The sequence below is a fragment of the Nyctereutes procyonoides genome, unplaced genomic scaffold, assembly GCF_905146905.1.
Source record: "Nyctereutes procyonoides isolate TBG_1078 unplaced genomic scaffold, NYPRO_anot_genome, whole genome shotgun sequence".
NCBI lineage: Eukaryota > Metazoa > Chordata > Mammalia > Carnivora > Canidae > Nyctereutes > Nyctereutes procyonoides.
In genome coordinates, this window is record NW_026575044.1 from 1795143 (window position 1) to 1923374 (window position 128232).

Here is a 128232-nt window from a genome sequence, read left to right on the forward strand (position 1 = left end):
TCTGGTGCTCATCTCCCTGCTTCCTCACCAGATTCTAATGTTTCCGCGCCCCTAACGGGCATAGTACCCTTTCCCCCAGACCAAGGGAAACTGATGTAGTTGAGGGCATGGGGTGACATTGCACTGGGAATTGCAGAGGGTCTTGCAAGCGTGAACTTCGCCCTGGCAGTTTTTACGGTGGGTGGTGAGGGGCTATCGCCCCAGTGGCCTCAGCAGGTGGAAGGGCAGGAGCGGTTTGGCCTGTGGCTCAGGCAGCCCCGCGCACCGCGGCGCCAGCAGCGAGAGCCTCTGACCTCGGAGCTGTCTCCACCTGCCGTAAAACATTCACTCGTCTGCTCGCTCTGCCCTTACCTCCTCCATCGGGGGCGGTGACCTAGCCACCCCCTGCCTGGAAGGGCGCTGGTTGGGGACGACGGCGGGAGGCTGCGCGGCCCCGGCCCCGGGAGGAGCAGAAGGGCAGGAGGACACCGCCCCCGCCGCCTCCGGGGCGCACTGCAGCGGGGCGCGATCCGCGGTCCCAGGCTGGCGGCGGCGCGCGGGAGCCCGAGAGGAGCCATGGCCCCAGGCTGCGCGCGCCTCTGGGTCCTGGTGCTGCTGGGCGCCAGCTGCACGGGCTGGGGGAGCTGGGGGAGCTGGGGGAGCTGGGGGGCCGAAGCGGCGCGGCTCAGGCAGTTCTACGTGGCTGCTCAGGGCATCAGCTGGAACTACCGCCCTGAGCCCCCCGACCCCAGGTGAGGCAGGTCCCGCGTCCGAGGGAGCTTTTGGGGAGCTTTCCCTTTGCAATTCCATGGCTTAAAAAGGGGGGGAGGGGGTTCCATATTGCTCATTTAAAACTCTATATTACTCATTTTAAAACAAAACTGCTATTCTTATTTCTAATAATACAGTGTGTTAGATAGGAAGTTTTGTTGTCTAGATGCTGTTTGAAGGGTTTGTTAATACAGTTTTGTTGGTGTGATTGATTGTTAGTTCATTGATTGATTCTAAAGCACCAGGCACCAGCCCCTCATTAGCCCTTCCTGCAAAGTCCCATTCCAGATTTTAGTAGCCTAGTATTTTTTTTATAGAACTTCCAGTTACATATTATTTATTTCATTCTCCACATAGCTTCATCTTCTAAAACTAAGGATGTATGCATTGTCTTTTATTTAAGCAGATTGTTCAATAACAATTGCCAAATTGCCATAATTTTGTTGTATTCTTACAAATGACGTTCAAACCACCATCAGTCCATAAACATGCAACATTTTTGTTCTTTTACCTTTTCTTCTGCTTCATGTGACTCTTCATTTCTTTCACATTCTTAGTCCATGGGACATAGTCTACCCTGGCTAGTTTGGAAAGGCCACTATTAACAGACATATGTAACTAAAAGGTGGCTTAAATAATAAAACTCTTATTTTTGAACTGAAAACTATTTTTCCTAATTGAAAGGATAAAAATAAGACTTCCCAGAAATTAGATAAATTATAGGACTTACTCACTATTTCCAGTTGGTTATATTTATATTTTTTCATTGGTAAACCTCTCAGTATGACTCATTTTTTTAAACTTAATATCACAGTTTAAATGATTGTGAAAGACCAGTTCCTCTTTTATGATTACAAAACCAAAGCAATCAGCCAGAAATAATGTAATATGTTAAGAGTCTTGTAGTGTATAACATTAAGCGCCTTAAAGAATTGCTTTGTAACTGGGTTACTTTGAGGAGAAATCCTTTTTTAAAAAAAATCATTTTAAATATTGCCTTTCGAGTTGATGATCTCGATCACACCCACACCCTTAGAGAACTGCCAAAACCCCAAAGAAAATCACAGGCTTTCCAACATTAATCTCTTTTGCTCATGGGCAGACATTAACCTGCTTGTTGTCTTTGCTGGAGTACTCTGTGCTTATGCTTGGGAGTTTGTTCTTCTGTAGTTAACTCTAAAAATAACAAGCAGAATTCTGGAAGCAGAACCACGTAGGGCAAAAGCCTAACTCACGTGGGGAGTCCAGAGGGAACCATGACTGGTTATCTGATCCCCTCACCCTGTGGTCGAGTTTCCAGAATTCTCATACTTCCAGTGTCAATTATTGAGCCAAAACCATAAAATGATAACCTAGGCCAACTGTCAATATTTTTGAACCTCAAATCTCTGGTACTTTCTTGTGAAAAAATCTAACCTGTAAATCTAACTGCTTAAACTAAGAACTGGTGATCGAGTGTCCTGCATCTACAGCAGAATGATACTCACTATAAGGAGATCAACATATACCGCGCCATTCTTTGTCAAAGTCTACTTTAGCACAAAACAAAGATCCTTCCCCTTACTTCATCCAATATTAGCAGGAGAATGCCTTTCAGAGGTGGGACATATCTATCATTCTTATCCCAAGTCTGACATAAACGTTTTTGAAAACTTTTCTAAGGAAACTTATTGAGTCACTTATATGTATGTAGTAACAGATATTGAAAATTAAAACATATGTTTTTTTTCTCTCTAGGGTTCTAGGTTTCTACTCTACCTGCTTCCCTTTCTGTGCTTACCTTTCTTCCCTTTCTTGCCTTTCTTACATGAGTTTACCATGAACACAATGGTTTCACCTCTTTGTGACTTGACTGTGCCATTTATCCCTTGTTTCTCCTCTGGACAAGTGACTTGCATTTTCCAAGACTTGCCTTTTTCATTTGTTTGTTTATTTCCAGTATGAATCCCCAGGGCTTTAACTCCATTGGCCCTCTCCAACTTCCCAATTAGAAATAGAGTCCACCAAATCAGTGGTTCTTTATAATGTTCCCCAATAATTCAAATCTGTATGTGGTTCATCAGGTAAAAAAATAGACCATGTATTTATTCATAAAGGATTTGGTTATATTTTTAGTCATTTACGATCTAAGCCTAAAGTTTGGGTTCACATAATAATCTTGGGTTCTTTTTTAGAAAATAGATTCTGAGTAACAGGATTAGTGGACAGACTAAATTTGGGAAAGACTGATTATCACAACAGAATATTCTTGAAGAGATCAATAATCATTTTTAAGCCCACCTATTATGCATATTTGTAAAACCCTGGTTTCTGAAATACAATTAAAATACCATTATTCCTACTACCTATCTGAGGATACTAGAAATCCATTCATTTTGTGATGTAAGATGTAGATGTCATATACGACTTTCGAATTAATTTCTGTACTTTATTTCTAGCTCAAATACTTCCTTTAAGAAAATTGTCTACAGAGAGTATGAACCATATTTTCAGAAAGAAAAACCACGATCCAAAATTTCAGGTAAGCCTGAAGTACATTATTTAATTTTAAAGATAAATCTCTATGATAATTTGATATTCTTGGGTATCTGAAATAACTGTTTAGCGACATTTTTTAGTAATGTGTGCTTTTGTTGTCTTTAACCAATATGGACTGCATAATTTGTGGGGCCCAGTGAAAAATGAAACTGTGACAAATCATGAAAGACTCTTAACTCTGTGAAACAAACTGAGGGTTGCTGGAGGGGAGGTGGGTGGGAGGATGGGGTAACTGGGTGATGGGCATTGGGGAGGGTACATGATATGATAAGCACTGGTGTTATATGTTGGCAAATAGAATTTAAATTAAAGAAAAATGAAAATGTGTGGCCTTAGATTCATATTTTTGAGAATTTCAAAATAGTATCAGCAAAAAATTACACCAGGGGGTCGGTCTGGCCCATGAGGTAACATGCCCATGAAGCTGGCTATTTTTAACACTGATCAAAAATCTAAACAAAACATTTGTTTGAATTTTATTCGTTGACCAAACCAACTATTGTTGAGCACCTGCTATGGGCTGGGCATTGAAGAAGGCACTATGGATGCCACAATGGACAAGGTAGAGACGTATCCTGCCTTCCTGGAGCTTATGGTATAGTTTACTGAATGTAGATGAACCCTAACAAATGATCTATTGCTTCTATCCAGCTCTCTGGATTCATTCCAAGGAACCATATATGGCTGGCTCTTTTGCATCTGTTTTTCCCATCTCTTCTCCTGTTTTATTTAGTGTGAGGTATACAACAGCTTCATTTTCAAAGAAAATGATCAACACATCATTTTCAAAGAAAAATATCTCCCTTTTCTTCATCTCTTTTTTTATTTGAGAGAAAGACAAAGTATGAGTGAGGGGAGGGGCAGAGGAAAAGGGCAAAGCAGACTCCCCACTGAGTGTGAAGCTGTCCAGAGCCTTGAGCCCAGAGCCTGATGTGGAGCTCCATCCCAGGACCCTGACATCATGACCTGAGCCCAAGTCAGATGCTTAAGAGACTGAGCAACCCAGAACTCTTTTCCTCATCTCTTCTTTAATCAAGAATGTAGGTTGAATGGACTTTCGGGTTCTTAAATATGGTACCATATTTCACAGTAATGATAGAGGCCATGAAGAGAGAACTTCCTCCATTGGGTCCCCTGATCGGTAATCACTCATCCTTCCATACTAACCAAGTGAAGACTGGTCAACACACCCAGATTCATCCTTCTACCTTTCTGTGCAAACTGTTCCATCCTGCCTCCTCTGATCTCCCTTTATCTTCAGTCTTTGGCTGGAGCCTTCTCTTCAGTTAAAACTCAACAACTATGTTCAAATCAACCCCCGTGTAGAAGAAAATCTCCCTTTGACATCATCTGCCTTTCCTCTGTCTTGCCTTTCTTATATGAGCAGCCCACTCTGTTCTCTGTAGTATTGTTTCCTCTCCATATATTCCCTCTCTAATCCTCGCTAATAGAAATCCACTAAACTCACTCTCAAAAGAGGGCACCCATGACCCTGAGATGCCAGAACCACTGGTTTGTTTCCAGTTCTTTTCCCACTTGACATTACTAAGACATTTAGTGATCCCTCTTCTTGAAACTCTCTTTACCCACTTTCCCCAGGGCCACCTCCCTTGGTGAATGGAAGTGAATGGGGAAAATGGAAGCAGGGGTAACTTATAGGTAACTCTTTTCTGAAACTTGGCTCCACATGTGAGGAGAGACAGGGTGGTTCTGGAAGGGAATGAGGGGCTTAAGAATACTTTGCCTAAGATATCTGACAGAAAAGGGGAGGCTAATGACATGTGAGGAAGAATAACTGCTAAAACCAGACTCAGAAGAAATAAGAAGTGATATGATTCAGAGTTTGGGCTGAATTAGCTTGAGGTAGAAGGGATACTTCACAGGAGCCAAAAAGGCAACAGACAGTAAAGTTACTACTAAAATAGAGTTTGTGGTTGTGGGCAGAAAGTTGAAGGATCTCCTGTCCTCTGAAACAGAGTCTCTTCATTTTCATAGCTCCAGCTCCAAGCTTACTATGTACAACAGATACTTAACTATTTCATTAAATTAAATTGTAGGTGGGTAAAGGGAAAATGAACTGGGAAGCATATTCATTAGGCCTGGGAAATAGAGGAATTGGGCAGGTGTTGGAGAGCCTTACCTTTTGTGGCTTTGACCAAGCTACTGAATTTCAATGTCTGGGCTGTGTTAGGCACTGTGCTGAGTACCCTAAGCGCTGGAAAGGCCAGTGCCAGGCTGGAGACTATTTTCTGAACAGGAAGGAATTGTTCATAGTTTTTAGAGAGGAGAGCCACTGTAATCAAAATCCTTTGAGGGCAGCCCGGGTGGCTCAGCAGTTTATCGCCACCTTCAGCCCAGGGCATGATCCTGGAGACCTGGGATGGAGTCCCACGTTAGGCTCCCTGCATGAGCCTGCTTCTCCCTCTGCCTCTCTCTCTCTCTCTCTCTCTCTCTCTCTCTCTCTTTTTGTGTGTGTCTCTCATGAATAAATAAATAAAATCTTTAAAAAAATCCTTTGAGACGATTACCTTTTATAGAAATTTCCGGCTTTAGTCTCATTAATTAGAAGTAGACCTTGGTCATAAATTTATGTTTAAGCCCTGTGCCCTTAAAAATCACCTGTCAACCCCTGTGTATCTCATAACACATTTGTTTTATGTGAACTCTGAGGCATTTTAATACCATTTTTAAGCAGCTTCCTCCTGAACTCCCAAAGTTACTTAACTATGAATCCCTGAAAGGCAAGGGTAGTATTTTATTCATCTTTGTATCCCTACAGTAGCTGAAACAGTGAGTCAAATCTGGGGTAAAGCCTAAGAAGCTCCAGGTTTAAACACTGCCATTGACTCTGTGACTTGCTCCATTCCCCAGCCTGGTTCTAGGTCATTGGCACCTTTCCCCTATTTCTTGCTCCCCCACTGGATTGTGTGATTCTAGCTGAACCCCAAACAAGTCATGTGACACTTCTGCAGTATAAGCCCAGAAGTCACTGTAACTAAGAGTAGGGGTGAACTTATAGGACTAGGGGTCTGAATGTGTCTGTCTGGGGAGGTTTGCACACATGTGGACAGGTGGAGGAGCTGGGCTTATTTTAAGAATCCTGTCTGGGGCTTTAAAATGACTAGTGTTGACTTTCTGAATTTCCTCAAGGAAGGTTATGAAATGTTTGCCCCTGAGGGGTTTTAAAATAGCTACAACAATGGGCTGCCCTGTTTTCTGTAATGTGTTATTCACCTGAACACAGGAGATTGGATTAGCTGACTTCATGTTGTCCTTTTCAACTCCAAAACTGCATGAAATTGGGTACACACTGTGCTACCTTCCTGGGGCCTCAAGATAGGCAACTCCTTCCCTGGCTGCAGTGCCTGGCACAGAGGAGGGGTGGGGAGGGTCCCAGGCCATCTGGCTGATAGAGGCTGATGAAGCTCAGGCAACATTCAGGCATGTGTTTGCCCACATGTGGAAGGTAATTGGTTTGCATTTATGAAAACATGCCTTTGTTTTGCCTTAATTCCAAAGGAACAGAAAGGAGAGGTAAATAAATGCTTCAAACCATTCATTGCAGCAAGAGGTCTTATTAGGTTAAATAACTTAGGAGACTTATCCTGGGCACTGGGCATTTGTAGCCATGTGATGCCAACAAACAAATCACCTGAGCAAGGCCACCATGGCAACAAAATGCAGTGCACACAGTGACAACAGAGTCAGCACTCTTTTGGGCTCTCAGGCATCCCCACTGGGAATAGCCAGCAGGGGCTTCCATTAGGAGGTAGAACTAAGGGTAACAGCCAGAAGAGAGAGGTCAGCTAGTGGAGTTAGATGTGGCCAGGAGTCAAAAATGGTGTAGAAATTGGAACCATTTCAGGAAAGGGGGTGGTTCTGAACTTGCTCTGTGCAAGATGGTAGAGAAAGCTTTGGTTCAAGAGTCCAGAGACCGGAGTCCTAACCCCAGCAATGCCATGCAGTGATTGACTGACCTTGAACAAGCCACCCTCCCTGCCTCCACATCCCAGGTTTTGTAACTATCTCTAAAATGAGAATTGAACACTGTGACCTCCCCAGTGCTGTGCAGAGCTAACACAAAAACAAACAAAAGCTTCAGGCACAAGATCAGTATAAACTCTAGGACTGGGAGTTCAGGGAAAGGAAAAAAACTGCAGGTAGAAGATAGGAATAGGGAAAGAGGGCTTCTCCCCCAACGCTTGGAGGGCCCTTGATTACATTGTCCCCCAACCCTGGATAATAATCTAGGAAACTCTCCCATCCAACATCCTTACCTTAGTCGTCACATCTGCAGAGCCCCTTTGGCCATGCCAGGTAGTGTATTCACAGATCCCAGGAGTTATGATGTGGACATTCTGGGGGGGCATTATTCTGCCTCTGATATCCACCAAACAAAACTCTCCTGCAGTGTCATCATTTCAGAGAACGGTACCCTCCTGCACCCAGCCCCCCAGCCAGAACATCACCAGCCATCCATGGCAACTTGGTCTCCCTCACCCTCCACCCGTATCCCATTCATCAAATCCTGACAGTTTGATCTCCTAGTAGATCTCTAGTATGTTCTTGTCACTTCCATTACTATAACCTTACATTAAGTCACCACCATTGCCCCCTGGAGCCTTTTATCTGTTCTCTCAGTATCCACTCTGAGCTCTCCCCAGCTTATTCTCCACCAATGCAGCCAGAGATTTTAAAACCCAAATCCATGTCTCACCTCTGCTAAAAACTCTTTAATGGCTTCCAGATACTCTTAGAGGCAAAACTCTAAAAGGTCTAGAACGCCCTACATGATGGGGCCTCTGATCATGCCTTCAGCCTCACTTTCTGCCTATCTTATCTGTTAAACTTTACCTTCACTGTGGCCATCTGTCAGTTTTCTTAATATGCCAAGTTTTATAGTGCCACAGGCCCTTTGTACAAGCTAATCCCAATCTCTGAAATGGCCCTGGTATGCACTTTGCCCACATATCAGTGGTAGCTCCTACCATATATTTATCCCCAACTAGTGAGTGCTCTTTGAGGACAGGAACAATGTCTTATTTATCCATGTGGCCCCAGGATTTAGCACAATACCTGTCCTGTAGTAAGTGAAACTTCATTCTTGATTTCTGCACCTCTAAACTGCTGTCCCAGTGTATTCCACATTGAAGTAACTGATAACATTGTTTACCCCATTGCTCAGATTAAAAAACCTCAGGGTCATCCTTGATTTCCCTCACTCACATGTCACGTACAACCCATCAGCAAATCCAGCTGACTCTACCTTCAAAATGTCAAGAATTCAACCTCTTCTCACCACTTACTTCACTGCTGCGCATGCTGGCTTGTCTGTACCACCTGCTCCCGTTTCCACTCCCATCACTACACAGACTGTTTTCTACACAGCAGCTAGGATTTACCTTTTTTTCAGAATGAGCTTTTAAAACACATCAGACCGTGTCTGTCTGCTATACAAAGCCCCGGTGATTTCCCCTTCACCTAGAAGAAAATTGAAAGTCCTCACTCTGGCCCATAGAGCCTCACATGAGCCCCTCCTTCATGTCTTCTCACTCTGCCTGCATTGTTTTTCTTACTGTTTTTTGGATACATCAAGCTCACTCTTGCGTCAGGGACTGTGAACTTGCTTCAGGGCCAGAGTACCATGGGATTTTCTCCCTCACTTCATTGAGTCTCTGAAATCTCCCACATCAGGGAGTCAGCCGCCTTTCCTCAAGTCACCCCACGTAATTGAAAATAAACACCTTTCTTTTCTTGACTGAAGGCAATAATCTCCAAGAAATGACAGGGGTCAGAAGGGGGTAGACATTGGTCAGAACTCCTCCTCTCTCTTGACTTGCTTTGGGCCCAATTCAAGCATTTTTACCTTCCTGTCCTGACCTAACCACATGCAATGTAGAGATGATGAACTGGCAAAGCCTTCTAGAATGAAGACAAACAGGCCAGCCTTAGGACCAGGAGGAACGACAGCTGTCATTCATGGGATTCTCTGCATATCTCTGTGCTTAGCAGCTTCACCTATGATAGTCATGAACACAGATATATTATAAATCCTTGTTTCCATAGGACTTCTTGGGCCTACTCTATATGCTGAAGTTGGAGACATCATAAAAGTTCACTTTAAGAATAAGGCAGACAAGCCCATAAGCATCCATCCTCAAGGAATTAAATACAGCAAATTCTCAGAAGGTAAGAGTAATTTAATATTCCTCTGGCAGCGGAAAATGTATAACTCTAACACCAGTGTCAGACATTTAAAACCAGATCATTAGTGACATGTTAGAGAAATCTTTCCTTCAACAGGTAATTATGAAAATTATTGCCTTTGTAAGTTTCAGAGAGGAAAATGAACAAATTCTGGAGTCATCTAGACCTCAGGTTTTCACTGGGTTCTTGCTCTTTAACACTTGGATAGGCAAATTACCTAGTCTTTCTAAATTCCAGTATGTTCATCTGTAAAATGAGAACACTAACACATACACATTGCCAAGTGGCTTAAGGCAAGAGTGTCCACAAAATTCTCCGTGAGAAGGCAGATAGTAAGTATGATTGGCTTTGGGATCTCCATTGTAACTACTCAACTCTCTACCATTTAGCACAAATGCAGTCACAGACAATGTCTAAGTGAATGAGTATGGCTATGTCTCAGTAAAACTTTATTTACAAAAACAGGCAGCTGACTGGATGTAGCCCATAAACCACAGCTTGAAGTAGTGACATAGGACTAGCCTGACAGAGGGCTAGCCCTACAGATAAAGCACACTTAATAAGTGGTATTTTGTGGTAGTGGTGGTGGTCATCGTAGTAGAAGTATGATTAAAATTTTGGACAAAGTGAAATGGTTGAGAACATAAGCTTTGAAGGCAGAGTTAGGTTCAATTTCTAGTTGCATCACTTCTGGTTCTAGGAGCTTAACATCTCTGAGCTTTAGTCTTTTCATCTATAAAATGTGAATGGAAATAAATAAATAAAGTCATACCCACCCTATAAGGTTGCTTTGAGTATTAAAATGAGACTGTTTAGGGATCCCTGGGTGGCGCAGCGGTTTGGCGCCTGCCTTTGGCCCAGGGCGCGATCCTGGAGACCCGGGATCGAATCCCACGTTGGGCTCCCGGTGCATGGAGCCTGATTCTCCCTCTGCCTGTGTCTCTGCCTCTCTCTCTCTGTGTGTGTGACTATCATAAATAAATAAAAATTTAAAAAAAAAAATAAATAAAATGAGACTGTTTAGGTAGTGTATAAAATATGAAACCTGGAACATGGTAAGCCTTCAATAAACCACAACAATGATGATGACAACAATGGCCAAGATCACAAAGATAAAAGTGACCACATCAGCCACATGACAATAAGTACCTATTGTTGACATCATTCTTATTATTTCCATTATGCTGATGTTCAGACCACAACAAGCACAGTGGAGTTCTCTTAGGAGCTGATATAAGAAAATTGTATCCACATTGCAATAGATATTGGTATAATAACAGTTTTAAAAAACTTTGGACCTTACATGACTCACAAATCTTCTTTATCCAATATGTTCCAGCCATAATATCTTTGAAGGGGGCAATTGAGTAAGAAAGTGGTTTACAGTGCAAGTTCTGGAAGTAGACCGGTTTGTGCAAACCATGGCTTACACTTACTAGCTGTGTGACTTTTGAAAAGTTACCTGACCTCTTTGTGCCTCATGTCTCTCACCTGAAAATGAGAATAAGAATCATACCTACCCTATGTAGGTTTGTTTTCATGAAATCTTTGAATAGTATCTAGCATATAATGAACACTTGATAGATATTGGACATGAGGTAAAGTTGATTCTTCAATTGAAATGTATTCAAATTGTTACATCTCCATTATAAATTTTTAAATGTGTTCAGATAATTTCATATTTATCTGATAATTTATGGATTACAAAGTGAATTTTACATTGATTTTTTTTGTGTAGATTAGTAATCAAACTCATTCCAACTAAGGTATATATAACTGATAATAGGTCGATGAACTACCCTTCCCAGGAGTATTTGCATTAGCACTTAATCTTTGGCTTGAAGAAAAACAATGAAGGATTAACTGTGAAATTTCAGGTGTTTTAATGAGCCAATTTGGCAAGACTAAGTGAGGCAGCACGGGCAAGAGTCCTATGTTCCTAAAATCATACAATGGAATAGCAAACAACCATTTAACCTACTTATTAGGCTTCCAGATAACTACATCAAGAATTCAGCAGAGTAAGGCTAGAGGGAAGAACCTCCAAAATGTCACATCCTGGTTCTGTTTCAAATGTGGGAGGAAATAAGGTTCGTGGACTTTGTACTCCAGCTGGGCTGTTTGCACAGGGAACAACAATTGCAACATTATCCCCCCTTCCTCTACTGTGTATTTATTTGTTCTTACACTCCCCCACAGCCAGTAGTCATCTATAAGCGATTGTTTAAGATGCTCCCACCACTTCCACTGGTCACCTGATCATTGCCCCTAATCCCCTAAACCTGAGAACAGTAAATACAAATTGGTGGGGAAAATGAAATTTTATTTTGGAAATGAGATGCAAGCCCTATCTATTTAAGATAAGAGTGCCCTTCATGGTATGACAAGTCTTCTGTTCATTTTAACATGCTCTCTGCATCAAAATACAGCATCCACTTCTTGCCTGACACTCACCCTGGCCGATAGCCTTCCTCTATGGTTTAAACTATTTGGGGCAGGGTGGAAATCAATTAACCATATACTGAGCCAGCTACATGAGGATCCAGATTCCTTTTTTGCAAAGGTAGGTATCTGAGAGATGGATGGTGGGAGGTTGAGACATTATGATAGGCCTAAGGCAGGACTCAGTCCTTGCCTCTGTGGCTGCTTGATCTAACTAGTCAATGATCCAAACTTGACAGCAATCCTACTTCTCTGGTAATTAATCCTTGAACCCACCAAGGATTTGGAGACCTACTCTCATCAGCTAGAAGGAAAAGATAGCCATAGAAAGAATGCTGGCTTTAAAGCCAGAATGGCCTGGCTTTAAATTTGGGAAATATTCTTTACCACTCACCCTTAGTTTTGTATCTGTGAGATGGACGAAATTCCTCCCATTGAAGGTTATTGTGGGGATTAGTCATAATATATGTAAAGTTCTTGGAACATGGTTGGTAGACAATGTTAGTCACTGTTGTTATGGTGGTTATTTCATGGCTCTTCATGATTCGAACATTAAAATTTGTTTCCAGTAGCTTAGATTGAGGGAAGGCCTTGGCCTTGGAAAGTGCTCATCATTTTATTTGTACTTGAATGAAATAAAACTCTCTCATAGAATTTAGACACCACAATGAACTAAAATTGTGCAGAAAACCTCACTTATCCAGACACAAAGGAATGAGTCATTTTGAATCATTACATTTTCCAGATAGCTTGGGGTTTACTTGTTTAAGTGTCTAAGATATTTTTTAATCACTTCAGATATATGTTATACTTCCCCAGACTCTTTAAACAGAAGATGAGAAGTAAAACTCTAATCTCTTTCTAAGCCATTACTTCTAATCTACTGTGAGGTTTTATGAACAACCACAAATGTTAGAACTATGTGCAGTCTAAGTAAACCAATTCAAAATGAAGGTCTACGTTATTGTATATGGTACTGTCTATGGGTAAAGACCCTGAGCTTCCATTCATGTTTGTTTGTTTTTTAACATCTATTTTGGTTGCCCAGAAGCCTTGTTGCTTTTTCAAATTATTGGCTATGCTTTAGTTAGGAGATGGTTAGAAATCTGAGTTCTGGCCGGGAAAGATGCCACTCAGTGTGGAAGTCTCATGCTGGCCTTTCATCCATAAATTGGCAGCACCTGACATAAATGATAGGTTGTAGCTTGGTGTTGCCAAACCAATACCAGTTGTATCCCTCCCCAGGTGTGCCTGGGAGAAACCTCACTAGTACACAGGGTGAAGATGAGTAACCATTCAACAGACTGCACAAATCACGATTTGTAAAAATACCTACATGCCTAAAGGAAATGCTCTTCCGAGTATTTTTACATATACTCGGAAGAGTGTGTGTGTATATATATATATATATATATATATGATTTTATTTATTTATTCATGAGAGACACAGAGAGAGAGAGGCAGAGACACAGGCAGAGAGAGAAGCAAACTCCATGTAGGGAGCCCGATATGGGACTCCAAACGCAGAGGCTCAACCCCTGAGCCACCCAGGTGTCACTGTAGGAATATATTTTAAACATGGAAATAAAATAAAATATCTACAGCTATACCTAATCACTTAAATACTTTCTATCACTAAGCATTTCAATTTCAGGCCAAAATCTCAGAAACTGTAGCTCACATGCACCGAACTGTTTGTAATGATGCACCATTGAGCAAATTTTATTCTTCAATAAGATTTTGTAGCTGATTTGGTCAATTAACTTTAAAGGTTTGTTTCAGAGTGAATCTTAATATTATTCTTTCTTTATATTTTCACTTATATATGTGTGTTGCATTATGACACAAAATTAGTTTTATAATATTTAGCTGTCGACTAGCAAGCCAACTCTGAACAAAATAGAAATAAATAGATAGGGGGAGAGAAAGAGAGATAAACGCATTTTCTAAAAACACCAGAGATTGTTTTTTGCATCTAGTGTTGCCAAATTCTCTACATGAAAACTTAGTCTTTTGGGTTTTTCCAAAGCATTCTAATGCTTGACATAATGTGGGCAATGATATGTTTCACATTTTGTCTGAATATTTTGGCTTTCTACAGACACTTCTTTGAATATATGATAAGTACTCCAAACAAACTATAGTGGCTGATATAATAATTCTCATAAACCTCAAAAATGTGAACTCCCTTTCGAAAGAGACTTGCAGGGCACCTGGGTGGCTCAGTGGTTGAGTGTCTGCCTTTGGCTCAGGTTGTGATCCCAGGGTAGTGGGATAGAGTCCCACATAGGGCTCACTGCAGGAAACCTGCTTCTCCCTCTGCCTATGTCTCTGCTTCTGTCTATGTCTCTCTTGAATAAATAAATAAAATCTGAAAGAAAGAAGGAAAGAAGAAGAAAGAGAGAAAGAAAGAAAGAAAGAAAGAAAGAAAGAAAGAAAGAAAGACAGGCAGACTTGCATGCCCTGTGCAGAAGAATCTGTTTCCTTGGAAAACATCAGCATTCTACTTTGGCCATTACCTAAATTACAGCTTCTAAAAGAAGGCTCTGAGTCTTTGAATGAAAACTGAAACACTCACTAAGTTAGAGAGGAAAGGATATGTTAAAAAAAAAAAAAAGAGTAACAAGCGAGGATCTCAAGAATGAGCACCCTAATTAGTGACCAAAGTGGATCTTTATGTAACTTTCCCAAAGCTTGTACACGCAACATACTACATTTGAAAAAAAAAATACTGAGAGCTTTTTGGCAAATAATTGGTTTATGGTGACAAGTAAACAAATTGCAATGCTGACTGAGCAGGAAGTGAAGAGACTTGAGTAAATATAAAATAAAGGGTTACCCTTGTGTGAAGAATCTACTCTCATAAGAAACCGATAAAGACTTCTTGTGCTCTAGCACAATAGTCTTTCCTGCCTGTTTTTCCTTTCTTCAGTTAAGAGCTGAAAATTTATTTTTTATTTTTTTAAAGATTTTATTTATTTATTCATGAGAGACACACACAGAGAGAGAGAGAGAGAGGCAGAGACACAGACAGAGGGAGAAGCAGGCTCCATGCAGGGAGCCTGACATGGGACTCGAACCCAGGTCTCCAGGATCACGCCCTCGGCTCAAGGCGGCACTAAACCCCTGAGCCATCCGGACTGCCCTGAAACTTTTATTTTGATTACAAAGTTAAAATCAGATTAACCAAAAATGCATTTCATAAATGATTCCTCTAAGTAACGGTTTGTATTTCATGCCTCATATTATCAAAGTTGCAAAATCAAAGATACAACATGCCTGTTTTATTCTAGACTAAATGTAAGATTAAATACTCTGAAGTGAAAAGAATAAAAATGTTAAAATTATCCTGAAATTTTCTCATCAGAATCCTCACTCAGTGTCATTAGAGAATCTTTCCCCATGGACAAATTTGTTCACTATTCATTTCAAGATGCTCATAATTCACCTTTCACGTAGTATAGTAAACTTAATTAAAACCATTCATTCAATTATTTGAGATTTTACCTTGTATGTAACTTCATATTCCTATTCTTTTCAAATGAATATGAAATTCTCAATAATGTATTTTGTTCAACTAGACAGAATTTTCTTAATTTTTAAAAATTTATTTGAGAGAGAATACAAGTGGCGTGGAGGGGCAGAGGGAGAAAAAGACTCCTCACCAAGTGGGGAGCCTGAGGTGGGGCTTGATCCCAGGACTTTGAGATGGTGACCTGGACTGAAGGCAGACACTCAACCTGAGCCACCCAGGCGCCCCTAGACAAACATTTAAAACCTGTTGTTTGTTCAAATAAAACTGGATATGAAACCCTGACCATTTAAAAATAAATTTGATATCATCTGAAAGTCAGTCACGCTGCTATATCTACTATGTGTTAAATTAAAGTCTTTTAGGTGATTCTTAGGTATTTATATTGTTTTGTTCATAATATGATGCACAATGTGTTCTAACTGTGGCTTCTCCACTGAAGTGGCCCTAGAAGAAATCTAGAGGTGAAACCCATCACAACAAAGGCACCAGCATGTACACTACTGTGAACTGAGCTGTGAGCCCCTCCGGGTCTTACCAACTTCTTTCTATTTGTGTCCAGGACCTCCCACAGAGCCTGGAACATGATCATGATGATGATGGTGATGATGATGATTTCTGAACTGAGGGACTGAGGAGTGGATTAGAAAGTAGAGCCTACACATTATTTTCCCCTTGCTCTGAAATTTATTAATTTTGCTGGTGATTGTGAGCAATTACCGATCTTATTACCAGTTTTTACCACATTTAGAGTAGATATGTCAGCACCTCTAATCTTTCTCACGTGTTGAGAGAACTCAAGGACACTTAGGCCCATCTTATCAGAGGTAAAACACAAAGGAAAGAGGCTGTATCAATTGCAAAGTGACTGAGAAAGAAAATAGTCAACATACTAAAATATATTGTGACTGGCTGCCATAGCATTGGTTTGGAGCCAGGCATTTTATATATGTTTTTTTACTCCTCATAACCCATCAAAAACAATAATGTTATTGCTAGAGATATATTGTTACAAATAAGAAAAGTGAGGCTAAAAGGGAGGTTAAGAAACTCCCAAGTTCACACAGTCAGCAAGTGATACAATGATACAACCAAAAAATTTCAACTCTGGCCTCTCCCACAACCTAATGGGAGAAAGTATCATTTATTACAAAATCTCACAAATATTTAATTAAAAATTATAATGAATATTATATGTATTTAGGAATACTATTATATATATAAATACTATTATATATATATACATATATATATATATATATATTAAACTGGCATTTAGACTGATGTCTGAAGGATTATTAGCATGCACTTATCCAGAGAAAGAGGAAGAACTTCAAAGTTATCTCTCACCCTACAAAGAATATCACATTTTGTCTTTTTGAGAGCTTATGAAGGCAATGGAAAGAATGCCACTTTCTACTATAGGAATTTCCTGTGATGTTTTAACAGTTGGAACAGTGGAAGCATGTCCAGGAACATCATTTTCTAACTTCATGAGACCAAGAAGCAGGAAACACTAAAAGCCATCATGCTTGATTCGAGATAACTTTAGTCAACAACTTGCTATGCCAGGTCCAGTCAATAGACAAAGTTTGACCTGAGAGGGCAACTATTCTTATCAGATCTGTTTGTTCTTTGCTTCCAAAGCTATTTTGTAACTTTCCAGAGATAATTCTTCCTGTTTATTAGCAGAGATTCTTCCTTATAAATTCTTTTTTTTTCTTTTCAATTTAGACTGAAATAATATTTCTCTCAGGAAGTTGTCAATCTTTTAACATTTCTCAACTCGTAATGATTTTAATATGCAGATCCTTTGATCATCAGAGTGAAAGTTCAGCCTATAGTAAATACTGGTTATCAGTGCCAAACTATCTCTGAGGGGAAAAAAGATACAACGGAATCCTATGTTAAGCTTTTCACTAGCACAAGGGTCACAACTCAGATGTCTATAGCAGTCAGGAGGGTAATTCAGTGGGAAAAAAATGTGTCCTTTAGGGACTGGGAATCACAGAGCCACTGTCCTATCTCAAGAGGATAGCCAGGACTCAGGGCAGGCAAATTCTAAGCAGGAATTTGGTCCAGTGTCGTAAGACCTCCACATTTTAGTTGTTCTTGCTGTTTTAGAGAAGATAGCAACTCAGATTCTTACATAATATTTCCATAATGTTAATGTTGGCATTTCATTATTTGTAATACCATGCAATCCTAACAAAACACCTGTAAGCTAGGACTTGATAACCTTGATTCTAACCTATAGGACCTTAAATCTTAGGAATTCAGTAAACACTCAGTAAGCACTTTCTCCATGCTAGGCACTATGAAAGGACCAGAGATATTAACACAAATACAATCCAGCACCTGCCTTTGAGTTGCTCACATTCTGGTGACAGAAATGTGTATGTTGCAAATAGCTATGATCTATTAGGAGAAAACAAAATCAATCATATAGGGCCACATATATTTAATTATAAATTATGATGGGTGCTGTAAAAGAAAAAATATGTAGCACAATTAGAGATCAGAAAAGGAGTAGGCTTACATTTAAGGTGACATCTAAAGGATGAGCACACATTTATCCAAAGGAAGACAGCGAGGAAGAACATTCTAAACAGAAGGAGGGAGTCATATCTGTAAAGACCCTAAAGCAGGATGGAATTTGGCTTGTTTGGAGGAACTAAAAGGTGGCCCAAGAGTGTGGTACCTAGTAAGCAAGGGGGAAAGTCACATACCATGAGAATGGAGCAAGAAGCAGGGGTAGATTATACATGGACTTATGGTCCATCTTCAGAATTTTGTGAAAGAAGAAGCTATTGTCAAGATTTTAAGCAGGAATATGGCAAAGTAAGATCTGGAGTTTTAAGGGATCATTCTGTATACAAGTTGGGAAATGGATTAGGAGAGTACTTTTTATACCAGAACCCCAGTGACCAGTTAATAGGCTAATTCTGGAGTCTAGTTTTATCCTAGGGTGATGGTATTAGAGCTAAAGAGAAGAATGCAAACTTAGGATATATTTTGGTGGTAATAGGTCACCATTAGAGTACAAAATGTGCACAGATAAAAGGTATGGAGGGAGATGACCCTGGATAGGAAAACTGGGAAAACTTATGAATGACTTCAACTGCCATAGCAACAAACTTGGACTTTATCCTATGGGTAAGGCAATGCTCCTGAAGTTTTTCAGAAAGAGTTAACACAGTTGGATTTATGTTGAGAAAATAGTAACCTGATTTAATCTTCTGCCTCATTGATGATGGATGCATGTGCCCTATTTCTCACTCCCATCTGGAGAGCCCGAGCATATGCTGATGGCATTCAAACTCACATGAGTGCTTGTGAGTGGATTAGATTTTCCTGACGATGTGCAATTAGACAAGAGTAGCTGACATTGCTGCAATATAAAATATTCTATATAGAAATTTAGCATCTCAGACTTTGGCTTCTGGAAATGAGGTATCAGATTCACCCCTTTGCTTAACAACTAGACAGACAAAATATATGAAAGAGTAGTTTTCAGACACTGAACAACAGACAGTATGAGAGAATGCTCCGTGGGAGAAGAATAACAAATGAAGTAGGTCCTAGGTATTACCCAAGCTCACCGCATGGAGAGGGTTTTCAGGGCATAGCACAATGGTCAACAGTCTTTTGAGTTAAGGAAACATAGTTTAGGCTTTTGGTAGGCAAAAGTGGCTGGATTTGTAGGACAGAATCCTGAAGAGGATGGTACAGACACAGAGAAAGCATTTTTGAGAATCAACACAGATGTCCTATTGAGTCTTCAACTAAGCGGTGATCTGCACATGCATATGAAGAAAGTATTGAAAGAAAGGAAGAAACAGGCAGAACAGTCCCTAGACCACACACATAAAAATAGTTTATGTTCCCATCAGCAAATGTGGGAAGACCTCCTAATAAATGGGCAATGAGTAGAGGTAGAATCAACAGAAGGCACAGGAGTTGGATAAAATTGATCTAGACTGCATACTACTCAAAAGGTGACAAAGCCTTTAAAAAAAGACTTGAAAGTATCAAATCAATTCCGTGTCTCTCAACTATGTGCCAGCATAAAATTCAATACTAGTTACAAGAATGCAACAAAATCCAGCAATCAACATGTAAAACTCACAATGTTAATAAAAATTAACAAGCATTAAAAGAAGCAGAAAAAGTACTACCCATAATCAAGAAGAAATTAAGTAATCAATAGAAATAGAATCAGAGATAAAAGAAATGGTGGAACTGGCAGGCAAAGACATTAAGACAACTATTATAAGCATTCTCCATATGCTCTAGAGCATGATGAGGAGAGAGACAGAAGACATAAAAACACATAAATGGAAACTCTACAGATGAATATAATAACTGAAGTGGGAAGTACACCAGATGAAATTAACAGCCCTGTAAAAGAAAACATTAGAGAATATTATATATAGCAATAGAAACTATCTGAATGAATTTTGAAGATAAAAAAGACTGAACAAAATGAACAAAGCATCAGTAATCTATGCGACAATATTAAGTGATGTCACATATGTGTAATTGGAATCCTAGAATGGGAGGAACAGAAGAAATATGTGAAGAAATCATGGCTGAAAAATCTCCAAATGTGATGACATCTATAAACCTACAAAGGCTTGAAAAAAACAAAAAGAAGAAACATGAAGAAAACCATGCCAAGGCACATCATAATCAAGTTACTAAAGACCTGTGATGAAAAAAGACACAGAAACAAAAATCAGAATGACAGCAAACATCAGTAGAAACAATGCAGCCAGAAGACAATTAGGGGTTACTTTAAAGTACTGATATGGAGTGGGGGAGGGTAATTTGTCCACCTAGTATTCTAAACCAAGCAAAAATATCCATTTAAAATGAAGAAAAAAATAAAGACTATCTTGGGCATGGAAAGAAGAAGTAATTTTTCACTAGCACACCAGAAAAATGTGTTAAAGCAAGTCTTTCAGTCAGGAAAAAAAATGATATTAAAAAGATATTTGGATCCACAAAAAGGAATAAAAAGCTCCATAAATGGGTAAATACAGATAAAATATTTCATCCTTTTATCTCTTAAAAAGATAATTATCTCTACTTTAAAGCAAAAATGATAACAAATTAGTATTAGGTGTATTGTATATACAGAAATAAATTGTATGCATAATACAAAAGCAAAGAGGTTAGGAGGGAGGAAATGGAAATATATCATTACAAATGTCTTATGAGTGAAATGGTATAGTATTATTTGAAGATAGACTCTGATAAGTCAAAGTCATATCTTGTAAACTGAAGGGGACCACTAATAAAACAAAGCAAAGCTAATAAAATAATAGTGGAGCTAGCTAAAAAGAAATAATCTAAAATAAAGCAAAAAAGAAAAGAAAAAGGAATAAAGACAAGAGCAAGATGGTAGACTTAAACTCAACTATATCAATAATTATAAGCACATGGGAAGAACACTATAATGAAGAGATGGGTTGTAAGACTGGGTAAGATGTAAGATGGGTAAACAAAAAACAGAATGACAGCAAACATCAGTAGAAACAATGCAGCCAGAAGACAATTCAGCATAGACCTTACTCTATGCTGAATTTGAGAAATCCATTTTAAAGACAAAGACAGGAAAAGTAAAAGATAAAAAAAGATATACCATCCTAACTAACACTAACAAACAGAAGAGGGTATATAATGTATTGTTCCACTTATAGGACCTTATAGGAAAGAGGAATATAGTGGCAGAAAGCAGATATGCAGCAGCTGGGCCCAGAGAGTGGGGGAAGGGATGACTGGAAGTGGTACAAGGCAGCTTCTCAGAGTGAAAGAACTGTTCTGCACCTTCATTGTGACGGTAGCTATACATCTGTACACATTTGTCAATGTTAAGCAAACATTCTACTGGTGGATTTTATTGTATGCAACTTACACTTCAATAAAGATGATGAAAGGAAGAGAGGGAGGGGGCAGAAAAAAAGAGAGAGGAAGGGAGGAATAAAGAGAAGAAGAGGGAAAGTGAATGGGAGCAAAGAAATTAATCATTTGGTTTCAAAAAGCACAGTCACTTCAGTAAGAATAGTTTCCATGAGGCTTTCACCCCATCATGTAAAACATTTGAGCGTTTTTCTTTCTGACTGGCTGCCCATGTCTCTACTCTGATGATCCCCCTTTCCATGTCAAATTAATCATTTGGTTTCAAAAAGCACAGTCACTTCATAAGAATAGTTTCCATGAGCCTTTCACCCCATCGTGTAAAACATTTGAGCCTTTTTTTCTGATCCTTATTGGCTGCCCATGTCTCCACTCTGATGATCACCCTTTCCATGTCAAATTTATCAAGCTGTTGTCCCAAACAAAGATAAATGCATCTCCAAGAGAAATCCCAGCACCTGCTGATGATGGTGAAATTCACCTAATTAAACGAGCTGGACTCCAAGCTGGGCACAGTTGGGATGTTCAGAAGATGGAGGTGTGATAAAGTGATAAAATAGGGCTGAAAGTGGTAGAGGTGAGAAAGATATGAAATACAGAAGAAAGACAAAACAATATAGGAACAGCTCTGAGCGTACTCACATCCCATGCTAATGGAAGATGTCTTGTCAAGCACCATAGAGAAAAATAGAAATAGAACCCATCCTCATCCTCTTATTCTGAGATGATTTACTAATCAAAGGTAATTCAGATCTCTGATTATATTTAAATAATAATAATTTAGATACCCTGGAAAATTAACTTCCTAAACTTTAACAAATATACTAGTAGCTTTCTTATTCACTTCAGATCACCATGGACCAAAGCTTTCATAATTGCAAAGACACAGAAGTGGGTATATGTGAATCTTTCTTAAAAGTAAAAGTTCACTACAGAAAGTATATATACCTCTATAGAGATCATATGTTCCTCTAAATTTAAGGATGGTGAAAAAGTCATCCCCAGTTACTGTCCAGATGTTTTCATGGCTCTTTTTCTCCAGGTGCTTCTTACTCTGACCACACATTCCCTATGGAGAAGATGGATGATGCCATAGCTCCAGGACAAGAATACACCTATGAATGGCATATCAGTGAGGACAGCGGGCCCACACACAATGACCCTCCATGCCTTACACACATCTATTACTCCTATGACAATTTGATACAGGACTTCAACTCTGGGCTGATTGGACCTCTGCTTATTTGTAAGAAAGGTAAAAAAATAAAAAGAGCAAAAACTAAAATTGAAATGGTAAGACATACTATAATGGAATGAGACTTAGGAGAATCTTGGAACCTTTCTATAAATCAAACAAAGGGAGGAGTGCGGAAACCGGATCCTCGCTTGAGATTGGTATTTAAAGGTTGGAATCTTCCTATTTCTTTTAATCTTTCCTTTGTCTCAGTCCTGGAAGACTCCCCAGGTAAATCCCTGAGAGTATGTTCTGATACCATGCCCATATAATCTGTAACACTTACCTCAAGGCCAAGTCTTTTTGAAATTATACAGTAGCCTATACGTTGCTGAGTGTACTTAGAACTTTGACTAACATAATTGAGGTTTGGGTTGGTAATTTGGTATACAAACACTCAAAACTCAAGCTTCCTTTCTTATAAACAAGAATACTGGACAGTTTGGGTGGCAGATTTCAAACATATTTGATTGACTTTATAAAAAAAATTCATTGGCTGGGCCTAGGAGCAAGCATGAATTTTCATTTTACCCCCAAATAATTCAGCCTGTCTTTCATTAAAACAACAAACAACCATGATATACTACGCTGTGGGAAATAATGTGGTAGATTCACCATCTGTCTACACATACACACACACACCATATATACATACATTCCTAATTCTTTTGTTCAGTACAGAAATACACGTTTTCATTGCCTGGTATATAAAAGATGCTGTGATGGCACTGAAAAAAATTCAAATTTATAAAAAGGTCCTATTTTACTTTCATTTACTGTCAGCTGCCTTTGTCAGCTGTGAGAATGGATTAATCTTGACCTCAACAAATTCTCTAGTGCCTCATCACATGCACAAGCAAGATGGCTATATGAAACTTGGAGTATACTTCGCCAGCTGAACTTAAGTACCTGTTTATTGGCCTGTTGACACTAGAGGAAATGAACACTTTCACTAAAGCCTTGACAGTCACCAAATGTTTTTTTCCTTGTGCCTAAGTTTACCTTAAATCCCCATTCCTTGAGGCTATAAGGTGTCAGAGAAAATACTTACTGTGGTACCAGGATTTTAGTAAGCCCCCAATCATTATTACTTGTTAAAAATGCTATTTTTAAAAGATTTATTTATTTATTTCAGAGGCAGAGTGTGTGTGCACACTAGTGGGGGAGGGACAGAAGCAGAGCAAGAATCTCAAGCAGATTTCATGCTGAGTGTGGAGCTCAATGGAGGGCTCAGTCTCATGTCCCTGAGATCATGACCTGAGTCGAAATCAAGAATTGACTGCTGAACCAACGGAGTCATGAAGGGGCCCCAAGATGCTATTTTTAAAATAAGAACTTCTTAAAGTTACCATTATGATTGGCTGCTTGCCTTAAAATTTTTGCTATCTGGGAATTCATAGTGAGAGTCTTCTGTCTGGGATGCTATTAAAAAGTACATCTTAAAAAAAAAAAAGTACATCTTTTCTTTCATAGGCACCCTCACTGAGAATGGGATTCAGAAGATGTTTGACAAACAACATGTGCTGATGTTTGCTGTGTTTGATGAAAGCAAGAGCTGGAGCCAGTCATCATCTTTAATGTACACAGTCAATGGCTATGTGAATGGGACAATGCCAGGTAATATGTGGGCTGCACGCTCTCCAACCACAACAAAATCGTCAGTGCTTTTGGTCCCATTGTTTTCCTCAAAGCTCTACAGAAGTTGACCAAATTCATACTATTTTTCAACTCCTAATCAGAAAGATAATGTAATCCACTTCAGTGGTTCTCAAGATTTCATCATCTGTTTTTTTGTTTGTTTGTTTAACCAACAACTTCAACAGACAAGTGGAAGTTACCTAAGAGAAAGACTGTGTAGCTTAATATATTGGATGTAGGAATCTGAGCAGGTTTCACCTTACCCTGTGCCTCCAGGAAGACGTCCAAGATAGTAGCTCAGTCTCCTTCAGTGAGTTCTTTGGTCCCTGCTACATGGTGGTCATGGCTTCTTCCATAGAGGAAACTCTACAAAATACAAATTCAAGGTCAATCCCTAGCAGGAAGGATCAGCAGAAAGAATACAAGGAAGACATTTAGAGTGAAGATGAATAGATTAGGAGAAATATCCCACCTACAAAAATACTGTGAGCATTTCAAAAGGTGATGGATGAGTAATATCCAATGGCATGTAGGATGTTCTCTCTTTCCATTTGCATAGAGGCTCTTTTGGAAAAGCAAAATCATAGCAACTGTTAAGAGCAAGAAAAACGACAAAACTGACTCCCATCCAGACTCCTTCCACCTCTGATAGAAACGACTTAGACCAAAGATCCTGAGGAAAATAAGGGAAAAATGAAAACATTATTTTATTAAATAATTCCATACTTCAAAACACTAAGCTTCTCAGAGGTCATTCTCTGTATCTGAAAATCACAAGTGGCTTTACTTACTGAAAACAAAACTTGTCAAAAGTTGAGGTCTGGACATTGCTTTTAAACTGTATTCTATTTGATTTGGCGCTATCTTCCCACCTGGGTTATTACAAATGTGTTCAGATGACTCTGGTTTTGATTGTTCAGAGTTCCAAAAATTAGTTAATTGACCTCTGTCTTAGATCTGAGTTCCAGCCTTGTTCTATCTTTGCTTAGTGTGATCCTTGGAAGCTTATTGTCTCAATGTGACTATTTACAAAAATGGATTGACCATTTACCCTGGAGCAGAGAGTGTTTAGGAATTTTTTACATATAAAATAGCATTGCCAGTGCTATAATCTTTAGAGGGGAGTGGTCAAGGAGACCTTGTATCTGTGTCCTAGCAGAGTGAATCATTTCTGTAAACTTATAGAAGTCAAACAAAGGCAAGCCATATGCAAAAAATTAATAATTTGGTCAGGGCATAGAGATTATGAGTTTATAGTCAAAAAAGAGTAGTTGGGGCTTTAAGAGAGGCAGGATTGGGGGCCATTGTTAGTAGAATAGAAAAGTTAATACTGTGCAATTACGTTATGGAGCAGGTAAATTAAATAAATGCAATAAATGCTAATACAGGCAGCCTGGGTGGCTCAGTGGTTTAGCACCACCTTCAGCCCAGGTTGTGATCCTGGAGACCAGGGATGGAGTCCCAAGTCTGGCTCCCTGCATGGAGCCTGCTTCTCCCTCTGCCTGTGTCTCTGCCTCTCTCTCTCTCTCTCTCTCTCTGTGTGTGTCTCTCATGAATAAGTAAATAAAGTCTTTTAAAAAAATAAATAAATGCTAATACAGATATATTAAGTGCTTAATTCAGCATAAGCACTTCTTTGGGGTAAATACTTTCATCAAAGCCTCCTACCTTCTAGTTTCTTGTTCAAAGTTTCTAACTTCTTGTTCTCAACCACCATCTAGGAATCCCTAAAGTGGTCTCTTAAAAAATACAAGCCCCTCAGCCTCTCTATGGGTATGGAACTGATTCTCAGCCCCATAATGTAGTATCTAGTGATTATGGATCTGAAATTTGAAACTCAAGCCAAGGATGGAAGCTAGGGTTGGAATCTCCTACAGAGCAAATTAACATTTTCCCAGTAACTGTGAGCACACAAAGGGAGCAGAACTCAACTTTTGTCCTCAGTTCTCATTATTCCATCCATGAAATGCTCCCAGTGGCCTAGCATAATGAAGACTTGTCCATTGCATTTAAGAAGAGGCTATATTCCACAGAATAATTCATTGCCTTGTCACTTAAACAATCAACAAGTGGTTATAGAAGCAATCAAAAATTATTAAAGCATCTTCACATCATTCCCTTAGGCAGAGCTTTGACCTCTATCCAGCTGAGAGGATTAGGCCCCTGAACTCAGCCTTACTGAGGGCTCTGGTAATTCCCTCCAGCTGAACCTAAATTGATTCTAGAGTGACCAATACCCCAGGCTTTCCCTGCAGGAAGTCCTGCATCCTGGGAAACTCCTCAGTCCCAGGTAAACCAGGATGATTGGTTACCTACTTGGTTTCCTCCCTGGCCTAATCCCTTAGCAATCCTTGTGTTTTTGAATTAGCTTTCCTCATCTCTGGGCTCTCATTCTTACCTCTAGAGTACCAGTCATTGCAATGAGTTATGACTGCTTGTTTTCCCGTCACTCAGATGTCTACTTTGCTAGGGCAGGAACCACAGTTGGAGTGTCTATACCCCCAGAAACAATGCCTGATGCATAGCAGGTGTTCAATACATGTCTAGTGAGTGAATTTTTTATTTTATTTTATTTTATTTTTATTTTTTGAATTTTTTATTATAAAGTGCTGACTGCCTGTTTCACTCCCCATCTCTCCCTGTCAGATATCACAGTTTGTGCCCATGACCACATTAGCTGGCATCTGATTGGAATGAGCTCTGGGCCAGAACTGTTCTCCATTCATTTCAATGGCCAGGTCTTGGAGCAGAATCATCATAAGATCTCAGCCATCACCCTTGTCAGTGCTACATCCACTACTGCAAACATGACTATGAGCCCACAGGGAAAGTGGATCATATCTTCTCTCATCACAAGACATTTTCAAGGTAAGAAATTCCTCCAACAGTTTTGCTTGTGAATATAGGATCTTTTCTACCCAAACACTAACTCCCCGATTCTCCTTTGCCTTTTCAAGCCATTCATGCTCCAGACACACATACCTTAGTCCTGAGAACAGAATTTAGTTCTTCTGCTCTTAGACTTATAACACATTCGTTGGGATGGAGGAAGTGGGGAAATTGACAAAAAATTTTTAAAGTGAAGCAAAAGCTGAAGAAGGGTCTACTTCCTCAAAAGGAGAAAAAAAGGAAGGAAACAAATACATACATAGAGATATTCTTCCATGGGCTTTAGTATTCAGCTAAAGAAAAAAAAATCTAAGTGCTAGAACAAATCAAACGTCTGCAAATTTATGGAGGCACAAAGTTACTGAAAGTGCAAAAGATTTAACCTGAAAAGATTCTCTTTTGTAAAAAGACGAACACAAAACCTGGAATAAAGAGCAACCCAATGGATGGATTTTGAATGGAAAAAAAACACCATAATATTTAACTAGCTGAGGAGTGAGCTTTAAAGAACATCAGTAAATTTTGGTGGGGAAAAGAAAATCAGCCCAGGTTGTTATGTGGGATCATGTAAACAAAATAACTAATTGTTCTATTACACATTGTTGCTTTAAAACTGTTGGGAAGAAGGTCTGGGTAAAAGGAGGCCAAAATGTAAGTAAATGGTATCACTATAGGAAATTATTTTCTTATAAAACAATGTATATAAAAGCCAGACACACAAGAAAGAGACAGTTTGATGGGACTATTTTGTTTCCTATTCACACTGAGCAGTCAAAATTTTGAAATTGTCACCATACATACCTGGAAGATAGAGTCCCCAATAACAATAAAACAACAACAGTAACATTATTGACATTAAATGCTTTTTATATTAACTTACTTAATTTTCAAAGAAGATTTTATTTATTTACACATGAGAAACACACACACAGAAAGGGGCAGAAATATAGGCAGAGGGAGAAGCAGGCTGCCCACGGGGAGCCTGATGTGGGACTCGATCCCAGGACCCCGAGATCATGACCTGAGCCAAAGGCAGATGCCCAACTGCTGAGCCACACAGGCATCCCTACTTATTTAATTTTTAACAACAATTTTGCATGGTATGTACTATCATTATCTACATTTTACAAATAAAGGGACAGATGACAGGAAAAATGAGAAATCAACAAGGCCTAAGTCGTAAGATTTTAAGGATCTTGAAATTATACTTCTTTTCTTGAAGGAAACAAAGAAAGTCTTTTCAAGTTTTTTCTCTAACCCATCCTCTCTTTCCTTTGCTTTTTATTCTTGCCCCTTTCTGTACTGCACCAGAAGAGCTGCAGACCAAAATGTTCAGAATTTGTCTGAGCATTACCTTTACTTAACAATAAAGGTATTATTTAAACCCTTCATAAGTTTTTTTAAAAGATAGGCATTTTGGTCAGCTATAATTTCTCTCAAATTCCTTCACTGCCTTTGTATTCTAATTCAGCTGGGATGCAGGCTTACATAGACATTAAAAACTGTGCAAAGAAAACCAGGAATCCTAAGAAACTGACTCGTGACCAGAGGCGGTACATGAAGAGGTGGGAATACTTCATCGCTGCTGAAGAAGTCATTTGGGACTATGCACCTGTAATACCAGCAAATATGGACAAGTGAGTTTGGTGGTTCTTATCACTGTGTGAAGGTTCAGGGGTCATAGGTTCATGGCATGAAATGCCATGAGTTGATAGCTCTGAAGAGTATATATGTATTGGATTCAAGTCTTTTTGTCCAAACCAATCTGGAATTACTCTAAACTCACCAAGGGAACTCAGCAGCATAAGAGTAGTAATAGTAGTAGTAACAATAATGACAGTAGTAGTAGAAGTAGTAATAGTAATAGCAGCTACCACTTGTCGGATGCTTGCTATTGCCAGGCACTGTGTGAAATATTTTCTATGAGTGTTACTTTAACTCTCCAAGTTAGAAACAGCTTTTATTTATTTTTTAGATTAAAAAGATATGAGAGAGTAAGAAATTTAGAAATTCAAATAACTCTTGACACTTGAAAAATATTTGAGCTCACTCATGACAAGAGAAGTGCAAATTAAACTACACTGAGATACTATTTTCTACCTCTCAGACTCACAAATCCAGATGATAAAATCTGTTGACAAGGCTGTAGGAAACAGCACTATCATACGTTGTTGGTGGAAGAGTAGTTTGGTACAGCTATTCTAGAGGATGTTTTTGAAAATATGTATCACAATTATAAATGCATATGTCCTCTGACCCGACAATCTTACTCTGGGAATTTACTATATAGACATACTTGTTCACATGTGAAATGATGTATGTACTGGATATTCACTACTGCACTGTTAGTAGTAGCAAAAGATTGGAAATAACCTAAAATATCCATCAATAGGAAATTAGTTTAATAAATTATGGCACATCTATATGATGGAATACTATATATCTGTTTTCAAGAAAGGATGTAAATGCCCTCTGTGTATTAATATAAAAAGTTCTCCAAGATACATTGTTAGATTAAGAATTCAAGGGAGGAAAAAATGGTAGAATAGGAGATCTCCTGCTCATCTCCCCACACAGCAATAGTAATTTGACAGCTATCCACAAAGAGAAGTACTTCTGTGAGAGCTTTGGGGTTGAGGTAGGAATTTGAGAAACTTCAAGATCTTCCCAGTGGGAGCCAAGACAAAAGAAGGATATTTTGAGAAGGCATCTCATGCTCAGGTGGTAGATTCATTGATGGTGCTCCCAGCTACAAACTTGGAAACAGCCTTGTCGCATCGTGGACTCAGGTATAGCCCCACTTGGCCTTGGTCTTGACACCAGCTCCATTTGCCAAAGGACCCGAGAGAAGTCACACCTGTCTGTGACCCTAGAGGGTGGCCTACAGATTTTGGTTTGAGTATAGATCTTAAAGTGGCCCTGTAACCAGCTTCAGCCCTGGAATAGTCCTGACAGCTAAGAGACTTTAAGGGAGCCACAACCATCTATGCCCCAGGAGGCTGGTCTGCAGACCTTAGTCCCACTGCAGATCTTGAAGCATCACTGTAACCCAGCTCCAACTCTGCCAACTGCAGTCTTGCCCACCCAGGGACATACTCAATGGCTTGGTGGGAGCCTTCTCAAGGACCAAATAGGAGCCACACCCATCAAAAAGATAACAATGCTGCCATTTGCAGACTCAACTTTAGACTTTGAAATAAGCCACTATCCCAACACTAGCTTTACTGACCAAGGTCCTAGAGGCAGTCCCATCAGCCCAGAGACCAGATAGGGTCCATGCCCACCTGAGCCCCTGGTAAAAGGCCTGCCAACCACAGATGCCACTACAGGCTCAGAAGAAGCTACATGACCGGGTTCCAGCTTCATTCAACTGTAATCACAGAAGTAATCCCAGCAGCCCAGAGACTTAACAGGAGACTCTACCTGACAAAATTAGTCAGTAATACTGAAAGAAAGCGTTTGAACCTTCAAATGTACATGAACACAAGGCTACATGAATCACAAAAAGTCAGGCAAATATGGCACTACAAAGGAAACTAATAAAACTCAAGTAATCAATGTGAAAGAAATAGAAATCTACAAATTCTCTCATGAAAAATTCAAAATAATCATCTTAAAGAAGTTCAGTGAGGTGCAGGAGAACAGATAGGCAATGAAATGAAATCAGGAAAACAATACATAAATAAAATAAGTGTAATAAATAAATAAAAACCATCAAAAATAACTAAACAGAGAACCTAGAACAGAAGGATATAATGACAGAACTTAAAAATTCAATAGAAAGCTTCAATAGCAGACTGGATCATGCAGAAGAAAATTTCAGAAAAATAAATAATGAGAAATTATTCAGTTACAAAGACAAAAAGGAAAAAAAACGGAAGAGAGTGAAGAAAGCTTATATTACCTATAGGATACCATCAAAAGAATGAATATATGCATGATGAGAGTCCCTAAAGGAGAAGAAATGAAGGAGCAGAAAGCTTATATGAAGATAGTGACTGGGACACCTGGGTAGCTCAGCAGTTGAGTCTCTGCCTTTGGCTCAGAGTGTGATCCCGCGGTCCAGGGATCAAGTCTCACATCTGACTCCCTGCAAGGAACCTGCTTCTCCCTCTACCTATGTCTCTGCCTCTTTCTGTGTCTCTCATGAATAAATTAAATTAAGATAATAACTAAAAACTTCCCCAATCTTGGGAGGGTTATAGATAAACATATTCATGAACCTCAAAGGACTTCAAGCAAGATCTACCCAAATATTATCCTGAGATATATGATTATCAAATTGTCAAAAGTCAAAGAGAGAATCCTGAAAGAAGCAAGAGATAAAGAACTCGTCATATACAAGGGGACCCCTATAAGGCTATCGAGATTTCTCAGAAGAAACCTTGTAAGCTAGGAAAGTGTGGGATATACTCAAGTTGCTGAAAGGAAAAAAAGAACGATCTGCCAACAAATAATACTATATCAATCAAAGCTGTTCTTCAGAAGTGGAGAGATAGAGACATTCCAAGACAAAAGCTGAGAGAATTAAGCGTTACTAGCCTGCCTTAAAAGAAATGCTAAAGAGAGTTCTTTAAGTTGAAAAGACACTAAGTAACAATATGAAAGTAGAAAAATTTCTGGTAAAGCTAAATATATAGTCAAATTCAGAATACTGTAATACCGTAATGGTGGTGCATAATGACTTTTAACTCTATTTAAAATTTTAAAAAAAACTTTAAAATAAAAGTCTAAAGACAAAAGCATTAAAATCACCAGGTTAAATACTTTGTTAATGGATATACAAAGATATAAAGTGCAACATCAATAGCACAAGTTGGGAGGGAATAGTAAGTAATAGTATGTAGAAATTTTTATACAGTTGAATTTAAGTTGTCATCAGCTTAAAATAAATTGTTAGAACTTTTAGACGTTTGATGTAAGCCTCATGGCACCCACAAAGCAAAAATTTCTACCTCTAGTAGGTACACAGAAGATAAAAGAATAAAAACATATAAGTACAAAAAAATCAGCAAATCATAGGAAATATAGCAACAGAGGAAGAAAGAAACAAAAGAACTACAAGAAAGTCAGAAAACAACAAAATATCAATAGTAAATCCTTACCTATCAATGCTTATTCTAAATATAAATGGATTAAATTCTCCAATAAAAAGATAAGAGTAGCCAGATGGATAAAAACTAAGATCTAATAATGTACTGCCTACACGAGACTCACTTTAGCTTTTTTTTTTTTTATGATAGTCACACAGAGAGAGAGAGAGGCAGAGACACAGGCAGAGGGAAAAGCAGGCTCCACGCACTGGGAGCCCGATGTGGGATTCGATCCCGGGTCTCCAGGATCGCGCCGTGGGCCACAGGCAGGCACCAAACCGCTGCACCACCCAGGGATCCCCTCACTTTAGCTTTAAGGATACACATTTGTTAAAAGTAAAATGATAAAAAAAAAAATTTCCATGCAAATGGTAACCAAAGGAGAACAGAAGTGACTATAATTATATAAGACAAAATAGACTTTAAGTCAAACTGTCATAAGAGATAAGGTCACTATATGATAAAGGGGTTAATTTATCAAGAGGTTATAACAATTAAAAATATATATACCCCCTAACATTGGACCACCTAAATATATGAAGCAGATATTAAGAGAACTGAATGGAGAAATATACAACAATACAATAAAAGTGGCAAATTAAATACCTCACTTTAAACAATAGATAAATCATCTAGACATAAAATCAATAAGGAAATAGTGGAATTGAATAACACTATAGACCAATTAGACCTAATAGACATGTAAAGAACAATCCATCCAACAGCAGCAGAATACATATTCTTTGCAACCATACATGAAACATTCTCTAGGATACATCATATAAGTCTTACCAAAATCATATCAAATATCTTTTCTGACCACAGTGGTATGAAACTGGAAATCAGTAACAGAAAGAAAATTGGAAAATTCACAAATATGTGGAAATTAAACACACTTTCCGTAATGGTCAAAAAGAAATCTAGTGGGAAATTTAAAAAAAAATATCATGAGACAAATGAAAATGGAAACACAACATACAAAAACTTAGGAATACAGCAAAAACAGTTGTGAGAGAAGTTTATAGAAATAAATGCCTACATTAAAAAACAAAGAAAGTGGGATCCTGCATGGAGCCTGCTTCTCTCTCTGCCTGTGTCTCTGCCTCTCTCTCTCTCTCTCTGTGTGTGACTATCATAAATAAAAAAATAAAAAAAATTTAAAAAACAAAGAAAGTTCTCAAATAACCTAACTTTATACCTCAAGGAGTTGGACGGGGGCTGCAGATTAAGCCCAGTTAGCAAAGGAATGAAATAGAGATTAGAGGAAAAATAAATGAGGTAGACACTGGAAAAAAAATAGAAAAGATCAACATAACTGATAGTTTTTTTGAAAAGATAAACCAAATGGACAAACCTTTAGCTAAACTAACCAAGGAAAGAGAGGACTCAAATAATTAAAATTATAACTGAAAGAGGAGACATTACAATTGATACCACAGAGATGCAAAGGATCCTGAGAAACTACTATAATGATGATATGCCAACATATTAGATAGTCTAGAATAAATGGATAATTTCCTAGAAATATACACCCTAGGAAGACTGAATCATAAAGAAATAGAACATCTGAACTGACCAGTAACAAGTAAGAAGATTGAATCAGTGATCAAAAGCCTCTGAACAAAGAAAAGCCCAGTATCACATGGCTTCACAGATGAATTATACCAAACATCTAAAGAATTAATACTAAGCTACAAATTCTTCCAAAATATTGAAGAGGAGACAACACTTCCAAACTTATTTTACAAGGCCAGCATTTTCCTCATGCCAAAGCCAGATAAGGAGAATACAAAAAAAGAAAATGACAGCTCAATATCCTTGTTGAACACAGATGCAAAAATCACCAAAGTATTAGTATACAGCAGATTAAAATGATCATACACCATGATCAAGTGAGGTTATCCCTAGGATGTATGGATTTTTCACCATGTACAAATCAATAAACATAATATATCATATCAACAAAATGAAGGATAAAAGTATAATAGCAACCCAGGTGATGCAGAAGAAACAATTGACAAAATTCAACACTTATCTTGATAAAAAAAAAAAACGTTTAACAAGTTAGGTACAGAAGAAATGTATACAATAAAGGTCATATATGACAAACCCAAAGCTAGCATCATATTCTAAGAAAGCTTTTTCTCTAAGGTCAGGAACAAGACAAGAGTGCCTACCATTTTTAGTAAACATAGTGCTAGAAATCCTAGCCACAGCAATCAGGCAAGAAAAAGAAATAAAAGATATCCAAATTGGTAAGGAAAAAGTAAAATTGTCTCTCTTTGCAGATAATATGATTTTATATATAGAAAACCCTTAGGATTCCACCAAAAATCTATTATAACTAATAAAATAATGCAGTAAGTTGCAGGATATGAATTAAACTTATAAAAATCAGCTGCACTTATTAAACTAATAGCAGTCTATCCAAAACAGAAATGAAGAAAACAAGCCCATTCCAATAGAATTAAAAATAATAACACTTAGGAACAAATTTAACCAAGGAGGTAAAAGATCTATACAACAAAAACAAAAACTATAAAATACTGATGAAAGATATTGAAGAGGAAACAACCAAAAAGAAAAATGTTCTATGTTAATGGATTGGAAGAGCTAATTTTGCTAAAATATTCATATTAATCAAAGTGATCTACAGATTCAATACAATCCCTAAAAAATTCCAATGGCATTTTTCAGAAAAATAGAAAAAACAATTCTAAAACTCATTTGAAATCACAAAAGATCCTGAATAGCCAAAACAATCTTGAACAGGAAGAGCAAAGCTGGACCCATTACACTTTTTATTTCAAACTATATTACAAAGCTATAGAAATCAAATAGTATAATGATGGCATAAAAACAGACACTTAGACCAAAGAAGCCAAAACACAAAAAGCACAGGCAACAAAAACAGAAATAAACAAGTGGGCCTACGTCAAACTAAAAAGCTTCTGGACAGCAAAAGAAACAATCAATAAAACAAACAAAAAAAGCAACCTATGGAATGAGAGAAAATATTTACAAACCATATCTTTAATAAGCTGTTGAAACCTAAAATATATTTAAAAACTCAATACCAAAAAGACCCTACCTGATTTAAAAATAGGGAAAGGTGGGTACCTGACTGGCTCAGTAAGTGGAGCATGGGACCCTTGATCCTGGGGTTGTGAGTTCAAGCCCCATATTGGGTGTAGAGATTACTTAAAATAAAATCTTTTTAAAATAATAAAATAAATTTTTAAAAATGAGCAAAGGATCTAAATAGGCATTTTTTCCAAAGAAGTCACAAATAGCAAATGGGTATATGAGAAAGTATTCAACATCACTAGTCATTAGAGAAATACAAATTATATCCACAGTGAGATTATCACTTCATACCTATGAGGATGGCTACTATAAAAAAGAGGTAGCCAGGATTGATGAGGGTATGAAGAAAATGGAACTCTGTACACTGTTGGCAAGAATGTAAACTGGAATAGCCATTATGGAAAAATAGTAAGAAGGCTCCTCCAAAAATTAAAAGTAGAAGTACCATATGATCCAGCAATCCCACTTCTGAATATATATCCAAAGGAAATGAAATCAATATTTTAAAGAGATATTTGCACTCCCATGTCCATTGCAGCATTATTCACGATAGCTAAGATATGGAAACAACCTGAGTGTCTGTTGATGGATGAATGGATAAAGAAAATATATCACACAACACACACACACACACACACACACACACACTATGGAATATTACTCAGCCTTAAAAAAGAAGGAAAGCCTGTCATTTAAAACAACGTGGATGAAACAGTAGGATATCATGCTAAGACATATTCCAGACACAAAATGACAAATACTGCATAATCTCACTTATATGTGGAACTAATTAAGCAGCATGGTGACTATAGTTAATATTGTATACTTGAAATTTGTTAAGACATTAGATCTTAACTGTTCTCATCACAAAAAAGAAGATAGTAATGAGATGAGTTGATGGAAGTGTTAATTAGCTTAAATGGTGATCACGTATATAAACATATAAATAATCATGTTGTACTTCTTAAATACATACAATTTTTATTTGTCAAAATCACCTCAAAAATGCATTCTCAAAAATGCAAAAAAGTCAAAATGCCTTTTGTAAAAGGAATGAGAGTATAAGAATATTTATATTTGCAAGTCATATTTGCATCTTTATGCATAAAGATGCTAAATATGATGGAATTATATATATTTAGCAAAGATGCTAAATATGGAATATGATGGAATTATACATATGAAATTAATGCAAGTGAATATTTAGGAACTTCAGGGAACATCAGGGAAGGTCAAAGAGATGGGGTTGATGGGATATACTGTGTGAATGAGAGCTTTCTACTGCAATCAAAATCATTTGAATGTATTTGCTATTCAAAAAAATTTAACTGAGAAAAAGAGCAAAAGAAGAACTTGCTCAGGATTATATAATAATAATTGACAGAACTGAGATAAGATTCCAGGACTCTGGCAACAGTGTGTGCTTTTTTTAAAAATTTTATTTATTCATTCATGCATTCATGAGAGACACAGGGAGAGAGAGAGAGAGAGAGAGAGAGAGAGAGAGAGAGAGAGGCAGAAGCAGGCTCCATGCAGGAAGCCCGACGCGGGACTCGATCCTGGGACTCCAGGATCACACCCTGGGCTGAAGGCAGGCGCTAAACCACTGAGCCACCCAGGGATCCCCCAGTGTGTGCTTTTTATTGTGCAAAGTAAATGCACAAAAATGGGTAAATTCTATCATGGAACTTCCATTTTTACAAACTAAGACAATAAAGAGGACCAGGAGGAAAAGTGTTTCATGTTGCTGCCCCAAATCCTTTATCACAGTAGCTACAGAAGATGGGTGAAGGTGGTTGTTTTTTAGTTGGCACTAGGATTGGGTGGATGGTAGGAGGGCTAGCTCAACAGTGTGGAACTATGTCTAATAAAGATAGTCAAAGCTTCTTGGTATGGGAACATACTTTTAGAGATTGAGAAATACCTGGGAAGTCAATAAAGTTACCATAAATTAAGTGATAAGGAAGACTTGAGAAAAAATCATAGTATGGCCTCTCCTTTCTTTTGGGTAGACCTTTTCCCAGAGATATCTAAGGTCTTTTCTAGTGACCAGAGTGACAGGAAGTTCTAAGTAGTTATTTCCAACCATGCTACAACTTTATCGGTGGTAGAGAAGACAGATAAGAGGTTTTCAGTCTTCCAACTAGAGAGCAGATATTGGGACTTTGCAAACCACATTAAGGTTTTTTTTTGTTTTTGTTTTTGTTTTTTTGTTTTTGTTTTTTTTTTTTTTTTTAGAAAACTAGCACTTTGGCTAATCCAAGAGCAGAACTTCTAAGTACAAGGGTTTCCTCATCATACTGGGGTCTTTAGTTGAGGAAATGGTTTAATTTTTTAAAAAATTCATTTCACTTTAAGAAAATACAGATCTCTGCATTTGGATAATTTCTCAAACCAAATTGGGAAACAGTATAAGAAGGTTGTCTACAAACAGTATCAAGATGAGTCTTTCACCAAGCGTTTGGAGAATTTGAATATCAAAGAAGATGGGATCTTGGGCCCTGTTATCAGAGCCCAGGTCAGAGACACACTCAAAGTAAGTAACAGAAATATAGAACCATGGAAGAAATTAAATAGGAAAGACAGTTTATAAGTACTGGTTATTTGTATTAAAAAGAAAAATATGTCCATGTAGGTTTTTTTAAAGATTTTATTTATTTTTTCATGAGACACACACAGAGCACGGTAGAGACATAGGCAGAGGAAGAAGCAGACTCTCCACAGGGAGCCTGATGCGGAACTTGATCCCAGGACTCCAGGACCACGACCTGAACCATAGGCAGACACTCAACCACTGAGCCACGCAGGCACCCTGTCCATATAGTTTTTAATTCAAATGCAACTCTAGTTTTTATGTAGTATTTGCTCCGATTTATAGCCTACCTTATAATACAAAGCATCTGAGACAATTTATCAAATTATAAAGGAAAAAAACAAAGAGCCAAAGGGAGGTGAAAGATAATATGAGGACAAAGAAAATAAAGCCATGCATAGGTATAATCAAACACATGCCATATGCATGTTGTCTACAAATTTTGTCCAAAGCTTACTAGTAGCCAAGTAAAATATGTCAAGGCAAGGTTCACAGTAGTCATAAAGAAAACATAGTTTCCCCTGATACCAAGACCAGTTTCTCCCATGGATCCTTAAAAAGAGGATGCAGTATAATATAGTCCATAGAATCCTTGATATAACCCCTACATTGGTATAGTAAGTAAATTGCTGGGGCCCCTGGGTGGCTCAGTCAGTTAAGCATCTGACTCTTGATACAGCTCAGGTCATAATCTCAGGGTCCTGAGACCCAGCCCTCATCTGGCTCCATGCTCAGCAGGGAGTCTGCTTGAGATTCTCTCTCTCCCTCTGCCCCTGCCCCACCACACGCATTCTCTCTGTCTCTCAATAAAAGAAATTATTCTTTAATAAATAAACCAGTAAGTCCCATAGTTTTGTAAAACAATGTTTGTCATTATAGCTGAGAGCATAACAGTAAACATAATTGAGTAGAAACAATTCATCATTGTGCTCTAAGTATGTAGTTCTCCCATGATTAGAATCCAATGAAGGTAAATTTAGATATGATTCAAGAACACCAAGTGTTCTTCAGACAACTTTCCTTAAAAACATGTTATCAAGCTTTTGATAAAAACTGAGCAGCAGAGAAGTAAAGGTTGCAATCTTTGGCAAGATTCTAGAATGCAGGTTATCTATATATTAAGGGTGATCCAAATGCTTTGACAATCAACCAACAGAAGATAAGATTAAAGTTCTCTTTTGAAGATTAAGGAGCCTAACTAGGACTCCTGTGTAAATGATGCTCCCCCTTCACCCCTTTTTGGGGGTGAACTAACATATCTGCATGCAAGGACAATTCTGTTCATTTAAAAATAACAGAGGGATAGAAAGTAGCCTTTCTCAGTTCCTCTTTCCCTTCCCTCATTTCTGATTTCCCCCATCCCTTTTAGGTGCTTTTTAGCAAGTATAAATATACCTCACTGGAGATTCAGGATCTGGCTATTTGTGTGCCCCTCAGAAGATGACACCAAGACACTGTCTTAGGAGATCTGCCAGGCTGGAGAAGGGGATCATGGTCTAAAGAGGAGAAGGAACAGACACATCTGAAGACAGATGTGGTCCAAGCTGAAAGGAGAGGGGATGGGGCGCGGGGATCAGTTTGGAAAGAGTGATATATTGTGAGGAAAATGTCACTTCTAAGGGAAGACTTCTCTTTCCATTTTCCACCTTACCATGTGAGTGAAACTGTCTCAAAAGTTTCTGCCAGGTGATGGGAAGAGGTTGCTGCTGAGAGGAACAGAACAAGTTTGCGCACACGCACACACACACCCTCCAACAAGTGAATATGCCAAGCTAGCATCCTATGTTAATTTTCACGATTGAATTTAAGTCCTGAAATGATGAATTTGAATTAACTTTGTAGATCGTGTTCAAAAATATGGCCAGCCGTGTCTACAGCATTTACCCTCATGGAGTGACCTTCTCTCCTTATGAAGATGAAGTCAACTCTTCCTTCACTTCAGGTTGGAATTGGAGTCTACTGAATGAGACTATTCACCTCTGAGAGGATGCCATATTTTCCTACGGTCCTCTTTCCTCAGTAATGTAACTTGTGCAGTCAGGCACTATACAAGTAGGGTATCCTAAAAGTCAGAACCAAACCCTGCTCACTTCAGGGGTTTAGTTTACTTTAGTGCTTTGGAAGTAAATTCTTAGTCCCATGGCTGCCATAGCGGCCATAGCAGCCTCTAGTGGAACAATCTCTAATGGCGACATGTAATCCAGGGTTCTGTTAAGTGGAGCTTAATATAAAAAGAATATTCCTTTCCTAATATTAATTGGTTTTAATGAGAACTCACTGTTTGTCTATTTGTTTAATGTAATAATTTCGAAAATGGAAATAATTTTGACTCTATTTTCTTTCAGACAATAACACCATGATCAGAGCAGTTCAACCAGGGGAAACCTATACTTATAAGTGGAACATCCTAGAGTCTGATGAACCCACAGAAAATGATGCACAGTGCTTAACGAGACCATACTACAGTAATGTGGACGTCACAAGGGACATTGCCTCTGGGCTGATTGGGCTACTTCTAATTTGTAAGAGCAGATCCCTGGATAAGCGAGGCATACAGGTATTCCATCCATGAAATAAACTTTCAGAAACTCTGAGAACTTCTTCTGGCTGGAACAGATTAGATCTCCTTGCTAAATAATGAGGCTTCTTCTAGAGAACAGAAAATATTATGTTGTCCTCTTCAGTGAAAATCTGACAACATTTATTCCTTTGGGCTTTTTTTTTTTTCTTGTCTATTTTCATCTAGATTCTTACTCTAGAAGGCAGTTCTATCATGTGACACCATATTTTGTCTTGGTGTGAAATTCCAGGTCTTCTGCTGTGTGATCAGCAAGTCACTTGTTTCTTCCTTTTATCAAATGGGTAATGCCCTCCTAAACAAATTTTACAGGGTTATTTTGGGGCTCAGCGAGATACCACCTGGTAAAAGTGTAAAGCTTTCTACCAACCCTTGTTATTTTTAAGAGACCTGCACCAGAGAGATAACAATTTGGGGACATAGCATCTGATGAAGTTGAACCCAGGCAATGGTCCACCTCTAGTGAGACTAAATTATAGAGAAAAAAGTGAACAAAGATATGGATCTTCATTGGAGAATAATAGTCTTATATTATTAACTTAAAATTCCCATTAAGGCAAAGAAGTTCATCCTAAGGCATACAAAATAAATCTATTCCTAGAAAAATCAGAAATGGGTATTTGGAAGACTTTAATTTCTTGAGCTAAGAAAGGAAACAGGGAGAGATAGAAAGCTTTCCTATTACAACCTTCTGCTCTATCCTTTGCAACTTTTTGGAGCACATCTAGTCCATTATTCAGGTTAAAATGTATCCACTTACAGAGATAACAATTACAGCTGCCATGAGGAGAAATTTTTCTATTAGGGTGTTTTCTGATCTGCTCTGTTTGTCTTTGCATATTACATTGGTTCTAACAAAGGCTCTGTACAAAAAAAAAGGCTCTGTACAAAATTGGCTCTCATAAATGCCTGAATTTGTGGCTTCAGTGTCCCCAAGACTGTGCCTCTTTGGTTTCTGAGAAGAACTCAGTATTGTGGGTTAGTATCAACTGTAACATTAATTACTGAACACAGCACGTTTATCCTCCAGAGGGCAGCAGACATTGAGCAGCAGGCTGTGTTTGCTGTGTTTGATGAGAACAAGAGCTGGTACATTGAGGACAATATCAACAAGTTCTGTGAAAATCCTGATAAGGTGAAACGTGATGACCCCAAGTTTTATGAATCAAACATCATGAGCAGTAAGTCAAATCACTGTTTTTGTCCATCATGTTTTCACTCCCATGCTTAAAGTATGTGCGTAAAGGCAGAGACATGGATTAGAATCCACTCATCTCTCATCCTCAACTGCAATCCAGGGATTTGATGATGAAGTTACTGGGTGATAGCAACCCTGTTAAGCAAATGGCCAAAAGCTTGTTCTCCTTAGGAAAGCTTCTTGGTCTCATGCTCCAAATGTGCATATACATATATGTACATGCTCTTGGCATATCCACTCTAAAGGAAGAGAGTGAGAGGTGGGGGTGGTGAGGAAAGGGGCTACAGGCTTTGGTCAGCAGTATATGGGAGTTTTAGACTGGGTGCAAGGTGAACAGTCTTTATGGCCAGGGCAGAAAGAAAGTAAGTAATCCAAAGGTGGATGGCCAAATCAAACTAAGGCAATATGCATATGGGGAGCCAAGAATCTTAAAAAGCCAAGCCATGAAGAGGTTTGAAGTGAGCAGTAAGAAGTTCAGAACAGAAGGAATTCCATGAGCCAAAGTTGAGGCATTTGCTGTGGTTTTCAATTTCAGCACCAAAAGCCAATGCTATGAGAAGACTGAGAGAAATTTCAGTAAACCAGCTAGAAGCAAACTTTGCCACAGTGGTCAGTGTCTCCACCACTGTTCCTCAGTCAAGAGTCATTATGATCACTTTCTCTAATAGGTAATCATAGATATGAGGAGGACTTCTCCATAGTTTATTCATATAGTTTCAGATGAATTATTGGAATTATCAGAACTGGCATGTGCCATGAAAATAATTCCAAATGGGGAGTTATTCAGCTTTCTTTGCATAGTTTCATTTTCGGCAGTGAATCTGTCATAGTTTTGGTCTAGTACTATCCATTAGAAATTATGTGTGAGCCACAAATATAATTTAAAAATTTCTAGTAGCTATATGAATAATTAAAGAGAAATATATCCCAAATATTATCATTTTAATATAAACCAATATAAAAATTGATGAGATTTCCTTTTTTATTTCATACTAGGTCTCTGAAATCTGGTGTGTATTTTACACTTACAGCACATGTCAATCCAGTTTGTCCACATTTCAAGTGCTCAATAGCCACTTGTAACTAGTGGCTACAGTACTAGACCATACAGCTATAGACCATTTAGAAGAGTCTCCTGAATATAATACAAACTACAAGCGTATTATGTCAGGAAGTTATTCAGTAAATATTTAAGTGTTCACTAGTGCCAGACATTGTACTGTTATCAGGGCTGGAGTGGTAACCTGGGCTGATGTGGGCCTTGCCCTCACAGAAATTAAACCTGTGATTTTATTACCATGCTTAAAACCTAAGTAAATATACTGCTTTTGAAAGATAATGAAAATATGTGAACTCAGTACTTGAATGAAAATATAGATTATCTCAATGTAAAGAAGGAACAATAAAAAATTGGTAAATATGCTAAATATGCATGCCTTTTAGGCACATTACTTCTTATTCACTAATATGTCAATATGAATTTCTTATATTATGCTTTTCTTCCAGGAAGAATTATTCTAAATAATATTCTAAGTTGATGTTTAGAATATCTTTTTTTTTAAGATTTTATTTATTTATTCACGAGAGACACAGAAAGAGAGGCAGAGACATAGGCAGAGGGAGAAGCAGGGACTCTATCCCAGGACCCCAGCATCATGACCTGAGCCCAAGGCAGACGCTCTAGAATATCTTTAAAAGCAAAATGTGGAAAACAGGGCATTTGATATACACTTGACAAATGAGTGAATAAGTCAACATGAATGAAAGGCTTTGTCTTTATCCTAATATTTTTCCCTTAGCCAAGGGAGAACTTAGGAAAATAAGTTCTCATTTGGGATGTCTGAGTTCTGAGTTTGACCTTCTAGTCACATGTTAGACCTGGTGAAGTTTATCATAATTACTGCTTTGACACAACCAAATTAATATTGAGACATTAATCTTAGGTATAATTAGACACATTCCTTTTTGTTGGCAGAGGCTTGTATGTTAACAGATTTTACTCTTTCAGCTATCAATGGCTATGTGCCCGAGAGTATACCCACACTAGGATTCTGCTTTGATGACACTGTCCAGTGGCACTTCTGCAGTATAGGGACCCAGGATGACATTTTGACCATTCACTTCACTGGGCATTCATTCATCTATGGAAAGAGACATGAAGACACCTTGACCCTCTTCCCTATGCATGGGGAATCTGTGACCGTCACAATGGATAATGTTGGTAAGAGCCTGGACAGTTGGAAAGGAACCTCTGGTCTATAAAAGTCTGCTGCAGCTTTCCAGACTACCACAGTTTCTGAGTTTATCTTTCTGGTACCTTACAGGCTTTCCTTTCAATACTTTTCATGATTTCTATTTGGGGAATTAATTACTTAAATGGGTCCAGTCCCCTAATGTGGGTTTCATATATTCTTCTCCAGGCTAAATGAGAAGTACAGACACAACAGCAAAAAGATAAGGTATGATTTTGAGGAGAAAGCATGAACATTCAGCCACAAAAGAGTGTTTCTTTTATCAAAATGAGCTTTCCAGTGTTTAAAGCTAGTCATGCCACTGTGGGTTAGTGATCATCAGATACAGAGCCTTGGAGGCTGGACTCAGAGACAGCCGTGGAAAGCAAGGAAAGCACATGGGCTTTGGAGTTCCTCAGATGTGCTCTGACACTCAGTATCTGTGTAACCTTGGACATGTTACTTGACCTCACTGAGCTTCTGTGTATTCATCTCAAAAACACAATAACATTTAACAGGGTTGTTTTGACCATTAATTGTCATATATTGCTTAGGACTCAGCAGACACTCAACAAGTGGTAACTATTGGAAACTCCCCAGGAAACCATCTGTATGCCAGTGGATAATACCATTTCAAAGAGATTCAAAATTTCCCTGGGCCCACTTGAATCATTTATTGCTTAGAAATATCTAGATGTCTCTTACTTATAGGAGTGAAGATCATCATCCTCCCCCCTACTCCAATTTTCAAACAACACGTTTATGATATTCAAAGCTCACTTTATTCCTAACTCATCCTTTTTAAGTATAGTGACTCTTAAACTATCTGTGCTAATACTTTTCTCCCTAATCTCCACTGGTCAATACTTTTGATCCATATTCTGTTATATGAGATAAGCGCACTGATCCCATGCTTGGATACACAGCAATGTCAAATTGGTAAACAGTTTTCTAAACAACTTACACCCAACTTCTCTCCTTATGTCATTGTAGAACATGATCAGCAGTGGCCCCTACACCACACTTGAGTATCACTAACTGATCATGTTCATTGAAAATTATCTGCCACAATGGATTGTAGGGTTTCTATATATTTTTTCTGGATTTAGCACTCTCCGTTTTCTCTGTCTCTGTTCTGCAGGAACTTGGATGTTAACTACAATAAATTCCAATCCAAGAAGCAAAAACCTAAGGCTGAGATTCAGGGATGTTAAGTGTATCCGGGATGATTATGAAGACTCCTATGAGATTATATATGAATCTCCAGCACCTACAGTCATGACTACACGGAAAATGCGTGATTCCCCAGAAGACAATGGTGATGAGAATGATGCTGACTATGATTACCAGAACAACCTGGCTTCATGGTTAGGAATTAGGTCATTCAGAAATTCATCACTTAATCAAGAGGAAGATGAGTTTAATCTTACTGCCCTAGCTCTGGAGAACAATTCTGAATTCGATCCTCCAAATACCGATACAGCTTTTAATTCCAATTCTTCTTCCTTACGTAATTTTAGCAGGCCTATTGTCTATAACTTTGCAAAACCTCAGAAAACTCTTCCTCACCCAGAAGCCACCACAGCTGGTCCCCCTCTGGGACACATTGGCTTAGACAAGAACTCAGTTCTCAACCATTCCACAGCAGAGCATTCCAGCCCTTATTCTGAAGATTCTATGGAGGATCCTCTGCAGTCAGATATCACAGGGGTAAAATTACTTCCACTTGATGCAGAAGGATTCAGGAATCAAGAACATGCTAGGCATAAGGGAAGAGAGCACACAGCAAAGCACAAGTTCTCCCAGGTGGGATTTTCAGCACCTAAACCTGGGAGACATTTAAGCCAAGGCAACTCTTCTCCTTCCAGAATAGGACCCTGGAAAGACCTTCCCAATGATCTGTTACTTTTAAAACAAAAGAATCCATCTAAGATTTTGAATGGGAAATGGCATCTTGTTTCTGAGAAAGGTAGTTATGAAATAGTCCCAGATGCTGATGAAGACATGGCTGTTGATAAGCTGCTGGACAGCCCCCAGAATACATCAAAGTCTTGGGGAGAAAGCATCCCACTCTCAAACAACCACAGAAAGCAGAGTGGTTACCCAAAATTTTCTGGAGTTAGAAATAAAACTCTACAAGTAAAATGGGACAGAGGAAATGGTGGATTGAAGAAAAGCCTTTTTCTCATTAAGACACGAAAAAAGAAAAAAGAACAGAAGCTTGCACACCCTATTCCTCTATCTCCAAGGAGCTTCCATCCTCTAAGAGGAAAGGCCAATACCACATTTTCAGTCAGGAGACTTGATCATTCATCATTACTCCATAAATCCAATGGAAGATCTTTTCCTGCAGACCTCAATCAGATATTCCCCTCTGTGAATCTTACCCTGTTAGCCTCACTTCCTGACCATAATCAGAATCCCCCAAATGACACCAGTCAAACAAGCTCCCCTTTAGATCTTTATCAGACAGTACTCCCAGAAGAACACTATCAAACATTCCCTATTCAAGACTCTGATTCAATGCACTCCACTGTGGACTCTAGTCACACATCTCCCCCAGAGCCTGGCCAGATGCAGGACTATGACCTAAGACACGAGCCCTTCCCTACTGACATTGGTCAAATGTTCCCCTCCTTGGAACCTGAAGCCTGGCAGGCAACCATCTCTGCAGATCTCGACCAGACAACACTTTCTCCAGACCTCAGCAAGGCAACCCTTTCTCCAGACTTCGACCAAACAACGCTTTCTCCAGACCTCGACCAGACAACCTTTTCTCCAGACCTTGACCAGACAACCTTTTCTCTAGACTTCGACCAAACAACGCTTTCTCCAGACCTCGACCAGACAACCTTTTCTCCAGACCTTGACCAGACAACCTTTTCTCCAGACCTCAGCCAGACAACCCTTTCTCCAGACCTCAGTAAGACAACCCTTTCTCCAGACTTTGACCAAACAATGCTTTCTCCAGACCTCGACCAGACAACCTTTTCTCCAGACCTCGACCAGACAACCTTTTCTCCAGACCTCAGCCAGACAACCCTTTCTCCAGACCTCAGTAAGACAACCCTTTCTCCAGACTTTGACCAAACAACGCTTTCTCCAGACCTCGACCAGACAACCTTTTCCAGACCTTGACCAGACAACCTTTTCTCCAGACCTCAGCCAGACAACCCTTTCTCCAGACTCAGTAAGACAACCCTTTCTCCAGACTTTGACCAAACAACGCTTTCTCCAGACCTCGACCAGACAACCTTTTCTCCAGACCTCAGCCAGACAACCCTTTCTCCAGACCTCAGTAAGACAACCCTTTCTCCAGACTTTGACCAAACAACACTTTCTCCAGACCTCGACCAGACAACCTTTTCTCCAGACTTTGGCCAGACGATCCTTTCTCCAGACTTTGATCAGATTCTCCTTTCCCCAGACCTCAGCCAGGCAACTCTCTCTCCAGACATTAGTCAAACAGCCCTTCCTCCTGATCTCAGGCAGACATCACTTCCCCTAGACCTTGATCAGACATCCTACACCTCTGAATCTAGTCCATCAGTTCTTCTTCCAGAATTTGGTCAGACTTTGCCTTATCCAGACCTTGGTCAAGTGCCATCTCTCACACCATCTCCTACCCTAAATAATGCTTTTCCACCAGAGGAACTTAATCCACCAGTTGTAGTAGGTCTCAGTGCAAATGACGGAGATTATATTGAGATTATTCCAAGGCAGAAGGAAGAGAGCAGTGAAGAATACTCTGCTGAAATTGGTTATGTGACCTATGATAACCCTTACCAAACTGACACTAGGACAGACATTAACTCCTCCAGAAATCCTGACAACATTGCAGCATGGTACCTCCGCAGCAACAATGGAAACAGAAAATATTATTACATTGCTGCTGAAGAACTATACTGGGATTATTCAAAATTTGCTCAAAGGTTTGACCAAATTTCCTCCTTGTATATTCTCATTTTCCACTACTGCTAAAAAGATTGCTACAGTCCAAGGAAATAATTCTGGGTAAATTATACTAAGTATAATTTAGGTCCCCTATTGGAATTTGTCCTATAGAATTTCCTTTGTCAATTCCAGTTGAGCTTCCCTACATTAGGTGACATTTGGACAGTATAAGAACAATCGCTGTAAGAAGTCTATGATATTCTATAGTTAAAGAAGCTCTCTCCTCTCCTCCTCTCACCACACGTTTCTACTCCCTTTTCTTGCCTCAATGCAGAACCCAACCTATCCATAGCTACCTGCTACTCAACAAAATTTCATTGAAGTTGGCTTCAAATCAAAATTTATGATGTACAAATCTCCTTTTGCATTTGTTTACCAAAAAACATTTTAAAATTGTTTACTCGTCAACATAAAGTATACAGCATCTTAGTGATGTTTAATTCAAATTACATGAGGTTCCAGTATCAGAGGCCAAGGATATAAACCAGTTTAGAAACAAAAAGCAAGTTTATGCCTTCAACTGAGACAATCATTAAATGACAAGTTTTCTTTATTTGAACTTGAGTTTTAACTTGGCTAATAGAATCACTCATTTAATAACTCTTTAATGAATGCTTATTCTCTCCTAAGCATTGTGCTAAGTGCTGAGACTCTAAAAGAGAATGTAAATATACATGACTCCTGTCCCCATGGAATTTGTGTCTAGTTGGGTGGGTGGATATGAATTTATTGCTCACATAAATAAGTGTAAAATATAACTAGCTAAAGACCGAGAAGGAAAGGTAGATACATGGTGATATGAGACTTGAGGAATCTGACCCTGAAGAAGTGGCATTTGACCTGAGATCAGAAGATGAATAGGAGTGAACCAGGCAAGAAGTAGAGAGGAGAGAACAGTCTAGACAGAGAGAAAAGCATGATGAGGCCCTGTGGAAGAAGGAAGTCCTCAAGCATGTGTAGTTGGAGCTCAAGAAGAGAGTGAGTGCTAAGAAAGCACTAGCTCTGCAAAGACCAAATGCCACTAGGTTTTGTAGGCCATGGGAAGAATTTTGGTGTTTATCCAAAGATCAATGAGAAACACTTCAAAAGTTCTAAGCCATTCCTTGTTTCCTGGAATATGTCAGTTCCTTTCCTGGACCCTGTTACTTTCATTTTTTAAATGAAGGTGTTACACCAAATGGTGCCCAAGATCCTCTTCAGATTTAACGTTGCAGGGTTCCAGCCACCCTTCAACCATAGAGTTGAAGGAGTTCATGCAAGTTTGTAAGTGCCCTAACTTACAACAGAGGGTTTCTAAGGAATCCATATACGTTTTTAAAAGAGTTTTCAATTCAATTCTGCTTAACGATGGAAAGCCATAATGGGCTGGACTGTGTATTCTTGGATAACAATATAGAGAAAGAAGAGAGAGAGGGACAAGGGGCAAAGTTTAGCCAGCTACAGGTTCTCTGGGACACAATGTGGTGACCATGCTTAAACTGTCTAACTATAGTACACAGCTTTTACAGAAGCTAACAGTTACATACACTAAAAATCAAAAACCAAAGTGTAATTAGAGTAAGGAGACACAATGCATGGTATGGCTTACAGAAATTATTTCATTAATCTGCATCCTGGCATTTCCATATAAGAACTCTGTTAGTTTAAAATACATTTTCAGGGTGCCTGGGTGGCTTAGTCAGTTAAGCTTCCAACTCTTGTTGATTTCAGTTCAGGTCATGATTTCAGGGCTATGTCAGGCTCCACACCGGGCATGGAGCCTGCTTAAGATTCTCTCTCTCCCTCTTCCTCTGTTCTTCTTCCTCTTAAATACAATAATAACACACACACCACACACACACACACACACATTTTCCCATTGTTATATGAGAATAAATAGTTTAAGGATTTCTAAGAGAGGCCCTAAAGGAATAAGATTCAAGGCCTTTCCAAAGTGGAAAGGAATGGAACCAATTCCTTCAAAATCTTATATACCATTCCAGATATGCAACCCATGTTTATGGCAGTCAAAGTTGCTTTGCTTGTCCCCATGTGTTCTGTGAAACTATGTTATGCTCAGAGTCTGGAAGGATGGGGCCAGTGGTCCAGGAAGACTGGAAGGAAGGCAGAATGGGATTCTCCTGGTGCATAAAAAATACTGTGAGACTAATGGAGGAACTTTTGGCCTGCTTCCATAGGCTTGAGAAATTTAAGAGTCAGTGAGAAAATATGATGTGCCCTGGCCCCAGACGGGGCTGGTGAATTACACAAGGAATAATCTGATTTAACCAAACAAATGTGAGAATGGCTACTTTCAGAGTACAAACTGCCATCTAGTGGCCTTCACAGGGGTGACAATTGTCACCTGACAGCCCCAAGCCCTGGCACTATCCCATTGCATGGCTTTGTCTGCTTCTGATATTAAAATTTGTGATATGAATATATGATTATATTTGTTCATTCATTAATGCATTAAACAAAAATCTATCAAGTACCTACTATGTGCCAGGTAACTTGTGAGGTACTAGAAATAAAACAGTGAGCAAACTAGGTATGATTCCTGACCTCATGGGGCTTTCACTCTAGTATCAGAGTCAGATTTTAATAGATAATATCACAAATAAATGACATATAATTTACCATATATACTAGAGAAATATAAAAATACTACAAGAATATACTATATATACTATGACAATACTATGGAAACTTAAAGAATGATATAGAGAGATTTGGCCTAGTCTAAAGGTTTATAGGAAAACAACCTAAGCAATGATATGCGAACTAGGATCTGAAGGATATTTACTGGTTTAAGTTTTTACTCATTATATTCTCATTCATTTGTTCCTCAAGTATTGATTAAATATTCATGCTAGATACTATACCCAAAACAGGGATAATTCCCCTAATTCTTTGAATGGTTTTTCATTTGTTCTTTTAAACAAATACCATTCTTAATTATTTTAGTGAAGATGTCGATGACCATACACATGCTCAAGAGAACACCGTATACAAGAAAGTAGTCTTTCGAAAGTACCTTGATAGCACTTTTACCAAACGTGATCCTTTGGGGGAGTATGAAGAGCATCTCGGCATTCTTGGTCCTGTTATTAGAGCTGAAGTGGATGATGTTATTCAAGTAAGTCATCTTTTGAGCATTGCTAAGATCATCAGAGGAATTTTCACAAGCACCAGGGGGTTGTAGCAGCGAAAGGGGCAAGAGGGCTATAGGTAATTTATTTTCCAAAATTAACAAATAATTACATTTCTCTTCAGAGACTGCTTGCCAAGTAATTTGATAATCTTCAAGAAAAAAAATGGTCTCAAAAAAAAAAAAGAAAAGAAAAAAATGATCTCATGATTTTATTTTGGCCTTTGCTGAGCTCCTGTTTGTTCTGTAAGGGCCAAATCTGTTTTCCCTAAGAAACTGTCTTTCCTACACAACCTCTCCTGCACATTCAACCCAATTGCCCCTTTCAAGCATCCCCATTTAACCCCATTCATACTTTGTTTACACACTTTTGGTCTCTATATTTATAACTTGAATCCACATGTGTAGGTGTCTTCATCAGGAGGTTGAAAGCGTATTGTGAGCAAGATCCAAAGCTCATTCACCTTCAAATCTGCAGCACCTGCTGTGATCATTTCATTTGTGCCTAATGTCAATACTTTTGTTTTGAGCCAAAGAACAAACATGTTTGGGGTTTCTAGGGTAAGCTGCTTGGGCCCTATCTGACTCACAATTGTAAAAACTAGATGACATAATGTTTATGTTACTTTGTACTTGTATGCAATTAATATATCTTACTGTATATAGATCTAAGTCTCTAACCATCCACTTTTGCTTATAAATTGACCATTTTTTTTAATTTGAATTTTTGTTGAACTTAAGTCCATTTGTGGATCATTCTTTTTTCTAGGTTCGTTTTAAAAATTTAGCATCCAGACCATACTCTCTTCATGCCCATGGGCTTTCCTATGAAAAATCATCAGAGGGAAAGACTTATGAAGATGATTCTCCTGAATGGTTTAAGGAAGATAATGCTGTTCAGCCAAATAGCAGTTATACGTATGTATGGCACGCCACCACACGATCTGGGCCGGAAAATCCTGGCTCTGCCTGTCGGGCGTGGGCCTACTACTCAGCAGTAAACCCGGTAGGTATATTGATTGAAAGTTTTTGTCATTTCCCTAACCTTATGACCTGAGTCCACCAAATGGAAGAGTCAAATGATTTCTCATTAAATGTCTTGCTCTCCATGAGGAATGTGTAAGGATTAACAGTCTATAGCTATTTGTCTTCAGATGATTGTGGGAGAGTAGCAGGTGTTCAGTGGAGAGGAGGGAGGAGTATTGAAATGGTTGACCCCAGTCAGAGTGACTACCTTTGCAGAGGAAGACATTTATTTGCAATTTCCTTGAGCAAGTTTAAGCTTTCTTTTGTTCTTTATGAAAGAACTGCAAAATCAAGGTGGCTTCATTTGGGGCATGGGAGAGAGAGAGAGAGAGAGAGAGAGCACAGACAGATTTCAATCCCTATCCTGTCACTTACCATGTGAGCCTAAGATAATCACTTGATCTCACTCGGCCTCAGTTTCTAAAGCTAAAAATGAGAAAAGAGTAGATCGCACACAATAAACACTTGGTAATGTTTGCTTAATAAGTGAGCTTATTTTTATTAAACAGGATTGCTGTCTGAATTAAATAAGATACTACCAGCAAAATATTTGCTATGAGAGTAGATGCTCAATAAATAGTAATTATAATAGTACTGATATTGTCATTAACATTATCATTACTGACATGCCGAGATAAAGGACTAATCAGATAAAGGACTATGAGTGCTACAAAATCAGATGATACCCATGCTTAATAAGCTACTCATCTATAATCTTCAAATTCAGAGCCCCTGAGGTTTCCTCTTCTCTATAAATCAGAGATTACCAAAAAGCAAAGGAAATCCTGAGAAAGAGAAAATCTGTGAAATTTGCATCTACTGTCTTCCAGGAAAAGGATATCCATTCTGGCTTGATAGGTCCCCTTCTGATCTGTCGAAAAGGAGTACTTGATAAGAGCAACATACCCATGGATATAAGAGAATTCATCTTACTTTTTATGGTCTTTGATGAGAAGAAGAGCTGGTACTATAAAAAGAAGGCCCAGTCCCCAAGGTCTTGGAGACTTACATCCTCAGAAGCAAAACACTCTCATGAGTTTCATGGTATTTTCCTTTGACTTTGATCTAATCTCTGAACTAAATCACAAGGGGTGACTGTGATTCTTGCCCTAGGTCTTCATAAAATTAGACAAAAGGTGCTTCTGAAAAATTGGGAGCTACAACCCACCGCTGGTCCTTAAATGTCTGAGGGCTAATGTCACCCGGCAGGTGGCACTGCACATAAAGGACCCAGAGAAGGTCTGAAAGCTAGCACGGGAGACCAACCAACAAAAAGCCAGTGTGCCACAGCTGGTAGCATGAATCAAAAAGCATTAGCATTACTCTGCAGTGTAAACAGTTAATAAACCTATCTTTGATCACTAAAGGAACAATCATTTATTTAGAAGAAGTAATTACCCATATGTACTTTCTAAAGAAGAATGATGGTGACAGTTCCAGCTCTCAGAAGTTCCCAGGTGGCATCCGAAGCATCTAAAATAGAACAAGATAGAACACTGGGTAGTTGAGTGATAGGAGAATCATGTCAAGGGAGCATTTGTCAGGGGAGTGAGAAAAGCATATGTTCCCTGAACTCCATTCAGGAATTTTGTCTGTTAAGTGTCCACTGAGTTAAAAGTAGTTTTAGAGAAAGACAGAATTTAGGATTTGGTGAACAACAAAGAGAATGATTTGGGGGTTAGAGAATAAATGGAAACTGATAAGCCCTGTTTTCAGATTTTGGTGAATGTAGGGGATGGCTGCAAGATTTCTGACATGAAGGATCTATGCTTTGGGTAGGGGTCAGTCAGTCATTCCATGTAACAGGAAAGGAGAAAGTTGCTATTGCTTAAGGAATAATAATAATAATAATAATAATAATAATAATGACATACACAACAGCCACTTCACTGCCACCATAATTCACCAAGGCTAAGTAGGTCTATACTGCCCCCTCTGGCCCATTTACACTTGGGCTGCCCTTCTTAACTCTACTTTTCTCATTAAACTTCTGTTCATGTGGAATACAATCTGATATCACCCATATCAACACTTTGGAGTAGAGACGTAAACAATATGATTTATGATCTTCTCTAAAACCCTCCCCCCTGACTGCTTATCGCACAAGGTTAAAAAGATTCTATTAGGTGTTCTAAAATAGAATTAGTGGAAAGCTAACTGATAAACTCCAAGCAGAACTTCCTTTTCTCTTCTCCTACCATTTCTAGGCTTTTTAATCCATGGCACTTGGTCTCGGGGGTGGGAAGCAAACTCTCCTGAAATCTTCCAACCTCATGGGAAAGCATAGGCCTCAGAATCAGATCTGCTGGTCTCTTGGCTATCCTGTAATGTCTGAGAACCCTCAAGCCACTGCTTCCCAATTCCTCAAAGAAAGAGTAAAATACATCCAGTATGGTTTAGTTTTAAATGCATTGTAGTTGAAGTCTCTGTAATTGGGTAATCCCCATGGTATAGTATTTATCAGGGTATTTGATTGAGCAGACCGCCTGAGTTCCCAGCTTCAAACTCAGCACCTGGCCTTTGCAGTATGCGCTCAGTAATTGTTTACTGAATTAGTGAATAAATGAACAAACTCTATCACTCAGTTTAATTTATCAAATGTTTACTGAGCACCTGCTATGTTGAGTGTCTACATTCCATATCCTAATGTAATGATTTAGCAATGCTGACCTGATAATCACTTGAGATCTATTTCCTGCCCTGATGAGGGAGTAAGGCCTGGCATTAGAAGTGGGAAGATAGGTGCTCTCATGCCTGGTGTAACCTTGAAGGTGCCAAGATGATCTCAACTCCTCTCCCTCCCCGAATTCACTTGCTCAGTTCCTGAAATTCCATAGAGTTCTTTTAACTTTAGAACAATATCACTAATAAAAACTTCACTCACTTCAATCTCAGTTAAATACATGGGAGCCCAAAGCTACATCAGTAAAATTTTGTATTATTTTTTAAGGTGATTAAGCTCACCAGGTGATTTAAGCACACACACTCATTCACACACACATACACACACATATACATTCTCACATATGTTTCACTGAGCAGAGAGTGGATGAAGCCTGAAAACCCTTGACATTTAAGCTGGGGAAAGGGCAGAGGAGCTATCATACAAATGAATAAACATGAACCTCATTGGTCTGCCTTTCTGATTTTGCCTGGAACTATCTCTAAATTTAGGCAGCCTTGCAATGATTTTTTGTGTACCCCCTCACTGTCTTTCCTCTAACCACTGGAGTCACTTATCTGGCTCATATTTGTGTTTTTGTAGCACAGGAAAATCTACACTGTAAATGTCAAGGGTAAGTGAGTGAAATACAGAGCAAGGGAAGTCTGAAGTGCGGGTTGGAGAGTGATAAACTGCAGGAAACTGCTGTTGGCTAGTGTGAAGAGGACCTGTTTTAGCCTCTCACTGATATCAGGACACACAGGGGTCCTTATTATGCCTGGGTAGTCACAGCGACAGGAAGATGGGTGGTAGCTAGGATGCCTCAGACCTCCTTACTCGCCTCTCTGCTGGTGTACACAGATTTATAACTGATCGCAACTCTCTGTCCTTTCAGCCATCAATGGGATGACCTACAACTTGCCCGGCCTGAGAATGTACGAGCAAGAGTGGGTGAGGTTGCATCTGTTGAACATGGGCGGCTCCCGAGACATCCATGTGGTTCATTTTCATGGCCAGACCTTGCTGGAAAATGGCACTCAACAGCACCAGCTCGGGGTCTGGCCCCTGCTGCCTGGTAAAGAAGTGCACAATAAAAAGAGGTCCCTGATGAAAAATGGCTAGAGGAGGCAACTTGGCAACTGTCACTGTCCCTCATTCCCCCCTGTGCATTTACTGCCTAAGAGTCAGGCATGGGTTCTGGCAGAGATCACGAGCAGAGACTTATCCTCAAACAAAATGCAGAGTACAAAAGAGCCAGCTAATGCATTCACTATTTATAGCACCACACAGGCTAAATGTGTGGCTCAACTCAGTTCTACAAAGATGGTATGTCTTATGCAGTTTTTTCCAAACCACTCTGGGTCACTTAGGCCAGGTCTTAAACAGATTACGAAATGAATCCCACATGGCTCAGGCAGCAAAAGCTTTCTGTTGGGAAGGAGATTAAAAACTTCCTAGGGTTTGGGGATTCTTGCATTCTTGAATTCTATTCCTCACACTCTCACTCCGATATCTTTGGCCAAACAGCTACAGGAATCTTAATCTTAAACTGACTCATGAGGCTGTTTGGTAGGAGGGGGAGTTTTTTAATGATCATAAAAGCTAAAGAATAAGAAGGGTAGTTAGAGCTTTTCGTGTACAAAATAATGAGAAGGTTTTAAAAAAAATCACAAAGGATTTTTATGTGCCAACGAGTTGTTTGTAGGTGTATCTCTGTGTAAGTAGGGGTATGAGTGCTAGATGCCATGGACTCTCAAACTGTAACAGGCATAGTAAAATTCTAAGAAGCTGGTTAAAATGCAAATGCTAAGGCAGAGATTTTGCTTTCAAAGACTTTGATCTGCTAGATTTTGGGCAGGTGCCAGGGACACTGCATTTTTCACAAGTAGCCTATCTTCCACAAATGCTGTGAGAAGCTAGTGAAGGCAGACAGGCATCCCTTGCCAGTACTTTGGATGGAGAAGTTGCTATGTGAGTCAGCCTCAGAAAGGTACAGCAGGTCCAATTGGGACTGGTTTGATTAAGGATGGGGAAAGGGTATTCTTGTTTGCTCCATTCAGGCTGTGGCTCACTAATAAAGCTATAAAGACTCACTCTGTTAAAGTCAGAGATGGAGGGGATTAGGCCAGACTTATTCTTGACTTTTCACTGGATGTAAAATTGCCAGATGGGTCCCCCTTCCCACAAGCCTGTGTGAAACACTGAGAAGCTGGAATTGGCTGGCCCATCTAAACCTTCAAATCTAAATACCTGTATTGGAGTGTGGGAGGCTAGAATCTTTTTCTGGTATTAAAGGAGAATGATCATCAGCTATTAATTTTAACTCCCAATCTGGAAAATAGACATGAATTACAGTCAGCAGAATTTCAGAATTAACTGGCAGTGGGAAGCATTAAGTATCAGAATGGACCATCAGAAGTTTCAGAAATGTCATTCTTTCAGTGATTTTCTGAAACAATTTACGTGCATCTCTATCCAAATATGTAAACTTAATAGGAAACTTGAAAATATGGGAGAAGAATGTTTGACTTTAATTTTCTCATAAAAAAGAAAAAACTAATGAAATAAAGGGAGAGAAAGGAAACATGTACAGTAGTCTTGAGGCCCAATGATAAGTCATTCAAGGTTGTTTTAATACTTAGAACTCAGAAACTGTATTATATATGGGTTAGCTTGTGATGTTATATGTAGATAAATGAAAGTTTCTTTCTAGTAAGGGGAGTTGGAGATTTTTTTAAGGTCCTGGGGCAATTTATTTTTACTAATGTATATGTGTATTGCTGTTTTGTTTTTATCTGTTCATTTACACCTCTGGTCCTGCCTACAGAGAAATAGATCATTTTTCATTTCTTTTCTAAAGCCTCTTGTGGTGCAGGGATGTTAGGATTCTTTGATAGCTGCCAACTAATATTGTTAACTTGGGGTGGTTAACGTTGTCCTTCACTGTCTATTTTAGGTTCATTTAAAACTCTTGAAATGAAGTCATCAAAACCTGGTTGGTGGCTCCTCAACACAGAGGTTGGAGAATACCAGAGAGCAGGGATGCAAACACCATTTCTCATCATAGACAGAGGTACCATCCAAGAGCCACGTGATATTTTTAGCAGGAGGGTCCCTGCTAGAACATTATTAACTTTTAGAGTGGAAATATTGAGCTCTGAGAACTCTGCATGACAGAGGCATCGTGTGTACCAGTAACTACTTTTATTCTGACCCATATCTGATTGAACTGCAAACATGAGTCTTCTAGGAAACTTAAATCACATGTTTCAGCCCAAAGGCATTCTTCTCAGTTGGGGAACCAATATAAACTATCTTCCTTCATGATGTGTAATTCGTGGGAAAGAGAATGCGAGAATTTTCCAGTCTCCTAGAATAGAGAGGGGAAAAGATACCAGGAATTCAACAATGACTGGGATAGTCTCTGAACTTGGCATTTCAGTATTTGAGAAATCATTTCCATCTCTACCCCTCCAGCCATGCAAGTCAGCCAGCCAGCATTTATGAAGTATCTGTTAAGTAACAAGTACCGTGTCAATATCCAGATATCTCAGTAGCTGGCATTTTCTTTTGTGATCAGAATGTAAATAACTCTGTAACTTTCAAGTCAACTTTTGGGAATGTAGACTTATAAGGGGTAATACTTAATGTTGTATAATTGTTTATTTCAAGATATAAACTGATGGAAATCAACTTAAAACTAATTGCTTCAGGATTTCCATGTTTTCCTCTAGGATGTCACTATTTCTGTTAAAGCACCAGTCTTGCTAGTACATTGACCATTTTATAACCAGGCATATTTTAAGTCAGTACCATACAAGGTAGATGAAACCAGCTCACCCACCAGGGGTATAATCTCTAGCCATGGAACTTTTACTTTGTTATGTGTATTTTCTAAGCAAAAATTATTCATTGTTTTGGTTTGCTTTGTTTTGTAGAATGTAAGATGCCAATGGGACTAAGCACTGGCATCATAGCTGATTCACAAATTAAGGCTTCTGAGCATTTGGGTAAGTAGCAGCATCATAGACTTTGGAAGCATATCCTACAGTTATGCAGTACACAGCCTGAAAAACAACCCATGACAACCCTGCCTATTTAATCTATGGATCATGACTCCCCTCCAGGCTTTTCTCTACCACATGGTAAAGCAGCTCCATCTTGAGGTGCTCATCTGGTAGAGGAAGGAGCAATATGATAGACACTAAAACCTGTTGGCACTCCTTGATCACTGTCACCCTCTCTGGTGTATAATGTTCCCAAAGAGTCTGTCCCAGGAAAGACCAAGAGCGAGGGGTCCTCAGAATCTCTACACAAGCAGTACAACCTCTCAGCAGGGATTGAACAAGGAGTGAATCCCTTACTCTTATGATCATGTGCCTGTTTCCAAAACTTTCCCCATTCATCCTCGTCCCAGGTTTGATCACAAGCATAATATTCCAGCCAGATTTACAAGGTCTTATGGCCAGATACTATTCTCCCTGTTAATAGGGGTCTTTCTTGTGCCAACCACTCACCCATTCAAGAAACTTTGCTGATCACCCAGTCTGTCAGGATTTCCTAAATTTCCTCTCTCTGCCTCAAATCCCTACCCAGGACCAAGAGGTCGGTTGCAAGGGATCATGAGGCTCCCATAAGTCCTTCCACGTCCTCCCCATAAGCAAGCACACTCAGCAACAACCACATTAACATTAGTGGGAAAAGATAAACACAACTTCTGTACAAGAAAGGAGGTGGGTGGTAGTTGACAACTGACCAAGCAGACCTGAAGATTTCATCACCATGAACTGACTTAGTAGCTGAGGCCTATGTCAACTGTCTGGTCTCTTAAATTCAGTAGAAGCTCCTGCAGAGATCTGGTCTTCCACTGGGACTAAACTTACCTGGGAAATTGCTAGTTATATGTTTTTGTTTTTTAATTCAAAATAATTTTTTTTTCTGTTTTGGACTTAGGTTATTGGGAGCCCAAATTAGCAAGATTAAATAATGGTGGGTCATATAATGCTTGGATCCCAGAAAATCCTTCAACAGAACTTGACTCTAAACCTTGGATCCAGGTATATCTTATAAACCTGACAATATTTACAGTACTATTATAATAAAGTGACAGTGATTTAATAATTTCTCTTTGTTGTTCTTGCAATGTTCTAGTCACTATCCTAAGTACTTTACATAGTCAAAATGAACCATATGAGGTTAGTTCTAGTAATACCCTAGATATCTTTTTCACAGATGCAAAAACTAAGGCACAGAGGACTAATTACCTGCCAAAAGTCACATACAGCTGGATTTAAGTCCAGGTACCCTGTGCTCAACTACGGATTGTATCTAGCCATTTTATTAGTTTGCTAAGACCTTAGGTGCTGACTTTTTGGTTCTAAAGAAAGCTGGTTACACAACGAATTAAGGAAGGACTTAATTGTGTGACTTGTTGACAAGAACAGTTCTGTTTAATGGCTTTGCTATATTGCAGATAGACATGCAGAGGGAGGTCGTATTCACAGGGATCCAGACACAAGGTGCCAAACAGTATCTGAAGTCCTACTACACCATGGAGTTCTATGTGGCATACAGCTCTGACCGGACAAACTGGCAGATCTTCAAAGGCAACAGTACAAGGAATGTGATGGTCTGTGTGCCTCGTTTCTTTCTGAATCTCAAGACACACCCTGGGGTCACTAGGTTACTATGACTATGCCTATCACTATGTCTTTTTTAAAAATACCTTTCTGGAAAAAAAAATACCTTTCTGGATGGGAGAAATACAAATGTTTTTCTTCGGGCCTTATGCAAGAAAGCGGCAAAATGAGGGTCTGGTATTACAAGTTAAAGCGATAAGTCTGACCTGAGACTCCAAAACTCCACAAAAAGCCCACTTTTTGATCAAACTAAATACCCAGACTTCTCAGGTTTGCAGATGGTGTAGGACAGAGTAGAATATCTGGTCTTGTGCTTTTAAGGAGCTCACACTAAAAACTGGCCTCCAAGAGTTTTGAAAATACTAACTTTTACATTTTATTTTGTTCTTTGTTTCAGTGGACTTGAAGGAAATAGCAATGTTAATGCCAGTTATGCTCGGAGGCAGTGTGCTTTTCAGACTTTTTTTCTGCTCTGCCTTAGGAATGACAATCCCTTTCTGGGTCTTTCAGAGGCTCAGCCAGAATTATCCCAATATCCCATGTTTACCAGTCCCAAACTCCTTCATAACCCCCTTTCCAAAGAGAGCTATCAGAATGTAAGGAGTCAGTCTGCCATTATTATGCTGATAACTTTAAATCTTTTCATTTTTCCTGTAAATCATTGACTATTTTTCTAGTATCTGTATTATTAGCTATCTCTAATAATAAATTATTTGCACTATACCTTAGAATAGATCCTGAAAATCTCAACTTATACTTCCTACTAATCAGTTTTGGAGAGAACACAGATTACAGTTAGAGTTCATAGCTTAAAGACTTTTGTACTTATATTCATGAGGAATGTTGGTGTATAGTTTTATTTTTTTGTACTCTCTGGTTTTGATATCAGAGTAATACTAGCTTCATAAAATGATTTGGGAAGCATGCTCTTCTGTCTTTGGGAAAGATTTTCTAGAGTTGGTGTTCTTTAAATATTTGTAGAATTCACCAGTAAAACTACATGGACCTAGTGGTTTCTTTTCCAGGATATTTTTTTTTAGATTATTTATTTATTCATGAGAGAGAGAGAGAGAGAGAGACAAAGAAAGAAGAGAGAGAAAGAGGCAGACACAGGCAGAGGGAGAAGTAGGCTCCATGCAGGGAGCCTGATGTGAGACTCAATCCCGGGTCTCCAGGATCAAGGCCTGGGCTGAAGGCGGCACTAAACTGCTGAGCCACCCAGGCTGCCCCAGGATCTTTTTAATTATGAATTCAATTTCTTTACTAGTTACTGGCTGTTCAAATTATCTATTTCATATTGGATAAGTTGAGATAGTGCTTTACAATAATTGATCCATTTCCTCTAAGTTGTTAAATTTATGTGGATAGAGGTGTTTGTAGTATTCTTTATGCTTTTGATGTCTGTAGAGTCTACAGTGATATTGCCTATTGAATTTTATATTAGTAATGTGCATCTCTTCTCATTTTACTTTCTCATTCTTGCTAGATATTTGCCTTATGTTTTTTTGCCTTATTTTTTTAATCTTTTCAAAGAACTAGCTGTTTCACTGCCTTTATCTATTATTTTTCTGGTCTTCAGTCTTGCTTCCCTTCTCTTCTGTTTTAGCTGAATCTTTCTGACACTGGTCCAGCAAGGAAAGGGGCAGGGGCACACCTCATCACTGCCAGGTAGACTTCGAAGTCCAGCTTCCCCAATGAGGGAGGACCACTCCTCTTTGCTGTTGGGTGGAAATGGGATAGTCTTCACTGGTACTACAGTGGTAGGAGCCTTATTAGCAGCTGGTGGAGATGAAAATCCTGGGTTCCTATTTGGCTTTCTCTGATGCAATCCCAGTGAGTGTTTGGAGGTGTCTTGTTACAGTTTTATGAGCATGGAAGTCTAGGCTCTCCAACTTGGCCTTTACTGCTCTGGGTGGAGGAAGAGCCACAGTGTTTTCTACAATGTTTAGTTAGAAGTAGAACAATTATTGTCTGAAAATTTTCTGTCTTTCTAGACTGGTCTTTCCTGGTTGTGTGACTGGAGGAAGGAATCTTTCACTAGAACTTCCTTTTGTCTGTACTCATTGGTGTTTCCTGGTTGCTGGCTTCTTCACTTCCCAGTCTGGGATATATGAGACAAAAATAAAACCCGGGGAGCCCACCACCATGTTGTTCCTTGAGTCCCAAGGATGCTAGCCAGTCTGCCTTCTTCTCTCCACGTTTCAAAGGCTTCTTATGTTGTAGCTGTACTCAGCAGGAGATACAAGGCAAAATATATGTACACCATCTTCCTGAATTGAAAGTATCTCCAATTTCTTTTTTTTTTATTTATGATAGTCACACACACACACACACACAGAGAGAGAGAGAGAGAGAGAGAGAGAGAGAGACAGAGACAGAGACATAGGCAGAGGGAGAAGCAGGCTCCATGCACCGGGAGCCCGATGTGGGATTTGATCCCGGGTCTCCAGGATCACGCCCTGGGCCAAAGGCAGGCGCCAAACCGCTGCGCCACCCAGGGATCCCTCCAATTTCTTAAGACCAAGGTTTAATTCAGGCCACATGAAAACTTAATGTGACGATATTAAGTTAAACTGAAATTTTATTATAAAATTACTTTATAGATAATTGTTTAATAACTAAGCTTTCCTTTTTTTTCCTCTAGTATTTTGATGGCAATTCAGATGCCTCTACAATAAAAGAGAATAATTTTGACCCACCAATTGTGGCTAGATATATTAGGATCACTCCAACTAGATCCTATAATAGACCTGCTCTTCGATTGGAGCTGCAAGGTTGTGAGGTTAACGGTAAGGAACTAAGATGCATTATGTCTTGAATGCCTCTCAGAGAATCCAGCTTTAGTAGATATGAAGAACTTGTAGAATTTTTAGTTCTCTTCAATCACAGAGGTGCCTAGTAAAAACCTTGGTGAAACAGTTTCTGCTCAGGTAAACTCTCATGGTGACCTAGACCAAGACTGGTTCTAGCAGCCAGAGGGTAGGTACCATCTCTTAACAGTACCAGGATGGCAGGGACAGTGCCCTGACCCTCCAAGGAAAAGCCCTAGCTTAGAATAACTTCCATCAGGCTATTTCAATAAGAACTAAGCTTCAGACTAGGCCTGACTCTTCCAAAGTCCACAGGTCACTCAGACTTTAATGTAATGAAAGTATCTAGCAACATTACTGGCATATATTAGATGTTCAATGAATGCTTTAAAAATCTAAAGTGCTTACCAACTTCTTGCAACATTTTTTTAAGATTGATTTATTCATTTGAGAGAGAGAGAGAGAGAGTATGTGAGTATGTGCTGGTGGGGAGGGGCAGAAGGAGAAGGAGAGAGAGAATCTCAGGCAGACTCCCTGTTCAGTGTGGAGCTTGAGGCGGGCTTGATCTCACAACCCTGAGCCAAAATCAAGAGTTGGAGCCTTAACTGACTGAGCCACCCACGCACCCCCAAACTTCCTGAAACTTTGATTAAACTCTACATTCCATTTGGCTCCCTATTTAGGTAGTCAGGCTTTTTCTATGTAAGCTGGTATTTTTCAGTGGATATAATGTGACCTGTGGTATAAATAAATCCAGGTAATCATAAATGACCATACTAAAATTCTAATATATAAAACAAAGATTTTTAAGGGTCACTGTTTTTTTTCTTTCCATATGGTATATGATGCAAATGGTAGTTTACTCAGATCAGAGATTTAAACTGTTCTAAAATGTGATAATCAACACTATTAATCTATTCAAAACATTTTCTATTCAAGAAGCATTACTTTAAAAAAATCTCATTTTCTTGATATAATCACTATTAGCAGTAGGTTTTTTTTTAATCTTTTTTTTCATGAAGAAAGATATCACTTCAAGAAAATGTCTGCATGATTTACCAACAAGAACTAAGCATCACAGAGGTGATGATGATGATGGGCAGTCAGCACTCACTCACTATGTTTCTCATGTTCACAGACAACCTGAGGACTAACATTCAAGTGCACATGTTGGCAAAATTCCCAATGGTGCATAACAGGAATCATCCTCAAAGAGTTTAAAATGAACTGTCGAACGTGATGACCAAGGGTCCACTGTATCTTCTTCTTTATAGCTTTTTTAAGACAGAGAAATAGAATATACTGTTATATACATAGACAATGTAGGAATATTTTCTACCTCAAAAAAAAAAAAAAGACAGAAGCTTCCATAGCTCTCTGAAGGAAGAAAATGAGTTTAAATATTTAGAACATGGTGTTTGGGTGTCAGACTTCCTGGGCTCCAATTTAGTTTCTGATTCCTCTAGTAGTGTTACTTCAGGCAAGTTATTTTTCTTGCTGTGCTTTTTTTTTGTTTTCCTATTTGTAAAATGGAGGTAATTAGGAGCATCAAGTAATACATGTAGAGCCTAAAAATAGGATTTGACATGTGGGCAATAACTATCCATTGTTGGCAATGGTTGTTTTTATTGTTAGTAGAGATATTATTTCTTGTCTCCTCTGCAGGTACAAAATACCATGCAAGGAATACTGGTGGGGCATAATTAATCACATTATTTTTCTTTTGACAGGATGCTCCACGCCACTGGGCATGGAAAGTGGAAAAATAGAAAACAAGCAAATCACAGCCTCCTCATTTAAAAAATCTTGGTGGGGAGATTACTGGGAACCCTTCCGTGCCCGTCTTAATGCCCAGGGTCGTGTGAATGCCTGGCAAGCCAAGGTAAAATATGCCTATGAATGGAGTTCACTCAGTCTTCCAGAAGAAAACAAAGGCCCTCACTAAAGAGAACATGGGGATCCTGGGAAATCAGAATATAATCTTCTGTTTCTGCAGATTATGATCCTACGTCTGAGAATCTAGAATATCTGTTGACTTGATATTGGAGATATCTGATTTTGGCTCAGAGAGTTTCTTTCTTCCTTTCTTTCTTTCTTTTTTTTTTCTTTCTTTCTTTCTTTCTTTCTTTCTTTCTTTCTTTCTTTCTTCTTTTTTAATCATTTCTGAGTTTCTTGGTCTAGTCTTGATTTAGATCAGGGATGGGAAAATTTTTCCACAAAGGACCAGATAATAAATATTTTAGACTCTGTGAGCCATACGTTCTCAGTCATAACTACTCAACTCTGCCATTGTAGCAGGAAAACAGCTATAAACAATAAATAAATGAGCATGGCCATGTTCCAATAAAACTTCATTTACAGAAATAGGCAGGGGGCCCAATATGGCCATTGGGCTGTAGTTTGCCAACTCCTAATTAAAACAATTCATGTTAGTGATAATTGATTTAGATTGCAACACTTTCTTGTTTCAAATTTAGCAATACTTTTCATTTTCTTAATAGTGCTATTTAGATTTCTTTGTTCCTATTTTTTTTTTTGAGAACTTTGTGACTTTCCTTTAGACAGTTGGAGGCATGGCAAAATGCTGCAAAACCAGGGTTGTAAATCAGTGGCCCAAGTTTAATAAGCATCTTCCAGAGAATTATATTGCCTCTAATATTAGCCCATTGAATAATTCCAGTGACTTACTTTTAGGCTAATGGTTAATAGTTTACTCATTTTCATTTCACTCTTCAACTAACTTGAAAAATCTCAATGGCATCGAAAATCAGAATGATTCTATCAATCAACTTAACCCTTCCTTATTTTCTATCCTCTGATGTTCCTCCCTTGAGATACCTACATTCTAGTTCCCTGAACTCCATAGAATCCCAGGTCCTATATTTATGTTAAGCTGCCAGCAATGGAAAGGGAGTTGTGGTGGTAGTGGAGAAAACAAAAGAGCTTGGATGGACCCCATACAGGTAGTCTTGGGAACTGACATTTGTGTCTCAAAACTAATTTCTGGTCCATCACAGACTCCACAGAATGTAAGAACGGCAAGGGTTTACAAAGCATCCAGTCTAGTCTTTCCCTTTTAAATTTAAACACAAAAGAGATTAAATCATTTTAGCTTAGTTCGGTGGGAGAATCAGGAAGCCTATATTCCCGATAAACAGGTCATTGGCCCTCCCACCATTTGAAGCCATGCAGACACCTCATTTTGCAATTTTGCAGAGTGGTAAAAGAGACCTAAAGAAGTTAAAATAATAAAAGTAATAATGTTATATTGCATTGCATTTATATCATTACATAAATAAAATAATAAAAAATAAAAGAAAAAGTTAAGGAGAAAGGATCTCATCCATTTTTTCCCCCAGAAAACCCTTTAGATCTATTCATGGAATAACTTGTATTTTACAGCTTTTTGGAAAACTTTGTTCTGTATGTAATCCACTTTTAGTCTTTGTGATATAATAATGGCTTCAAAGATGAAATACTAATTCTAATTTTTAATGCCATTATTTCAAATCTGGAATCCTAAATCATAACCGTTTCACTTAATCTTTTATTAAGATTAGATGTCTTTATAGGGTCTCTTTAGAGAGGCTAGACACTATGCAGGCACACATACAAACTGAGGTGTCTCTACCTCTTTTATGTCTATGAAAAATTTTTTATACCTTCAAAAACCCTCTAGATATCTGCCTCTGTATCACTAGTACAACCTGGATTGGTTACTATTCAGCCTGGTGATACACTAAGAAACCACCAAATGTCACTAGAGAATGTTACAAAATTAACAAAAAAAATTAATACAATAATTTTAATTCAATCAAGTTGCTTTAAAAATACATACAATATATGAATATATACATATATCTGTGTATAAACATATACACATACATACATGTACACATAAGGGATGTTAAAGAAATACATCAATATTCACTATTTCATATAGAACTCAATGAGACTATGGGGCATGATGTATCCTCCAAAGGTGAAAAATTGTCTCTGATTACTCTAAAAGTCAGTCCTTCTGATCCTCTTTCTCCAAGTATGTCAGCAAACATGTGATTAGGCATTTTGTTAGGCCAGAGACAGGATATCTATCATGCCATATCAAGTCCTAGGCATGGCTTTATCAGGTATTTCAAATATTACATTTATTTGAAATATCAGAAAAGAAGAAATTGGACTATTCCTCCTAGTTGACAGAAGTGATGGAAAGAAAAGTGGGACTTTTCTAAAATAAGTTAGAGAGGATACTATTCAATCCTTTCCCAGATAACCCATCAGCAATATCATCATTTAAACAAATCTGTTTAAGAAAAGAATATTTAAAGATGATTTAGCAATCTAACTTTTTCTCAAGATTCATTCATTTATTCATTCAGCAATATTCGCTGAATACCAACTGTGTGCTATACATTGAAACACAATAGATCCCTGCCTTCAAAGACTAAGGGATACAAACAAATAAACCATTATTGTACAAGATATGAAATACTCTAGTAAAATTTTATATATGTCTGCAACAACAAACAAGAGGGAACAGGGAAGTCCTTTAGGAGATAGAAAATCATAAGGGATGAGAGAAAAGAAATGCTTTTGAGCACTGCACATTTCTGATACCTTGGTCTAAAAAAATCAAAGGATTTAATATCTGCCTTATTCATGTGTCCTCATCATTTTTACAGGCAAACAACAACAAACAGTGGTTACAAATTGATCTGCTCAAAATCAAGAAAATAACTGCAATTGTAACACAGGGTTGCAAGTCTCTGTCCTCCGAAATGTATGTGAAAAGCTACACCATCCACTACAGTGACCAGGGAATGGAATGGAAGCCTTACAGGCAGAAATCCTCCATGGTGGACAAGGTATAGGGTGCTGTCCTGGCAACAACAAAGCAATTCACAAACTGCTATGAGAGAAGTACCTATATTTGCAAATAGCTCTTTGCCTTTGACAAATATGCGTGGACATGCACCTCCTCTCTAATAAGTCCGAACCCTAGCTTGGCAGGTAGCTGGTGTGGGGACAGAGACCATGCAGACTATCTTTCAGCAGTGGCTGGGCCACCTGTGAAATAGAACCAAACACCAGGGAGAGGTATGAGCCATCATTAGCTCTGATTGAGAAAGATGGTAAAGAGCTGTCTCAGTGGGCTTGCACTGCTGTAATAAATGATCATAGTTGAAAGCCACAAACACTTCTCTTTCACAGTTTTGAAGGCTGGAATCCAAGAGAAGGGTGCCAGCATGGTTGGGTTCCTGATGAAGGCTCTCTCCTTGGTTATGTCCCCCCATGGCCTTCCTTGGTGCAGGAAGAGAGATCCCACGTCTTCTCCTCTTTTTGTATTAATCCCATCAGGATGGCCCCACCCTCACAACCTACTCTTATCCTAATTACCTCCCAAAGGCTCTACCTCCTAATACTATCCCACTGAAGATTAGGGTTTCGATGTATTATTTTGAGGGGGACACCAACATGCGGTCCATAACATGGGCCTAGAAAACCCTCCACTGTGAAATAACATCATATTAGCATTACCTTGGGTATACTTGTTATTCTTGACTGATCAAATACCCACAGCCATGAAGCATTGTGTATCATATTATTAAGCAGGAGACAGTTGTTATCCTCACTGATGAAGAAACTAATTTCTTGCAAGACGAACTACTCCATTATAGTCCTTAATTCCTTGTTTCTAAAATGCTCCTGGGGGCATATCTAACTAAGGTGGTGAGTCTAAAATTCCAGGAAGGGAAATCAGGCTGGAGCCAGTAGGAGGGGCAACACAGAAGGGAATAAACCTTTACTGGATGCTCATCCTGGGCTCAGCACTTATCTTGGTGAATGAATTTGAACTTCTCTCTCTTTTTAAGTTCCTGAGATGTTTGTTTAGTCGGTTGATTGGTTGGTTGGTCGGTTGGTTGGTTTGGCTGGTTTTATCTGTCACTGTACTAAAGTGTCTCTATAGCTGGGTAAGCATCGTTGTCATAAACAAATAGTGACTTAGCTTCTGCTGTGTGTAAATGTTGGGGAACCTGCTGGGGATGCTGAAAGGAAAAAAAAAAGCATGAAACACAGTTCAAGTGAGGATAGAAGGCATTTGCCAAAAAAGAATAAGTAAAAACACATGGTTGCATTTTACTTTAAATGTTGGTGACAACTAACCACTGTCTGGCACTTACTATGCATCTGTCATATATTTACATACTTTTTGAAAAATCTTAAGGATGACTCCTGTGAGGTAAACTTTTGTTATCTCCATTTTTCTGGTGAGGAAATGGAGAATCAGAGAATATATGTCACCTGCCCAAAGTCACACAGCTACCAAGGGGCTATGGGCAGAGATGGTTTCATAGCTGCTCCACAGCACCATGTCAGATGTCAAATGTCTCTATTTTTCCAGCCAGTGAAGTGGAATCCCTAAAGAGGTCTGCTAGGCATGTGATTTCATAATTGACCAAAGATCATCTTTGATAATATATGTGTTCATTGATGTCCTCAGCTTGAACTAAAATTGCAAAAAACAAAAAATTATCATAAGATTTTCATACCCATTACATCATCATTAAAGATCTTCTCATAGATCTTCTCATTCTCTTTGCTTTCAGATTTTCGAAGGAAATAATAATGTCAAAGGACACGTGAAGAACTTTTTCAACCCACCAATTATTTCCAGGTTTATCCGCATCATTCCTAAAACATGGAATCAAAGTATTGCACTTCGCTTGGAACTCTTTGGCTGTGATATTTACTAGAATTGAATATTCAAGGACATAGGAAAGACTCTTAAAGTTACCAAGCCATTTAGAGAGGGAAATGTATTTTATAACTATTTTAAATATTAATAATTTTTACTATTTCCCTTTTTTCTATTAGAGAATAAAGTTTTATATATGAGACTTTCACAATGTAAACTCCTTGCTACAATTCAGCCAGATGATGGCTATTAGTTCTTCATTAATCTGAATATAAATGGGAAAATATCAAGAACCAATGAGCAAATGGCTTGTCTTTTACAATGATTAAAAATGCTATGTAAAGTGATATTCGTGTAGTTAGCATGCTTCATTATAGTTCTTTTAAAACTCTGCATACACTAATAAAAAGAGATACTACTTTTTTGAAAAGACATTTATAGACCTGGATAACTTTCACTCCCACCTTTAAAAAACAATGATTTAAGAGTAAAGGAAACAAGGTTTTATTTTATTTTATTTTATTTTATTTTATTATTTTATTTTATTTATTTTTGGAAACAAGGTTTTAAATGGTTGATTTTTCTTGACATGGAGAGAAAAAAAAATCATACCATGTGAAATAATAAGTGCTTAAAACACCCTGTCTTAACTACATGACAGTGAATTTTCTGGCCCTATGTGAGTAAAGATACCAATAAGCATGTTTACAGTCGTCCCACCCTGTGAATCTGGCCTGGTCTTCCTTGGAACTAACCCACCTATTGATATTCAGTGAGGGATCTTTAGAAGAGGAACACAACCAAATAACCATGGGAGAAATGAACACATAACCTTGGCTTCATTCTAGCTGTCACTACAATGGTAGACTGTTTCAAAACAAAGTTCACCTAAGGGAAAGCTAAAACCTAAGAAACAGCATTGGAACCATTGGCCCAAAGGCAAGTGTTGGTGCTGAGACTGGCAAGCAGCTGAGGCTCTCTTCTCTGCATGGCTCCAACCTCTGCCTTCTTTCCCTTCTTTGGCAACTTCTCCTTTCCTCACTCCCTCCCCTGGGAACTTGGCATACAATGGTCCTATAAACAGTGTGAGACTGGGGAGCTTTCTGACCTCCTTGAAGTCACATGGGATAGACAGTCACTGGTGAGGCTATCTTCCTGTGGAGCAAACCACTTCCAATCTTAATGTTCAAAGCAACAACTTTATTTTCTCTCAGGATTCTGTGGGATGACTGGGCTCTGCTGGGTGGTTTGAAGGCTGACTTCATTTGGGGTCCCTAGTGAGGTTATAGTCAGATATGGCTGTAGCCAGAGTCATCAGAAGGCTCAACTGGACGTTGAAACAGCTGGTTCTCACTCTCCATGTGGCTTCCAGTCCTCTCCTCATTACATGGCTGGCTTTCAAGTGGTCTATTGCTTGATGTCTCCAACAGGGGAACTGAGCTTCGTGTAAGGTGACTCAGGCTCCTCAAAGCAAGTGGTCATGAATTAGGAAGCAGAGGCTGCTTTCAAAAGGGAGGCCCAGAACTGGCACAACCTCACTCTGTGATATCTTATTGGTTAACACAAGTCACAGGTGCAGCCCAAGGAGTATAATTCTTTGGAAGCGTCTTTGGAGACTATCAGAGTTACCTATTGCATCTGTGAGTGGCCTGGGCCCAGCACCACAAAACATTAACTTTCTATTGTTTTTCCCACTTTTTTTGAAATACATTTGACAAATAGAATTATAATATATTTAAGTGTACAACTTGCTGATTCCCATTATCAAGTTAATTAACACATCATCACCTCACAGTTACCTTTTTGTTTTATTTTGGTCAGAATGCTTAAGACCTACTATCTTAGCAAATTTCAAATACACAGTATAGTATCACCAATTATAGTCCCCATACAGTATATTAAATCCTTAGGACTTATTCGCCCTATAACTGAAAATTTGTACCCTTTTACCAGCTTCTCCCCATTTCTTCCCCTGGCAACCACCACTCACCCCTTTATATCCTGATCTTACTTTTCCTATCATTTTACATTTAATGTTTAATTAGTCTGTTATAACTACAACTGCTCCCTTTTTATTTGCATGGAAAAAAATTAATCTCTTCCCTTCTAGTGTGTATGTCTCCTTAACACTGAAGTTACTCTCTTTCAGGTAGTATGTAGTTGGATCTTATTTAAGTCCATTAAAATCTTTCTCTCTCCGTCAATATTTTTAACAATTTTATTTATTTATTCATGAGGGACAGAGAGAGAAAGTCAGAGACATGGACAGAGGGAGAAGCAGGCGTTCTGTAGGAGCCTGACATGGTACTCAATCCCAGACCTCGGGATCATGCCCTGAGTTAAAGGCAGACACTCAACCACTGAGCCACCCAGGTATCCCTCTCTCCTTCAATTTTGAAGCATATCTATGCTGGGTAGGTGTTTTGTTTTTTTGTTTTTTAGCACTCTGAATATATCATCCCACCCTGTTCTGGCCTACAAGGTTCTGCTGAACAATCTGGTGATAGTCTTTTGGGGGTTCCCTCATACATAACAAGTCACTTTTATGTTGCTGATTTTAAGATTCTCTCATTTTCTTTAACACTTGACAATACAATTATAGTATGTCTTGTTGTGGGTCTCTTTTGGATTCATCTTCTTTGGTAATACTTCAGCTTCCTTCATCTGGGTGCCTCTTTCTCTCCTCAGGTTTAGGAAGTCTCTTGGTCTTCAAACTGTGTCAGTTTGAGTCAGTTTCGTGTCCCTTTCTCTCTCTCTTCTGCTTCTCAGATATCTATAATGCATATATTGGTCCACTTGATAGTGTGCTATGAGTACCTTAGCTATCTTCATTCTTTCTTTCTTTTATTTTCTTTTATTTTCTTCTCTCATTGGATGATTTTCACTGTCCTGACTTTGAGTTCACTGATCATTTCTTCCACTGGATCTAGTCTGTTGTTGAACCCCTCTATTGAATTCTTTACTTAAGTTATTGTATTCTTTAGCTCTATGATTTCCATTTGGTACTTTTTAATATTTTCCATCTCACTGTTGAAATTCTCACTTTGTTCCCTTATTGCTCTCCTGATTTGGGTGAGCATCTTTATAACCATTATCTTGAACTCTCAGTCAGATAAATCACTTATCTCTACCTCATTAAGGTTGGTTTCTAAAAATTTATCTTGCTTTTTGTTTGGAACACATTTCCCTGTTTCTTCATTTTCTTCGGCTCTTTGCATTGTTTTCTATGCATTAGATGAAACAGCCATCTCTCCCAGTCTTGACTGGCTAGACTTGAGCCACATCAATCAGACTTGCCTGAGGTCCTAGTTACTTCTCAAATCTTTGTGATTGTCCATTCTGCTGTCTTTGTTCTTATAGGTCACAGTAGATTGAGACTCCCAAGACCCATTATTGTCCCAAAGATGTGAGAAGTGCCCACATGCCTGTTCACAGTTTCATGAAAACTAATTGCCCCATCATCTCACCAATGCAGGCTAACTAGAAGGCTGACCTTCAGGCAATCTCTGGGAAAGTCAGGATATTAGATGTACAGTCTTGTCCCGATCAGGGAGAAACTGGGAACTAAGTGTTTTTCTTTGCTCTTTCCTGAACCAGAGAGAATAGTTGCTACAGGTGCTTGCACACCCATATAGAGCCATCTCTTGGTATTGTGTAATCCTAGATGACCTGTGAATGCTGAGCCCTGTCAGCACCCAGAGCTGGATGATTTGGGAGCCAGTCCCTTATGTGGCAGCTGTAACATTTGGGGTGCTAGATGTGTGGACATGCTCCTTCCAGGGAGAAACTGGAGACTTGGTTTTACTGCTGCACAAGTTGGGAGGAGATTGTAGGAGACATGCCCACCAGCTCTTTCAGGTCCTGAGAGGATCCCAGCCTGCTCCCACGTGCAGTCTAACTAGAAGCCAGAACCTCAGACAGTAGCTAGGAAGGTACACAATCAAGTGCCTTCTAGGGAGAAACTGGGAGGTGAATGTTTGCCTCTTCCTTCTGTGCTGAGCTGGGGAAGTGAGAGCTGCAAAAGTGCTTGTGTGCCCATTTAAAAAGTACTTTTTGTTGTTGTTGTTGTTGTGTTGTTGTTGTTGTTTAATATGACCCTATGAGATTTGTAAATGCCAAGCCCTGGTAACTATTAGTTAGGTGACTTGAGAACCTGTTCCTTGAGTGGCAGCTACAAAATTTGGAGCACCTTATGTGTGGACAGTTTCTTTCCAGGGAAAAGGTTGCAGCTTGGTTTGTTTTTTATTATTGAAGTGAGTTAGAGGGAGAATATGGGACAAGTGCCCACCAGCTTTTTGGGTCTTCTAGGAGGATCCCAGTCAGTACCCAAATGCAAACTGATTATAAGCCAGACCCTCAGGCAGCAGCTGGGAAATTCTGCACTCAAACTCTCTTCCAGGGAAAAACTGGGAGATGGGCACCTTTGCCTGCTCCATCTGCACTGAGCCATGGGGAATAGGTGGGAGGAGTGTTCATGTGCCTGTTTAACAGCTGCTTCTTTGTTTGTTATGGTCCTATGGGACTTATGAATGCCAAACCCTGTTGACTCTCTGAGCTAGGATATTTGGGGACCCATCCTTCAAATAGTAGCCTTAAAAGTTGAGCACTATATGTGTAGTCCAAACCCTTCACTCGCAGGGAAAAGCTGGGAGTTGGGAGTTCCCTCCTAATTGTCAGGCACTGTGCCAGGGGTGAGGCTTATAGTGTGTGTCTCAGTATTTCCTACTCATTTTAATGTGAGTGTTTTCTCAGTAGGCTGATGTGGAGGAGTTAGTTGGTTTTTAGATTTCTTTCGGAGGGTAATGATCCATGTGTAGCTGTATATTTGGCAAATCTGTGGGAGGATGGAAAGTCATAAGCCACTATTTTATCATCTTGGTCAATCTAAGACATTTGCTTTCTAATACTTTATTCCTGTTATTTCTTTCTTTTAATGATTCATGTCACTGTTCTACCAAGATTTCTCTGATTTTCATTCTGTTAAGAGCAGAAGAGAGTGTCTGAATGTAAAAAAAAAAAAAAAAATTCCTTTGGTCTCTCTAGGGCCAGCTTCATGGTGTGTGTGATCTGTTCAATCACAAAGAATTTCCACACTCACAGGGGCCCCATGCTTAGTTTAATGCTCTGTTGTCATTGAAGTTTTTAATAATTTTTTAACAAGAAGCCTGGCATTTTTATTTTGCAATGGGCCCCACAAATTATGTAGCTAGTCATGGGTTCCTCTACTGAAGAAGGGGACAGGATCTCTCCTTATCTAGAATCTACCAAGATATAACAGGGACAAGAAATTGATATGGAGTAATAAGTAGAGGATGAGATGAGGATGGAGCATGAGCTCCAACTTTGTTATACTATATATGAAAAGAGTAAGTCCCCAAAGGTTAAACAAATTGCCTGAAACTATTGCTTGTTTGTGTCGGAGTGAAACTAGAAACCAGATGATCAGACTCCCAGCCTCTTTTTTAGTCTGGTTTCTCTTTCACAGCATGGATATTGTAACATTTATAATTCATTCCCCCCCCCAAACAGGTAGACATGAATTATTAATTATTAACATATAAATATTTATTAAGAATGCCTATTAATTGACATGAAAAATACCTGTTTGGGGATCAATGAGATGTTTGGTTATATCTGATGCTATGTGAAAATATTAAAACCCTTCTTTTTAAAATAAAAAGCATTTCTACACTTCTATTCCTCTCTTTGAGTCATTTAGATGAAATTACTTTTGTTGCATAGTATATCCTCCACTGATCTATCATTGTCCACTGTTTGTTATATCATAATTGGTTGCTGTGCAACAGAGCTAAATGACTCAGAGTAGAATCAGGACATAAATAGACAAAATCCTCAACATTACTAATAATTCTTTTTTTTAATTTTATTGTTATTTTACATTACTAATAATTCTAATTCAGAATTAGAAAACAGGGTCTGTGAGTATATTGCAAATATACTGCAAATATGAAAAGGTCAGAGGAAACAGAATTACTGCTTCAGGACTTTTTCAAGTTGCTAAAGAAATTACAGACTTCATTGTGTTTAGGAATAACTTTGAATAATCACAATTATTTGAGTTCAGAACCGCTTTGGCAAACACAGAGAAAAAGTATTAACCAAATAGCTTGAATCTTCTAAAGACCCATAAATGCTTTACCATTTACTTCTCCAGGTAGTCCAAGAAAGAGCAATTCATGAGTCCATGGATTTAGGTTCTATTACTGGCACATGCCCTAAGATAGTGAGCCTAACACACACACTTAAAAATATCTGAGATTCCCATGCTACCATTTTACTTGGCATTTTTTTCCTAATAAAAAGTGATTTTATGGAAAATTCTGAATGCCTAATTCTCCTGAGTTCTTATGTTTTCAGAGACTAGATATAGGGCAAGTAGTAAGACACAGACAGATAAAATCAGTTTGTGTGCAGTGACATTTACATTGTCAATGCCCAGATAATAAGAAAGTTTTTCGTATCTAGTTACTGTGCTGTAAGTTTTAAGATTTGCTATCTCTTGGTTGTATGAAATACCCTCACCAAAGATATTTATGTGTTTTGTATTTGGAATATGAGAAGAAAAATAATATTAACATCCTTAGTTGTACCACCATATTAATCTGTTTTTAAAAAATATCTATTAAGCTCATCCTATCTATGTAACAAAGCACAATGATAAGGGAGAATATATTAAAAAATGAAAGACACTGCTCTGGCTCTTTTAGTATTTATTATCCAGTTGTATAGAAAAGACAAGCATAAGAAGAAAATAAAACACCAAAAGAAAAAGCTTTTGCACAGCAAAGAAAACCAACAATGAAACAAAACGGCAACCTACTAAATTGGAGAAGATATTTGAAAAGGAGTTAATACCCAAAAAATATAAATAACTTACCCAACTCAACGCCAAAAAAAAAATTAAAAAATGGTCAGAGGACCTGAACAGACATTTTCTCAGAGGAGACATAGAGATGGCCAACAGACACATGAAAAGATGCTCAACATCACTAATCATCAGGGGAATGCAAATCAAAAGCACAATGAGTTATCACCTCCCATCTGTTAGAATGCCTAGAACAAAAAAGACAACAAATAACAATATTGACAAGGATATGGAAAAAAAGGAACACTTAAGCAGCTATTAGTGGGAGTGTAAATTGGTGCAGCTACTGTGGAAAACAGTATGGAGATTCCTTAAAAAATTAAAAATAGAACTACCATATGATCCACTGATTTCCTTATTGGGTATTTACCCAAAGAAAATGAAAACATTCATTTGAAAAGATACATGCACCCATGTGTTTGTTGCAGTATCATTTACAATTGCCAAGATATGGAAGAAAACCAAGTGTCCATACATACATGAATGGATAAAGAAGATATGGTATATATGCCACATATATATAAAATGTATATTGAGATGTGTATATATATATATATAATGTATACATATAATGTATATTGAGAGATGTGGTATATATAATGTATATATGTATAATGTATATTATATATAATGTAATTATTATATATAATGTATATATAATATATTACATATGTATATACATATATACATATATGTGTGTATATATTACATATGAGATATATATAATGTGTATATATAATGAATATTGAGAAGATGTGGTATATATAATGTATATATATGTAAAATGTATATTATATATAATGTGTATATATGTGTATAATGTACATTTTATATATATATAATGTAATATTACTCATCCTTAAAAAGGAAAAAGATCTTGCTATTTGTGACAATATGGAAAGACCTAAAGAGTGTTATGTTAAGTGAAATAAGTCACACAGAAGAAAATAAATACCCTATGATTTTACTTGCATTTGAAATCTAAAAAACAAAACAAAAAGCAAAACAGAATTAGACCCATAAATAAAGAGAACAAACTGGTGCCCAAGGGGTAAGGGTTGGTGGGGGGGATGAGCAAAAAGGGTGAAAAAAAGTAGGCAATACAAGCTTCTGGTTATGGAATGAATAAGTCACAGGAATGAAAGGTACAGCAGAGGGAATATAGTATCAATGGTATTGTGACAGATGGCAGCTATGCTTGTGGTGTGTACAGTTGTTAAATCACTATGCTGTACACCTGAAACTGTCACTCTGTGTGTCAACTGTACTTGAATTTAAAAAAAAAAAGAGGCAAACAGAGACTATGAGCAGATCACATGCTTAGGAATAAAATGCCAATCAAAGGAGTACCCATGTAAGATGCGGTCACACTGTGAAAGCTTTTGAAGATCATTTGACCCAGATCTTGATGATATTGGATGCATAACAAGGCAATCTATGCAGAATGCCAAAGTAGGGTAGGGGATTGGGATAAAGGTCAGTGAGAACCAGGGTACTATAAGAGCTGTATGCTTAAATGCAGGGTCCTGTAAACTCCTCAGCCTGTCCACCCATCCCCTACTCCTTCTGTACATGGTCTAGTAATGGCTTACCCACATACCTCCCCTCTCCCCTGCTCCAAGCCCATAAATCTAGTGTGTTTGCAAGATCAAAAAATAAAAAATAAAAACAGCAGTTACTTGACTATCTGAGGCTGGGGTAAGAAATGCCTAAAGATACAAAATATATCCCTAATCTGCAAACTGTGAATAATGGATGGTGGTAACCAGATTAAAAGTAGGTTACCTTTGGAGATGGGACAGAGGATGCCAACGTTGGAGAGGATTTTGGCTTGCTCAGAGGACAAGGTGTACTGATCAGAAGGAATGGCGCTTGAGGAGGGCACGAGCCAGGCAAAAAGGTGTCATGTGTGAGACACTGACCACCTGAGAGATGACACAATCACATAGGAATATTTGTATAAAGACAAGAGTTTTCAGCGCTCACGTGATTGCTCTGCTTCACTGTGTTTTATCACTAACCCACACCAGAGCCACCTTCAGTACATCTGTGCTTTCATGTTTGACATTCAGGGCCAACTTCTCAATGTTTCATATATCCACCTGCTTTGGGGGGCATGAAATTTGGTAAACGGTTCTGTTTATCCCAACTGAGATTCCTTCTTGGAGACTGAAGAAGCTTTCTGAAAATCTGGAATGTGGTAATCCTGTTTCCAGATGTGATGGGTAAATACAAAACTTTTATTTTCTTAGTAGTCTTAGGAAAATAATGACAAAGATTGTATTTCTATGTAAAGTGCTTAGGATGGTACTTGGCATATATTAAGCACTAAATAGGTAATGAGCGTTACTAGTAATATTGATAATGTAAATATGATAAACTATCATATCAATGGAATGGTATTATTATGAATAATTGTTACTAATTTCTGTTGTGTCAAACACCTTGTTTTATACCACTCATTACGCTTTTTAAAAAATCTTGGTAAAATACACATAACAAAAAATTATTGACATGTGCATTTTAGAAGTGTACAGTTCAGTGGCGTTAAGTACAATGGCACTGCTGAGCCACCATCATTACTTTGCATTGCTGCTCTAGTTTTTTCTGTAAGCCCATGTTTTCCCAGTAGGTGGCATCTGGTTCAACTGCCAGAGTTCTGCAAGTCTTACACAGAGGTAGAGCCTTAATTATCAGGGCTAAACAAAGAATTGAATAGCTTGCCTGGCCTTTCTTCCGTGGATTTCACTGGCCTAATTATGTTTTCCTCAGGGTTAGAGACTATTTAACATTTGTTTATGTCTGGAGTCCACAGGGCTAGTATGGGATTCAGAAGTTATTGTAAATTATCCATAGACAAATTGGATAATTTTAAATGGAAGTAAGAAAAAATTTTATGAGTGTACAGTTCACTGGTTGCCAATGAAGGAAGCATGAGACAGGGAGATGTAAATCAGCTGTGCCAGACTAAACTAGGAAGAATGGTCACCATGCTGGGCGGTAGTAAGTGTTGTGAAGACTATACTTGTCTGCAGTGTGCCATAAGGGTCTTTACAAACTATTGGCTGGTGATGATAGTGTGGTTTGATATTGGCCAGGCATTAAAAAGAATCTTCTCAGGGCACCTGGGTGGCTCAGTTCACCTCTGCCTTCAGCTCAGACCATGATCTTAGGGTCCTGGGATCGAGCCTGGCATTGGGCTCCCTGCTCAGCAGAGAGTCTGTGTCTTCTGTTCCCTCTCCCTCTATGCTCTCCCTCTCTCTCTTTAATAAATAAATAAAAATTTAAAAATAAATAACTAAAAAGGCTCTTCTCTGCTTCAGCTCAAACCATGATCTTAGGGTCCTGGGATCGAGCCTGGCATTGGGCTCCCTGCTCAGCAGAGAGTCTGTGTCTTCTGTTCCCTCTCCCTCTATGCTCTCCCTCTCTCTCTTTAATAAATAAATAAAAATTTAAAAATAAATAAATAAAAAGGCTCTTCTCTGCTTCCTAGCAGCTAACCTCCTAAATCAAAGTCTCCTACTTCTTCGGAGGCAAAGTAATCGAGAGTACCATGCTCTCAGAAAAAAAAAAAAAAACCCTCAAATGACTAAACACATCATTTTATGTATATATGAATGGCTATATTTAGCTCTCATCTTGTTCCCCTAAAAGATTTAAGGTTGTTTATCAAAAAAACATAAACCACTACTAGATAACATATTAGAAGTAGGAGAGAAAGCAAAAACAGAGGTGGGAACATAAACGGGAAGCAAGAAAGAGAAGGACATGGAAATGTGAGCCCTGAACCTTCACACCTTGCTTTGAGTGGGCTTGGGTTTAGCAGGAAGTTTTAAAAGTAAAACCTTATCAGTTGTACCATAGAGGGTCACCCAAAAATGTTCAAAGGAAGCACTTTTTTGATACTGAAATTAAAACTAAATTTCTCCCAAAGGACCCCAGAAAAAGGCCATTATGTAAGGTGCAGAGCATCTCCCACAAGAGCGGATTTTATAGGGCTATTTCCTGCACATCCCTCAGGAATGGCTGATGCATTCCCACCAAAGCACAGCTCAGTAACACGTCAATGCTTTGTAGTCCAAGTGCATGGCTCTCTGATGATCCAGCTTAAGCCAAAGGTAGATTTCACAGTCTCTAAAGGAAAATGATTTGCCTTTAGATAACAGCTCATATCATAAACACTGTTTTCTCTAAGTCATGATTCTGATGGTCATTTGGTAGCAAAGAGCTCAAGATAGTACATTAACATTTTCCAGAACATTGCGTATGTCCTTGCACCAGATTCTATTATAAGCAAATGGTAGTAGAAGACGAATGTTTTGGAACAATTAATGGGAAAGAAAATGTAAATTGAGAAAAGTATTTCTATCCATCTAATTTTTGCCTGTAATGTTGGAATAGAGCACCATTCTGTTTTGGTAGTAAAATACCTTAATCCAGCTCACAGAAGAATACCAATGGTAAACATATCAACATTCAAACATTATGTGTATAGACATAATCTGACTCATATTTATAATTTATTTCATTAGTACAGATTAATCGTTTCTAATAATCACCTTTGTTGAAAATGAACACAACATTTTTGGCATCATTCAATTCCACCAAACAAATATTTGTTGTTAATCATTTACAGAAAATGAAGTTTTCGTTACTGCAGAGAAATGCCTGGCAGATGAACAGCCTTCAGAGAACTAACAGACTTACTTATAAATTTCTATTTGTTAAAACCTATTACTAATAGTAAACCTATTACTAATAGTAAAACCTATTACTCTATTTGAGTAACCATATATTAATATTTTTCTTAATAGTCATCTTAATGGTGTTACTGTGTGTTGTCATATTTATACATAGCATGATGAATTTGTTTCCTCCAGAATTTGGAATCTTCTGGACTACGGCCTAGACTGACATTTCAATGTCAATGAGCTCCCTAGACAAGATATTTGCTTTAAGAAGGTGCCATTTATCAAGATGAAAGCTTTGTAAATAAAACCGGTTTATATTTAACCACCTTCCCCCATTCTTCCCCGCCCCCACAGTCAGCTATTTCCCTAACACTTTACTCGCTGTACTTTCAATACTCACAAGATGCAAGTTTGTCCTGTTTTCATGCTAAGCTAACTTCTTTCAAAGTAACCGCTTTTATTACCTATTTTATGAAGACATCTCTTGTCATTCTGTGTGTAGCCCCCTTTAAAGTACTGGCCCACCTAAACGTAACTCCACATTTCATAAAACACCCCTTCTCACACCATGCTGCATTATCTTACAACCTAAATCTGTATGGACGTGGAGGGAGGTTAGGTTCGATTGCAAGCTTCGCTAGGGTATGGACTTGGAGCACCGGGCTTCCCACTGATTTCTTCATCCTTATCCCATCTGTTTGTTTTCTGTCTCAGACCTTTGATCAGTCCCAGTCTTTGGACTATTAAGGATCAGTTTGAAAACATTAATAGTTTGTTAATTTTTTTCTTTCTTCTTTTTTCATTTTCTCTTTCCTCTTTCTGGAGAAAATGACCTTTTTATAGTATCTCTTTCTCCTTTTCCTCTGTACTGAAGCTTGTATTCCATTAAAACTTCACCTCACAGTCTTGAGCAGGTTTCTCTTCAGTCATTTCACTGATTGATTATTTTGTAAGTGCCAGGCACCTTTATTAATATGGAAGGGAGCAAAGCAGACAAGATCCACCATCTGATGGCATTTATCCTCAAGTTGGAAAAGAAAGACAATAAACAATAAGAAAAGCATTCAGGATGCCAGACATTAGGTCCCAAAGCAAAAATAAACCAGAGGAGGGAACAAAGTGTTTGTGGAAGGAAGATGGTCAATATTAAAGAGGATGGTCAGGGAAGGCCCCAGAAAGGTAACATTTAAGTAAAGACCAGAAGGAGGTGAGGTGAGGAAGTAAGCAACACAGATATCTGGGAGAAAAAAACTGGCCAGCTGAAAGAACAGTGAGTGCAAACATCCTGCAATAAACTCAGGCTGCCCGGGGGTGATTCAGGAACAGCAAGGAGACCCAGGAGGCTGAAGCTGACTGAGTGAGGGGGGAGAAAGGGGAGAAGGTGAGATAGTGGAAGGTGGATGGCACAGTAAAGTTAGGTGGGAAGAGGTGGTGGTTTGGGGGGTCAGAGGTGGCAGAGGGGCTCTAGAAAGCCCTGTGGTTTTTCTCTGAATGAGAATGGGAAGTTTACCCAGAGTTTTGAATAGAAAATATATGGCCTGAGTTCTGCTTTAAATGAATCTTTCTGACGGCTGTACTATAGAGGAGCAAGGATAGTCACAAGAAGACTGCAATTTAGATGCATTTGCAGATGTCCCCGTAAGTGAGAAGTAGCAATAAAGGTGGGAAAAGTGGTGTGACTCTGGACTGATTTTAAGCCGACGGGGTTTGCTGATGGACTGGACAGTGTACCATATAACACCTGTACTCCCACAGATGATGGGTAAACATCCACCACAGTGAAACATTAGCAGTGCTTTTTAAAAGCCTAGCATTTGTCTAAATGATCCTTTCTTTGTGTTTTCTATCAATTGTTAACAGATCACTTCGCCTTCCACTCTACTTCACCAGCCAATTCCTGAGAACATGGCCTGAACCTCCTGCTCTTTCCTAATAAGTCCATGTGGGCAACATTAAATGCAGCCAGGCTGAAACTTCTTGTGGATCTTGTAGACTCTGAGCCCACTCACTCTTTTTTTTCCCTCCAGTTCTCTCAGACGCTATGTCCTCCCTGGTGGGCTCCCTCCTGGCTTCACTTCCTTCTCCAACACTTCTTGGAGGTGTGTGTCTTTCTGTCCTTCATCCTCGTGCCCCAGAAGTCCCCAGCCTTGGACTGGTCTAGCCCCCACAACTGTCAGTCCACAGCCAGTCTGAATGGCCTGGTGGAGCTTGCTTAACTGGGCAACCAGTCCACACCTCCACTCTAGTCTCCTCCCACATAAAGCTACGGTCAACTTTCTGTGTAACCTGAGAGAGACTGTCCCATTCCTGTTTACCTTTTTCTCAGCACACACCTAGCTTCCTACCACACAGGGGAAATAAACATTAGGAAATGCTTTCAAGGTCACTCTTACCTTTACTCAATGACTATTTCTTCTACATTTTCACCCACCTTACCTCCTCCCCTGAGGGGAAAGAAAACCCCTTCTTTCTTAGTCAAGGCCAAAGCTTGCATACCAGCAGCTCCCCTACCTCAGAGGTCTGTTCAAAATCCCCTGAGTCTCAGACTGGTAGTTATATGATTATCAATATTTGTCATAGCTTATTGAACTACACATTTTTAAATGGATGATTTTTTTGGATAAAAATCATATCTCAACAAAATTAAAATTAAAAAAAACAAACAAACCTGGATCTCTTCTGCCCTTTTCTCCTCTCCTCATAAAGATACTCTAGCCTCTGACAAAACAAACAAAAGCTAAATTCAAAATTGCAATCTGCATTTGCTGGCAGCACCAGCAAAGCATTTAAAGAACGCCAACTGTGTACCATGGTCTCCCCTAAGTACTTAGAAGCTGACTCACCATGGTGCTTAGCTAATAACGAGAGCTCTTCTTTTAGATCAGTTTTGTGTCTGTGCAAAACACTTAATATATCTAACCATATTTAATCCTCTCAACTATCTTAAGAAGCAGATATTATGATCTCCACTTTACATAAGAAAACTGAACCTTAGAAGGGGTTGGTAGATGGTTCAAGTTCACCTGGGGGATGGAGTGGGGATTGGACCCCAAACCTGGATCTGTCCAACTTACCTCAGCACTAAGCCTTTCACGTATTAAACTTCGTGATCAGTTTTTAGGTTGGCTAGGAGCAGAATGGTGATATCTGAACAGTTGGTTGCTCACAAGTTTCATGCATTTCTCTATCTTGTGTGAGCTCCCTGTGATTATTGCTAGGGGTACATCTAACTGCTACCCATTAAATTATCCTTGCCAGAATAAGCAATTGATACCCAGATTTTGGGGGGAACCATCAGACACCGGATCCTGAACCTATGGGTCCTTTTTTATATTTCAAAGCAGGAGGAGCATCTACCCTGGAACATGGGTGGAGAGAAGGTGAGATTAAAAATAAATTTGTATGAGTCATAGGCAAAAGTATGAATGAGTTGCTCTCCTTAAAGGCTCTTCATTCTCTAATATAGAGATCAGCCTTTTCTCACTCTGTGGTTCTTTCTTTTTCTTTTTAAGATTTTATTTATTTATTGGAGAGAGAGAGTGTGTGTGCATACAAGAGAAAGCATTAAGAGGATGAGGGGCAGGGCAGAGAGCCAGATGCCCAGACTGGGATGGGGGAGTGGGTGCTCAATCCCAGGACTCCAGGTTCATGACCTGAGCTAAAGGCAGATGCTTAATAGACTGAGCCACCCAAGTGCCCCTCACTCTATGGTTCTTAATGAGCTCTAAAGTTGGTTTCATCTGAAGATCTTTACATCAAAATAGAACGGAGTTGCATTGTCTGGGGTCAGAGTATATGGATTTTCAGATGCTTCTGGGTGTTCAATGCTAGCACCTTTACAGACTGGAGAAGCTCAAGTTTCTTCATATTTACTTTCGAGCAATAAAAGTGCCAGACTCCCACTTATTTTCTCCCTGTGGTGCTCCAGAGTTCTGCTGGGTATCCCCCTAAAAGTAGCGGCCCACAGCTTTGGCACATCCATGGTGACAATGGTGCCCTCCCCTCCCTAGAAGTATCACTACTTTTTAGTGCTGGACTTTGAGGCTATGTCTGACAAGCCACAGATGATCCTCAGGAAATCACCAAGTTCACCATACTGAAGCTCAGAAACTCCTTTTCCCTCACCAAAGGGGAAAAGGGAGAGTGGCACAGCTCTATGGCCAGGGGGTTCCCCAGCCTTCCCTGTGGGCTTATGCCCTGGGTAAGAGCTTGGCCACTTGAAGCAGACACTGTGCTCTCCACTACACCCTCAGCCCAGTATCAGCCTCTCCCATTGTGAGCCTAGGCTAGGGGGACCCAGGCAAGCACGTACCACCTCCTCCCTGGTATGCAGGCTTCTGCTGGGGCCACCAAATACCCTGTGTCCCCCTACCATCTATAATGTGTGGTGCCCCCAGGGCTCCTGGACAGATCACACCCCACTTTATGTCTACTGTCATCTCCACTATGAATGTACCACTGGGTAAAGTCAGGGAAACAAGAAAAAAGTGGAATAACAGGGCTATGAGCATAGAATACTTCATTACAGCTAAGTGTGATGTCATAATACTTGTAAAAAAGCAGTGAAAAAGATTAATGAAGTTTGGAAGTGTAATTTATGAGGTGTGGGAAATGTGTCTACCAATAAACATTTATTGTACCACACTCATGCTCAAAATGCCAGAATAGACAGAGGGAATACAAAAGTGAAGACCATACTCTGTTTCTGATCACAAAAACCCCACAGTTAGTGGGAGAGAGGTATGTGTACAACCCTCAGAAATCATTTACCAGGCAGGATGCTACAAGAACTTAGCACAAATAAATGTGACTTGAGGAGTCACATCTCCCAATATTTGAATATCTCACCAAAAACTGAAAATATCCTCTCTGTTAGGATGAATTCCAGCCAAGAGCCCTCACCCTCAGAACCAGGAGAAGAGAAAAGTCGAACATTTTATGGGAGTTTGGATTATGAAAGCCTAGAGAGGAGGGCCTAGATTAGTATTCAGATTAAGAGCTGAGAAGAGCATGTCCTTCATAATCTCTTCTATGTGGGTGGACTTCACATCAAATGTTTTGAACCTTCAATTTTGGAGAGTGTTTTAAAATACCTCACTGAATCACATGAAGAACACATAACTAAATGAGAGGAGAGGAAATGAGTAATGTGATTATGTATTCGCATGTGTTTATACATTGTTGAGAAGAAGGGGAGAGAGACACATCAGAAACATTTTAATAGAGCCTGACTCTGTGGCTGTAAGAATCCAGAAAGTGCTTGATCTATTCCTTGTGTCAATTATGTTGCCACAAATGAATATAAGATGACACGAATCAACATGCACTATTTCAGTTCATTCAGGATTTCTTAATTTATGACTCATTCGCCTGTGACTGCAAATGCTGTTTTTGGAAATTGCCATAAACTGTTACACATGTTTATAAAACAGGACTTCAAACATTTTTCTAAAAAGTAATATGAATTCTTTAAAAAAGATAAAGTATAGACAAAAAGTATAGACGGTCCCCAATTTAAGATAGTTGGGGTTAGGACTTTTTTACTTTATGATGGCACAAAAGCCACACACATTCAATAGAAACTGTACCTTGGAATTTGAATTTGGATCTTCTCCCCAGCTAGCCATATGTGGGATGATCCTTTTTCATGATGCAGGCAGAAGAAGTGAGACACAGCTCCCAGTCAGCCCTGTGATCATGAGAATAAAGAATCGACACGCAACCATTCCATACACAAATGACCATTCTGTTCCTCACTTTCAGTACAGTATTCAATAAATTACATGAGATATTCAACATTTTATTATCAAACAGGCTTTGTGTTAGATGATTTTGCCCAACTGTAAGCTAATATAAGTGTTCCAAGCATGCTTAACAAGCTAGGCTAAGCTATGATGTCTGATAGGTTAGGTGTATTGAATATTTTCAACGTACGATGGGTTTATAACCCACGGGATATAACCATGTCTTATGTAAGCTAAGATCTGTATCTTAGAAAATAAATTATTTTGTCATTTGGCTTGTCTGAATAATCTAGTGTGTTCTGGCCTCAGATGGAATTCATTCCATGTGTCATGAGGAGGCTCAATAGCTGAGTCACAGACAGGATTTCAAGGGCTGCAACTTCCCAAGTGACTGTGCACTCCCAGTACACCACTGGCAAACTCCAGAAACTCCCAGGACCTTCCCAAGGGTACACCTTGAACCCTGGACTATGTGAATTCTAGTTCTAGTGTGGCAGCTCAGAGGAGAACTGATGAAGGCGGTAGTGGTGGGAGAGATAAGACTTCTGAACAGCATCTTGAGAAATTGGTGATCAACTTGTAGCTAAACATAGTAAGTATACAGGTGAATAGTAGAGAATGAGACTAGAGGGGTTAGCCAAAGTCAGAAATAACAAGTTCCAGCTTTATTCAGGAAGTACCCAAAATTCTTAAACAACCAGAAGTAAGGACAAGGGTAATATTCCATGTTAGAAAGATTATTCAGACTGTGGTGGAGGAAAAGACAAGAGGCAAACAAAACAACAAAACAACAACAACCGTACAATCAAATAAATGCAAGTCAGATAATGAAGGTAATGATTCACTGACTATCTGAATTATGGTTAGCAGTAGGTTTGTTTTCATAGGGGGTGCCACCTTGTCACGCACAATGGAATGTTTTAAGATTGGTGAGTGATGGTGGTGTTCCAATTTAGATGTCAGAGAATGGCAGCAGGCTGGCAGAGGCAGCAGGGAGGAATGCTTCTACAAAGTATATACTGAGCAAACCCTGAGGCACTTTCCCAAAGGGCTCTGTTGGTGTGGCAATGCCTTGCCTGTCTGGTACCACATTCCCAGCCCACACAGGCTGAGCAGGTCCTTCTGGTGGGCTGCTCCATGACTTGGTTTAGCTGTGGGGTGATGCCTTGATGACTACATACAAAATTCTGGACCAAGTATTTAAGAAAGAGGGAGGAGCGTTACTGGTGAATTGAGTTGGCCTTTTACTGGATAGCACAGCACAGTCATTTAGTCCATGATTATTGTCAGGACACAGTTTGCTTCTGTGTGTGGCAGAGGTCACCAGTTTGGGGGCATTTCAGGGGTACAGGCTAGTGTAGGACTTGCATGACTGATTCACCACCAATTCATCATATGAGCCCCCGAAAGTTGGGGACTGCCTTGTCATTGTTTCTCTATGGCACCAAGTACAATGCCTTAGACAGCAGGCTCTCAGTAAACTCTTATTGAGGGAACAAATGTGACTGATGGACTGAGATTTCCTGTCCCTCAGTCTCCATCCATAAACTAAGAAAAATATCCTTTTGTACCCATCTATTTGTATCTATCATACTTCTGAGAATGAAGTAAAAATATAAGTTCTAGTAAATATATTTGAAAGGCATTTCAATACTCTGCTTTCCAGGATAACTAGTTTGTGGTACATTATACTGAAAAGTAAAGAGAAAATGTAATAACTAGAAGAAAGCATAAAAGGCTGCATAGTATGGAGGATTAGTATTGGACTCTGAGTCTGTACCACAAAAGAATATTTTGAGTCTGCTTCTAACTCTCTTGGTGATCTTGGTAAGATGATTTACCTTTTTGGCCTCAGCTTCAATATTATTTTCAAAATTAATAGTGTATGATTATAATTATGTTTTACTGAATTCCATCATTATTTTTACTGTAGAACAGAGCTTAAACTGGGCCAACAGGCATGTTTCCAATTTCATCATATCATGCCACATGTCCCTTAAAGTCTCTGTAACTTAGAGTCTTCTTCTGTAAAATGATGCAATAGACAAGCTGATCTTAATACTTACCTTTGCTCTAAAATCCTGTATGCCACACAATGGGTAAGAATCACTGCAACTTTCCTAACTGTACTATACTATACCATAAGTTAAAAATGTTGGACTCCTTCATGCTCTAGAGATCACTGCTTGCTAGTGCAACTGTCCTTGAGATTTGTAATGGGCCATTTAAGGAATTAGAATCAGTGATCTCTACAGGGCCATTCATTCACCAGGATTCATTAAGTTCCTTCTACTTGCTAGGTACTGTACCAGAAAAACCAGAGATTCAGACAAGATCTCTGTTCTCAGTAAGATAGATCAAGTAAATAAATACGATCATTTTATCATTCACTTTATATTACTTCTGTTTTATTTATATTAGTATGTTTTCATTCTTTTTCTTAAAAAGATTTTATTTATTTATTCATGAGACACACACACACACACACACACACACACAGAGAGAGAGAGAGAGGCAGAGAGACAGACAGAATAGAAGCAGGCTCCATGCAGGAAGCCTGATGTGGGACTCGATCCCGGGACTCCAGGATCACACCCTGGGCTGAAGGCAGGCGTCAAACCGGTGAGCCACCCAGGGATCCCCATGTTTTCTTTCTTTTTTTTTTTTTTTTAACTTTTATTTATTTATGATAGTCTCAGAGAGAGAGAGAGAGAGAGGCAGAGACACAGGCAGAGGGAGAAGCAGGCTCCATGCACCGGAAGCCCGATGTGGAATTTGATCCCGGGTCTCCAGGATCGCGCCCTGGGCCAAAGGCAGGCGCTAAACCGCTGCGCCACCCAGGGTTCCCGATCCCCATGTCTTCATTCTTAAAGGGTTTCATAGTCTTCTGGAGTATACATGTAGTCTCCTAGATTGTTTTTGGAATATTATTATTACTCAAAATTAAGTCATTTCTAAATCTAGAATTTGTTTTTATATACGGCATAATATTTTTCCAAATTTAATCTCCTTCACATGGATCAACAGTTTTGCCAGTAACATTTATTAAATCATCCATCTTTTTTTCATTTACTTGAACAAAATAGTTGTCATTTACTAAATGTTCATATAGTAAGCCCTATTTCTGGATTCTCTGGTCTGTTTCACTTACACAGTGGATTATTCCAAAAACATTACCCAATTTTTTTTTTATTTCAACACCTTTAAAGTATGTTCTGATATCTGGTGACATAAGTATACCCTTGCTAGCCTTTCTTCGCAAAATTTTATTGGCCATTTTATACATTTAATATTCTATATAAACTTTAAGATAATTTTGGAGCCTTAATTGGATAGTATTTGGATTCCAGCTGGAACTGCATTAAAGTTATAAATTAACTTTGGGGAAAGGAACATTTTTATGATGTTTTCCTATGTAAGGACATAGTATGTCAGACCACTTGTTCGAACTTTGCTTTATGTTCTTCAATAAGATTTGACTATTTGGCAAAAGATACTTACTGTAAACAAGTCAATGAAAAGTATATTTTAAAAAATAATTTCAATAAAGGGGACAAATAAAGGGTTTATAAAGTATAAAAGCCTCTTACTAGTTGGTAAGAGGGATGGATACACAACCAAAAGAAAAATAAGTAAACTCTAAGAATAGGTAATATACAGAAAAGTAAACCCAAACAGCTTACAAACGTATGGAAAGGTGTTCAAACTCACCCATAAGGACTCTCAAACTGAAGATAACAGGAGGTATCTCTTTATACCAGGATTTCTCAACCTTGGCACTATTGGCATTTTAGGCTGGGTAACTCTTTGTCGTGGGGGCTGCCTTAAGTATGATAGGATATTTAGCAGAATCCCTGGCTCTGCCCAAGAGAAACTAGTAGCTCCTACTCCCAACCACGACTAATAATTATAACAATCAAAAATATCTCCAGACTTTGCCAAATGTCTCCTGGAGGGGACAAAATCATCACAAGTTGAGAACCACTGATTTTCCACCTATAGGACTAGTAAAAAAATTTTAAAAACCTTGATTACACTAATTGTTGGCAAGGATGCAATGCAAAACAAATACTCTGATGTTGGTTTTTAGAAAACAACTGAACAATGCCTATTAAAATAAAAAATGCATATATTCTTTGACCCAGCTGTCCCACTTCTGGAAATAAATTTCATAAAAATGAAGCAAACAATACACAGATATATATTGTATAAGGATGTTAACTGCAGCATTGTGGGCAGTGAACAAAACCCTAGAACCAGAGTTAATGGCCATAAATCAATTAAAGTTCACCCACACAATGGTGGGACATTGGAAAGAATTAGAGCTCAACCTTACCACAATGGAGCATTTTCTACAAATTATTCCTGAGGAAAATAAGATTCAAAAGTACATAATATAATTCTTTTTTGAAAAACACACATCCCCACATGCTTTTATATATTAATAGAGAAAAAAACAAGTTTCCTTTAATAGTTTATTTACACTTACAGAAGAGGCAAAAATATCTGCATGTCACCTCTCTGACAAGGTTCTAATACCCAGATTATATTAAGAATTCTTACAACTCAACAACAAAACGACAAACAATCCACTCCAAATTGGGCAAATGATTTGAAAGGATATTTCTCCACAAAAGATACACTAATGGCTAACAAATACATGAAAAGGTACTCAACAGCATTAGTCATTAGGGAAATGCAAATGAAAACCACAATGGGATACCACTTCACACCCCTTGGGATAGATAAGAAAGAAAGAAAGAAAGAAAGAAAGAAAGAAAGAAAGAAAGAAAGAAAGAAAGAAAACAACTTGTTGGCAAGGATGTGGAGGCTCTAGAGCCCTCACACATTGCTGGCAGGAATGGTAACTGGTGCCAGCACTGTGGGCGACAGTTACACAGCAACTCGTGTAGTTAAACAGAATTATAAAATGATCTGGCAATTCCACCCCTATGTACCCCAAATAATTAAAAACAGGTATTCAAACAAACACTTCACAATAGCCAAAAAGTGGAACCAACCTAAAATGTTCATCGCTTGAAGAATGGATAAACAAAATGTGTTAGACACATAAAATGGGATATGTTTCAGCCATGAAAAGAAATGAAGTACTGATGCATGCTACAATGTTGATAAACCTTACAATTATGCTAAATGAAAGAAACCAGATACAAAAGATCACATATTGTATGATTTCGTTTTGTATGAAATATCCAGAATAGACAAGTCCACAGAAACAGAAACCACATTAGTCTTTGCCAGGGGTGGGGGAGTTGGGGGGAATGGAAGAAGAGGGAGCAATTGCTTAACAGCTACAAGTTTCCTTTCTGAAGTGGTGAAATGTCTTAGAACCAGGGTGCTGGTTACACAATAATGTGAATGTGCTAATGCCACTGAGCTGTAGTGCAAATACTGTTGGATGATCTTATATTATGTGACTATTACCCTAATTTAAAAATACATACTCTATAGGCCTTTGTATTCCTTTCCTATTGCTGCATAACAAATTACTACAGACTTAGCAGCTTAAAAAATTACAATTTAAAATTATTTTTTAAAAGATTTTATTTATTTATTCATGAGACAGAGGGAGGAAGAGAGAGAGAGAGAGAGAGAGAGAGAGAGAGAGAGAGAGAGAGAGAGAATGGCAGAGACACAGGCAGAGTGAGAAGCAGGCTCCATGCAGGGAGCCCAACATGGGACTCATCCCAGGTCTCCAGGATCAGGCCCTGGGCTGCAGGCGGCACTAAACCGCTGAGCCACCTGGGCTGCCCTAAAATTATATATTTATTATTCTTAAGTTACAACAATTTAGCTCATGGTTGAAGTCCAGGTGAGCTTGGGTATGTTCCCTATTTGGAGTTTCACAGGCGGAAATTAAGGTGCTGGACAGGCTGGAGGCTCTGAAGAAGAATCTACTTCCAAGCTCTTTTAGGTTGTTAGCAGGATTCAGTTACTTGTGATTGAAGGACTAAAATTCCCACTTCTTGCTGGCTGTCAACCGAGAGTCCGTCTTAACTGCTAGAAGCCCACATCCTGGGCACATCCAGGAGCTTGGGTATTTTCAAATCTTTCTCACTCTTCAAACAACTCTGATTTTCTCTTCTTCTACCAGAAAAAGAAAATCCTCTGCTTTTAAAGGGCTCTTCATGATTAGATTGGGTCCACCTGGATAATCTCATGTTGCCTTATAAGGCAACATAATGTACCACAGGTGCATTATCTCATCAAGTTCACAGGCACCCCACACTCAAAGGGGTGGAGATTATACAAGGGCAAGGATCACTGGGGATCCTAGCATAACCCCTTAGAGAAAAATACTAAAAACATTTTCTGCCCAATTCAAGAACAATTGTTATTTGTTAATGCCCAACATTGCAAAGAGGATTTGAGGTGCCTAAGTGATTTATACCAAGGAAAATTTTCAGAACCAGTGATTTACAGATTAACACAGTTCAGGTCTCTAAGCCTCAGGGAAAGGACAGAAAGCTGTTCTTTAACAGGGAGACTTCTCTTTCTGAGCCCTTTCCTGCATTTCTTTTCCCTTCTCTTCTGCAAAAGCACTGAATGTACAAAGCAATTGCCAAGAGGACCACCAGTGTTCTCTCTAGAGTCATGATAAGAGAGAAGTTCTATGGAGGGACGTGTATTATGTAGATTAGATGTTCTCACTTTTCAGTCTCAAGATTCCTGTTATCAGGATCCTAAAGACTTTTTTTGTTTGTTTTTGTGGCTTATTCCTATTGATCGTTACCATCTCAGAAATTAAATCTAGAAAGTTGATTAAACACGAAAACATACAAGCGCATATTTTTAGTCTTTAGAGTGATGTTATCACATATCAGATAGCCTCTCCAGTGGAAAAGGAAATAAAGGCTTATTATTAAATAAAGGAAACAAAGTCTTAGTATTATTATGAAAATAGTTTGACTTCCTGGAACTCTGCAAAGGTCCCAACGACCCCTAGGGTTTTCTAGATCACTCTTGGAGGCCCAGTGGTAGATGTAAATACCACCAACTGCGCTTCTTTAGATTAACCAGCTCATATTTTGGTGCATTCCCTTGTGCAGACCTAAAAACCAGTCTTTCCCTTTACTAGCAGGGTGTTTCATCCTGGGGACTCATTTTTGTGGCCGGTGCATCTGCTCGCAAAAAAAAAAAAAAGTTATTTGCTATCACAGGAAAAAACAGCTGTATGTGTGGCAACATGTATTAAAGCAAAATAGAAAGCTCAAATATGTGTTCTGTGAGCTCCTGGCAGCATCTGTCACTTTGCAAACACTACACAGGGGAAAATTGCTTAAAATGGTGCAGCTCGGTCTGCAGTGGAAGAAGGACCGCGATCGAGTCAGGCTGCGTCAGGCAGAAAGAGGCTTATTAGAGAGACGAGAGAAAGCACTTGGGTATTCTTGTCATGCTTTGCCCTTGAAGACTATGCCAAGATCTCTTTTCCCTCTTTTTTTTTTTTTTAAATAAAGAGATCGATATTTCTTAATTGCTTTAGTGACTCAGGATTCACCACTTTCCTTGTAAACCCAGGCAATAGCTACTATGTCTGCTTTCTTGAGACCTCCTGCTTGCAAAAAGTAACGAGATAAAGCTGAAGCCCTTTCACCAGGGCCTCCATTACGGGCCCTTCTGTTGAGTGAGGAGGGAGCTCGTTCCTTCTCCAAATGCTGTCTCCGCTTCCTCGCGCTCGTCCCTGGGTAGAGCCCCGGGTGCTTAGATGCCAGGCTTCTAGCGTCCTTGCGCGGGCGGAGGCGGGCGGCCGAGAACCAGGGAGCGGCGGGAGCAGAGGCTGGCCGACTCCCCCACGCAAGGTGAAATCTTGGCCGGGCCTCGGCAGCCCAGCCCCTCCGTGAGCAGAGTCCGAATAACCGCCCAGAGGGACGGTGACTAGGAGCGGGAGAGAGCGAGCGCGGGGATCAGCGCGACCGTCTCCGCGGGCCGAGGCCCCCGAGGGGCAGACCCCCGCGCCCCCGGACCCCCGGGCCCCCGGGCCCCCGGGCCGCCGGCCTCGCCCGTCCTCACGCCCGGGCCCCGCAGGTCGGCGCACGTCAGCGGTCTCGCGCTCAGCCCGCGCCCATTCGCATCTTCTAAGGCGGCGACCAATGGGAGAGAAGCCAAACTCCGGGCGTCCTCTGTGATTGGCTGTGCGTCCGGGGGCGGCGGCGGGGGCGGCCCCGGGGGCGGGTCCCGCGCGCCGGCTCCGGCGGTAACGTGCTCGGCGGCCGCCGCAGGGGAAGCCTGGAGGACTGCGCTGGAGGCGGCCGCTCGCCCCGCGCGACCTGGCTCCGCCGCGAAGGGCGCCGCTGGCGGCCCCGGGTCTCCGCGCCAGGGCAGCGCTCGAGCCTCACCGCGTCGGGCGGAGGGGGCGAGGGGCCGGGCCGGGTCCCCGCCCTCCATCCCGCGAATGGATGTGCCCGGCCCGGTGTCCCGGCGGGCGGCGGCGGCGGCGGCCACGATGCTCCTGCGCACGGCCCGCGTGCCCCGCGAGTGCTGGTTCTTGCCCACCGCGCTGCTGTGCGCCTACGGCTTCTTCGCCAGCCTGCGGCCGTCCGAGCCCTTCCTGACGCCCTACCTGCTGGGGCCGGACAAGAACCTGACGGAGCGGCAGGTTGGCGCGGCGGCGGGCGCTGGGGAGGCGGGCAGGCGGGCGGGGAGAGAAGGGCGCGGAGAAGGGCGCCCGCGCCGCCGCGGGCTCTTAGCCTTCACCGGTCGGAAGTCGGCTCGGGGCTGGCGGTGCGCTCCCCGTGCAGGTCTTCGGGCGCCCCTTCGGCGTACGGGGCGCGTCTTCCAGGAAGGGCTGGGAAGGCCAGTCGGGAGCCCCCGCTCCCGCGCGCTGCGGGCGGCGTGCGGCGTGCGGCGCTGCCCGGCTCGCTGGAGGTTAGCCCAGCGCGCGCCGACTCGCCCTGCAGTTCCCGCCGGGGGCCGGCAGGGGGCGCCGCGGGGTGCGTGGATTAAAAAGAGCCGAACTGCGAGCTGTGCTTTGGGCAGCGGGAAAGGGTCAGTACGTGTTTGTTGATTGAAATAGGGAACCAGGTGCGAAGTAACCCCTGCTTCTTTGAAAGACTCTGCCTCCCTCTTCCTTCCCATACTTTGCTTTGTTCACCTTTGACGGGATGAGTGTGCTTAAACGAGGACAGAACAGAACAACAAACAAAAATCCATCATCGGAATTCGTTTTGGTTTTTAATTAGGTGAGGCTTTGTTCAAGGACATGCTGTCCCCTCTCATGCCCTGCCTCCCGGGGTAAAAGCAGATACGGCGACGGCATCATATAATTGGCACTTGATTATAATTTTTCTTGCATGGTGAATTGTGGGTTCACAGATGTTAGTTTTGGTTCTCAGCTGAGGAGGCTCCTTAGCCTCTTTTCACAGGCCTGAAAGCTCACGTCTGGTATTCCTTTCTAGAACGCTATACAAAGGGTGAAAGCTGAGTGGGCATTTAGCTGTTTTTTTTCCTCTTCCTGCTTTTTCTCCCTTCCCTTCCCTCCCATTTACACTCTACTTTTCTTCCTGTGGTTAGTAATCACCTCTCAGTATCCCTGCATAACAGGTCAGAGCAGGATATACTTAACTCACAGTCTAGTTTGTTTTGCCCTCCACTTTCAAGGACACTTAGCAGGGAATTGAAAGTCAGTGCTGAATCCTAGATTGAGGGTTTCGTTTGAATTTCTTATGTTGTCTTACTTCCAGCCACTATCATTAACTTTTATCCAACTTAAGATCTTTTATTTCTCTTTTTTCTTTTTAAATTTATTCATGAGAGACACAGAGAGAGGGGCAGAGACGTAGGCAGAAGGAGAAACGGGCTTCCTGCAGGGAGCCCAATGCAGGACCGGATCCCAGGACCCCAGGATCACGCCCTGAGCCGAAGGCCGAAGCTCAACCACTGAGCCACCCAGGCGTCCCTATTTCTCAGTCTTAAGGACCACCCTGCAAAGGACTCTAACAGTTATTCATTACCTGTTTGAATTTTAACATTGGTTACATTTTAACATTGTGAACAGAATGATTTGACAAGAAAAAAAATTGCTGCAGTAAATAGAGAGCGATTCTGGAGACAATTACTGACCCTGAGGTATAGCCACTGAAGCAGAAATGATACTTCTTTAGCAGCTTACAATGAAAGTTTCATGTGAACTGCCACGTGATCTGCACAGTGTGTGTACCTTGCCTGACACAGGGGCACAAGGAGAGAAACATGTTCCCAGCGTTGATATTTGAAAGCTGATCTGTTTTGTCAATTGCCCCGGGCAGAGGAGTTGTTATGTCATGTGTCATCCTGTGCCCTGTCTAATCAGAGCTTTCTAGGCTGAGTGAAATATATTCAGTGGCATTGGAGTAAAACAAGGGTGCCAGGCCCAGTAAATATTTGTGGATTATGTAACAAACATAGCACAATTTCTGTTATTGCACATTGGAGGAGGATGAGGGCAGAGTTTGAAGAGAAATCTAGTGGTCTAGAAAGGATGTCATTTTTCTGTGAGGACCTTGGACCTTAGCTGATACTGTTGATCATGCACAGAATGGCTCTGTTCAGCCTCTCCAGAACCCTGGTTTTTTAAAATATCTAATAACGGAAATAAATAGAACAACTTGTTCTCCTTCCTGACCTCATGCTTGCTTTTGCCAGTAGACAGTTAGTAAGAAATATTATATGATTTTTAGGCAAAGCGAATGTCAGTTCATGGTTAGTGATGTTGTATTGAAATTTGTATTTACTTGTAAGACTTTAGAAGGGCCAACTTAGGTCATCTTAAATGGAACTATTGTTGGAAAAGGACAGAATTTATCTTTACAGTATCAAAGGATTTTTTTCTTAGATTTCAGGAAAAATGTTAATCTGTTTCAGGTACACCACTTCCTAAGTTTTTTTTTTTTTTTAAATACAAGTGGGTGAGGAGTGGGGCAGAGGGAGAAGAGTGGGGGACTCCCCACCAAGCCATAAGCCCCATGTAGGGCTGTATCCACAGCCCAACACACACTTTCTAACTTTTAAACAGGTTAAAAATGGACTGTGTTCTAATAGTTGAAAGCCAAACTTTTAATAAAATAGAGCTCTATATCTCCAACACTTTTTTATTCTTTCATCCTTTTCGCATGTGATTTGACAGAAATTCACTACCTTTCTTTGATTTAAAAAAAAAAAACTTTCTACTTATTCTGATATTCGGAGTTCTACAGAATTTGGCTCTTACCTCCTTAACAGCCTTATTTCCTGCTATATATTTCCTCTCCTTGCCTTCTTCCATGTGCCCATGCTCTATCACATCGATCTTCTACTCATAAATCCAGCATACCCACAGTCTCTCATCTCCCAGTCTGTACTCAAAGTTGTAATCTCTGCCTGGAATAAGCTTCCCATACCTATCAGTTGATATCTGTTAGCCTCTTTCTCTTCCTTCAAAGCCACCTCAAAGAAGTAACCTCCTATTTACTATCTCCCCCCTTACCAATAGAGTATGAATATATATTACTCATTAGGTTCAGAACTCCTGAAGAACTGAGGCCTTATTTTATTTTTTTGTAATCCACACAGCTTCAAGTGTTTCACAAATAAGAGCTTATTAACTAGTTGTTTAATTGAAACTGAACTCTAAAGTCTAAATCCGAATTAGAGCTTAAAAGGAACATCTGTTTTTCTCTTGGCTTTCTGTGTCTCAGAAGAAAGCACAAACAAGCTCTGATCCAAAGAGTGGTGAAAAGGATCTTCTGATAAAATCTGCTCCCTTTGTTCACGTGGCAGATTTTACCTAAGATAAGAAGGTATTGTCCAGGGTATGTACAGTAAGAGTCTGTAATATGTACATTTTTTGCATGTGGGGAGTTTCCTTTCAGGATTAAAAGTATCTATGGAAGAAGCTTTTTTTGGTGTAACAGTTTGTCCATGCATTGAAAGAGAAAGGATCTTCTCTTAGAGACCCAGTGGCTAAAATCTGGAGATTGTGTGGTCTTTATCTCTTCATGAATGCCCTATAAAAGTACCTTAATACAAGTTGAAAAAGCTGCTGCAGATATTAGAAGTAGCCCTGGAACATACCAGATGATCAGTAACAGTTTTCTGATGGAAGAAATGAGGCATTTTAGTGTTGTGGATTCAGACTATCAAGATTCTGATCTTCCGTCTGCCAAAGCTAGCTTTGATAACTTTGGATAATTTATTTAACCTTTCTGTAAAGCCAAGTATCCTCAGTTGTAAAATAGAGGTAATAAAAGCTTTTACTTCTTAGGATTGTTGTTTGGATTAAATAAAGTAGGTAAGGCAGTTAGCATAGTGTGTGGCTCAGTAGACGTTTGCTGTTACAATGCTGATAACACTGTGAGAGGGACATTCATTTGGGTTGATCTCTTTCACAGGAGAAAAGTCAGGTTTTTTATTTAGAATGATTTAAAGAGAACCCATCTCTTCTCCCACCCTACCCCCACTTGCCTTTAATTCTTTCCTACTTGACTTTGCAGGTCTGGCCATGTTACTTTTTCTCATCTTCATTATCTTGTGGCTTTGTATTAGGAGCAGAATTAGTCTCATAAATATAAGCACTTAAGTTGATAATTAAAAGGATGAGATTTATATAATGAAAACCCAGCAGTTAATCACTTTGGAACAATTGTTACTGAAAGGTATGGAACATACATAGGTATAGACAATTTTACTGGAGCAAAGAAGTCAAAGCCCTGAAGGGTGTGGTGAAGTGAGGAAGAGGGTTTTTAAAGGAAAGGCATGATGGCTAATGGGTTGTGGTGTCGTGCTAGGAAAAACATGTTGGGGAAAATGTGAAGGTGGAGTCAGAAGAGGCAGTTTAACACTTAAGAAAACTATAGGAGATTACTGGTAAAACTAGAGGCAAAAAAAGAATGGGGGGGGGTTGTTAATGGGATACCACTGTGAAGAGTCTGTAGGGATGCTTTCATCCTTCACCACTTTTAACTCCAAGTTACCCTGTCCCCTTTGGTTTTCTGCTGAGGTATCTTGGGGCTGTGCAGGCACCAGCCAAGGGCATTTTGTTTCTTAGTTGCTAAAATGTACACACTTTTGAATAACAGTCATTTCTACAGTTCACAATTATTCTTTTCATACCCATCTTCAGGTGTAAGAAATTTCCTAATCTAGAAGTTGCTAAATGATACAAATACAAACTAGGCTAAAATTCATGAAGGTGAGACTATTAGACAAATTACTTTTGATATCTGACCAGTCAAAAATAGAAATCAGGACAGGAATATATTTCCGATTATGTCTGTCTTTTGTAATTGTTCTGTACCCGCAAAATATTTTTTACAGTAACTGTTTACTTTATTATTCCTCTAAACCCTGAAAACAGCCCATTTTACATTTGGGTGAACTGAAGCATATGTGAGAGTTAAAAAGAAGGTTGCCCTTGGCCTTAGATAGTCAGATTGCTCCATGGCGAAGTATTTAGCCTGTTACCAAGGTGGCCTTTCAGAAAGCACTTAAAAATCAGGGCCATTGATCCAGACTTTGAAATGGTCATTTTAAAAAAAAACAACTTATATTCATCCCAGGACCTTGCTAGACACTGGGGTAGGTGTAAAAGAGGGAAGGTCGCTTACAGTGATTGATATTGGAAGACTGGGGATGGCAGTTCTGTTGATTTATTTCATTCATATTGTTCCAAAGGGCCTGTTTCAGCTTCAGTCCTTAAGTCTTGACATCTAAATAGAGTGAATGACTGATTTGCATGTATTTTCTCATTTAATCCTTGCAATAAGCAATCCTGTGGTGTAGGGTTTATGCTTCTTTTACTGTTAATGGAGATAAAGGCTAATGGGAACTAAAAAAAAAAACTTGCCTATAGTCACACAATGAATGATGGGTTGAAATTCCAGCTGTGTCTGTATGGCAGAGAGCTTATTTCTACTTATTCCAATTTTAATAATCCATTAAAGAGAAAGCAAAAACTTCCATCCTTTACATTATTACAGACAAGCAAAAAGGACATCAAAGTTGGCCTATAATCCTATCATCTACAGATAATTATTCCGTCAGGACACTAGGACAGAACTATCCTCTTCACCTGTTCCCCCAAAACAATAAAACTTAAAATCAGAGAAACCTAATCAAACAGTAGGATCAAGGCTCCCTATTCTGTGGCTAGAAGGAAGAATTGATGATGATTCCTAAACACCCATTTCCAAAACAGTCCTTGAGCCAAGTCCCTTGCACACAGCATGCTGACTACAAGGCTGTGCGGGTCAGCATGGAACATCAAGTCAGTCCTAATGGTCTGCCCTCTAAGGCAGTAGTCCTCAATGCTGGCTCAGATTAAAGTCTCCTAGGAGGCTATAAAGAACTGCCTTGGCTAGGCATCTACATTTTTTAAAGCTCCATGGGAGATGTGCAACCATGGTTAGCAACCAACGTTGTGAGGTAACTGGGGAGACTGGCACATACAAAGCAGTATCAAGAGAGCCCTGAGTGTTGCCCTAAGAATGCTGTCAGCTCCAGCAAAATCTGCCACGATGAGGAAGGCTTTGAACTAGGCCTTGATGAAGGGGAAGGATTTTAAGAAAAAGACAATGGGGTGGACATGGGGAAGTATATTCCAAACAATTATCAGAATTGTTGAGATTTCTTTGGTTGATAAGGATGATTTATTAGAGGTAGCAGCAGGTTGTTGCATAAGAATAAACTGTTATGAATATTCCAGATCCATTGATATTACTAACAGGTTTTTAATTTTCTTTTTCTATCAGGTCTTCAACGAAATTTATCCAGTATGGACTTACTCTTACTTGGTGCTGCTGTTTCCTGTGTTCCTAGCCACAGACTACCTCCGTTATAAGCCTGTTGTTCTGCTGCAGGGACTCAGCCTTATTGTTACATGGTTCATGCTGCTTTACGCCCAGGGACTCCTGGCCATTCAGTTCTTGGAATTCTTTTATGGCATTGCCACAGCCACTGAAATTGCCTATTATTCTTATATCTACAGTGTGGTAGACCTGAACATGTACCAGAAAGTCACAAGTTACTGTCGGAGTGCCACCTTGGTGGGCTTTACTGTGGGCTCTGTCCTGGGGCAAATCCTCTTCTCAGTGGCAGGCTGGTCCCTGTTTAGTCTGAATGTCATCTCTCTTACGTGTGTTTCCGTGGCTTTTGCTGTGGCCTGGTTTCTTCCTATGCCACAGAAGAGCCTTTTCTTTCACCATGTTCCTACCACTTGCCAGAGAATGAATGGCATCAAGGCACAAAATGGTGGCATTATAACCAACACCTCAGCTTCTAACCACCTTCCTGGGTGGGAGGATGTTGAGTCAAAAATCCCTCTAAATATGGAGGAGCCGGTAAGTATAGCCTTAAACACCTTGTGGTTGCTGCTCTGGTAATTGGAGCAATGGTGACAAACCAGACAGGAAACCCCATCTAGCTAGACATTGTATTTATCTGGATTCAGGTTTTTTGTTTGTTTGTTTTTAAGATTTTATTTATTCATGAGAGACACACACGGGGGGGGGGGGGCAGAGACACAGGCAGTGGGAGAAGCACACTCCATGCAGGGAGCCTGACGTGGGACTCGATCCCGGGTCCCCAGGATCTGGCCCTGGGCTGAAGACGGTGCTAAACCGCTGAGCCACCTGGGCAGCCGGATTTAGGTTTTACCCTGAGTTGCTCCCTTGGTTTATTCATTCATTGATTACAGATAAGGTTGATTTATATTAGAGATGACAAATATATTTTATCCTGGAGTGAATGACCTCCAAAGTCAGACTGTACAATGTTATATTGCTTGTGTCAGAGATGTCCTAAGAAGCCATAACAGGAACTGTATCTTCTTCACCTTTCTATCTGGTACTTGGTGTATAAGGAAAGCACTCAGAGAATTTTGCTAAATGAATAGAGGAAATGATTCTAATAAGTGATGAATATCTACTTCCAGGTTCTGAATTGAAGCCCAAAGTATATAAGGTTAAGAACTTTACTTCCTCTTCTGTGCTGGAAGTGTATCTGTATTTTCAAATGACACTTGCCCAGAGTGGAGTAGTAATAAATAACACATAGGAAGATAATCACAAGAGAAAAAATTAAGATGATGATGGAATACATATTAAAAGTGTGACTATGAAATTATCTCTTAGGTATGGATCAGAATAATCCATCCATATGTTCTGGCTAGCCAGGAAGATTAATTTCTTTATAAGAGCTTTTTATCTTTCCAACAGGTTATAAGCCGTGAGGGGCAAGGTTCATTCCAACCATACTGAATTAGTCTTAGCTTTCGTGGGACATGTTTGGAAATAACCTGTTAACATTCTCACTTTGCAGGTGGACTCTGTCAGTTATAAAATCGAGCTCCATAAGCCTTGTAGTCTGAGAGTAAAGAAGCCACTGAGTGAAGTCTTTGGCTCCTCATCTGGGGTTAATTCAAATTGTTTCAATGTGGCATCTAATTACTCTCTTAAGTCCACTCCCACTCTTTACTTGTGATTGCTAGTTGAAATTTAGGTTATCATCTCAAAGAGATTGAGACTAGGTGACACTGGTCATGGAACGCACTTTGATTACTAGGGCACCGATGGGTAGCATCAATCAGGATACCAGGGATTAAGTTAGGAAGGAAATGCTGATTCCTTCATAGTTTGTTAAATGATGTTGACAATTCAACAAAGGGTTGATGGAGGAAGGAGTTATAATCATCTGGAGTAAAAAAAAAAAAGTATAATCATCTGATATCATGTAGTAGAAAAAATAACCCTTTTTAAATTCTCTTTCAAATGTCTTAAAATGGCCTTAGCTAAAAATTAATATATATAAATATATCAAATATATATAAATTAATAATAAATAATATATATTGACATATATCAAGTATTAACATTGGCCATAGTTGACATTGGCCATAGTTCTAAAGATTTGTATAAAACATAAGTTTTAAACTATTTAGAACATGAGTAAGAAACAGAAACACATTTTACATAGGAACAAGTACCATTCATAGGTATGTATATATTTTATATATAACTGAAGCAGAGGTTTCACAACTCAATACTTTTATTCTGGTATATTCCATTACATTCATTTTTTTGATAAAAACTTTGCAGTTTTATTTTTTTAATTCAATTTAATTAACATACAGTATATTATTTGTTTCATTCAGTTCTATTTTTACAATGCAGATCACTGCCCATTACCTGTTAACAAATGAGTTGTAACCTACCATTTAAAAAACTGTCCTAGACCAACTTGACATTTCTTGTTTATATACATGCAAAATGTCAGTACTTGACATGCTGAAATGATTCTAACCACAGGCTATAGGACCATCAGAGTATCTTAAAGTTATAAGAGACATGAAATGTCAACCACCCTCTCATTTTAAAGAGATAAGGAGTGGGAACAGAGATTAGTGACTTGTGCAGAATTGTGCTGATATATGTAACATAATTAAAGAGCGTATATGAGACTCAGTTTGATCTGTACTTTGCTCCATTAAAGTCTTTCACTGGGGTGACAAAATGGTCAGAACCATCACTGTTGGCTACAGTGTGGTAAAAGTTAGATTCAAGTCAGTTCTATTATATCTTTGGCTCTGCTGACTTTTTTTTTTTTTTTTAAGATTTTATTGATTCACTTATGAGAGACACAGAGAGAGGCAGAGAAGGAAGCAGGCTCCCTGAGGGAAGCCCAATGCGGGACTAGATCCCAGGACCCCAGGAAGGCAGATACTCAACCACTGAGCCACCCAGGTGCCCCTCTGCTGGTACCTTTACAGGCAGTCAGGGCTGCTTGCCGCTGTACAGGGCTAAAATAGTGCTGTTTCTCTTGACAAGCTTGAAAGAAGGTCAGAATAGGAATATTGGGGATTGCAGTACCATTTTAAGTTGACAAAGCCCATAACTGAACTGTAAATCAGTAATTGTGGTAAATATAGTAAAGAAAAGTAGGTGGTTTGATCTTGATATGGAAAGGGATAATGAAGTAAGAGTCAAAGTGATAGCCCCATTCACAAGTTACCTTACAGTACTTGTGAGTTCTTTTCAGAATGGCCCTATTGCTATGGGGCAGAGCATGTTGACATTCCAGCATAGCCAGTGATTTTCTTTCCTAAATAGGAAATGGGATTCCTTCTATGCTTAGCCAATAGTTGGACCTGATTTATTTTAATTTGCTCATCCATTAGAAATGATGTAAATTAAGCCACTTCTTTAGCACAGGGCCTGACACGTAATTAATACTTAAACAATACCTGTTAACACACCTATACTTTTATTTGTAGACTAATACCCCTTATTATGAGTAAGCATTCTTTGCCTATGTGTGTGTTTGAGCTCCATGAAACACTGACAGTAACAACATTAATGTTTCCACTTTGTACTTAATATAATTTCTAGCAGCACATAGTGGATTTTGAAGGAGAAGGTCAAACCCGGGTTCTGGTTCTTAACCAGCAGGGTGATCTTGGGCAAGTTGTTTGATTCTTTGAGGCTTAATTTCTTCCCTCATTCTTCTACCTACCTCACAGTTATTTCTAGTGTTAACTGAGGCAATGTAAAGCTCTCAAGTGAGTAATTGGTAGATCATCAATATATGTTCATTTCTGTTATCTTTATCATTAGACATGAGCAATCAAGAATAGCATTGTACCTTCACTGTAGATAGTTATTTACCCTTGAGGCTGTAAATAATCTTTCACTTTGAATTGGTTTACCCTGGTCTTCTGAGCCTTAGGAAAGGTTTTCGTAGAATCTGGTACTAATTCCACCATTAATTCTTTAACTGAGGCTACCCTTAAATGTAGACTGTAAACCAGATGATCACTAAACTTAGCTCTAGAATACTGAGTTTTATGAGCTGATTGATCTGAAGGTGCCTTTATCTTTAGATGACCAGGCATGACACGAACACATTTTCCTTTCCTGTCCAGTCCCCCATATAGTTAGGAACACATAATATAGAAGTGATGTAACTGTAGTCTTCACAGTTTAGGCATTAAACCCTAATCATGTTACCCCTCACCCCCATATATTTTCCTATTGCATGTAGAAGAAAATCCATAGTTCACACCGTGGCCTATAAGCCCCCATACAATCTGGCCTTATCTCACGACTGTGCTCCACATGGCTCTAGTCCAAACACATCGAGCCTATTCCCACTTCAGAAGTTCAGTTCAGAGGTTCTCCGTCAGGACTGCCCTTTGTTCTGATTTCACAGCTGCTTCCTTTATGTCACTCAAGTATCAACTCAGACATCAGCTTTTCAGACAGCCTTTCAACACTCTTATCATCCTTCCTTTTCTCTGCCACAGACACTTGCCAGCTGTTCTTTTCTTCAGAATATCATTTCTACTGTAAACTCTCTCATATGTGTATTTATCATCTGTCTCCCTTACCAGAGTGTCAGTTTAATGAGGGCAGGAACTTTTCTGCTGTATTTCCAGAATCTAGAACATCACCAAACACGACATGTGGGCACTCATAAATATCTGTTGATTGCGTCCACGAGTCATGATAGAGTACAAAGGAAATGAACATTTATTGAGCACTTGTTACATATTGAGTAATACCTTAGTTCTTCCAAAAACCTATTGAAGGAAACATTTCCATTTTATAGTAGAAAGCCTAAGATTTAGAATTTTTTTCCATCTGCATAGAGGCAGGTGTGCTCCTGCTGTGCTTTCTTTATCATCTATCATCATTATCACTTCAGCTTCCATTTATTTGGACCTGGGAACTGAATACTCTGCTAAGAATCTTAGATTCATTAGCTCATTTGTTTCTTATGAAAACTCTGTGATGTAGGTATCACAGTCCTTGTACAGTTGAGAGAACAGAAGCTCATGTCAGATAACTTAACCAAAGGCACATAGAAAGTGGCACAGTCAAAATTCAAACCCAGGTCTAGTTGATTTTAAAAGCATTGTATTAGAGACTCCTATTCTTTGGTGGAGAGAAATAATTTCTCAATGTTTTGTTTTTGTTTTGTTTGTTTAAGACGGTGTCAGAATCTTCTCTTTAAGTGAAATCTGAAACTAGATGCCCATTGTGATAAATGAGTAGGAGTTGAGTTTAGGATTGTGTGAGTAGGCATAACTGTGGAACATTGTTTGGTTCTCATTCCACTGAGATTATCCTCACATTGTATGGAGAAAATGGCTTTTATTTATTTAACTTCAAGAGTAGCTACATATGTAATATATAGCTAACAAATGTATAATCTTCATAAGAAAAATTCTGATTTTATAAAAAGATTCATACTTCATTTTTTAATTAAAGAGTAAAAGAAAATGACATAAAGGGAAGTGAGAATGATCTGATCTGCTACCACCCAAAGATTACCACTATTAATAGTTTAATGGCCTTGATAACATCTCTTTTCTTATTTATTTATGTTTATAGATATACATTTGAGAGTAAATATTATAGTCTACGTGTAGTTTTGTAATGGCATGGGTTTTTTTGTTCTGTGTTATGTGATAACTTAGCTTCCTATGTCTTTTTGTGTCAAAATAGCTTTCAGAATCTAAAGAAATAAAATCATAATGGTGACAGTGGTGAGAGGTTTGTGTTGGGACACTAGTCCCCCTTTCCCTCCAGGCTGGCGCCAAGCACAAAACCAGAATTGTATGGAGACTTAAGTGAAAGACCCATAGTCTGCCTTTCAACCCTCCTTTTTTTTTTTTTTAAACAATTTTTTTTAATTTTTATTTATTTATGATAGACATAGAGAGAGAGAGAGAGAGAGAGAGAGAGAGAGAGACAGGCAGAGACACAGGCAGAGGGAGAAGCAGGCTCCATGAACTGGGAGCCCAATGTGGGATTCGATCCCGGGTCTCCAGGATCGCGCCCTGGGCCAAAGGCAGGCGCCAAACCGCTGCGCCACCCAGGGATCCCCAACCCTCCTTTTCTCCTCGTGGTCACAAATCATTCCCTCTGGATATCTCCAGTTAGCCTCAGGCCAATGGATATGTCTGAGCTGGGATAGAGGGCAGAGGGTGTGTAGCCATACATGGTTGCATCCTTCCCTGTTACAGCTTGATGCCCTGGAACTTCAGAAAAGTGTCATCTCCCCTGAAGCAGTGGCCAAAGACATGTCAACTCTTAACAGGTTGTTAATGCCCTACTTTCAGGTTTAGGAACTAGGGCTGGGTGAGATACCAGGTTGAGGCCAGAGTCACCATTCTTGGAGCAAAATAAATGCACAACAGGTGGGAGCAGGAGAGTGTCCTAGAAGCTTTTTATGTTTGGCGAGAACTTTACTGTTGCTAAATTGTAAACCTGCCTCAACAGCACCAAGTCTCCTTGATCCATATTTTGTTTTGTTGTGTTTTTCTTGAAACCAGATGTACATTATCTGTTCCCATCAGTTAAGGCTCAGTCCCCAAGTTTTTACTGTTTCAGATAATAGAGTATCAACGGCTGAAGAAATAATGATAGTCTTCTTGTCATCAAGAAAATGTTTGTTGTTCATGACAAGAGTTAGTATTGGGATTGTGTCCTTCAGAAGCACTTAGTAAAAGAAGCAAGCTTAGGCTTGAAAATTTCCATCCTAGCCATTGTTTTGGCTACAGACTAATCTACTTTTGTGCCCAAAAGGACTGAGAAATGAGTGGTATTGTAACTTGGCCTTGCAAACACCTAACTATACCAACTAAAAGGTTCTGTTTACATCTGGAGGTTCTCTTGCCATGTAAGACCTGGTGTTTGAGATAGACTTTGGGAGACAGATAAGATTTGAATAGAGAAATAATGAACATTCTAGGCAAAGGCAGTAAGAAAAGCATGGCAGGTGGCGCTGGTACCGGCTGTTGTGGGGTTATTAATTGGCCCAGTCTCAATGTTGCTGTGCCTCAGGGAATAGGGAAGCCTAAAAAGAGGGAAATAGAGGAAGAATGGCCAGGTTGTGGGGCAGTCAGAATGCATATAACATTTACTGATTAGGTTGGCCATCTTCTATGGGTATGATTCATGGCACCCCAAAGCAGTGACAATTGTAACATCAATGATGTACCATACAATTGTGGTAACCATCACAGGTCACTATAAAAAATAATAATAATGAAAAATTTTGAAATATTGTAGAGTAACCAAAATGTGACCCAAAGACATGAAGCGGCAAATACTGTGGCAAACCTGGCTCTGGCAGACTTGCTCAACAGAGGGTTGCCGCAAACCTACGTGTTAAAAACACGTACTTGCAGTCAAGGGAAGCACAATAAAATGAGGTATGCCTCTATGCCATTTATAGGCATAAAAAGCAGTAAGCAGTGGGTTTTTCACAAGGAAAAAGAAAAATGTTTGTAAAATAGGAAAGTCTATACAATTGCTTTCTGGAGTCGTCTTCCTAGTATTTGAGCTTTCTTCCCTTCTTGAGTAGGAACCCAAGCCAGACCGTCTCCTTGTCTTGAAGATACTGTGGAGTGACTTTCTGATGTGCTATTCGTCTCGCCCTCTGCTCTGCTGGTCTGTGTGGTGGGCCCTCTCCACCTGTGGCTACTTCCAAGTGGTGAACTACACACAGGGCCTGTGGGAGAAGGTGATGCCCTCTCGCAACGCCACTATCTACAACGGCGGTGTGGAGGCCGTGTCCACCCTCCTGGGTAAGCGGGCGGGTGGAAGATTCCTCCAGTGGTTAAGTCAACCATAATCAGATTTCCCCTCCCCTCCTAAATTTGATTACAAAGTTTGAGCTCTGATTTTGTAATCTAGGAAGAAATTTAGCAGTGCACAAGTCGTGGATGACCCTGATTAACAAATTTAAATTCTTTATGTCCTTTAGGGAAACCTACCGTAATGATTTTCAAAATTATCTTCGTATTCAGGTTTCCATTATCTCTGTATTTATTGAGTGCTTTTGTCACATGATGTGAAATTTAGAATGGGAATATACAATAGTTAATAACTAACATATGTTGAATGTTATTATGCAGGAAATGTTATTCTAAGAATTTCATGTGTATTAACTCAGTCCTCACAATATGACTGAGACAGGTGCAGTAATCCCCATTTTACAGTTATAGAAATACAGACCAGTAGGTTAATAACTTGCCCAAGATCAGATGGATATTAAGTAGTAAAGACAGGATTTGAACTCAGAGCCTGTGTCCTTGACCAATATATTCTATCGTTCCTTTCTAATTTATCAACCTACCTCTTAAGGTTTTCATCCTGTGATTTCTGTAAACACTTAAAACTGTGTCTGGTATTTAGTGCTCTGTACATTTTAGCTATCATTGTCAGCAGCATCATTTTACTGACGAGCAGGGATGCCCTTTTGCCATGTTCTGCACTGCTCTTTGGTTAGGAAGGAAATGATTCCTCCTGCCAGGTTGTTGAGCTGGAAACAGTGGCTCTTTTGGACTCCTGCCTCTGAGCCAGCCCCAGTACCTTTTCTGTTACAGCATCCCTGGGTCTGTGTCCTCCTTTTTCATCTCATTGCCAGGCTGTGCTAATTCAGTTTCTTGTATCTCATAGTCTCTCTGGCTCCATGTCATTTATTCCATCAAGTCCAAAATCCTGTGTGACTTCCAGGCCCTCCATAATCCTTTTTTTAAAGGTTTTATTAATTTATTCATAAGAGACAAAAAGAGAGGCAGAGACATGGGCAGAAGGAGAAGCAGGCTCCCTGCAGGGAGCCTGATGTGGGACTCGATCCAGGACTCCAGGATCATGCCCTGAGCCAAAGGCAGATGCCCAACCACTGAGCCACCCAGGCATCCCCACCCTCCATAATCTTGAGCTTACCCTATTTATAAGTTGCAAAATTTTAAACTTTAATAATCTAAGTTGAATTTTTAATTCATTAGAAGAGCATTTGTTTAGCAAAATAACTGGATCAATTTTCTTTGTTTTATTTGGCAGGTGCTGTTGCTGTGTTTGCAGTTGGTTATGTAAAAATATCCTGGTCAACATGGGGGGAGATGACCCTGTCTCTGTTCTCTCTGCTGATTGCTTCCTCAGTGTATATTATGGATACTGTGAGGAACATCTGGGTGTGCTACACATCCTATATCATCTTCAGAATCATCTACATGTTACTCATCACTATAGCAACGTATGTATTTTGATTCAAAGAAACATTTGGAAAAGTGACAAGATAAACTTTTTGGTTTCTTTACAAATGAATGAAAATTTCTAGTTAAAAGAGGCAAACAGGAGGAAGCATTGTATTATGTTTTTCTCCTGAGAAAGAAAGCACTTAAGGAAGGTTCATTTATTTCCTTGTTCCTATATACCTGCTCTATTCAAGTATTTTCATGAGATTTCTATCACTTGGCAACAGAATGCTTTTCACCTGTTTGGGAAGGGAATTAATGGTAGAAAGAAGGGGCTACTCTTGAAAATTGAGGTAAAAACCGAAACTAGGATATTATTTTTACTTTTCATTCTTCTTTTGTGTATTCATTTTTTAAGTTTTCAGATTGCTGCTAACCTCAGCATGGAGCGCTACGCCCTAGTGTTTGGTGTGAATACCTTCATTGCTCTGGCCCTTCAGACTCTGCTCACCCTTATTGTGGTGGATGCCAGTGGCCTTGGCTTAGAAATTACCACTCAGGTAAGATTTCTGTTTTGACACTCAAAATGTTATGACTTGAGCTGGGTAACAACGTGGAGCTTAATGAAAGCAAATTCAGACAGTAGAGACAGATAGAAGAAAGAAAGTAGAAGTGTCCTCACCTTCCTTTTGTCAACCCCCATCCTTAATTCTTTTCTCCCTGGAGGGTGTTAGGACCACCATCTTTTTGATGAGGACCTAGAACATTTCTGAGTGTAATTATACACTCTGGGAGAACAGAAGTAATGTTCCTTCCAGGCTGAGTTTTTGTGCTTCCTCCTTCAGTATTTCCCTTCATTTTAATTCTGTGCGTGGAATTCTGAATCCTGTGTTTTGAGATGCCTGCTTCACCTCATGGTTCTGTTCTCCCTTCTCTAAAATACCCAAATACCAAAGTAATGACTTGCTGTTGATTAATAGCATGAAGGTTCTTAACATGTGACTCATCGAGAAAATACCCACACAAACACCTGGAGACGATGGAAATACTTGCATTCATTCAGGAACTGTATAGTCATATATGCCTTCATGCTTTGTGAGTTTGTAGGTAAGGCTTGCTCTGTACTTTGGCAAAATGGGCTATTGAATCAAAAAGTGCCTACCCCACCTCCATCCCGGCCCAGATGATCCCCTCCATACTTAGGCATTAGTTTTCTTACAATACAAAGGTCCAGCATGTTAGCAGTAACTAACTTTGTTTTTTACCAGAGATCTAAGAGATATAATAACAGTAGTAGGTAATGTGCACAGAGTGTTTTCTATGTGCCACGTATCCTGTATATAATTTTGCGGGGTTATTGTCAGGATTGGACATCGAGAGAATGAGTCTGAGAGATGTTACATAATGTTAAGTGTTGTTTAAGGTCGCATGGTCAACTATAATGTGGCAACGCTGGGATTTTAACCAGCTTCTAACTCTAAAGCCTAATCATCTCTCACTGGATCATGCTGCCTCAAAAAGGTGGGCAGAGAGAGCAGAGGAGTGGGAGGTTTCTGTATGTTTCCTAATTACTACCAGCAGTGAAAACCTTGAGAACACCTCTCAAGGGTTAGGTGCTTAGATTTGGAATGGAGGGTAGGAGAGAAACTAAGTGCTTGTCATCTTGCTAGTGAAGTAGTGGTTTAAAAATAAGGAATTATTGAATTGTGTAGGCTGTGCTGAAACTCTAATTGCCATGACTAACAGATTTCCTATAGGGAAATGTATCCAAATTTTAAGAAACCTGGCTCAAAGACTTAGAGTAGCACCCAAATCGCATTCATGAGCCAGCTTATAAGTATTTCATAAGTTCTTTTAAGAAGGTGATGATGAAGATGATGACAACCTATATAGTCACGTTAAAATATTAGCCTAGAGAAGATCCTGAGGAAAAGTAAAAAGTAAGCCCATAATGGAATATAGTTGACTGCCTACTGCCCTCTTCTGGGGAGGAAGAGAAGTTCTTCATCTTCAGAATTTGGCCTGCTAGTCACAGTTACCTGCCAGCTTGAGGAGAGAAACCATGATTCAATTGTAACAACAGCAACAAAAATAAAATCAGTAGTATAAACAGCCTTAGCATTGTGGGCTAATAGACACTTACATATGTGATCTCATCCCTTCCCAACAACCCTGTAAAATAGGGAATATTGTGAATTCCATTTTGTAAATGAAGTCAAGGCTCAGAGGTGAAGTATTTCACTCAGGGCCCCACAGCTACTAAGGGACAGAGTCAGGATTTGCCCTGAGGCAGTGAGGCTTTACTACCACCATGCTGTGCTACCTCTTCTGATTGTCAGTGCCTGGCAGATGGTGTGGGCACACAATGTTTTGTGAAGGCTTACTGAAAAACTGAATATACCTTTAATCATAGGATATGTTCACATAAATAAAATAAAACATCTCATCTCCTAACTGATAATTATCTACATCACTTCTTTCCCCATCCCCTTTAGTTCCTGATCTACGCCAGTTATTTTGCACTCATCGCTGTGGTTTTCCTGGCTAATGGTACAGCCAGTATTATGAAGAAGTATAGAAAGCAAGAAGATGCAGAATCAAGTTCTCATGTAACCGCTTCATGATACACTGCTGAGAAATTGCTGCTTAAAGCAAAAACTCTGCACAGCAACTGTGCCCAGATATATTTAATTTTTTAATATGTAGATGTATATTAATGTGCTTTTTAAGGCTTCAAAGCAGCCAACTGATTATACCTTGTGTTCCCAGAGTAACAATACTGTTTAGAGGAGCAAGAGATGAGGTTTATCTCGTGGATTATTTATAAAAGCTAATTTAAACATTACTTTCTTCTGACTCAAAAGTGAACTTGATTTTGAAAAGCACTAATGAAACACATGGCATTTAGATTTGATAGCAAGTGAGTTTGGTGTTTCATCGGTCAGTTTACTTCTCTGTATCTGGTCAGCCAGAGGCGTGGCCCAGTGGGACCAGGGCTTCACAGGGGCCATGGGACTTCACAGGTCAGAGTAGAAGTATGTTCTCACAGCACCTGTGTTCACCTTAATTCTTATTTCTGTAATACTCATGTGCATTTGTGTTGTGTTTCTGCAGAGGAAAGCTGTTCTTATCTACTTACTCTGGTTTGGTGTTCTCACATATTAGGAATGTGTGTCATTTCTAATTTTATGTTATTTAAAAAAATTCATTATATGAATGTTCTGTTTCCATCTTGACAATTTTGTATTTGGGTAGATTGTCTTTAGGAATATACTTTTGCATTATTTATATGCTTCCCAGAGAAGCTCATTTAGTTAGAAAATAAGGCAAGTTTTGAGGCCTGCTAATAATCTAAAGAGACCTAATCAGAAAACTTAAGGTATGTTTGCCTGTCTTTTAGTCTTCAGTCTGAAGAATTATTAATTCTATAATGAGAAGTTAATATATGGGCTAAAAATACAACTACTCCATTTTGTATTTGGATTCCCATTTATTTCCAAAATAAAATGAAAAGTCCTTTCTTTTTTTAAAATCTCTTCATCCCTATTTATACCTTTTATATTATTGTCCTTATCTAAGATACAGATGTCATTAGGAGCTGAATTTGTTGGATTATTATAAGGCCTTTTCACAAACTGAGCCTCTTTTTAATTATTTCAATAGGACAGGAACTAGCATAGACTCGATTCCTGCATTTTGTACATTAAATCTGCCTTTGTTTCTAAGGGTGGATCATCTCGGATTATCTGCTTAAAATAATAATTGCTGGTGATTTCACTTCCAGGGTACTTGGAAAATGTTACTAGGTACGCATCTAATTCTGTAATTAATCTACCACGTGGCTGCTAGTGTATGTGAGACACGAAAACCATTTTAAAGCCGACTTTGTTGCCTTATTTTGAAAAAATCTAGATTAATTTATTTAGAATAACACAGGTAAACAGTGTGAATAATAGTATCAAGGTTCCAAAGTTGACATACTCATTTAGTGTAAGTGGGAATTCTAGAAATAAATGAACATAAATATAGGCCATTTTCCATTCACCTTCCTTTCTGATCAAGAGCAAGAGCAGAGCACTAAGCGAAGGAGAAGTGATGTCATAAAAGGACAGCCTCCAATTTTATATTGTATCCTATTGCGCTATGCAGGGAATTGTTATTCAGAAACAGGTTGAAAAGTGGTGTTCGAGGGATTTTATTTAATGTTTTTTAACAAAATGGACTGCAGTACAATCAAATCATTTATGTTACCAAAGCAACATTTCCATGGAATTTAATTCAAAGTTTGTGGTGCACAACTGGAGCCTTTACTTATTTAAGACAATAATAAGTTTATCCTGGTGTGTGGCCATATTTCTAGAAGGCTGAGCCCAATTTGCAAGTTGTACTGTATGCAATTTTGCAAAGAAGTGAAAATAATTTGTTGTACTTTTTATTCAATTCTGTATACATTATGAAATTATTTTTATTAAATAAATATTTTACATTATATTTTTCCTTTTTAATCGCAATTTTTTAAATGTTGTTTTTTGCTTCAGTAGGAGCTTTGGGTTACATATTTAAGCCTTTTAATAATTTCTCCTAGGACAAATTTCATATTAAGTCTTCCCTTACCTGACCCTCCTATTAACCTTGTCATCCTGTGAATTCTTCCCATTGCTTTGTGATCCCTGCCTTTGATTCCTCCCCCTTACTTCTTTCATTTTCCATTATTTTTAGCACCACACTGCATGGTTTATTATTCTTGGTCTTCATCTTGGTACCTCTCATCTCTCTTTTTAGAGCATTCTTCCTTTAAGAAACCAAAAAGACCCACATTCCCTTCAATGTTAACTGAATTTTACAAATAAAGAAAACTCAACAATCAAGGGCACAAGGTACCATCTTGTTTTAAAACTTCATAGCCACTTCGTTCTAACTCCAAATATTCTGATATCCAAGGAAGCATCTTTTTGCCATCAGCTGAAAATCACTTGTTCAGGGAGTCCCAGAAACCAAATCATTCATTTCTCCTTTGTATGCAAAGTAGTACCTTCCCTTTAATATCTCATTCCAAAACCTACTTCATTAAGACATTTCATTGATAATCACCAAAGACTCATTTTTCGTGCCAAAAAATTTTTTTTAAAGATAAAGTTTTCTGTCCCTATGGTTGTGTATCCACTGTATCTTAATGCCTTTCAGATTATAAGGCTTCCGAGCAGTGACCATGTCTTATTTTTGTCTTTTGTAAAGTATCCTAGTATGAATACTAAATTATTATAAGTGATACACAACAGACCCAGTACCTGCCAGTATAATAGCCAGATGTCATTACCTTTTTAGAGATTTATTTATTTATTTGAGAGAGAGAGAGAGTGCAATTTGTGGGTGGAGCAGAGAGATAGGCAGCTGAGCAGGCAGCCTGATATGGGGCTTGATCCCAGGACCCTGAGATTGTGACTTGAGCCAAAACCAAGTATAATGCTCAGCCACCTGAGCCACCCAGGCGCCCCTGCCATTACTTTTTTTAAAAGTACATCCAGGGGATCCCTGGGTGGCTCAGCTGTTTGGCGCCTGCCTTTGGTCCAGGGCACGGTCCTGGAGTCCTGGGATTGAGTCCCGCGTTGGGCTCCCAGCATGGAGCCTGCTTCTCCCTTTGCCTGTGTCTTTGCCTCTCTCTCTCTCTCTCTCTCTCTCTCTCTCTCTATCATGAATGAATAAATAAAATCTTAAAAAAATTAATTTAAAAAAACAACAGTACATCCACATGAAATGTTAAGATTAAAATGCCTATTGATGACCTCCATTCCACGGGACAATTTATTCAAGGCATTGGGCTCTAAATGATAGGGACTAGATACCTATTTGTTTTACTTATTACAGCATGCTGCTGTCGAGGACGTTTAAAACATCTTGGGCCATCCGTGTGGACTGCTGGAAAGCGCTCCGAAATCATTTCTCATTCCTGAATTTTAAAGACCTTTTTTTAAAATAAGTGAACTGAAGGGGGCAAATGCTGAAATGTTAGCAAAAACTGTTTAATACTGGGACCCCTGGGTGGCTCAGCGGTTGTGCGCCTGCCTTCGGCCCAGGGTGTGATCCTGGGGTCCCAGGATGGAGACCCATATCGGGCTTCCTGCACGGAGCCTGCTCCTCCCTCTGCCTTGTCTCTGCCTCCTCTCTCTCTCTCTCTCTCTCTCTCTCTCCCTTTCTCTCTCTCTCTCTCTCTCTCTCTCTCTCTCTCTCTCTCTCTGTCTCTCATGAATAAAATCTTTAAAAATTAAAAAAAGATTTAATACTGAAATATTTAAAACCCCTGAGCATATTCATCTGTTTGATACAGTTCCATTTTCTCCTACTCAGAGCCCTCCCCATTTAAAAAAAAAAAAATCAAACTGCACGAGTTGAGCATTACTCCCTGCAGGATGCCAAAACTCCTAGAGGACCTAACTGTGGTGTTAGGGGAGTGCTGAAAAGAGCAGACCTTGAACTCTAGGTCAGCACTTACAGACATAGCGCTTGCACAGAAACAGCTAGAAGTTCTTGCCCCTGTCTTGTGCTTGACTAAGAGGCTGTGGGCCAAAGACTGTGCCCATAGTGAGAAATTATGCAAGCCTAAAGATCTGTTCTTATCTCCAACTCTTGTAACTAACTCTTGTAACTCTTCCCCACCCTGAATTTTTCTTTTCACACTGGTCTCCTTTCGTTAGGTATAAACTATTTCATACCCAAAGTCATTCCTCCCTATCTACTTTAAAAGATCTGGATATGCCTCGTGGTAGAAAGGACTCCAGCCTAAGCCAGAGAATCTTTTTTAAGATTTTATTTATTTATTCATGAGAGACACACAGCAAGAGGCAGAGACATAATGCAGAGAGAGAAGCAGGCTCCCTGCAGAGAGCCCAATGCAGGATTGGATCCTGGGACTCAATCCAAGGATCACGCCCTGAGCCAAAGGCAGATGCTCAACCACTGAGACACCCAGGCGTCCCTTAAACCAGGGATCCTAAGTGGAAGCTAAAGTGGTCCCAGATAAGTAGGAACCCCTGGCCTATGGTAGAAGCAGTATTTTAAAAATTATCTCTAAACAAAAGCCTTCCCTGTTAAGGCCTTGCACTGACAGAGTTATACACAGTGTGGAATAGAAAACCACAGAGAAAAGGATACTTAATCTTCAGTAAGTAGCCTTCTGAGAAGTGGCCTGAAATCCCACCTCACAATGTACAATGAGATTTTACTAATTGAGTTTTCCTGTGGCTGGCAAATGTTTTGGTTCTGTGGTTATTTTAACATTATTTCATGGCTTTATTATTTTTTTAAAGATTTTTACTTATTTATTCATGAGAGAGAGAGAGAGGCACAGGCAGAGGGAAAAGCAGGCTCCATGCAGGGAGCCCGATGTGGGACTCCATCCTGGGTCTCCAGGATCACGCCCTAGGCTGAAGGCGGCACCAAACCACTGAGCCACCAGGCTGCCCCTATTTCATGGTTTTAAAAGCATTGTGTGTTGATGGTAGGAAATTTGAGAAATATAAATACGGTGGTTCATAGGCCTCTCAGGAGCTTCCCAGGTGTAATGGCCTCCTCATTTTGAAAGCAGGGGAGAGACTGAAGAGGCCACTCCAGATTGGTAGGTGGCAGGTTTAATAAACAAAGGGAACTTTCATACAAGCTTATCTTGGGCTGCTGCATGATGAGTGGATCCGTGCATCCACCCATGAAATCTTGTAAGCTTACATGGAGGCCTCAGCTGGGTTCAGTGGTGTTTATCATCCAGATCATCTCAATACCACATCACTCTTTCAAGGCTGTGTCCTTGGGCAGCTGCTGGGAGCAGGAAAGGCAAGTAGAACACACATTCCAAGGACAGGGAAGGGTGGAGCCTCCAGCTGCCAGGACCCAGCTCACCATTCAACCAGTAGTCCTGTCCTCTCAATGACCTCCCTCAACAAAAAAAGCATAAGAATATAGCATAAGAATTATTATTCTTAATATTTGTCGACTCTAATGCCATACACATAATTTTTATCCTGTAGTAACCCCAAGAAACCACAGTAGAGCATAAGCAGTTAATGGAACACTTAGTGACAGATCACTCTCAGATAAAATATATAAAATATTTACTGTTGGAAATTAATGTTATTACAAACTAAACACGTTATTTTAAAAATCACCAAAGACATAAAACAACCACGAGTAAGAGCAGCAACAAGGAACATCAGATTAAGAGTCCTAATGATTTCAGATATTGGAATTATCAGATATAGAGTATAAAATGAATTTGCATAAAATTTTAAATTTTATGACTTGAAAAAACAAAGATATATTTTAGAAATTAAAAATAGAAAAGTTTAAGTTAAAATTCAATAGATAATGGCTCATAAGTTGCTGGTGAGAGTGTGAATTGGTACAACCCCTTTGCTTGTTTTGACATTGTCCTTTAAAGTCAAAGATATGCACACACTATGACCCAGCAATTCCGTAGAGCTGCATTTTCCAATATGGCAACTGCCAGATACTTGTGATAATGTAGGAATGAAAATTAATAAACCAGAACCGCAAGCAACAATTTCAATGAATCTTATGAACGTAATTTTCAGTAAAAGAACTACGACACACAAAAATATATCAATACAATCCTGTTTGTTCAAAAGCAAACAAACTATACCATTTAATTCTATATACGTAAGTAGTAAAAGGGACGCCTGGGTGGCTTGGCAGTTAAGCATCTGCCTTTGGCCCAGGGCGTGATCCTGGAGTCCCAGGATCAAGTCCCATATTGGGCTCCCTGCAAGGAGCCTGCTTCTCCCTCTGCCTGTGTCTCTGCCTCTCTATCTCTGTGTCTCTCATGAGTAAATAAATAAAATCTCTAAAAAAAAATAAGTAGTAAAAGTATAAAACAAAATGACCACTATAAAAGTCAAGTATTTACTTCTAAGAAATGGAAGAGAGGTATGATTACTTCAAAATTATTAGAGTCAAAGAGCCTTCACATTACCTAAAGAGGGTAAATGAGTGACAGTATTTTCATTATTTGGAGTAATGTAGACAAAAAAATCCACTCCTCCTGTGTTACCTATAATCTACTCCAATATAGATTTGAAATATAGATTTCATTTTTTCCTGATGAAAAACATAATAAAGTAAAAAAAAATCTAAAAGAGGTTATGCTTTTGTCTGACTACTGCAAAAATGGCTGTTTTATAATGAAAATAATGAAAAGACATTCTGACAATGGAAAAAGCTGTGGGTTTGAAAGTGTTTTCAATAATGCGTCCATGGGATCCTAAAAAAGAGATGTCAAAAGTAATAACCTAGGTAAGGCTATGGAGAATCCATGTGTGTCCTACAGATGAAGAAGTCTGGTACCACTTTGGAAAAGCAGCCCACCACTGCCAGGTGGAGGTTAATTTCAAAATTAATTTAAATGGGATTCATCAGCTATGCAGGTGTTTTAATTTCTTGCTCCTATCGTGGCAATCATGATTCCAGGAATGCATTTTCTCACCGATGCTCACTTGGAAGAAGGGGTATTCACTTTATGTTGCTCTTTTAAATGAGTGCCCCAAAAGGTGCAGGGTGGGGATTATCTGCCAAGAACAAAAGGTGAGAACCAGGGGAAATGAGAGGAGAGTAAAAATAAGGAGAGTGAGTTTGGGAACAGTGCTTCTAAAGTTAGAGGTTCTGCTCCATGTTTGCAATCACCGAGCTCTTTGCTATAATGTTGATACAGAGTAAGCAACAAAAATATGGGCTTCCTGTGAAAGTGACAGATTCTGTGTCCTCCATGTTCTCCTTGGAGAGGCCAAATGACCACATATCTGTGTATTATAAAGGGTTGTTTAAAAATCCAGCAGTTTATAAAAAGTCATTTAGAGATCTCAGGAAATAAACAGAAGTGTCATGATTATTACTATTTAACATGCATCATGTCATAAATTGCAGTGTTCATACAGTACCATATTTTACAGGGATACTGGTTTGCCACTGACTGGTTCTATTCAATATTAGCAAGATTATGGCTGTCTAGTTATTTCAGAAAAGTCTCAAAAATTCTAATGGAAATAAAACCTCTTTGCTAATTTTATTTTACTATGTTTACTAAAGAGGTTTGGTTGTGGGATAGAGTAGGCATCTACTGTAAAGGATAAGTATTTTGCTAAGTCATGTTCCTTAGTATCTCATTGAATTTCATTTTTTAAAACTCCTCCATTCTTTCTCAAATGTATTTTGCTTCACATGACTACACAATCTTCAAAATATTAAAATATACACATCTAAACTATACCAAGAATAACCGCATTGGTTTATAACTTAGGGACTAGAAATTTGCCACAATTCTTGGCACTTCTGTTTTCATAGTACTCTAGACTTGGACAGGTAATTTTATTTTCTTTCCCTCAAGGTCTTCCAGATTTAAGTGCCAGAGAAAAAGGATTCTCAATTCAGTGTAATTATTTTTATTATACTTGAAAATATTCTTTGTTGTTCAGAATTAAAATGAAATATTAACCCAAATTAAATGTATTTTTAACTCTCCTTTAGTCAAATTCCAGTAGTGTCTACAGCTAACTAAAGGCAGAGAACAGTGGAATAGAAGGAGACACTGGGTTATTGTCATTAAAACATTCTATTTTGGAAATTTTATAAAACCATCTTTCCACATAAACACATTATTGGGGCCCCTCCGTGGGCCAAAGAAGGAGTCTGCAGATAAGAAGCCCTGAAATGTGAGCTTCATTTAGATTCATGACAAATCCTCTTCTGCTTGAACTTCTATATCCCATTTCTCCCTTTCCTGTAGAGCAAAGCTCCTTGCTATCACAATTTCTGTCTCTTCTCTCTCCTCATTTTGTTTTGGATCCCAGCATTCCTCCTAACTGCTGTTAAAACAGTGGCTCTCGGGATCCCTGGGATCACAGTGAGAGAGAGAAGCAGAGACACAGGCAGAGAGAAGCAGGCTCCATGCACCGGGAGCCCGACGTGGGACTCGATCCCGGGTCTCCAGGATCGCGCCCTGGGCCAAAGGCAGGCGCCAAACCGCTGCGCCACCCAGGGATCCCAAATATCAACATTTTAGAAAAGAACCCTGCATCAGGTTGTAACAGGTACCCCCTGTAAGAAGGGCTACGGAGATTGCCTCTAGAGGTAGGAGTTGCTGGAGTTCAATTCTCCCTTGAAATTTTCCTTATTAGGTTAGAGGTAATGATGATTTACAAACCATCTGAAGGCTAAACTTGTGGGTGGATTAATGAAGAAAAACAAAGGAAAAGCCTAGAACCAAAAGTGAGATTACAGAAGCCACAGAGTGGGAAAAAATATTTATAAATCACATTCTTGATAAAAGAATTGTACCTAGAATACATAAGAAATCCTTACAACTCAATAATAAAACAAATAACCCGATTTAAAAATGGGACAAATACTTGAATAGACATTTCACCAAAAAGGACATACTAATGGTTAATAGATACACGAAAACTGCCTAACATCATTAGTCACTAGGAAAATGAAAATTAATACCAAATGAGATAGCACTATACACCCTTGAGGAAGTTATAATTTAAAAAAGCAGAAAATGCCAAGTACTGGTAAGGATGTAAATGGATTGGAATTCTCACATGTTACTGGTAGAAATGCAACACAGCACAGCCACTTTTGAAAACAGATTGGCAGTTTCTTAAACATTACATAAAACTCAACAATTCCACTTAGAAATCTAACCAAGAAAAATGAAAACATGTCCACACAAAGACTTGAACAAAGATTTGCATAGCAACATTAACTATGACAGTCAAAAGCAGAAACAACACAAATGTTTCATCAACTGGGTGCATAAATAGGGGCACCTGGGTGGCTCAGTTGGTTAAGTGTCCAACTCTTGATTTCGACTCAGGTCATGATCTCAGAGTGGTGAGATCAATCACTCTCTCTAACAACAACATCAAAAGGAATGAAATACTTATGCATACTACACAATAGATGAACTTCAAAAACATTATGCTAAGTGATAGGGACCAGATACAAAAGACTACTTATTGTCAGAAAATAGAATGGTGATGGCCAGGGGCTGAAGAGAAGGGAAAATAGGGAGTTAATGTTTAATGAATTACTAAATTTCAGTGTGGGAAGATGGAAAAGTTCTGTAGATAGAAGGAAAGTACCCACTGTGAAATATGCCTAAAGCCTTTTCCAAAACAAAGGCCTACTCTTCAGGGAAACACAGTAACAGAGCCTTATCTTATGGGGGGGCAGTGAATTTCCTCAACTCCAGCTTCCTCTAGGCTTTCTTTCTCACCTAAATACAATGGAGTAGGAGGCTAACAAACACAGGCCTACTAAAAGATTGAGTTTAATCATAAGATTATACAATGATTTTCTTCTTCCATACCTTACCACCATACCAATTACCAATAGGTCTCTAGTATAATATAACACTGAATTACAGCTAAAGAAGTGGTATGACAGTCTCTCTGAAAATGAGTTCTTATGGAAGCCCAAAGTCTGGAGAGAGAAAAGGAGGAACACTGGAGGAATTTGAACTCTATGGCACCTGCAGCTATAGAAAATACTAAACACAGCCCATCTCCTAACCAGATTAATATAAAGTCTCACACTAAAGTCCTATTTACCTCATGATACACCATATCCAGCTTTCAACAACAACAACAAAAATATACAAGTCATCCTAAAAGACAAGAAAAAACATGGTCTAAAGAGACAAAGCAGCACAACCAAAGCCAGATAAACACAAATATTAGAATTATCAGGATGGGAATTTAATTACAATCAATATGTTTAAGGGCTCTTGTAGAAAGTTTAGGACAACATACCTGAACAGTCTATGAAATATGGAAACTCTAAGAAATAATCAAAGGGAAATGCCAGAAGTCAAAAGTACTATAACAGAAATGAAGACCGCCTTTGACAGGATCATCAGGACACTTGACGGGGCAGAAGAAAGAACCAGTAACCTTGAATATCAGTCAATTGAAACCACCGAAAATGAAATGCAAAAAGAAAAAAAGAAAAGAAGAACAGAACATCCAAGAACTGTGCGACAAAAGGTATAACTGGAATACCAAAAGGAAAAGAGGGAAACGATGGGACAGAAGAAATATTTAAAGTAACAATGTCCCAAGAACTTTCTAAAATTAATGACTGACAGCAAACCACAGATCCAGAAAATTTAGAGAATATCAAGGAGGATAAATATCAAAAAATTCTCTTGGGTACTTGGGTGGCTCAGCAGCTGAGCATCTGCCTTTGGCTCCGGTCGTGATCCCAGGATCCTGGGATGGGCTCCGCATTGGGCTCCCTGCAGGGAGCCTGCTTCTCCCTCTGCCTGTGTCTCTGCCTTGCTCTATGTCTCTCCTGAATAAAATCTTAAAAAAAAAAACAAAAAAACTCTATTTAGTCATGTCATATTGAAAGCTCCAGAAAACCAAAAACAAATTTTAAAATCTTGAAAGAAGCCAGTTGGGAAGAACTGACCTATAGAGGAACAAGGAGAAGAATTACATCAGACTCTTGTCAGAAACCATGCAAACAAGAGGAAGGTGGAGTGAAATGTTTAAAATATTGACAGAAAAAACCTACCTATAATTCTATATTCAGCAAAATTATCCATCACAAGTGAAGGATAAAGATTTTCTCAGAAAAAGAAAACCTAAAAAAAAAAAAGAAAAAGAAAAAGAAAGAAAAGAAAAAAAAAAAGAAAAAAGAAAACCTGAGAGATTTCACTGCAAACAAGAAATGTTTTAATGTTCTGCCCTGCAAGAAATGTTAAAAGAAGTTCTTCAGGGAGAAGGAAAATGATACAGTTCAGAAACTCAGATTTACATAAGGGAAGAATGTCAGAGAAGGAATAAATGAAATTAAAACATAATCTTTTGTTCTTATTCTTAATTTATTAAAAACTAAACTTTAGACTGTATGAGAGAATAATAGTAACAATATATTGGGTGATTACACATATGGATAAGTGAAATGAATGAAAGTAATGTCAGAAAGGTCAGGAGGAAAGAACCAGGAATACTGTATTATAAGGTACCTATACTACATGAAATCAGCTTACATTAGTTAAAAATGTACATTGTAAACTCTAGGGAAACCACTAACATTTTTTATTAAAGAAATATGACTGCTATCCTGAGAGGAGATAAAATAGGTAATATAAAATTATTAATTAAAATCAGAAAAGGCAGAAAAAGGAGAAAAAAGTAAAGAAGAATAAATGCAATGGATTGAAAATAGCTAAAAACATGGTAGAGGGAACCCTGGGTGGCGCAGCGGTTTGGCACCTGCCTTTGGCCCAGGGCGCGATCCTGGAGACCTAGGATTGAATCCCACGTCGGGCTCCCGGTGCATGGAGCCTGCTTCTCCCTCTGCCAATGTCTCTGCCTCTCTCTCTCTCTCTGTGTGTGACTATCATAAATAAATAAAAATTAAAAAAATATATATATTTAAAAAAACATGGTAGATATTAATCTAATTATATCAATAGTCACTTTATTTTTTTAAGATTTTATTTATTTATTCATGAAAGACAGACTGAGACATAGGCAGAGGGAGAAGCAGGCTCCTCGCAGGGAGCCCGATGTGGGACACAATCCCTGAACCCGGGATCACACCCTGAGCCAAGGCAGATGCTCAACTGCTGAGCCACCCAGGCGTCCCAATAGCCACTTTAAATAGGAGTGGTCTAAATATAACAAAGTACAGAGATTATCAGAGTGAATAAATAACAAGACCCAACCATATGTCATTTATAAGAAACCACTTTAAATATAAAAACACATACAGATTAGGGATGCTTGCATGGCTCAAGAGGTTGAGCACTGGACTCTTGATTCTAGTTTACATCATGATCTCAGAGTCATGAGATCCAGCCCCGCATTGGGCTCTGTGCTTGGCAGGGAGTCTGCTTCTCTCTGTCTCTTTTTCTCTCTCTTCCTCTCCCTCTCCCTTCCTCCCGTTAATACTTTCTCTCTAAAATAAATAAATAAATTAAAAAACCCACATATAGATTAAAAATAAAAGTTAGAGAAAGATACGCTGAAACTCATTAAAAGAAAGCTGAAGTAGAAATATGATTTTAAAGAAGAATCAGAAAGAGGACGATTATCAGAGATGAAGGTATTATAATGATAAAGGAGTCCATTTTCCAAGAAGACATAACAATTCTTAATATGTATGCACTTAACATAGAGTATTAAAATACATGAGACAAAAACTGAGAACTAAAAGGAGAAACAGAGAAATCCACTATTATAGTTAAAGACTTTAGTATACTCTTAGTCAGCAATACAGCAGAAACTCAGTAAGGATACAATCAACCTGAAAAAAACTGTCAGTTAACTTAATATAGTTGACATTTATAAACTGTTCCATCCAGTAACAGCAGAATACACATTCTTTTCAAACTTGAATAAACAAACACCAAAATAGGTCACATTATGTACTATAAAACGTATCTTTACAAATTTGAAAGTATAGAAATCATACAAATTATATTTTCAGACTACAATACAATGAAACTAAAAATAAATAACTGAAAGATAACTATAAAACCTCTAGAAATTTGGAGATTGAAAATAACATGTGTCAAAGAAGAAATCTCAAGAGAAATGTGAAAATATTTTGAAATAAATGAAAATACAGCTTATCAAAATTCATGGGATGAGCAAAAGTTATTTAGAGGGAAGTTCATAACATTAAATACATGCATTAGAAAAGAAGATCTAAAATCAATAATCTAAGCTTCCACTTTAGGAAACCAAAGGGCAATTTAAAACCTCAAGCAATCAGAAAAAAATAAATAATAAAAATTAGAACAGAAATAAATGAAATTGAAAACAGGAAAGGAATAGAGAAAAGTAATGAAATCTAAACGTATTTCTTAAATAAATCAGTAAAATCAATAAATCTCTAGCCAGGCTAACTAAGAAAAAAGAGAAAAGATACAAATGACCAATATCAACAATGAAAGAGGGAATGTAATAGTTCATTGATATATTCCAAGTATCTAGAACAAGGCCTGGCACAGAGGTGCACAAAAATTATTTGTTGAATGATTTAAAATATTGTGACTACACAGAATCTGAATATTGTCTGTAAAGTATATTACTTGGAACAGTTTTATAGGAGACATGTATGTCTTCTTAATTCTTCACGCTTATTTAATCTCTTCTCTTTGGCTACTTAAGTTCAATATTGGCTTGTCAAAGTCAAAGCCTTCCTTCAAAATGTTCATTTATTTAAAGACAGTTACTTGAGTTGATGCTACTCTCTGGTCTACAGTGTGCACTTACTTACATCTATGCATCATATAATGACCAAGCACAGAAAACTGGAGCAGTGTTACCCATTTCTGGGATCATTTCAGAATGTACATTTAAAATGTAAACTTATAACTATATTAAATTAAAAATGAAGAGGGAAAACATGTGGCACTAGTCACATATGCAGTGACCCTATACTTATAGAATCCCATTGTCTTTTTTAAAAAATATTTTATTTATTCATTTGAGACAGAGAGAGATAGCCTGAGCAGGGAGAAAACGCAGGGGGAGAGTGAGAAGCAGACTCCTCCCTGAGCCCGGAGCCTGACATGGGTCTCTATCCCAGGACCTGGAGATCGTGACCAGAGCCAAAGGCAGACACTTAACCATCTGAGTCACCCAGGTGCTCCTGTAGAATCCCATAGTCTTTAATGAGTCATAAATTCCCAACACATTTCTGCTGGCCATCACTAAAATTGATATTTAACATTTTCAGACTTTAAGAAGCATAAAGCACATTTAAGTGAAGGGCCCTGGATAGCAAGCAACTTCTTTTCTTTATTTACCTGGCTCTTCCTAAATCATCCTGTTCTTGCATTTCCTTAATTTTCTTCTCTTGTGCTGTCATCTACAGCATGAGAACACTTACATCAGAGGGGAGAGGGAAGAATTTTACTCCTTTTTCTAGCTGTGTAGAGTTATAACTGATAAAAATTGTTGCATGACATGATTTTTTTTGGTGTATAATGTGATGAATATATATGATGAATATATATATAGATATATCTATGATGAATATATATCTATGATGAATCTCTCTCTCTCTCTCTCTCTCTCTCT

General features: G+C 39.0%; 2 protein-coding genes across 2 annotated transcripts; both read left to right on the plus strand.

Moving 5' to 3' along the window:
- Positions 1 to 540: 540 nt before the first annotated feature.
- On the plus strand, positions 541 to 70302 carry F5 (coagulation factor V). The gene is given in 25 exon segments (XM_055324391.1): positions 541 to 731; positions 3189 to 3271; positions 9355 to 9477; positions 22434 to 22646; positions 24099 to 24242; positions 26910 to 27131; positions 28624 to 28789; positions 37691 to 37868; positions 39768 to 39867; positions 40271 to 40482; positions 41534 to 41684; positions 43710 to 43922; positions 45074 to 47864; positions 50833 to 51004; positions 51786 to 52022; positions 52873 to 53086; positions 55600 to 55779; positions 57661 to 57777; positions 58643 to 58714; positions 59658 to 59761; positions 60178 to 60333; positions 62988 to 63132; positions 64884 to 65035; positions 67836 to 68018; positions 69762 to 70302. Coding segments are annotated over 25 exon segments (6651 nt in total). The 5' UTR covers positions 541 to 555; the 3' UTR covers positions 69909 to 70302.
- A 25109-nt stretch (positions 70303 to 95411) lies between these two features.
- SLC19A2 (solute carrier family 19 member 2) lies at positions 95412 to 115618 on the plus strand. Its single transcript, XM_055323945.1, has 6 exons — positions 95412 to 95788; positions 101895 to 102482; positions 109510 to 109732; positions 110994 to 111186; positions 111546 to 111687; positions 113623 to 115618. Exons 1-6 carry the CDS (start codon positions 95585 to 95587, stop codon positions 113749 to 113751), a joined length of 1479 nt encoding a protein of 492 aa, XP_055179920.1. The 5' UTR covers positions 95412 to 95584; the 3' UTR covers positions 113752 to 115618.
- Positions 115619 to 128232: the final 12614 nt, after the last annotated feature.

Coding starts and splice junctions, on each gene's coding strand:
- SLC19A2 (XM_055323945.1), top strand. CDS start 95,585: ATGGATGTGCCCGGCCCGGTGTCCCGGCGGGCGGCGGCGGCGGCGGCC. Junction 109,733..110,993: donor GGCCGTGTCCACCCTCCTGG/GTAAGCGGGCGG, acceptor TTTATTTGGCAG/GTGCTGTTGCTGTGTTTGCA. Junction 111,688..113,622: donor GCTTAGAAATTACCACTCAG/GTAAGATTTCTG, acceptor CATCCCCTTTAG/TTCCTGATCTACGCCAGTTA.